The sequence below is a fragment of the Trichosurus vulpecula genome, chromosome 4, assembly GCF_011100635.1.
Source record: "Trichosurus vulpecula isolate mTriVul1 chromosome 4, mTriVul1.pri, whole genome shotgun sequence".
NCBI lineage: Eukaryota > Metazoa > Chordata > Mammalia > Diprotodontia > Phalangeridae > Trichosurus > Trichosurus vulpecula.
Genome location: NC_050576.1, coordinates 232,629,737 through 232,773,915, shown reverse-complemented (window position 1 = coordinate 232,773,915; position 144,179 = coordinate 232,629,737). Strand labels below are relative to the sequence as shown.

Here is a 144,179-nt window from a genome sequence, read left to right as displayed (position 1 = left end):
GGAGACTGAGGTCCATAGAAGTAATGGGTTGCTCCCAAGGTCACACAGTAGTAACTTGCAGAACATGGATCTTCTCACTCCAGATCCAGTGCCCTTCCCACTGCATTTGACTGGTAGAAAAGCCTCAATTCTTGTGGAAGAATAATTTTTCTTCTATTCTGTAGTATGGAAGGTCAAATATTACATATACGAATGCTGTATTTTCCTCTTGTTTCACAGGAATCCACATTCCCTCCTCCATTTCTCTGAGGGTGCATAAAACGTAAATATCAGTGCAAGCTATGAATGAATTCATTTCTCTTTGTGCTGAGTTTTCAGGAAGTCAGAAGATGGACTACTTCTGCTCTCAGAAACTATCAGTCAAGTGCCGTCTTGCTTTGTGGGAGACACTTCCACACTGTGGTGGTGTCGAGCTCACACTTGGGAAAATTTCTCAGCCTACACGTTGTTGGGTGTTTCAGTACAATTTGTCAGTGAGCCGATGTGAAATCTGAATGGAAACAAAAGGAGAGGGAGTGAAATGGGGCAGTACCAACCTGTCATTTCAGAAGGGATTTCTGTGACATCACAGAAATTTCTCCTCTCTAGAGGCATGGCCTTGAATGCCAAAATATGGGGAGATGAGTGTTAGCCCTCCCTGCCACCTTGAAGAGAGAAAGAGGAACAGGTAAAGGCTTATCTGGGTTCTCCAAAGAATTCTTGAGAAGTCTTAAGGATATTCCACAATTGACAATGGTATTGAGAAGGTGGTTTGCATAAACAAAATAAAAAAAATTATGACTGTCTTTTGTTTTCACATAACCTTCATTTCCAAATGTATCTTTTCTCCTTCCTCTAGACAATGAACCATTTCTTGTAACGAAGGCTTTTTTTTAAAAGAGAGAGAAAAAGCAATTTAACAAAACCAACCAATACAAAGCTATGTCAGATACCATATGTGATAGTCTACAACTATGCTACTTACTAGCCTTGTGCAAAGAAGGAAGGGATATGCATTTCATCAAGTCTTTTCCAGGGCCAAACTTGGTTAATAAAACTGTCTAGCATTCAGGTTTTGGAGGGCCATTCTGCCCATTTACGTTATAGTAGTCATTGTGTATATAGTTTTCTTGGTTCTGTTTACTTCAACTCTCTTCGTGAAAGTCTTCTCTTGTTTTTCTGAGTTCTTCATGTCTATCATTTTTAATGACTCAGAAATACTCCCTCATAGTTACATAACACAATTAGTTTTGCCATTCCTCAAATATTGGGCATCTACTTTGTTTTTATTTTTTTTTGCTAATGTTAAAAGTTTTGCTAGGGCATTTCAATACATATGAGACCTTTCTGTCTTTGATCTCCATAGACAAATATGTCTAGCAGTGGGAGCTTTGAGTCAAAGGCATTCTTGACATCTTTTAAAACATAATTTCCAATTGTTTTCCAAAATGGTAGAACTAATTCACAACTCCACCAACAATACATGCCTGTCTCTCACTAGCCCCTCTAGCATTGACTATTTCCATCTTTTGTTATCTTTAGCATCCCTGGGTGTGAGGTGAAATAGAGGTTAATTTCTACTTGGGTTAAAGCTCTGCACTTAGTCTGTGGATGGATAATTCTTTTTTCATCAGTAAGACTGAATCCCTAGAGGAGTTAGATGGTACTAATCCATTGTCTGATGTCATTCAGTGAGTAAATAACAAATATTATAGCAAAATTTCCAGACAACCCCAAAACAGTGCTCTGAGATTTAAGATAACTTGAAACCTATTCTGCTTGTTTAGGGGAGAAAAAAGCAGTTTTAAGTTAACAACCTGAAATGATTCAGAACTCAGTTCTAAGTTCTATTTAGAAATGGCTCTTTCCATTTCTGAGTGATCCTTAAAAATAGGCTGTACCCTTTGAAGAAATGTTATTTTAAACAAATAATACTCTCTAGGTTCCTTAGGATTATAGATTGGGAGCTGGAAGGGACTTTAGAGGTCTTCTAGTGCAGTCCTCATTTTACAGATAGAGAAACTGAGTCTCAGCAAGGGACAGTTAATTGTCACAAATCACACTGGTGGTAAGTGGCAGAGTCAGGATTCAAATATAGGTCCTTGTGATGCCAAATCTAGAGTTCTGATCTAAGGCTCCAGTCTCATCCTGGTGACTTACTATGTGACCCTAGGAGGCTAGTTATTTCATCCCTCTGAGTTTCAGTTTGCTCGTCTATAAAATGGGCATAATAGTGGAACCCACTTCACAAGGTTGCTGTGAGAATGAAATGAGATAGTGTGTGTTTGTTTGCAACCCTTAAGGCTCTAGATAAGGTGAGTTTGCTTTTCTTGTTACTGTTCTCTTTCTGTATTTGATAAAATTCAGATTGTAGCCATCCTGGGACAAGTCATCTCCCCACTATCATTCTTTTTGATCTAATGGTCAGCGGTCTATTTCACAGTGGCTAACATGTTGTTTTATAATTGAATAAAAGTACCAGGACATAAACTAATAATAAAACAAGAAATGATAAAAAACAATCTCTGACATACACTGATAACTTAAATTCTTGTGCCCCAGGTAACTCTTTAAGACTCAGAGTTGCAAATAGGAATTGGTAGAGCTATTTTCCTCCTCTGGGAGTTCCTGATACCAAGGAAATCACAGGTCAAGTCTTTTCTCTAAACCATGCTGCCTGTTCTTAGCTGGGAACCAGGTTCAGGGGCATGTAAACTGTTGGAGAGTAATGACTTCTGCCTGGGGGTTCCAGCTCCCTTCTAGACCTAGGAGATTTTTCGCCTGCAGTAGCTCCAGCCTGAAGAATGGATCTAATCCAAAACTTAGGGTCAGAGATGAGGCCCCTCTGAACAGTCAGGCGATTTTGAAATCAATTAAGAGCTTCGAAGATCTTGAGAACAGGAAAGATAATTAGAACTCAGATGTTGAGACCAGACAAGTTCTGGGGTTGGGAAGAAATGTTTACCTTTGGGTACCAGTAGCTGAATTGGTTATTATCGTTTGTTTTTAATGCTTGATAAAGCATGAATCATTGGCCTCAGCTGAATGCCCAGGAGATGAATCAGCATGAACACAACATGGTTCTCAGGGTTTCCCAGAGACATTCATTCATCCATTCATTCAACAAATATGTACCTACCATCCAAAGAACTTGGATACAAAGTCAAAAGGGAAAGTTCCTGTCCTCATGGAGCTGATATTCTATTGGAAGAGACAACACATACACAAGCAACCACCAAGTAGAGAAAATATCTAGGTGAGATAGTGCTGATACCCAGAGGGTATCAGGTAATCCTCTAGGTGGTGGCAGCTATCTGTGCCTCCAGGGAGCTATGGATTGATTCCTAGGGAAAGGCGAGAAGAGAGCACATTGTAGACAGGACTGAGAGCCTGAGAGACTCATGGGAGATGGAATTTAATGTAAGGGGAACAAGAAATAGGTCAGTTAGATGGGAATGGAGAATAAGGGGTGTGAAGGGGAATAAGAAGTGGAAAGGCAAAGACAGAAAAGACTGTAGCTTTGTTTTTCGCAACACAATTTCACAATCCACATAGGATCCCATATAAAGCTCACCTTGGGCATCCTTTTAAAAAACCACACCAAGATTTTAATTAGTATATTTTGTTTTGACATCACCTTAATTTCTCCCTCTTCCTCTCTCCTTTTCCCTCTCTCTCTCACCCTACTTTTGTCACATAAAACTCTTTTTCTGGTCTTTCTGGAGAAAATTGATCAGAGAAAACAAAGATGGTTCCAGGGAAGTCATCTCACGGTGTGAGTCTGACTGTAGATACTTGACATGGTGAGACCTTCCCATCTGCTTTTTGTCCTCTTCCTCCTTGGGTCTCTCACCATTCATTCATTGAATGAAGGACAAGAGTTTTACAATAACAAGGAAGAGAAACTCTCTGAAGGGGAAACATAAGCTAAAGTGCTTGAATGCAGACTTCCCAAAAGTGTCTTCATTCAAATTTTCTTGGGGGCTGCCCTCTGTAAGAGATTATTAATGACTAAATGGAGGTGGTTTTTGGCCTTTCTTTTTGGTCTGAGTCCTTAGAACTGTGCCTGGCACATAGTAAGCATTTAATAAGGATTAAGAGATGTTAATTATGCCCCAAGTTACTATTGTATCCAACAAAGATTGCATGAAACAACTCAGATTTGAAGATTCTATACAAATATCATTATGTGTTATTGGCACTGTGCTAGGTGAATGAATGAATTAAAATGGGTTTGCTATGTGCCAAGCACTGTGGTAAGGTGGGGATACAAACAAAAACAAAGATGTCCCTGCCCACAGGGAGCTTGCTATCAAATAGGAGAGATGCCACATAGAGAAGTGGTGGGCCAGAAGGGTCATTTTGGTTCAAAACTGTCCAGATATGGGGAATGGGGACCTGGGGCAGTAGCTTGATACAGCCCTTCCTTCCAGGAGCATGGATAAGTTTACTTGCTTACAGCTATAGAATTTGAAGAGGGGTAGGGATGAAGTGAAGAGTAGACCCAAAGTGGCAAGGCAGTTGGTGAGAATATGGGTTGGGGCCAGTGAGAATACAAAGATGGCTGGTCATTCTCCAGAACATGATAAGTTCCTTGTGGGCACAGAATGTTTTTGATTTGGTCTTTGTAACCCCAGGGTGTAGGAGATAGCCTCACTTTTTTTGGGGGGGTGCTGTGATGGGTCTCTAGACCTGTGTTTTCAGCAGTACAGGTAACTTCTGGTGTGAAAACTCCCTCCACTGACACAGATTAGCCACATCTCTCTAACTTTTGGATTTAGGGAGTTGCCTGGGGGGCAGTGAGGGGATAAAGTGACTGGTCTGTGGTTACACAGCTGGTATATGTCAGATGCAGGACCTGAACCTAGGTATCCCCCTATCCATTGTACTACACTGCCAATCTGGGGAGCATTTAATACACACACACACATACACACATATATATGTGTGTATGTGTGTGTGTATACATATATATATGTATGTATAGGATAGTATGTGTATATATATATATATATATATGTGTGTGTGTGTGTGTGTGTGTGTGTGTGTGTGTGTGTATGTGTATGTATAGGATCAGCTTGATTTACCTATAAGGGCAAGGTTGAGAATTGCGTGAAGTTATAGGATCAAACTTATAATCTAGTTGAGACAAAAAGTTAAATAATAATACATTAATAACTCAGTGTCTACATGAGCTCATCTGTGTGGGTATTTCCCTTCATTTATTCATATAGCAACCTGTCTATAGTTTCTCATCCTATTAAATAATCAACAAACATTTATTAAGAACTTACTATTATGACTATGACTACTACTGCTATTAAGAATAGTTAACATTTATATATCACTTTAAAGTTAGTAAGAATGCTTTACAAATGTTTTCTCATTTTATCTTCACAACAACCCTGGGAAACAAGGTTAATTTTATCCCCATTTTACAGATGAGAAAACTGAGTCAGTCAATGAGCATTTATTAAGTGCTTTCTATGTGCCAGGCAGGGGCATCTAGGTGACATCATAGTGCATAGAGCTCCAAGCCTGGAGTCAGAAAGACTCACCTTCCTGAGTTCAAATCTGGCCTCAGACACTTACTAGCTGTGACCCTGGATAGGTCACTTCACCCTGTTTGCCTCAGTTTTCTCACCTATAAAATGTGTCAGACATTGCGTTATTCCCAGGGGTATTGGGGAAAAAAAGCAAAAGCTAGTCCCTGCTCTTAAGAAACCCATTGCCTAATGTAGTACACAACATGAAAAGAACTATGTATAAACAATGTATAAGCACGATAAATTGGAGAAAATCATCAGATGGGAAAGAGCTATCATTAAGGGGGATGAGGAAAAAATTTTCTAACCCTAATTCTGAGGTAATGCCGCCCAGAGTCACATAGATATTTGGTACTAGATTTGAACTCAAGTCTTCCTGATTACAGGTCCAGTGCTCTAACTACTAAGCCATTGAGGTACCTTTGTGTCAGGTACTGTACTAACTGTTGGGGATACAAAGGAAATGGAATTCGTGTCCCTTTCACCTACAGAGCCCTGAAAGATTTACCTAATGTGGTTTCTGTCTCTAGATCTTTTTACATGCTATGGGTCCACTGGTAAAATGAGGCACGAGGTGGCCTCTGAAATCCTTCTCAGCTTTAGATCTAAAAGCCTCTGAACCTTGCTACTGATCTACGACTGACTCACCTTCTCTTTCTATCATTCATTTCCTAGATGATATCCTGTGTGTAGATCATTGTCGGAAAGATGCTGCCGCTGACTCACACTTACCTCCGTTGCCTTTTTAGCCACTTGCAAATTTGATTTTCTGTAGATTTTGATATTCTAGTTGAGCTCATCCCACCAAACATTTATTAAGTACCTACTTTGTATAAAGCAGGATGGCATAATAGAGAATTGGCCCCTGAGTGAGAAAGATCTGGATTTAAGTCTTCTCTCTGACACTTCTGAGATCATCTAGCCTTTCAGTGTCTTGGACAGTTCTCTAAGTCTATACATCACAAGCAGGTGCCAATGTGCAATGGTGGAGGGAATTTCCTCACTGGGAGCTCCCTGTACCAATTAAATCACAGGCATAATCCAAAAAGAAAAAACAATGATGCAAGGCTCTGTCCGAGGTGCTGAAGGTACAAGGGCAAAATGTAAAGTGGTAGCTGCCCTCAAGGAGCTTCCTGGGTGGTTTACAACACTAAATGGCTAAATATGGGCATCTCTTGGGTTGGGACAATCCATTCTCAGGTGTTGTCTCCGACCTGTGCTCAGAAGAGGAAGAGGGAAGGTAAAAAGTGCCTGGGATTCTAGGGTTCACAATCATACAGCACCTCCAGAAGAACAAAAATGATGCTAAAGAAGATGCATGAGGATGTGAATACGGGTGTACGGCGTGTGAGGGAGCAGTCTAGGATCATTAAAAGTCATACGCAATTGATTTTTTCATCTCTTTTGTTTTTACTTCGTGTATTGTTAGGTTGTTCTCTTGTGAATTGCTTTTCTTGGGAATACAATAATTGAATCCTCTCCCATCCAACCTTTTGCCAGTTACCAACAAATAGTATAGAGACTGGTTTGATTTATCTTGTCTGATGGGCATGCCATTGTGCAGTGAAGTGGCCAAAGGTGGTCATTAGGAAGGAGAGGAGAGGAAAAAAAGGGCATAATCACTTCATAAAATGGACAAACATCCAAATCTAGAGATACTGGTTTGTTCAAGTGGAATCCTAATAAACCCTAATAAAGTGGCCCCCAGTCCCAATATTCTAACTTCCTTATAGGCCCCACTGAACAGCAGGTCCACCGCACCTACCTAGCTACTCACCCCGCCCCACTCAATATCCTAACTTCTTCATATACACCTTACTGCTCACTAGAACAACAGGTGTGTCCATGAACTCATATTTCTCACAGAACAGCAGGCATGTCCATGTGATGGAATCCCAGCCACTGCCTCTAGCTAGCCACTGCCCCCAGACCCATTCCTCATATTTCCCCCACAGAAACAGCAGGTGTGTCCATGCACTCAATCACAACCACATCCATCTAGTCTCAGATAGGACAATACTCTGCCAATTAGAAAGCAGCACCATTAGGATGCCCACGCTGGATGTGGACCCCAAAACAATAGAAGGGACTTTCCCTAAATAAGCACCTGTGCAGTAATAGTAAAGAACTGAGCTAGAGTGAACTTATGATGTAGAGAGGCTTATTATAATATCATTATCGTATATACATACTCCCCCCAAATGGGTTTTTCTTTATGCATTGTGGGTAATCACATGTGCAGTTTCACTGTGGCTGGGACCCCTTTCCTATTACCTAATCCCTTAACAAACCCCTCCTGTCTACTTAAAAGTCATAATTTCTGTTATGTAATTGTATCTTTACCCTATAAAAATCCATCCTCCTTTCTCTGAAGTTGCTGGTTCCTCTTGGAACTTAGCCCACTTCATGAGAGGCGTCAATCTCAATGAATGCCTATATGTGGATTAGGGGTGGTCTGACTGATTTCTTTGAGACAGTTCTACCACAGCACATCATGAAATTGCTATAGTTTTTGGCATTCCTGGGTGGGCAGAATTGAAACCACAACATTACTACTGGGTAGAACCATGAAGTTGGATTTACTTTTTTCCATCTACTGACTTTCCTATTGATGATGAGAACCTTTGTTCAAAAGGCTTTGACCACTATGAAACATTCATTAGCCAAAGAAAAGCTGGCTCTGAGCTAAGCAGACTCAGCCTTCCTTACCACATGAGGCCATTCAATTGAAGTGGATTATTTCAGCTGGTCTTGGAGATGGATATCTGGAGTCCAGCTTTTGGACTGGCTAGGGGCTAATCTCTTATGAAAGGGATGTGTGTGTGTGTGTGTGTGTGTGTGTGTGTGTGTGTGTGTGTGTGTTTTAAGTGACTCATACTGTGGCCATTATTCAAGGGAACAAGCCAGGCCATCTGTGCTGGTTTCATCTTAGGAAGAGAAAAGAATGAGTGCACCTAGAATCACGAGTGTTCAATGTTTTTTACATGCCTTTTTCCTTATTATTATAATCTGTACCATCTAAGCAACTTTTGTTATGATCTATTTGTCATATAAATATAGATTGAAGGAACTAGGGGTATTTATCCTGGTGATGATCCTGGGATCCTGTCTTTAAGTCTTTGAATGACTATCACAACAGTGAAGAACTAGACTTGTTCTGAAGGCTGAACTTTTCTGAAGAAAAGAGTAGAACTTGAAAGATGCTATTAGGCTTGACACTAGGAAAAGTTTCCTCAGCCACCATCATGGCTGTTGGAACAAATTGTTCTCACCCACCCATTCCACCAGGAGAAGTCTTCATATGCTTGGGTAGACATCCCCCTAACTCACCAACCAGTTTGAGGCCTGTAAGTTACCCTTGGCCTGTTTTAACCCATCTACTGAGATGGTTTTCCTGCAGTGTGGCTGCTGTACATGTTATGGTTTCTTGGAGTTATAGGTAACAGTAAAGTGCCAGGTGGATGAGCACCCCTGAAAAGGGCTCAGCAAGGCTTCACACCAGAGGTGCTAGTCCTCCTTGGATATCCATATATATCCCTGGTCTTCCAGTAAAGGCCAGCTGAGCTGTTGTGGTGGAGATCCTTGTTTCTTTGTTCAAGTAAATGTTGGACTAGGTGGTCTACATGGCTTATTCCCAGCTCTAATAATCTGTGAATCCAATTCATCTCACTTTCCTTCACTCTTCAGGTGAGCAGTAGGAGAAAGGAGCTGCTGAGTAAAGACAGAGAAGGTCTGAGCGATAAAAGTCAAGCCAAGTCAACAAGCATTTAGTCAGTGCTTACTATGTGCCTGATTCATAAACCCCCTTGAAATCTAAGTTAAGAACCTCTGATAACAAGGCAGAAGAGAAGAGGACCTATAATGGGGCCTTGGGTGATGGTTAGTGGGTGGAACATAGAGGAAGAGACAGTTAAGGAGACTGAGAAGGAACATTTGGACAGATAAAAGAAGAACCAGGGGAGAGCAGTGTCGTAAAAACCTAGTGAGAGGAAAGAGCATCCAGAAGAAGATGACTAGTTGTGTCTGATGTTGCAGAGAGGTAAAGAAAGATGAGGACTGAGAAAAAGCCATTGGATTTGGTGAATGAGAAACATGGGTAACTTTGAAGAGAGCAGTTTCAGTTGGGTGACGATGTTGGAAACCAGATGGCAGAGGGTTTTGAAGAGAGCAAGTGAGAAATTGAGTCACGGAAGTTTCCTCTGCTGGAATCAGCAATCTCAGGAATTTGAAAGACATGGCATTTCAGGGGCTTTTTTAGAAGACACTTTTCCCCATGCCTCTCAACCACATTTATGCCAGAAGCCTTCCTGTCAACCTGACTCTGGTGTATATCTTTCCCTAGAAGGAGAAATTCTCCTGGGGTTTACATATGTGCTACCATCTATCCATAAAGAAAATAGATTTCATTGCCTTGAACAGCTCATTGCAAAGGAAAATTGCTCAGGATGGAGCTGGTTCAAGCAAAAATCTCTTCTCTCTATTTAATTTGATGAATGACACATTCAGTTCAGAAGGCCTGGAACCCACTCACTGTCCTTCCCTCCTATAGTAGGGTTCTACTATGAGTCAGTCTATACTAGTAAAAACAAAATGACAAAACAAAGAATGATTGATTCAACATCTGTGAGCTGCTTATTGTCTTCAGCAGGAAACTCCCAAGTAATGCCACTTTAGGTTTTGGTGGGGTATTTCCTTGGTATTGCACCTGGTCATAATATCAATTCTTTTGAGCTTCTGTGGTTTGGGATCCAGAAATACTGTTATCAGAGCTCCTAACTCATTTTCAGCTGAAGTATAGTGTGCCATCCAGGTCACCCAAGAAGGAAGCCTCTGTGTTTTCATTTCTCCTATTCTCTGGGCATCTTAGGAAACACCCGAGGTGCCATTGTTTGAAGCTCTTCTCTTCTCAGGAAAGTGTCATTTCAGGGTCTGGTTACTGTTTAGGTTATTATTTTAATTATTCTGATAACATCACAGCACAGTGTAGGCAGCTCCTGTTATAAGTGGAGAAATTAATCATATCAAATAATACACATGTAATCATAACATATTAGATTGGAAAGGGACCTTGAAAACTTAAGAACCACAGAAATTGAGAGTCGGAAGAAACCATCTGTTCCAACCTATCCCTGAAAGGAATCCTCGCTCTAAGATATCCTGCAAGTGGCTGATCAGCCTCTGCTTGAAGTCCAGGGCACTGAGGATAGCTCCCATCATTAGGAAGCTTTTGCCAACATCAAACTTAAATTTTCCTCTTTGGAACTTCCACGAATTTCTCCTGGTTCTGCACTTTGAAACCAAAGGCTGAAGATTTGGCACTTAGAACCCATCACAGTCTGGTTCGGGCTTACCTTTGCAGGCTTTTCCCATGACTATCCCTGACAGTCTCTATACTCCAGGCAAAGAAGTGGGGTAGGTGTTCATTTCCTATCTTGGTGCCTTTACACAAATGGTCTCCCATGTCAGAATGTACTTCCTATTAACTGCCAGCTCTTCAAATCTCAAACCTTCATTAAAAGTGCAGCTTAGGTGCCACCTCCTATGCGAGGCTTTCCCTCACCCCTCCAGTCCTTAGCAATCTCTTCCTCTTGAAATAATTCTGCATTACTTTGTACACAGATTGTACTCACTGATTTCTGGACTCATTGTATCCCCTCAGTAGAATGTAGGCTCCTTGAGGGCAGGCACCATTTTATTGTTGCCTTTGCACAGAGTCTTCTGTATATCATAGTCAAAGTTCATCGAGTTGAACCTGGTCCAAATCTCTTCAAATCAAAAGTCCACCTGTCAGATAAGCATTTATTAAATACCTCTTCTCTACCAAACTGTTCAGTTTGGGGGATTACGAAGGTAGGCAAAACCAGATGCATATCCCAAGGAGTTTACATTTGAGTGGGGGAGAAAAGATGAAAAATTGTTTCCACATGATAGATTCAGAGGAGATGGAAAGTAATCTCAGAGGGAAGAAACAGGTGGCAGCTGAGAAAGGAAAAGCTTCCTGCAAAGAGTAGGATTTTGGAGGAGTCTTTTTTTAAAAATTAAATTATTTTTTATTTTTAGTTTTCAACATTCGCTTCCATAAGTTTTAAATTTTCTCCCCCTCCCTCCCCTATAGCATGCAATCTGATATAGTCTCTACATATACATTCCTATTAAACACATTTTCATGTTGCATAGAAGAATTAGAATGAATGGGAGTAAACATGAGAAAGAAAAAGATAAAACAAAACACAAAATGTAAATAGTCTGCTTCGATCTGCATTCAGACTCCATATATCTTTTTCTGGATATGGATGGCATTTTCCATCATGAGTCTTTTGGAATTGTTTTAGGTCCTTGCATTGCTGAGAAGAGCCTATTCTTTCAAAGTCAGTCATTGCACACTCTGGCTGTTACTGGGTACAATGGTTCTCCTGGTTCTTCTCACTTCACTCAGCATCAGTTCATATAAGCCTTTCCAGGTTTTTCTGAAGCTTGCCTGTTCATCATTTCTTATAGCACAATAGTGTTCCATTACATTCATATACCACAACTTGTTCAGCCATTCCCCAATTGTTGGGAATCCCCTCAATTTCCAGTTCTTGGCCACCACAAAAGAGCTGCTATAAATATTTTTGTACATGTGGGTCTTTTCCCACCAATTTTTTCCAAATAGTCAATATAGTATAGGAATTATTTGTTCTTCAAATGTTTGATAGAATTCACTTGTAAATCCATCTAACCCTGGAAATATTTTCCTAGGGAGTTAATTGATGGCTTGTTCAATTTTTTTTCCGAGATGGGGTTATTTAAGTATTTTACTTCCTCTTTTGTTAATCTGGGCAATTTGTATTTTTGGAAATATTCATCCATTTCACTAAGATTGTCAAATTTATGGGCATACAGTTGGGCAAAATAATTCCTAATTATTGTTTTATTTTCCTCTTCATTGGTGGTAAATTAACCCTAACCCTAACCCTTTTCCTTTTGATACTGGTAATTTGGCTTTCTTCTTTCTTTTTTTTTTTAAATCAAATTAACCAAAGGTTTATCAATTTTATTGTTTTTTTCATAAAACCAGCTTTTAGTTTTATTTATTAGTTCATTAGTTTTCTCAATTTCAATTTTATTAATCTCTCCTTTGGTTTTCAGTATTTCTAATTTGGTATTTAAATGAGGATTTTTAATTTGTTCTTTTTCTAGCTTTTTCAGTTGCATAGATTTGGGCTGAGTCTTGTAGAAAGCCAGGAAAGCCAGGAGGCAGAAGTGAGGAGAGAGAGCATTCCAGGCTCGGGGCTGAGGGGGGTTATGGTGGCGGGGGGGAGACAGTTAATGCAAAGGCCTGGAGTCTGGAGATGTAGTGCATGTTCAAGGAGCAGCAAGTAGGTCAGAGTCACTGGATAGTAGGGTATTTGGAAGGAGAAAAGGTTAAAAATAGCAGAAAGGTAAGAAGGAGACAGACTGTAAAGGGCTTTAAAAGGAAACAGAGGGTTTTCTATCTGATCCTGTAGGGAATAGAATGCCACTGGAGTTTATAGAGTATGGCAGCAATGTGGACTTTAGGAAAATCACTGGTGACTGAGTGAAGGATGGACTGAAATGGGGAGAGAGGTGAGGCAGGGAGACCAGCCAGAAGCCTATTGCAATAGTCCAGGCAAGAGGTGATGAGAATCCATATCAGGGTGGTGGCTAAGTGAATAGAGAGAAGGGGACATATAGGAGAAGTGAGAAATGAAAAGATATGGTGAGAGATTGAATATGCAAGGTGGGTGAGAGTTAAGGAATATGAATCTGGATGATTGGGACAATGGCAGTACTCTCAACAGTAAAGAGAAGTTTAAAAAAGAAGAGAATTTTTTTTGGAGGGGGCAGGTAATGAATTCTGTTTTGGATTGATATGAATCCAGTTCAATAAGTCCAGAGGCAGTTGGAGAAACAGGATGATAGATAGTGTGCATGGATGGATGAAATGAGGGTTTTTCAAACATGTAAGAGACACATCGATTGTAAGCAGCAGAAAAGCTGCTGGTAGATAGGGCAATATTAAAGATTAGCAAGGGTGGGGATGATAGTGGGAGCAATCTGCTAGAGATGAAAAGGTGGAATGAAATCAAGGGTACGTGTAGGATGTACCCTGTCAAGGGTTGGGGCCACCTATTCTTGTAAGATGGTGATCAGGGAGAAGAAAGCTAGTGAAGACATCTGAGTGCTAGTTGATGAGGAGAAGGTGAGGTGGGTGGGGCTCTCATCGAATAGCTTTAATATTTTCAGTGAAGTATGAGGTAACGTCTTTGGGTGAGATGATGGAGGCAAGGGCTGTCATGGGAGATTTGAGGAGGGATGAAGAGGTTTGAAATAGCTGCTGTGGTGAGTTGGAGAGTGACAATCAAGGATTGCCTTCCCACAAGGTCCAACTGAGATTGTGTGACATATACATGCATATATATGTATACGTATTTGTGCATATGTATATATGTGTGTATATATGCATATATATATATACATATATAAAAGATCCAGGCACCATAGTTTTGTGATTTTTTTCTAGTTTTCAGTGGCACTTGAATAGGAATGAAGGCAGAAGATGGTGGGGATAGTTGGGATTTGGCAAAGCATGCTTGGAGACAGGACAAGTGATAAGGGAGTCAAGTGCAGGGGTTAGTGTAGAGCTGAACTGGTCACCAAGGGGTTGAAAGAGGAGAGGAAGAGAGTAGAGCCAGTGTAGTGTTGTTGGCCTGGGGATGAACTGAAGGGTGGAGGGATTGGGGATCATGAGGTGGAAGAAGAACAGTCTGAAGCAATCAACAGTCAGAGTCAGTGATGCAACAATAAAAAGTTACAAACAGATAAATGAAGTTCAGGTTGATGACCTTGGAAGTGGAATGCTTGTGGGTGATGGGTGGCAGGATCAATGTATGACCATCTCTGTGTGTAGTTGGGGTGGAGGACAAGGCAGTTGAGCAGGTGGAGGAACCCAGAAGTCAGGGGATTTGAGAATGTGTCAGTATGTATGTTGCAGTACTCCAGGATGATGGGAGGAGATGAGGTGGCATGGAAGACTATGAGTCACAAACTGAATTCACTGAGAAGGAAAGGAGAATATGGTGGGGAGGTCAGTCAATAACAATTGCCAGAATCTGGATTGAGTGATGAATTTGGACTGACTGAACCTCAAAGGAAGAGAGATTGCTGAGTGATAGGGGTTGAGGGAAAGCCCAGAAGTGGCAACGGGGAAACAAGGAGCATTCCAACTCACTCACCAAGACCAGACATTTGAGACGATGAGTGAAAGTACCACCAGTATCAGAAAGGGTAGCCCAGAAGGTTGTGTCATCAGGAGGTCTAACTGAGAGCCAGAAGACTGACGTAGTGACAAAGGAAAGGGTTTAAGATAAAAGCAAGTTTGTTACTGTAGGTGTAGACATTCCAGAGAAGGAGCACTTAGACCTAGGATGGAACCCTGAGGGGAATGGCAGGTAGATTTAAGGCAGTACAGGCTGAGAAACAGGCCTTATAGGATGGCAGCCAGGCGATTAAGAACCACTGAGATTGAAAATATGAGAGGATGGGAGGATGTTAACCATTGAGGAATGGGCTCAGGCACAGTATCAGTGACTGGAGAGAGATCTACTGAGGGAGACATAACAAATATCATTCAAGAACCTACTACGTACAAGTTATTGTGAAGATTTCTTTTACAGATGAAGAAACTGAGGGACAGAGAGATGAAGAGGTTTTTCCCGAAAGCCAGAGCTAGGACTCAAACCAATTTTTGTATTAAAAAAACCATGCCCCTTCCACTGTGAAATACTACGTTCTTAACTGCCTAAGATGCCCTTATTGTTGTGATTATCTTTATTACATTTCTGGAAAGCAGTCAGGGACAGGGTTTTTTTTAAAGATAAGGAAACACTGCCACAGAGAGATTGTCCAAGACACCCTAATGCTGCCACTTACTATGGGACCCTGGGTAAGCTATTTCCCCATTCTGTACCTCAATTTCCTCATCTGTAAAATCACAGGTTTGGACTATAACAAAATCTTGTTATAGCAGAGATCCTTTTCATTCATTAGTTGGACTGCATGGACTAGATGGCTAGATCCTTCCAACTCTCAATTTCTGTGATTCTCTGTTGAGATGACACCTAAGTTTCCTCCCAGCTCTAAATCAATGGTTCTCCAATATTTAGTGCTCTATTGTAAAGGTCAGGCTCCCTCTCAAGGTCATGTTCCTCTGTGTAACCCTCTCCCCACCAACAAAATGCTTTTCCATGGGCTATGGTAACCTGACCCTATTGGGGTCAAGTTTCATCCTCTATCTCTTTTTTTTGTTCTGATCTTTGTTCCAAAATATAAGAAAATACAACAAAAGGCTTCTTTAGTTGGGAGTGTGACAGCTTCTCTTACCCCAAACCTGAATGTCAGCAGGTTCTTTAGCTCACTTAGCTTTTATTGGTGAGTAGCTGATGGCAAACCTTTCACCTGCATTTCTGGGGTGAAGACTTACTCCGTGCTTGGTGAGACTGGTGCTTAGAAGGGAGACAGGCTGTGGCAGGGACACTTCGGACTCACCCGAGCTTGTGCCCCATTAGCTTCTGTCAAGGCCTTGATTTCCCCTATGGGTGAGTGGGACAGCAGAAAGGGTTTGGAGTGGGGAGAAAGGATTTACTTTAAAGTCCTTTGGCTAAAAAAAGACAAAAACCCTCAACAAACCACAGCTAGCTTGGCCATAGCCCAAGTCCATAGTTCTGTCTGATGGCCACTTCTATTTAGTCATAATAAATGAGATGATTAAATGAGAGTATTGGTAAAGCTATTATCACTGCCTGGCACATAGTAGGACCTATATAAATGCTTGATGAATGCTTGTTTTTGTTATAAAAAGGAGTTTTACTTTAGGGTCTAGATATTTAGGAGTGGAGGAAAATCAGATCTCCTGGTTTCCTCTGTTCTATAGTGTCCTTTTTTTCCAACCATCTTACCCAGCTCTTTGAGTTTGGTTCCTCTGGTGCTCATAATGGCAGAAAAAGGGGAAGAGGAAGAAAGAGAATGAGCATTTATATGGAGCCTACTATGTGCCTGGCCCTGCTATATACCATCTGTGGAACTTTATCTCTATGAGGCTTGGTTTCAGTATATTGAGGAAATATGGTGTCATGATGGGGAGGTAGGGATTAGACTGGACGATGGCTGTGAGGTCCTCTCCAACTCTCAAATGAGGCTCCTATGAATGCCACAGAATGCAAGATGACCCAATGACCCAAGAAGCCACGCTGAATTTAGAAATTTATCAGGTCACTGTGTCATATTGTGTATGAATACCTTATTTTTGATAGGAACATTTCTACTTCTGAAGCAAAGATCCGGACAAAGCTAGAGTATATTGGCACAAAATCCTTGTTAATGCTTCCCCATGTTTAGAGAATTCTCCTCTCCCTTCCACTCTCCTCCCCTCCCCTCCCTTCCCTTCCCTCCCCTCCCCTCACCCTTCTTTCCTTTCTCCTCTCCTCTTCCCCTCTCCCCTCCCCTCTTCTCCTCTCCCCTTGCCTCACCCTCCCCTTCCCTTCTCTCCTGTCCCCTCTTCTCCCTAGAAGTTTATGTAGTGAAGCAATTTCCCTATGCAGTAAGAGAGAAATAGCTTTAGAGTGAAAAGGAAACTTGTTTTCCATCTAGTGCAATCCATCCATTTTGCAGATGAGAAAACTGAGGGCCAGAGAGTTGGAAGTCTCAGAGGTTCCACAGGTTCAGCAAGTGGCAGAGATGGAATTCAAACTCACATCCTCGTTTCCAAATCCAGCCACCTTTCCCCTGCCCTGCACTGCCCTGTAACATTTTCCATAGTCAGCAGTGAAGCTACCTCCAGGCACTTCTGGGGTTTTTTTGGGTTCATTTTTATTCCTACAATTGTTATTACTCTGACAGGTGCTGTGAGAAGGTTTAGTCCACCTACTCTTCTTGATTATGAATTCCAGAATGAGTGTCCAATCTCTCTATTACTTAGAGATTCCAATGGAAGCCTCATTGACAAGGGGCTCTGGTTGGGGGCGGGGGTGGTCCCTTGCACTCTCCTTAAACACATTAGCTGAGGAATGACATCATAGGTCTTTCCCCTCTCTCAATTCTGTCACTCCTTACTGCTAAGTCTCTTTGGCATTTAAAAATACATAGATTTTTAATCTATTGGTTGTATTTGCTCTTGAGTTTCATTTCATGGAATCTTGGGCTAGAAAGGACCTAAGAATCCCCACATTTTCCAAAGAAGAAAATTGAGGCCAAGTGACTTAACCAAGGTCACACAGTGAAAATGCTTGTATTTGAGCTGTTTCCTTTGTTCCACATTCCATGGATCGCTTGTGGGAGTAATGCTGTTCCTCTGCAAAGTCCACAAGGGCAGGGACTGTCTCATCTAAATAATGCTCTGTGCGAGGTAAACACTTGATGAATGCTTGTTTTTGGCATAAAAGGAGCTTTATTTTAGAGTATAGATACTCACTAGCCCAGGAGTGGAAGAAAATCAGGTCTCCAGGTTTCCTCTTTTCAATAGGGTCTCTTTTCCTGATGGTCTTACTCACCTCTCTGAGTTTGGTTCCCTCTGGCATTCACAATGACAGAACAAGACCAGTTCCTGTAGCTCGAAGGTAATATCATTCAGCATGAAACAGCAGCCATTTACAAAGGCAGATTAATTCAGGGACAAAAATTATTCTTTTCATGGTCTCACAACATGTGTGCTAGGAATATAGAGGGCCTCCCACACACCTGATGACTTGTCCACAAAATTTAGGAGCTGCATGAGGTAAGAAAAGGCCAAAGGTAAGAGAATTTTAAAAGGGGAAAGGCCTGCATATGGAAAGCAAGACCAAGTGATTGGCACCTGGCTAGGTCGTGGGGTGGGAGATGGGTTTGGGGGAAGCCTGTGTGCCCCTCCTCTCTCATTGTGTGGTGCTTCATGACCTAGGCCATTTATTCTTCTCTGGGAAAAATCTATCTCATCTGTCTCCCTATTAGCCTTCTCTTCTCCACCCCCACACTTCACTTGCCAGTGTCAAAAGGGAAAGATGCCAATTCCCCGAGGGCACTTTGTTTAAAAAACCAACAACAGCAACATGAAATGGACATACATTTTGTTTTTACCGAATTTCTCCTCATATCCCTCCCTCTCCTTCATAACACAGAAATACATATCTCCAGCTCTAATGCCAACCTTTAAGAACACCTTTAACAGTATTGCAAATACTGTATGCATGGGTGATCTTGACAGTGATTCTGTGAGGTTGAATACTCATTACATTCCCATCATCCCCATGTTACTGATAAGGAAGCTGAGGCTCAGAAAGGTTAAGCAGCTTCCCCATGATCACACACACACAATAAGGGTCAGAGGCAGGATTCGAACCCTGACCTCTCTCCAGTCTCTGCCCTAGGCCCTATCTTACTTAATACTATTTCCTTTGGTGATCTCATTAGCCTCCATGGATTCAATTATCGTCTTTACTCAAATGATTTGCAGACCTTTTTATCCAGGCCTGGTCTTTTTCCTGAGTCCTTTATTACCAGCAGCCTATTGGATATCTTGAACTGGAAGTCCTTCACATCTTAAACTCAGCATGTCTGAATCTGAACTCATTATCTTTTCCCCAAACCCTCCCCTCTTCCTTGGTCTCTACTACTATTGAGGACACTGCCAGCTCCCCCAACACCCAGACATTCAGCCTAGGTGTCATTCTCTATGACTCAATGACTCACCCTGTCTCTCTTTCATCCCCTCACGTCCAATCTCTTGCCAGCATTTGTGAATTCTACCTTCTATACATTCCCATATATGCCCTCTTCTCTCTTCCTGACACTGCTACCACCCTTATCCCTGGATAAGGAAACTGAGGCAAACAGGGTTAAGTGTCTTACCCAGGGTCACACAGCTAGTAAGTGTCTGAGGCTGAATTTGAATTCCGGTCTTTCTGACTCCAGGCCCCACACCACGGCTGCCAAGGGTGCCTATATGTCCGTGGAAAAGCAGAGATCTGTGGGCAGGAGCTCTGGCGAGTTTGTTTTTGCTGCTTCTTAGAGATTCCTGCTGCCATGGAGAGCAGTGAGGGCAGCAAGGTCAGGAGCTCTCCAGGGGAAACCAGAGGAAGCTTGTGAGCAAGGCTTGGCCAGGCATGAAAACACAAGGAAAGAATTATCTAACCTCTTCATTTTACAGAGCAGAAAAGAGCCTGCCGAGAAAAAGTGACTTCCCCAACATCACGGAGTCATTAGTGGCAGACCACAAGGAACTTAACTAGCGAACTGCTAAAAATGACAAAAGATGGGGATGGCCAATGCTGGAAGGGGTTTTTGGAAAGATAGGTATGCTAATGGGGAAGCTGGGTGGTGCAATAGACCTGGAATCTAGAAGATCTGGATTCAAATCCAGCCTCAGATACAAGCTGTGTGACCCTAGGTAAGTCATTTAACCTGCCTCAGTTTCTCCATTTGTAAAATGGAGATCCTACTAGCACCTATCTCCCAGTGTTGTTGTTAGTATCAACTGAGATAATAATTATAAGGTGTTAGTGCAGTGGCTGACACATAGTAAGCATCACAGAAATGTTAGCTGTTGTTATTACTATGATGGTGACAATGATGCATTTTTTGGTGGATCTGTGAATTAATAGAACCATTCTGAAAAGGGATTTGGAATTATGTGAAAAGAGGAACTAAAGTCTCCTCGCCATTTTACCTGGAGATTCCCCTGCTAGACACATACCTTAAGGAGGCCAATGACAAAAAGGAAGGCTCTGTATCCATCAAAATATTTGTAGCGACACCCTTTGGATTGCAGAGAATTGGAAACAGAGTTGATGCCCATCAACTGGGAATGGCTAAGCAGATTGTGGTACATGAATGTGACGGAATATTACTATGGTGAAGGAAATTATGAATATGATGAGCATACAGAAGCATATCAACTGATATACAGTGAAGTAAGTCAAACCAGGAGAAAGAAACACACAATTCAAATGGGAAGAATGGCAACAACATAACCAGAGCTGAATGCTGAGAAATTAGAACAACCAAGGGTGGCTGTGAAGAAGAAATAGGAGAAGGAACCTACCCTCCAACCCTTACTTCTTTCCAGAAGTGGAGAGCTAATGCGCACCTGCTTGAGAAATTGGTTAATTTTAATGAACCTTTCTTTCTTTCCTTCCTTCCTCCTTTCTTTCTTTATTCCTCCCTTCTCTCCTTCCTTCCTTCTTTCTTTCTTTCCTTCCTTCCTTCCTTCTTTCTCTCTCTCTCTCTCTCTCTCTCTCTCTCTCTCACTCTCTCTCTCTCTCGCTCTCTCTTCCTTTGTCAAGGATAGCTCTCTGGCAGGGTAAGAGAAGAGGGATACATTGGAAAATGCAGATAATATAAAAATATGTCAACACAAATTGATTTTAAGAATAAATCTAATCCCTCTTTCACAGGACAGTCCATCAAATATTTGAAGACAGCTGTCACCGCCCCCCCCCCAGCCTTCTCTTCTCCAAACTAAATATTCTTAGTTCCTTTACCTGTTCCTCTAAAGTCATGAAAGGAAGGTCCTTCACCATCCTGGTTGCTCTCCTCTGGATGCTCTTCTGCCTATTGGTTTCCTTCCAAAACTGTGGCACTTGGAACTGAACATTTATAGTCTGAGAATGTGATCTACAAAATGTAGACTACAGTGGGACTCTCAAATTCTTATTGCAGGAATTTATGTCTCTCCTAATTCAACTTAAGATTGTATTCAGGTCATGCTTCAAGTCTTGGGGTGCCCGGGAACAAGGACAGACTAAGGATGGCACACCAAGTGTTCCCATGGAACCTGGGAGAAGTGAGAAGTTTCAATATTTCTTCACATCAGTTTCATCTTCTGATGCTCATAGAAGCCTAGATTCTCCTGGAAGACATCTGCTCCAGAGCTGGGTGCTCCTTCTCATGCCTTCCAACCCCCTGGGCCAAGAGGACATGCCAGCATACTCTCTACACTCCATTGCCACCATCTCTCAGCACCCTCTCTACCTCTGAAACACATTTCATCTTTATCTATCACCCTTTCCATATCTTTATTGCTGTCACCTCCCAGAAACCTAGTCATTCTCTTCCCTTTTTAAAGGAGTTCAGGATTTTGCCCATAATCTTTCTTTTTACCACTAGGAATCTAGAAAAGCCCCACAAAAGAAACCAATCTCTGCCTTCAAGGTCCTTACATTCCTGTACCCTGTACTACCTTCACCACCTCCACTCCTTTACGTCTCCTTCCTTTCTCTGCCCCTTGTAATCTGGCTCGCAACCCCACCATTGTATTGATGCTCTTCTCTAGGTTACCAACTAATCAGTCAGTGAGCATTTATTACATTCCTACTATATGCTGGGTACTGTCCAGGGTGCCGAGAATACCAAGACAAAAATACAAAGACAATGCCTACTCTCAAGGAGTTTATATTTTATCAAGGAGGTTTACATTGCTATGTGAGACACTTCATGCTTATGTAAACTGCTACTTCTTATTCAATCAACAACAATTGCTAACATTTATGTATCACCTACTATGTGCCAGGCACTGTGTTAAGCACTTTACATATTTAACTTGATCCTCACACGTAGGTGCTATTATTATCTGCATTTTATTGATCAGGAAACTGAAGCAAATAGAGGTTAAATGACATTAAATGCTAACTGTGAGCCAGGTACTATGCTAAGTCTTAGAGATACAAAGAAAAAAAATGGCACATTCTTTGTCTTTAATATCTTTATCTGATCAGTTTTTCTGATGCTTCATCATTCTTGACCTCTATGCCATTAATGATCCTAAAATTGATGCCCTTGACCTAAATATTCTCTCGTTTGGTGGCCTCTGTAATGATGTCCTTACCTGCTCCTCCTCCAACCCATATGACTTTTCTTTCTCAGGCTTTCCCTTCGCCCCATATCATTACATTTCTCCCTTTTCCTTAAGTATTCTTCAAACCCCATAACCTCCTTCTCTACTCTACTAAAACCACACTATCACCCTAAGCTGCCCTTCCTCCAAGATCTTGAACTTGTCATTTCCCTCCTCCCCCCTTCCCCTTTCTCCTGTTTCTGTTGAGATCATGATCCTTCTGGTCATCCAGTCTCACAGATTGGAAAATCCTCTTCCCTCTCATTCACCCCCTCATAGGTATGCAGGTGCCAAATCCTGGTGATTCTTTCTTTCTCAGCAACTGTCCAATCCATCTTCTCTCTACCCACTCTGACATTGCCCTACTTTAGGTCCTTATCACCTCTCACTTGGACTACTGCAATAGCTTTTTAATTGGTCTTCTTGTTGCCAATCATTCCCTCTCTAATCCACCCCTTATGCTACTCCAGAAACACTCTTCCAAAGGTGCAAGTCAATGTCCTGATTAAAAATAACAAACTCACCAAAACCTTTCAATGGCTCCATATTGATAAAATGCATATTGTTTAGTTTGGCACTCCACCAACCAGTTAGAATTTTTCTTTTCATCCTTGTTGCATATTATTATCCCCATCATACAAATAGGGAAACTGAAGCTGGTGGAGGCAAAGTGACTTGGCCAGGGCCCCTTTCTAATGTGTAGATCTGATGGTATATCCCTGATGAATAATCTCCAGTGGCTCCCAATTCCCTCCAGAATTGAATATGGCATCCTATGTAAGGCTCCTCACAACTTGGTCTTTTCCTTCCTTTCCAGACTTTTTGCCCTTTTCTCTCCGCACCCCCACCCTTCACCCTGGCTTTCTTGATTTTTCTTTCACTTGACACTCTGTCTTACAAATCTGTGCCTTTTAAAAATATAATATTTTATTTTTCCCCAATTATATGTTAAAACAATTTTAAAACTTTTTTTAAGTTTTGAGTTCCAAATTCTATCCCTTCCTCCCCTTGTCCCTCCTTGAGATAGTAAGAAATCTGATATAGGTTATACATGAGCAAACATGTAAACAGTTCCATATTAATCATTTTGCATAAGTAGACCTGAAAGAAAAAAGAAAGAAAAGAAGGAAGGGAGGAAGGAAGGAAGGAAGAAAGAAAGGAAGGAAGGGAGGAAGAAAGGAAGGAAGGAAAGAAGGAAGAAAGGAAGGAAGGAAGAAAGGAAGGGAGGAAGAAAGGAAGGAAGGAAGGAAGAAAAGAAGGAAGAAGGGAAGGAAGGAAGGAAGGAGAGAAGGAGAGAAGTAAGAAATAACATGTTTCAGTCTGTACTCAAACAGTATCAGTTCTTTCTCTGGAGGACATTAGCATGCCACATCATGAATCCTTTGGGATTGTCTTGGGTCATTGTATTGCTGAGAATAGTTAAGTCATTCACAATTCTTCATCATACAATATTGCTGTTACTGTGTACAACATTCTCCTGGCTCTACTTACTTCACTTTGCATTAGTTCATGTAAGTCTTTCCAGGTTTTTCTGAAATCATCCTGCTTGTCATTTCTTATAGCACAGTAATATTCCATCACAATCATATACCACAATTTGTTTAACTCTTCCCCAATTGATGGGCATCTGCTTGATTTCCAATTCTTAGCCACCACAAAAAGAGCTGCTATAAATATTTTTGTACAAATAGGTCCTTTCCCCTTTTTTGCTATCTTTGGGATATGGACCTAGCAGTGGTATTGCTGGATCAAAGGGTATGCAAAAGGGTTTTATAGCCCTTTGGACATAGTTCTAAATTGCTCTCCAGAATGGTTGGATCAGTCCACAACTCCACCAACGATGCATTGTTGTTCCAGTTTTCCTACATTCCCTCTAAAATTTAAATTTTTCCATTTTTTTTGTCATTTTAGACAATCTAGTAGGTGTGAGGTGGTACCTCAGAGTTGTTTTAATTTATATTTCTCTAATAAATTGTGATTTAGAGCATTTTCTATATGACTATAGATAGCTTTGCTTGTTTATATCCTTTGACCATTTAACAATTGGTTAACAATTGTTATGGTTATATTTGTATTTTTATAAATTTGACTGACTTCTCTATGTAGTTGAGAAATGAAGCCCTTATCAGAGATATTTGTTGCAAAAAATTTCCCCCCTAGTTTTCTGCTTTGCTTTTAATTTTGGTTGCATTGGTTTTGTTTGTGCAAAAACTTTGTAATTATATATAATCAAAATTATCTATTTTACATATTGTAATGCTCTATATATTTTCTTTGGTTTTAAATTATTCCTTTATCCATAAAATCTGTGCTTTTCACTGCTCCCCCCCAACCTAACCCTTCCTTACAGTCTCACCGCCACTCATGGATTTCCTGGGCTTCCTCCAAGACTCAAGATGGATCTCCTCATTTGCAGGAGGCTTTTCCTTCCCTCCCTTTCTCTCTGCCTTCTTACTCACTACTGCTAGTGTCTTCTCTCTTTGATTACTTTCCATTTACACAATTTTAAGTACAACCCCCTCCCCCTACATATTGTCTCCCCCATTAGAACGTAAGCTCCTTGAGGACAGCTTCTGCTTTTCTTTGTCCTCCTAGCTCTTGGCACAGCACCTGGCATATAGTAAAGGCAGCCAGGTAAGGTAGAGTGTTGAAACTGGGGTCAGGTAGACCTGAGTTAAAATCCAGTTTCAGGTACTTTTTCAGATTAGTAAGCTGTGTAGCCCTGGACAAGTCACTTGGCCACCACTTGCCCCAATTTCCTTATCTGTATAATGGGGCTCATGATGGCATCTACCTCTCAGGGTTGCTGTGAGATGTAATTATACAGCATTTGTAAAGCACTTTGCCAACGTTAAAGTGCTAAATACATGCTGGCATTGGTAGGAGTAGAGGCTCAATAAATGCTTGTTGGTTTATGCTGCACAGGCCACTCTCTGCTCCTTCTCCCACCTCCTGTTGCCTCTGTGTTTATTCATGAAGGCTGCTTGGTTCCCGTTCCTCGGTGCTGCTTGATGCTTCATCCCTTTTCCCTCTTCAGCGTCTTTTTTTTAAACTTCACCCTTTGGCCCAGGTGCTACCTCTCCTTGGTATCTGTCTTTGTTCCCCCAGACACAAAGTTCTCTCACCAAGTCTCTTCATTAATTTCTCTGTCACCTTTTAATTACATTCAATAGTATCATCTTATAACCTGTCCCCTTCGCCCACTTAGAATGCAAACTATTCGAGATAAGGAGCTATGCTATTCTAATATCACCAGCACCCAGCAAAGGGATTGGACTTTTGGGGGAGAAAGGGCTTCCATTCCTGTGATTTCACAGGGTAAGGAATTCCCAGTGCGGTAATTCCCACCCCTATGGATGTTGGCAACTTACTTAAGAAAGTTGTTTGGGAAAGTGACTTACCCAGCATCACACAGCCAGTATGTGTCAAAGGTTTAGGAGAGGAGAGATCACACGTAATATGCACTCAGTAATTACTTGAGGAATCCCCGTCAGTTTTGCCAGGTCAGGGAGCCCTCAGTGCTGCTCAGGTATGAGCGTCTAGGGATAGGCACTAAGTAATGGGATACCTGCCACCATGGTGGGAGGTTGTAATTGATGGGGAAATGATTCCCATGAAAGAAGGGCCTGGTGCACATGTGAGGATGGCATGAAGGCAGTGTTTAGCCATGAAGCTTTCACTCGGCTTCTTCCCAAGTTTTTTGGGGGAGATTGTGTTGCTCTAATAGTGTGAATAAGAAATTAACAAAGCCTGAGGGGTGTGTGTGTGTGTGTGTGTGTGTGTGTGTGTGTGTGTGTTGTATTGTTAAAAAAAGAACCAAGGTTAGCACTTAGTTATAACCCATCAGTGAATGGCTGGCCAGACTGGTGTGTGGTACTGAGATAAGAAAACAGCCAGGAAATTCTCCCAGGAGAGAGTAGATTTGGCAATGCATGTTTTGTAAGCATGGCATACTGATCAGGGGACTCAGATAATCAAAGGCAGACTCCTTCCTGGCCTCCTCCTGCCGCAGGAATTTGCTGGTTAGGTTTAGGGAAGGGGGCAGGAGTTCCCCTGCAACAAAAGCTCAGAGGTCATCTCCAGAGTGATAGCCATCCTATCCACTTCAGGGACCCCAGAGGCAACATTCACTTTGCTGGTAAACTTCCTCTTGGCCAGCTGGAGTGCATGCATGTGGGTGTTTGTCTGAAAGAGATACTGGAACAGACAGGGAGACAGAGACAAAGAGAAAGAGACAGAGAGAGACAGAGAAAAGAAGAAAGGCAAGGTGAGAGGGCTTGCATAAGTATGTGTGTGTTCTTGTGTGTGAAAGAGAGAGACACAGACAGAGATACAGAGAGAGACACAGAAACAGACAGAGACAGACATGCAGAGAGAGAAACAGATGGAGACAGACAAAGGCAGAGAGAGAGAGAGAGAGAGAGAGACAGAGACAGAGACAGAGACAGAGACAGAGAGAGAAAAGAAGAAAGGCAAGGTGAGAGGGCTTGCATAAGTATGTGTGTGTTCTTGTGGGTGAAAGAGAGAGACACAGACAGAGACACAGAGACAGAGACAGAGATAGACATGCAGAGAGAAAGAGAGAAACGGATGGAGACAAAGACAGAGAAAGGTGCAGAGAGAGAGAGACAGAGACAGAGAAGAGAGAGACAGAGAGAGAAGAGAAAAGAGAAAGCAAGGAGGGTTGCTAAGTATGTGTGTCGAGAGAGAAACACAGAGACAGAGACAGAGAATAGCTGCAGAGGAAGAAGACAGATGGTAGCAAAGCGAGAAGGTGCAGAAAGAGAGACAGAGAGACAGAGACAGATAGGAGACAAGAGAAAGAGACAAGAGAGAGAGAAAGAAGAGGAAGAGAGGCTGCATAGCAGGTGTGACTTGTGGGAGGAGAGACAGAGAGAGAGACAGAGAGAGAGAGACAGAGAGAGAGAGAGAAAGAGAGAGAGAGAGAGGCAGAGAGGCACAGTGACACCGCTTCTACGTGTTTGTGAGGAAGTGGCAGAGAGATAGAAAGACATACACATGCATACACACAGAAATAGACAGATGGAGACAGAGAGAGGAAGAGAGTGAGAGTGTGTGTGCAAGAAAGAGAGAAAGACAGAGAGAGACAGGGAGGCAGAGACAAGAAGGAGACAGAGACTCTGTGTGTGTGTGTGTGTGTGTGTGTGTGTGTGTGTGTGTGTGAGTGTGTGTGTGCGTGTGTGCGCATGTGTGTCTAAGAGGGAGAGCTGGTTGTTTATCATACTGTCTCATGGAGCCCCCTGGTTCCAATCACCAGAAATGTCCCTACCCATCTGCTTGCATTTCCTTCCTCAAATCTCAGCCCGAGCTGGAGATTGATGGTCTGTTCCCTCAAAGTCAGGAAAAGGGCAAACGAGGCCCTGGGCCTCTAGGGGGCTGGATGGAGAGTGGGAAGAACACAGCTGTCAGGAAGCACAGTTGTTTGTCGAGCTGCGCTGTGTCTTTGGGGACTTTTCAGAGTGACTTCAGAAATGCAAGGAAGCAAATGTCTCTAGCTGCTTATAAGGGTGGAGGGGCAGAGGGGGGAGCATAGAAAGCCAGAAATGCATCGACTCCTTTCTTGACCATCCTCCTGATCTCCCTTTGGGAGTATCTTGGCTTCCTAGACCAACTCGGATTTAGGTCTAGGGTCCAGGGTTCCGGTAAGTGATTCTTGTCATTTCAAACCCCATCCTGGGCTCAGGAAGAGATGCTCTGGCTCTAAGGACACACGGCTAAGCTTCGGGGCCCCAGCTGGGAGCTGTCATTTGTTTTTCCATTCATTCATTCATTCAGTCATTTTTGAGCTTCCTTCAAAGCAGGCATGTCTTCCCCCATGAGACTTTTCCTGGTTCTTCTAGGGCCCCCTCAAAATTGCCTTGTATCTACTTTGAATGTTTTTTGAATATAATAATAATGATAATAATTAATAACAATAATAGCTGGCATTTACATAGTGCAGCAAATTTTGCAAAGCACTTTATAATTATTGGGGCAGCTAGGTGGCTCAGTAGAAAGAATTCTGGGCCTGGAGACAGGAAGACGCCGCTTCCTGAGTTCAAATTGAGCCTCAGACACTTACTAGCTGGACAGGTCACTTAACCCGGTTTGCATCAGTTCCTCATCTGTCAAAAAAAATGCATTGGAAAAGGAAATGGCAAACCACTCCAGTATCTTTTCAAAGAAAACCCCAAAATGGAGAAAGTACAACAGACTAAGATGGATGTCAGTCCTTTTATTAACCCTCACCTCAAATTTCCTGCCAGGCTCTTCATTGGCCAGATACAACCCCTTGATTGTCTACGTCATACCCTCCTCAAATGGCTCATTTAACCATGTGTCCAGCCTTTCATCTGACGGACCAGAGGTCTGGTTTCTGCTAGGGGGAGGGGGAGGAAGAGGGATACTTTCAACTCTGTGGAAACAAAACTCTTCCCCCCACCCCTGTTTCTTACACAAGGCATTTTGTGGGGGTTGGGGTGGGTAGCATCAGTTATTACTGGAGGAGAACCATATAAATTGGGTTGTACATTAATTGCAACATGTTGGAGAGGTTATGGAAAGGCAGGCACACCAATGTACTCTTAATCGAGTTGAGAAAGTAATTTGGAATTATGCTAAGAAAGACACAAAAATGCCCTTACCTTTTTCCCCTCTTACCTTTTGATCCAGAGATCCCATTGCTAAGCGTATACCCTAAGGAGGTCAAAGATAAAAAAGGTAGACCCACATCTGCCAAAGTATTTATAGTAAGACTTTTTAATCTTAGCATAACGGGGGACTGGCCTCCTCTCACCCTGAGTCAGCATGAAGTAGAGAGCGTATGGTTGGTTGTTGTCCGTTCTCGAAGAGGACCAAAATGACATCACTATGCCAGAGTCAAGTTTCAATGTGTCCAACTGTGGCTGATCAGATCAATACGAGCTCGGAATGCTCTACCATAGATCAAGCACAAATAGTCCAAGTGGACATTTGGATGGAGAGTATATGATAAGCATGATGGAGGACTGGGCAATGAGTCTAACTCTTACGAGCCTGGGCAAAGCGCTTAGCTGAGACAGCTCCATGGACACTTCAGCATACATACACGTGCTATAACTGGTTCCAGTCTGCTAATCACATGGTGAACAGGAATGGCTTTGATTGGCTGAGGATGAGGATTGCAAACAGGATTATATTCGGAAAGTACTAGGCAACAAAAGGATTAGAATTTCTCTTGGTTTATTTTTTTTTTCTGATCTGCTGGAATTCTAGTGGGTGGTGTTAGAGGAGAGATAAATGTGTCTTTTTTAAATGTTTTAATGTTTAAATGTAACTGGCACGCTCTCCTCTTCTTCCTGCCCTCTAGGGCAGATTTCCTCTAGACCCCTAATGAGCAATTGGATCATCTGGGACAAGCAACATAAAAGATATCCTCAAATCAACATTTTAAAACAAATTCAACTGGGCTGGGGGCTGGAATGGGAATTAGAGTAGCATGGTGGTGAAGAGGACTCAAGACACAAGACTCTATGGTGGGGAAAGTCCCGAGACTCTTTTTATTTTTTTTTTTATTTTTTTTCTTACCTTTTTTTTTAATTTAAATTTATTTATTTAACATATTTGGTTTTCAGCATTGATTTTCACAACAGTTTGTATTACAAATTTTCTCTCCATTTCTACCCTCCCACCCACTCCAAGATGGCATATATTCTGGTTGCCCTGTTCCCCAGCCAGCCCTCCCCTCTATCACCCCCCTCCCCTCTCATCCCCTTTTCCCTTCCTTTCTTGTAGGGCAAGATAGATTTCTACGCCCCATTGCCTGTGTATCTTATTTTTTAGTTGCATGCCAAAAACTTTTTTTTTGAACATCTGATTTTAAAACTTTGAGTTCCAAATTCTCTCCCCTCTTTCCTTCCCACCCACCCTCCCTAAGAAGTCAAGCAATTCAACCTAGGCCACACATGTATCATTATGTATAACCCTTCCACAATACTCATGTTGTGAAAGGCTAACTACATTTTGCTCCTTCCCAACCCATCCCGCTTTATTGAATTTTCTCCTTTGACCCTGTCCCCTTTCCAAAGTGTTTGTTTTGATTACCTCCACCCCCATCTGCCTTCCCCTCCATCATCCCCCCCCTTTTTATTTTATTTTTTTTAATCTTCCTCCCTCTTCTTTCCTGTGGGGTAAGATATCCAACTGAGCATGTATGGTATTCCCCCTCAGGACAAATCTGATGAGAGCAAGGTTCACTCATTCCCCCCTCACCTGCCCTCTCCCCTCCTCCCACAGAACTGCTTCCTCTTGCCACCTTTATGCGAGATAATCCACCCCATTCTATCTCTCCCTATCTCCCTCTCTCAGTATGTTGCTCTCTCATCCCTTAATTTCATTTTATTTCTTTTAGATATCTTCCCTTCATCTTCAACTCACCCTGTGTCTGCTCTCTCTCTTTTACATATATATATATATACACACATATGCATATATATAAACACATATATATACATATACACATACATACACATACATACATATACACATAGATATATGCATACATATACATTCACCTATATATATACATATATATATATATGCATATTCCCTTCAACTACCCTAATACTGAGGTCTCATGAATCATACACATCATCTTTGCATGTAGGAATGTAAACAAAACAGTTCAACTTTAGTAAGTCCCTTGCAATTTCCGTTTCTTGATTACCTTTTCATGCTTCTCTTGATTCATGTGTTTGAAAGTCAAATTTTCTATTCAGTTCTGTTCTTTTCACTGAGAAAGCTTGAAAGTCCTCTATTTTATTGAAAATCCATATTTTGCCTTGGAACATGATACTCAGTTTTGCTGGGTAGGTGATTCTAGGTTTTAATCCTAGCTCCATTGACCTCCGGAATATCGCATTCCAAGCTCTTCGATCTCTTAACGTAGAAGCTGCCAGGTCTTGGATTATTCTGATTGGGTTTCCACAATACTCAAATTGTTTGTTTCTGGCTGCTTGCAGTATTTTCTCCTTGATCTGGGAGCTCTGGAATTTGGTGACAATATTCCTGGGAGATTTCTTTTTGGGATCTATTTGAGGAGGCGATCGATGGATTCTTTCAATTTCCATTTTCCCCTGTGGCTCTAGAATATCAGGGCAGTTCTCCTTGATAATTTCTTGAAAGATGGTATCTAGGCTCTTTTTTTGATCATGTCTTTCAGGTAGTCCAATAATTTTTAAATTATCTCTCCTGGATCTATTTTCCAGGTCAGTGGTTTTTCCAAGGAGATATTTCACATTGTCTTCCATTTTTTCATTCCTTTGGTTCTGTTTTATAATATCCTGATTTCTCATAAAGTCACTAGCTTCCACTTGCTCCAATCTCATTTTTAAAGTAGTATTTTCTTCAGTGGTCTTTTGGACCTCCTTTTCCATTTGGCTAATTCTGCCTTTCAAGGCATTCTTCTCCTCATTGGCTTTTTGGAGCTCTTTTGCCATTTGAGTTAGTCTGTTTTTTAAGGTGTGGTTTTCTTCAGTGTATTTTTCAGTATTTTTTTGGGTCTCCTTTAGCAAGTCATTGACTTGTTTTTCATGGTTTTCTCGCATCCTTCTCATTTCTCTTCCCAATTTTTCCTCTACTTCTCTAACTTGCTTTTCCAAATCCTTTTTGAGTTCTTCTATGGCCTGGGGCCAGTTCATGTTTTTCTTGGAGGCTTTTGTTGTAGGCTCTATGACTTTGTTGTCTTCTTTAGGCTGTATGTTTTGGTCTTCTTTGTCACCAAAGAAAGAATCCAAAGTCTGAGACTGAATCTGGGCGCGTTTTCGCTGCCTGGCCATATTCCCAACCAACTAACTTGACCCTTGAGTTTTTCAGTGGGGTATGACTGCTTGTAGACTAACGAGTTCTATGTTCCACGTTTGGGGGGGAGGTGCCAGCTCTGTCAGACCCACACTACTCCTTCCCCAAGAACCCCCAGCCTGGGCTGGGCTTAGATCTTCAGTAGGCTGTTGCACTCCTGCTCCAGATCTGCCACTTAATTCCTCCCACCAGGTGGGCCTGGGGCCAGAAGTAGCAGCAACTGTAGGTGCCCCACCTCCGCTGCCCCTGGGGCTGGAAGCCGAACAGCGAACTCCTTCCACTCCTGCAGCTTTTCCCACTAACCTTCTCCGCAGTCTTTGGTGTTTGTGGGTCGAGGGGTCTGGTAACTGCCGCAGCTCACATATTCAGGGTGCTAGGGGCCCCATCCGCCCGACTCCATGTTTGGTTGTTCCACGCCGCTCAGGCTGGGCTCTGCTCCACTCCATTCCCAGCTCCCAGCTCCCAGCTCCGTGTGGAATAGACCTCACCCAGAGACCATCCAGGCTGTCCTGGGCTGGAGCCCTGCTTCCCTCTGCTGTTCTGTGGGTTCTGCTGTTCTAGAATTGGTTCAGAGCCATTTTTTATAGGTTTTTGGAGGGACTCGGTAAGGAGCTCACTCTAGTCCCGGCTTACCAGCCGCCATCTTGGCTCCGCCCCCTCCCGAGACTCTTTTTGTATTCCCAGGATTTAGCAAAATTTATGACACATAGTAGGTGCTAGTTGACTGAATGGTTGACTTTATTCAGTCGTGTTTTGGTTGTGTCTGACTCTTCTTGACCCCATTTGGAGTTTTCTCATCAGAAATACTGGAGTGGTTTGCCATTTCCTTCTCCAGCTCATTTTACAGATGAGGGAACTGAGGCAAACAGGGTTAAGTGACTTGCCCAGGGTCACACAGCTAGTAAGTGTCTGAGACCAGATTTGAACTCAGAAAGATGAGTGATTTCCTGGCTTCAGACCAGGCACTCTGTGCACTGTGGTGCCACATAGCTGCCCAAGACTGGCTGTACCCTGGTAATAGGGCAGACCTGGGCCACAGGAAAACCTCACCTGGGGGTACTGGTCACCGAGGAAGAAGAGGGTCATCTGGTAGCTTTCTATTTTAACTAATTGTACTTGTAAACTAGCCTGGGTTTGAACCTAAATCATCAGAGTCTTAATTCTGGGCTCTTTCCCCTAAGACATCTCTCTCCACTCCATAATGATTAAGGGGCATTAAGGGAATTCTGAATGTTTTTGCAGGAAATATGAATACATTTTCAGATTCCTTGGGCAACAAAATAAAATGCCCTTCCTAAACAGAGCCAAGAAAACAATATCTGCCATGCCTATAATGTAAATAACCACAAAACAATCAAAAGAGAATGATGCAAAATTGCAAAGAACAATCCCCAAGGAAAAGACATGAGAAGACACCACAATCCCAGTCCTTGGTAGAGGTGAGACATCTACCCAGCTGGGGGTGGTGTGGGAGGGTGGTAGTTGCTTTTATTTTCACTTTTTTTTTCAGTAACATTGTCCCCAATAAATCGTGAAAGCTTTGAGACAACCTGTATTGATTGTTTTTTCTCGATTTTAAAGCAATCTCTCTCTCTCTCTCTCTCTCTCTCTCTCTCTCTCTCTCTCTCTCTCTCTCTTTCTCATTTGTTATAAGGGAGAGGGAAGGATATGAGGAGAAATTCTGTAAAAGCAAAATATATCAAGAATATTTATTTTTACAAAGAAAAACATATAATGTTTCCTTCTAAATGAAACTGATAAATTGTAGAGGAAAATCAAAGCATTCTTTTTCCTTGAGGTGTTTAGATGAAATAAAGGAAGTCCTGTGATTTCTCACAAAGATCTAAATGTTCCATCTTCTAGCCCAGACCCCTTGCCTTACAGATCCGGAAGTTGGGACTCTCAAAGAAGTGACTTATCCAAGGTCACACAAGGAACAAAGAGGCAGAAATGGGATTGGAATCCAGCTTCTCCACCTCCAAACCAAATTCCCTTTTCATTGCCTTTTGCTATTCAATTCGATGAATTCCAATATTCCTTCAAAGTTTAAGCTCATGTGATTCTTTAAAACGTTTGAAGCTTTCTTGCTAATTCCGAAACCAGTCTCTAAGGATCCCATTTCTTTTCTCAGAGTTCTGGGACTTTCTTTATGGGGTTCTCATTGTTTGGTCTGACATCCATGAGATAGTAAGAGCCCTAGGGAGCTCCTTTGACAAACATTGTGTCATTTTCTTTTAGTGTCACAAAACCTATTAGCTAGCAAATCTATCAGTCCCACAATCAATAAACAGGAATTTATTGAGCTTCTTTTATGTGCTGGACACTGTACCAGATGTTGATCATACAAAGACAAAAAAGAAATAATTCATGCCCCAAGGAATTTACGCAAGTTTATAGAAGCCAGGACGTGGAGATAATGAGTCAGGTTATCAGAGCTGTCCTTTGTATGGGCTGGGTTACTCCTCCCAGCCACTTTCCCTACCCCTCCTGGAAGGTAGGACTTTCCATAAGCTTTGTAGTGGAGAGGTTTTCCTTTCAAATTGGTCTCTAGGAAAACAATGGAAAGGAAGGTGGCACATGCCCCATCTCCAGAGGCAGCCCAACTGGTCCCCAGTCCTCTGCCAGACTGCTGACACCTTCGTTCAAGGTTTACCCAGAAGTCTCAGAATGGATGTTCCTTTTCTTTTGGGAATTAAAAAAAAAGATTAAATAATTATCTTTCTCACAGCTCTGAGCTCCCATCCAGAGAATGGATGGGAGCTAACAATGTCTGGAGGTTGTGTCTCCTCTCCTGGCTGCTTCTTTATGGCATCTATGCTGCATTTCAGACTTGGGTAGGCAATGAAATGCCTAAGTACGGTTTTTAGACTAAAAAGACAAAGTAAACCGAAAATTAAAATTAGAGACAGAGGTAAGGTTCTGGAAAGGGGTACATCTCCTCTGGAGAGAGTGTGAGTGAAAGGGAAGATGGGAAAAATGGAGGACTCACCCTTTGTGGGTCTGCATTTAGGGGGAGAAAGGACTGAGCAACACAGCATCTTTTCCAATAAGCCTTGTCCATGGTGTTTATTCCATGGGGTACACCTCCCTTAATCCTGAAGTCCTGAACTCCCCTTTCTGCATATTACTCTGGTGGTGTTCTCTCTCCATCTCTGTCTCTCTGTCTGTCTTTCTCCCCCCCCACCCATCTTCATCCCTCTCTGTCTCTGTCTCTCTGTCTCTGTTTCTTTGTCTCTGTCTGTTTCTGTCTCTTTCTCTCTCTGTCTTGTTTCCCTGTCTGTCTGTCTCTGTCTCTCTTTCATTTCTCTCTCTGTCTCTGTTCAGTTGCTCACAATCCCTTAGCTAGGAAGATAGGCCTTTGAATCTCATCAACTGTTTTCTGCCAGTTTCCAGGTTAGGGCAAATTTGGGGATGAGGAGAGGGAAGAAAAAATGGTGAAACATTGGGAGACCACTGGGAGCCGCACAACCAGCAGGCACCCCTTTCCATGCAGGGACCTGATTTCCTTGCCAGTACCACAATATACATACAAAATAGGGAGTAGGGGCTAGACTTAGGATTTTATTGGTATAGAGAACCCCTGTTGAAGGAAACTCCCAGCCTTTCCAGTTGGCTCCTTCTCTGTAGCTTATTGGCTGGGAGAGTTGCCTAGAACACTGAGAAGTTAAATGACTTACCCAGGATCACACAGACAGTGTGTGTTAGATGTGGGATTACACATACACATACAATAAATACATATATATGTAAATGCACACACATATGAAACAATCCCTACTTGCAAGGAATTTAATTCTAATGGGTGAGACAACAAAGATGTTAAAATATATTCAGCACAATATATATGTATGTGTACATGTGTGTGCATATATACATATATTTCTTAATTTTCTATTTTATGTTGTATATATTTTTATACATTCTGTTGTTTCCCCCTGCCCCCAGAATGTAAACTCGGCACCAGGCACTTTTTCATTCTTCATACTATCCCCACTGCCTAGCATCATGCCTGGCACACAGTGGGTACTTAATAAATACTTGCTGATTGATGTCAGCTTGAGATGCCAAGTGTGTCTCCAATGTTCAGAGCTCAGCTCTGATGCTTCATGCCAAGAACTAAAGTACTGGGTTCAAGTTCTGGCTTCATTTACTACCCATATAACCTTGGCTGAATCATTTTCTAGACCTCAATTTCTTTATCTATAAAATGAGGAGTTAGGACTAAATAACTAAAAGGTTCTTCTCAGTTCTAATTCTATGATCCTGTGATTTTACTGATGATGATAAAACTTCTTAAGGACTATGCCTTAAACTCTATGGTCAGAATTATAGCGTGTATACAGTACAGAACTGGGTCAGTCTCTTTCTTGACCTGTCAGCCTCTCTTAAGTCTTCTTCATCTTTTGTCTCAAGGCAGGAGGGGAAGTAGTCCTACTCACCTCTTTAGTGATATAGCTCAGCTCCCAGGAAAGTGTCCTTAGACACTCAGGGGACAGATAAGGGCCTGGGGCAATGGGCTTTCATGAAACCCAAGAGCTGTTGCTTATATTTCTTCTTATCAGAAAGAGGAAACCCTGTCACAGTGAGAGGGCAGAATTTTGTTTAGATGATCATTGATTTAGAATTCTCCAGCCAGAGACCTGAAAGATCATAGAGTTCAATGCCCTTCTTTCACAGATGAGTGGATGAATCAAAGTGGCTTCCCTGAGGTGAATCAGCAGGAGAACTCTAACTGATGTCAGTGGGAGAGCTATATCTGATCCCCCTCCTCCTTATACAAATGAAAACACACACACATGCATATGTATGCACAGGCCTTCATAACTCTATCCATGATTGAACTCTGGGCATGCATTAAAAGTGCCATGTTGGAACAGAGCCATGTTCCATCCTTCCTAGTATTTTATCAAATGGTGATACCAATGACTATGCTGTGGGAGAGTTGTCTGTCTCAGCAAAAACCTAGAATGTGTTATAGCCAGGAGTACACTGTGTACATACATAAAGGCTCAGGATGGTGGGACGGCATTTGGGAAGAGTTGGTAGTTCAGTTTCATTGGAATGTTGAGCATGTGTAGGGGAGTAAAGTGAGTTCTGACTGGAAAGGTAGGTTGGTGCTAGACAGAGGAAATCCTTAAATGCCAGGCCAAGGAATTTGTCTTTTATTCTAGAAGCCATATGGAGTCACTGAAGACTTTTGAGCAGAGGAGTGACATATTCATAGCTCATTTTGGCAACTGTGTGAAGGAAGTTTTGGAAAAGAGAAAGACTAGAGTGAAGGAAATCAGCTGGGAGGCTGTCTCCTTGAGAGGTGACAAGGGTCTGAATCAGAATGGTGGCAGGGACTGTGAGTGGAAAGAGGAACAGATGGGGAAGATATTGGAGAATTGGGATTGACAGGACTTGGCGGCTGATCAAGTGGTGAGGGAGGTGAGAGGGGGAAAGCTTCAAAAATGCCTCTGCTGTGCAGTCTTGTCAACATCACTGAATGATGCCAGTGGTGGGCACTGCTGGTGATGGGCTGGCAAAGAAGATAGCCAATGTTCAAATCCAGGGTCCAGATCATTGAGTGAGAAGGAATGCAGTTTTGAGGGACAGTCTTCTCTATTTTATGCCACAGCAAATATGCCGTAGGGCGAGGCATGAGGGTTGCTGGTAATGAAGACCGCTCTTCTACAGACTCCCTCCAGCCCTCTGTCTACAGGGGAGGGAGCAGATGATCTTTGAGGGCCATTCTAGCTCTGCAGTCCATGAACCTATGCACAAATATTCACTTGAAGACTATGCCTTAAAAAATGGACCCGTGTTTTGGGAGCACCACCAAGTGGTAATTACAAGGTACAAGAAATGGCCCTAGGTGCTATGGGATTTACATAATTTCAGTTAGGAAGCTTTCCCTTAAGGAGCACATTGAAGACATGGACTCAGAATTAGTAATGTGTTGGTCTAGATATGGATTGTCCCTGATGTAGGCCACAACCATAAAATGAGATAGCTTTGAAGGGAAAAAACATAGCCAAAGAGTCATAGCAATACTTTTGTGGTAGCAGAGAGCTGGAAAGAAAGTAGATGCCTATGATTTGGGAAAAGGTTGAAGAAACTCTGTTACACGAATGGCGCAGGATGGGATGTTCCCCCACTGTGAGATGCAACAAAGGAGAGGGATTCCAAGAAGCATGGTCGCACTTGTACGGATTGATGAGCATTGAAGTGAGTGGATACCAGGGAGCAATGTATAAAATGCCTATGATAACGTCAATGCAAGCAGCCCTCAAAGGCAGTCAAATTCTGATTAATTCCAGCACCCAGTTTTGGTGCAGGAGGACAGATGATTCAACACACCTTCCTCTTCTCAGTAGAGAGGTGGGAGAGTATGGGTACAGAATGTGGTAAACACTATTAGAAGCCATCAGTGTTTTGGTTGGTTTTAACTTCTTGTTTTTTGGTAACAAGGAAAAATTCAATGGGGTTGAGTGTATATTAGTAATAAATATGGCATAAAATAAAAGGAGTCCATTCAAAACTTTTTAAAAAGGCAATACTCTTTTTTAAACAAGATACACACTAAAAACTATTGGAATTTTAGGCTATGCTCACATTTATATATAAGTCAAATATGAGGGGAAAGTATCGCCTGCCCTGGGCCTGATTCTGTCTGACAGGTACATAAGGTTTTCCAGGTCACAAAGTGTCTTCTCAAACATTATTTTGTTTAGTCTTTAGAACAACCAAATATGATAGGTATACCCACTTTACAGACTTGGAGACAGGCTCAAAAGGATGAAATGACTTGCCCACAGTCACATAGTGGATGTATGGTGGAGCTGGGACTCACCCCAGTTCTTCTTGACTTGTTTTTGTTATGACATAAAAAAAAAAAAAACATGTAGGTAGGCAAGGCGAGGTAGTCGACGGAAGGCTGGACTTGGAATAAAAAAAAACTGAGTTCAAATCTTGCCTCTGAAACCTACTATCTGTGTGACCTTTGTCAAGCCACTTGACCACTCTCTGCCTCAGTTTCTTTATCTGTAAAAGCTTCTTAGGGTTGTTGTAAAGCTGAAATAAGATGTAAAATGCTTTTCTAATCCTTAAAGTGATATGTAAATGCTAGCTATGACATTGTATGGGTGTGCTGGTAAATGTTTAACAATTGGCTCTCCAAAAAAAGGTATTCACTACAAACTTTTAAGTTTAATTTACACTATTAACATTTTCTCCACAATTTTCTTAAGGTTCTGCTGTTAGATGGGCAACATTCCTCATTGCGTTTAAACCAGATTAAAATGTAATTGGGAAATATTTAACAAAATAAATAAAAATACAATAAAACATTGAAAATATTTTAAAACCAAGTCAATATACAGCGGACAGGGATCCTTATATATGCTTCAGTGGCCCTTGTGTTACTCAGTTGTTCAGTCATGTCTGACTCTTTGTGACCCCATTTGGAGTTTTCTTGGCAAAGATACTGGAGTGGCTTGCCATTTCCTTCTTCAGCTGATTTTACAGATGAGAAAACTGAGGTAAACAGGGTTAAGTGACTTGCTCAGGGCCACACAGCTAGTAAATGTCTGAGGCTGAATTTGAACTCAGAAGGATGAGCCTTTCTGACTCCAGGCCTTGTGCTCTGTGCACTATGGCGCCACCCAGCTGCCCATTAATAATAATAAATCCATGTTCATTGACTAGTTGCTGTGGTGGAAATACTTATCCCCCAGTGGTGGCCAGCCTGTGGCAACAAAGCCCTCCATGCTGACTACAGATCCCCTGCTTCTCTGATGCCAGGCACACAGGCTGCTGACAGGATGTGTGTGAAGGCTTTCCAGCCTTGGCAAAACCTGCCAGAATTTCTCTCTGCTGTTGTTATTTTCAGAAAGCCAAGGTCACCTCCACATAGGGAGTGTTGGTAAATGGTAAACAATCACTCTTCAGGAAAAACAGATTATCCCAGGACACATTTTTGAACTTAATTGGCATTATTCCCATTTTCTCCACCACATTCTTAAGTCTAGACAATCAACAATAAACCAAGCTGCCATTTGTAGCCTTTGCCGATGACACCGGAGGCATAAATGCTCAGGCTGAATATTTAACAATGGCTGTCTGGATCTGGCTCAAGCTGGCTCTAGCAAACCCCAGCCTCTACACATGAGGCATCAGGTAGAAGGTGGAGTATTTGTTTTAAAGAGGCTGAAGAAATCCCCCAAAACTCCAGCAGGTCTGTAGTCTCTTCCATCAGGTGGGCACTCCCTTCAAGGATGCAAATAGCAACCCATGACTGCCCATAGGATGGGCCTTGAGCACATACATTTAGCACAGAGGGTTAGGACCTTCCTTGAGTTCTGTTGACATTGTGGGGATCTCATGGGAGCATGAGGCTTGAACATCATCCTTTGCTTGAGCTGTATGACTGGCCATTGTCTGGGTCATACAGTGCTTTGGAAGCCAGCCTTTGTCCCACCCCCCCCCCCCGCATCTCTCTGCTACCTTTTGGGCCAGATCGTATGGTTCCATGATTCTCAACCATATGGCAGCATCAGAAGAGCATGGCCCTTCGTTTTCAGGGAGAAATGTGGAAACACAGAGTTATTGAGAAAACTGAAGTCATGTTCAATTAGAGGAACATGTTTTGAAGGTGGAGACTGTTTCATTTCAGGCTGAGCATCTTCAGCATCTAGCATCGTACCTAGCACGCAGTAGGTGTCTAATAAATTCATGTTGATTGATTTTGTGTTTGGATTCAAGAAGATCTGAGTTCAAATACTAGCTGTGTTACCCTGGGCAAGTCATTTGACTCTTATTATTCTGAATTTCCTCTTCAACAGGGATGATAATAGCATCTACTTCACAGGGTTGTTGTGAGGATCAAATAAAATAACAGGTTTGTAAAGTGTTTCACAGATCTGAAAGCACTCTATAAATTATTTGTTATTACTGTTGTTGTGACAACAGTTGGGTCCAGCTTTCTGGGAAGCCTTGGGTGGCAGTAGTGGTTGCTGCTGGTTTTTTGGTTTTTTTTTAATCTGCAGTTTCCCTGGTCTTTGTGATTGCCCCAGAGCTGTCTGAGACCCAGTCTCCAGCTCTCCATGGCCTCAGCAGACACTAGACTCTGCTTCCTTTGAGGCCTCTCCCCTGAATAAGCCTGCATCTCCCTCAGTCCTCCTTCTTCTGGCCCTCTCCATTACCCACCTTACTTCTCACCTACCTTTTCATCTCGGAGCCCCAGGGAGCTCTTAGCGCCCCATATCCACCTGCTCTCTTAGTTATACTAGGTCAAGGCAGGAGAACAGTGACTCCACTATGGCACCCGAAGGCCTCTGGTTCCTGCTGCAAGGGCTCCTTATCCCAAACAAATGGAAGGGCCCTAAACCCCAGTATGCCCCCTTCTCTCCTCTGGCATTGCCACCACCCCAGTGCAGGCCCTCATCACCTCACATCTACTAGAGGGTCTGCCTTCCTTGTCTTCCCTCTCCAGTCTGGCCTCTAGTCAGTTGTTAAAGTCATCTTCCCAAAGCTCAGGTGGGTCTGACCATGTCTTCCCTCCACTCATGAAACTCCGGTGGCTCCCGGTCCCCTCCAGGACCAAATGTGAAATCCTCACTATGGTATTCAAAGCCCTCCGTAGCTTCCCCCAGTCTTTCTATATCTCTCCCACTCACCATGTGCTTTTTGATTTAGTGACATTGGTCTCCTCACTGTTCTTTGAACAAGACACTCCCTTCTCTGACTCCAGGAATTTTCACATCCCCCATGTCCGGAATGCTCTCCTTCCCCATTGAAGCCTCCTGGCTTCCTTCAGATCACAGATTAAATCCCACATGAAGGAAGTCTTTCCCAATCCTTCTTAATTCTAATGCTGTTCTTGTCTGAATTATTTCCTATTTATTCTGTACTAGATTGTTTGTACATATTTGTTTGCTCGTTGTCTCCCTCATTAGATTGTGAGTTACTTGAGGACAGCATTTTACCTTCTTTTGCATCCCCAGTACTTAACTTAGTGTCTGGTACACAGGAGGTGCTTAATAAATGTTTATTGCCTGCCTGACCATCTCTAAAGTCCCCCCCATCCAATATTCATGAATGATGGCACCCGAACTTGGCTCCGGTGTTTAACTCTTGCTGTCTCTCTCTTCCTCTCCTCCCTCCTTGGAGTTCCAGTGTTCCCCAGGTTACTCAGATAGAAACGTCACAGGCCTAGCGAGTGATGAAGAAATCAAAAGTGAAAGGCCCTTGGATTGGCTCAAAAAACCAAGCCACAACACAAACACAGCTCCCCAGCCCTCCCCCTGACGTTCATTTTCAGTTCAGGCAGAAGCTACTGACCATCCCTGGGGTGTTGAATCTACCCATTTCCTCTTGGCTTCTAGGGATTGCCCAAAGGCCTGAGTCACGTGCTAAACCAGGATCAATTAGAGCAGAAGCTGCTGCCTTGACATTCATATTGTTCTTAGCATGTCCCAGGAATCTTTGTGACCAATCATTGATTCTGTTCCCCCCAAGCTTTTATGGGAAATCTAGCCTCCTGGTTCCACTTAGTGTCTTTAAATTCACTGTGAAACTGGGGAAGAATCCCATTCATTTAAGAAAAAAAAATCCCATTCTTAAGATTGAAGTCAAGGAGAAGAAACTCCGGCTTTGGTTTTTTCTTACAAATAAATTTTTATCGATAATTTTGTTTTTACATTGCTTAAATTTCCCCCTGTATCCCTCCTTCTCACTCCTCTCAAGAAGCCATCCCATATAACACAAATATTTTTTAAAGAAAAAAAGAATAAAGAAAAATCAGCAAAATTGATCAATACATTAAGAAAAAATTGAAAATATATGCAATGTTCCATACTTGTAGACCTCTTACCTCTCCGAAAGAGTGAGTTTGGCCTATATGGCTCTTCTCATACATTTTCCTTGGGTCTGTTTGTTTTGTAACACTCACTTTTGGTTGTTTTGTGATGATTTTTTTTCTCCATTTACATTGTTGTAGTCATTGTGTATATTGCTTTCCTGGTTCTGCTTACTTCACTCTGTATCAGTTCATGGAAGTCTTCTCATGCTTCTCTGTGTTCATTACATTCATTGTTTCTTATAGAATAGTACTATTTTGTTACAATTGCATTCTACAATTTGCTTCACCATTCCCCAACGAATGGAAACTTTGTTTCCAGTTCTTTGCTACCACAAAAAGTCCAGCTTTGATTTTTAAGGAGCCATGAGAGGAGCTCTATTCTAAAAAATAGACCAGACAGTTGTAGCTTCTGTGATGCTTCATCTCCTGCGAATTCTACTGGAGGCGATCATGAGAAAAGAAACTTTTCCTCATATAACTAAGTGAGTTTTGGCATAAGATTGAGGCTATGGCTGTGAGATCACACCTCTACATTGGTATGGCTATGAGGCAACCTTTTCAGTGACTTCTACTATATTAACATTGGGTATGAGAGCTGGGGCTAGGGTTAGGGACTGTACCTATGATGTCATTGGTATAGGGGACTCCCAGGTGAGGAAACACCCTCTTCCAATGCAGGCTGACACCTTTTCAAGTTATAGTCTCAGAACAGGGTTTTTTAAACCTGGGAGTCATCCCCTAGGGATCTGTGGGTAGATTTAATGGGGCCTATTAACTTGGCTGGAAAAAAATTACAATTTTATTTTCACTAATTTCTAAGGGAAATTTAGCATTTCCTTCAATAATTTAAAAATATTGTTCCCTCCTCCCCCACACCAGGATTGTTTTTGCTCCTCACACCTGCCTCATGGCTTATAGCTTCCTTGAAGTCTCGGCTAAAATCCCGCCTTCTGTAAGGAATCTTTTCCCAAACACTGTAATGTGCATGCCTTCTCTCTATTGCTTATCTCCCACTGATCCTGTTGAGAGCTTGTTTGTACATATCTTTCTGGAGGAACAGCAAGGGTGCTATCTGCACTGTCGGAGGGAATAGCCACATAGGTGAGATTATAAATCCATTTAGATAATAGCTGACATTTACATGACATTTTATACTTTGACAGGTTTCTAAAGCATTTTCTGTACATGGTACTGGTACTCACCCATACTGTAGATCAGGAAACTGAGGTTCAGAGGCCAAGTAACCCACCAAGGTCACATGGCTAGTAAGTGGTACAAGCAGGATTCAAGTCTGGTCTTTCTCCTGACTCCAAAGCCAGGGCTCTGATCACACCAAATGACACCATCCATTCCAAGTCAACTCTATTTTATTCCTACTTATATTTTGGTAACAAACAATTACCTTGAAATTATTCACTAACATCAAAAGTTCTTTGAGGGACGGGGCCCTATTTTATCTACCAATAAAATGATGAATCCAGGCAGTTTAGTTCGGTGGTTCAAGCATTGGCCGTGGAGCCAGGAAGATCTGAGTTCAAACCTCGCCTCACATGGTGACTAGTTGTAAGACACTAAGTGAGTCATTTAATTTCTTTGAGCCTCAGTTTCCTTTTTTTTTTTTTTGTAAAATGAGATGACAGTACCCACCCCATAGGGTTTTGGTGAGGATCGAATGAGATAATATATTCAAAGCATTTTGAAAACTTTAACCTAGCTGTTGGGCCCTGGGATTAGAGTTGGGAAAGTATGGGTTCAGATCCTGTCTCAAATGTTTATTAACTCTGCCTCAGTTTCCTTATCTGCAAATTAAGGCATCTGGACTGAGTGGCCTCTAAGGCCCTTTCCAGATTTAAGTCAATTCTATTATCCTATCATTATATCTCTCCTACCTTAGGTTCTTGAACATGGCTGTCTAATAAGTGTGTGAGATGGAATTTCAATCTGTGATAGAGGCTCTTCCCACCACACCACACTGCCTTCTCTAATGAGAAAAGAGAAAGCGGGAAAGAATCTGTTTAAAGAAATTTTGGCAGGGGTGGCATAAGCAGATGGAGTACAGCAATAAGAGGGAGGCCCGAGTTCTAGCTAACTGCAGCTCCAGGGGGATGGTGTGGCCAAGAGAACACCATTTCTGTGTCCATTTCTTTGTCTGCAAAATGGGAATCCTGCTTGTTTTTTCTCCTCATGCTCACCAACTAGCCAGGAGGCCAAAAGCAATGCTGAAATTGTTCTCTCTGGGCCCAAGGGGTTCTTTGGCAATCAGCTAGACAACTTTGGAAATTTCATTAATTTTTTCAATTCTTAGCTAGCTTAGCTCATACATATCAGAAGACATTTTATAGACCATTTATTCTAAGCCCTTCATCTTACATGAGGTAGTCGAGGCTGGGAGAGGTTGGACACTTGCCCCAGAGGGAGCAAATCAAATTGCTTTGAGATTGCTAGGCTTTTGGCTTCAATCCTCCTACCCATGATAGGAAAGCTGGCTGAAGTTTCCCCATTAAGAATTAAGTTCAGAAAGGCTTTACCACTGGAAGTCATAGCACAGAGAGGAAGAGAGTCCCTGAAAGGTGGGAGGGGAGTGCCTCAGATGATGTCAGGGGTTTGGAGTTGGGAATGACCACAGCCTCTGATTCTTTGGAGTTCCAGGGATTACAGCTACCATCAAGGTATGACTTTCATTTTCTGATGCTCTGTGAAAACGAATGCCCTTTGTCCAATTCATCACATTGGAGGAAAATCCTCCACTCTGTCACCTGAAATCAGAGTCACTCAACAAACATCCTGCCTTCCCCCAAATCCACAATCCCATGGGAGGCCAGGGCTGGCTTGAGGCTCCCAGCTGTTGGGTCTTGGTGACCAGGACCCCTCTATGTGCCTGGATACCTTCTTGGTGCTGAGGAAATGAGATTGGAACTGGGGTTTTAATTGGACACAGATGAGAGCTTTGAGGTTTTCTCAGCCAAACTCACTTTATAGTAGTGTTTCTTTTAGGAAGTGATACCCATCTGTGTACTTTAAAAGGGGAAGTGAGCATCCTGACTCTTGATTCAATGGGACCGGGCAGAGGCCTGTTGTTCTCAGGCTGGAGCAACTGCTATGCAAATCAGCCCTAGGCCCGAGCTCTGGGGAAGGTTCCTGGGAAGGAAACAGTCAGAGAGTGGGGTAGGAGAGAAATGAAAACCGGCTCCCACTGCAGATGGTTTTGAGGAAGGCTCTTTCAAAAAAAAATGGCTTGGACTTTTTGTCTGAAAGTTGAGGGCTGACACTTTTAAAGTTTATTTAATGCTTAGTTATTTATGCTAACTTGTATCCCTAGGACCTAGCCTAGTGTTGGCATACATTAGTTACTTAATGAATGTATGCTTGCTCATCGATTGATTAATTATTGGAGGAGAAGTTCTAGCTAGTCTCAAACTCTTTGGTTTTTAATTTTGGAGCCAAATTTAAAGCTCAATAGTAGGGAAAAAATTCCTAAGGAGTTTGCTGTTGTTTTTCAGTCACGTCTAATTCTTTGTGACCCCATTTGGGGTTTTCTTGGCAAAGACACTGGAGTGGTTCGCCATTTCCTTCTCCGGCTCATTTTACAGATAAGGAAACTGAGGCAAAAAGAGTTAAGTGACTTGCCCAGTTAGGAAGTGTCTGAGGCCAGATTTGAACTCAGGAAGATGAGTCTTTTTGACTCCAGGCCTGGTTTTCTATCCACTGTGCCACTGAGCTACTCAAAGCTGGAATGGACTGCCTTGGGAGGGAGTGGTTTTCCCTTCACTGGAGGTTCTTCAAATAGCACCTAAAGATTGTTTGTTGGGTTGGTTGTAGTGGGAGGCGGAGGGATGACATGACCTCAGAGGGTCTTCAAATTCCAAGATTCTGTGATTTAGCTACATGGCCTCAGTCTTCACGTATTTGAAAGTATCTTGGTAGACAGATGAAGTATTCTAATTGGCCCCAAAGGGTAGAGCTGGTAGTAATAAGTAGAACATGGCAAGGGGTAGAGGCTACCATAGAAGGCAAAATATCCTTAATCAGAGCCATCTCAAAGCGGAAAGTGTCCATGGGAGGTGGTGAGCTCCCCCTCACTGAATGTCTGTAAGCAGAGACTGCACGGCTATACATCAGGTGGAGTGGGGATTATTTGGGGGGAATGGGGTCTAAATAACCCCTGAGGGCTTCTCCAACTCTGACATCCAGTGATTCTGTGAATGTGCCAATTTTTAACCTCCCACTCCCCAAACACTTTCTATTTCCTCCAATTTGACAAATAGTTATTAAGTGCCTAATGTATTCAAGTCCTGAATTGCTGTTAGGACAAATTTAGATAAAGAAAAGAACAAGACAAAACACTTCTTGCCCACAAGGAGCTTACATTCTACTAGAATTCTAATGAGGCTGGCTTCAGGTAACATTAATTTACATTACATCAGTACGCAGTTGGGCAGCAGGGAGGGTAGAAAAGCTCTTTGGGCACCAAGAAAAAGCCATCCAGGGATGAAGAAGTGTCCATTGACAAGCCCCAAAGTGCACAAACCAGAACAGAATAATTCCAAGTTGATTATATATGGAGGAAAAAGAGTGAGTTAATCCTCCTCATCAAATCCAGCCCATACATACCCAATGGACAGCTTCTACATGTTTTAGCTCCATCTTAATCAGCCTAAAGGAGGATCCCAAGAACCTGCCGACTCACAGACTAGAAGATTTTTGATGTTCTTCCCCTTCCTCATGAATGGCAAATCTGTGGTTCTCATTGGTTCTCATCCTGTCCGCCAGCTCCCCCTTCTTCTCAAGAGCACACAATCCTTCCTGAAGATCTCCATCAATTAGGCATAGAAATAGACCAAGCTGATGAGAAAATGCCTCATTTGCCTTATCCATTCTTAAAATGGTGGCTTCTCATTGGAACTTAAGTTGGGCTTGGTCCAGGGGAGAAAGAAGGATGTGGAGGTGGAGGGGTCAGCAGCTAGGGGCAGGGTAGGCAGGGGGCAAGGTCGTGGCTTGGAGTCAGAAGACTTGGATTCAAACCTCCCGTTTGACATTTCCTACCTGTGTGGACTTGGACAAATCACTTAACTTCATTGGGCCTCAGTTTCATCATTTGAAAAATGAGGGAGTTGGAATAGATGACCTCTGAGTTCACTTCCAGATCAAGGTAAGTGATCATAGGATAGCCTTTGTAACAATAGCTTGCACTGTATGGCACTATAAGGTTTCTAAAGTGCTTTATGTAGGTTAGCAGGCCTGATCCCTATAACAACCTTACACTATTATTATCCCCATTTTACAGATTGGGAAACTCAAGTTGAGAGTGGCTAAATAGGTTTGCTCAGATTTATGGAGCTAAAGCATCTGAGGCAGGGTCTGAACTCAGCTTATCTGGATTCCAAGTCCAGTGTTCTATCCAGTGTAGCTCTTAGCACAGTTAGACCTGGAAGAGGTTTTAGACTCATCTAGTCCAGGGGGTTCTTTGCCTTTTTTGTTTCATTGCCCCCTCTTTGGCAGGTTAGTGGGACCCAGGGACACCTTCTTAGAATCTCATCTTTAAATGCATCACAAAAGACATCAATTATATTGACCTAGTTATCAAAATATGGCAAGCTGCTGTTCAGTTGTTTCAGTCAGGTCTGAGTCTCCATGACCTGCCTTGGGGTTTTCTTGGCAAAGACACCGGAGTGGTTTGCCATTTCCTTCTCTAGCTCATTTTACAGATGAGGAAACTGAGGCAAACAGGGTTAAGTGTCCAGGGTCACAAAGCTACTAAGTGTCTGAGGTCAGATTTGAACTCAAGTCTTCCTGACTCCAAGCCTGGTACTCTATCCACTATGCCACCTAGCTGCCACCCAAAATATGGCTAAGAACTCCAGTATTTTTGCCAACACAATCCCAAATGGGATCACGGTTAGACATGACTGAGCGACTGAACAATACATTCACAGACCCTAGGTTAAGAAGCCCTGAATTGGAGCCAGCCACCCATCTTACAGATGAGGTAGGAGGTAGGTAGCCCAAAGAGGAGCAGTTATTGGCCCAGGGTCAGAGCTGCAGCTACAAATGAAAGCCTTCTAACGTTAGGTCCCCATAAAGCATCGGAAGGCTGGCATGAAGGTTTCCTCTGCTTCTCCTCCTGGCTTACCTACCATTTCAAAGGCGAATTTACTAGCATCTACAAAACACGTACACCCCCAATCTTTCTCCTTGCAGCCTTCGTTACTTCCCTTAAAAAATTGCTTACTGTGGACAAGCTTTCCCACAAAGGAACAAACATTCCTCGACTTGATTTGTATCTCAGATGACAACGGACATTACCAAATGCCTGATGCCTCTCAGCAGAGATGAGAGTCCTTGACTTCACTGAAAAGGAGATGAATGCTCTTGGTTTAAAGTCAGACTTTCCACCCATTTAAGCCTCAATACTTCCTCCTGGCTTCCCAAATCAATTGCCCTTGAGGCAATTGCTAATTGCTAATCAAAGTCAAGTGTGAGTTGGGGCATTAGCCTCAAAGCTGTAACTATCAAAGGGTGAGCGTGGGGCACGTTTTGTCCCTGGGGAGAGATGGTTTCTCCCTGGGGACTAGGTGTCCTCCTTTGGGGTCCTGCCAGAATCCTGTCCCCAGGATGCTCTTCTCCTGGGATTTGTTTTCCCTCTTCCCCTCTCCAGGGGTGGGGGCCACATTATCCTCTCTCTTTGCATGACTGCCCCATCACCTTTTCTTTCTGCTGCTCCAGCACCTTTGGTCAATCAGCTGTTTTTGAACCAACTAGGAAGATGTCTAGTTAAGGCTCCAAGTCTCTAAGGACCCGCACCTATCTCTGAGTGAGGGAGCAAAAAATACAAGATCCTTCTCATCTGCCCCACACCGAGTCACCCACCACTGTTTCCTACATTGCCCAAGGACAAAGTGTTTATTTCTTATTAAAGAAGGAAAAATCTGAAGATAAATTAAAAAAATGTCCTAACCACAGTAAAGGGGAAAACGGCAGTTTGATTAATCAGTGCCTTGCTCAACGCTTTCTCTGTATGTGGGTCAGGGAAGTGGATTCATAGGACTTTAGAGGTAGAAGTGACCTCTGTTGTTTATTTTTCAGTTGTGTCTGACTCATGACCCCATCTGGGGTTTTCTTGGCACAGATACTGGAGTGGTTTGCCATTTCCTTCTCTAGATTATTTCGGAGATGAGGAAATGGAGGCAAACAGGGTTAAGTGACTTGCCCAGGGTCACAGTAAGTGTGTGAGCCCAAATTTGAACTCTGGTCTTCCTGACTCCAGGCCCTCTCCACTGCCTACCTGCCCTGGAAGTGCCCTTAGGTAGCAACGATTTCAATCTCCTGATTTTGTGGATGAAGAAGCTGAGACCCGGGAGGCACTGAACTATAGTGGAACTCATAGCTTTTCCAGGTTCCATCCTTCAGATCTGTAGAAGAATGAGGACTGGACAATATGGCCACTACTGCCCTTTCAGGCTCTAAAGCTTATGGTTTTGGAAGTAGAGGGCCTGGGTTCAAATCCACACTCTGTAATTTCCTACCTGTCTGATGACTGCTGGGTAGCAGGTAGGTCAATTAACCTCTCCTGAGGCTGTTTCCTCATCTGTGTACTGAGAAGGAGAGGAGGCTGGCCTCTGAGGACCTCCCCCAGCTCCAGACACCGTGAGCCTCTCTGAGTTTGAATGACGTGGCCAAGGACTCACAAGCAGTAACTGGCTGAGCTAGGATTCCCACTCAGTTTCATGACTTACATCCCCTACACCACACACGTGAGTATCTACGTAGCAGGGGCTACTTTTCCTCTCCTTCCAAGACAGATGGGAAGAGAACAAACATTTATTAGGCACCAACTATGTAGTGCTAAGCACTTGACAAATATTCTCTCATTTGATCCTATGAGATAGGGGCTGTTATGATACCCATTTTATAGTTAGGAAGCCGAGGCATCTAGTGGTTAAGTGACTCGTCCAGGGTCACACAGGTATTAAGCGTACAAGATCTGAACTTGGTCTTTCTGTTCTTTCTATCCACTTTGCCACCTAGTGGTCTGTTTCTTACAACCAATTAGCCTCGGTGAATGATTCCTTATCAGCACTTGGAAGCAAGATCCTTTCGGGTTCTCTCTGGGTAATTAAAAGGTCATTTTAAATGGTGCTGAGCCAGAACATTAACTCACATCATTCAATACATTAATTCACACTGACAACTGAATATATGCCTCTATCAAAGTATCCTGAAAGATCCATTATCTATCAACCTACCTTGGGATGAATGTTACATCTCGTTTGTGGAGAAATGAATGTAAACAGCGAAGGAAGTCTGTTCCTTGCAGGAGTTAAGATTTGGCAGGAGTGTGGCTCTCTAAGTATGATGGTCCCGTGACCGTGGACTAGCGAGCTAATAATGATAGCTAACGTTAATATAATTCTTTAAAGTGTGTTAAGTACTTCTCACATATTGCCTTCATTGATTCTCACAACAGCTCTTGTGAGGTAAATGTTATTATCCCCATTTTACAGAAGAGGAAACTGAGGCAGACAGAGTTTAGGTGACTTGCCCAGGGTCACTGAGCCAGTAAGGGTCTGAGGCCAGATTGGAACTCAGGTCTTCCTGACTCCAAGTCCAGTGCTCTATTCACTCTGTCTAAAGGATGACAGAGGGAGGTAGACAGGGATTTAGAGATTCTAAGTCTCCTGCTTTAAGGCCTACAAAGTTGAAGTGGTTTGTCCAAATTCATACGACAACTTTATGGCTGGGCCAGGACTAAATCTCAGGTCTTCAAATTCCCAGAGCTTTTGTTCCACTCCAACCATGGATATTTCTTCCAGGGTACTTAGACAATGATTTCTTTTCCTACTGTGTGCCAGGCACATAATAGGTGCTTAATACATGTTTATTGTTTGATTGGTTTCCCTATCCCCACCCTTCTCCACTACTGATGTATGGGAGAGGCTAGGATGGGTACTGAGGGAAAGGAAAACACTTGAGTCACTAAGCTATAGAGAAAGGCAGGGAGACTGAGTGCTGGAAATCACTCTTCCCCGTGATCAACAAAGGCCATTGTTGTTCAGTTGTGTCTTGACTCTTTGTGGCCCCGTTTGGGGTTTTCTTGGCAAAGACACTGGTGTGGTTTGCCATTTCCTTTTCTAGCTCATTTTACAGATGAGGAAACTGAGGTAAACAGTGTTAAGTGACTTGCGCAGGGTCACATAGCTAGTAAGTGTCTGAGGCCAGAAGAGGAGTCTTCCTGACTCTAAGCCCAGTACTCTGTTCACTTTACCACCGAGCTACCCAGATTAACAAAGGTATCCCAGTTTAACTCAACATTTGTTAAGTGCCCAGTCTCTGTGTTAGTGTATGGTTAGACTTTGGGTTCAGGTCAATGCCCAAATATTTTTTCCAACAGAACTTCAGAGTCAGAAGGCACCTCAGTCCACCTCAGTCCAAGGTTCCTTCTAGTCCAACCCTTCCCTACCTTCCTCCAACATTTGTGACCAGTGGTTATTCCACTGATACATGAAGACCTTTAATGAGGGGACCCCCACCCCCACCCCTGGGTAGCCCATTCTGCCTATGGACTGCTCTTTGAGTTAGGAAGTTGTTGTTGATAGCAGGCCACCATTTGTCTCTTTGCAATTTCCACCCTGTTCTCTGAGTGGGCCTGAGGAAAACATTATGTTTCCCACTGGATTTATGTACATTTAGTCATTCATATGCATGTAGTACATGAGTTTTATACTAAAAATATTCCTAATAAAACTACACTGTTTGACTTTCATATGGCAAATGAGGGTCAGTGATAGGGGAAGAAGCTCAGTTGTCACTTTCAAATTAAAACGTATTGGTCAAGGTAAAACGCCTGGCAAACTAATGTTTAGCTTTTGAAACTGATTTCTCAACAAAGGTGAGAGGTGTTATTCCCTCCCCTGTGGCTCCAAATAACTGTTGCATGCACAGCGACCACACTCTGGTAAACTATCTTGGCAGGCAAGCTAAACCAGGTTGAGGGTAACCAACAGGCTTCAAACCCATCAGTGAGTTAGGGGGACGTCTGCCCCAAGCACATGAAGACTTCTCCAGCAGAATGGATGAATGAGAACAATTTATTCCAACAGCCGTGAAGGCGGTTGAAGCTGATGCTATGGAGTGCTTAGAGCCTGGTCACATTCTGAGGATTCCAAGGTCATCCACTGCATCCCAGGCCATCACCAGTTGTCCTGACTTTTGTCCTGCCATTGGACTTTGATGACGCAGGAAGAAGGAGTGAGGCTGACACCTTTGTACAACGCTGCCTCACTTAAATATAATTCCCGTGCAAGTCAAAACATTACCTTGTGATGTCGTTGGTCCTCTTTGAAAACAAAGGATGACTGACAACAACAGTCAACAGGAGGGTATGTGTTTAACATCCAGGGAATGTCAGTAACTTAGCAGATCATGCTTCTTTTGACAATGCTGTTTCTCAATTAACTGAATTGTTTATTTCTGTAACTGACTGCTGTTTGTCCTCGTTATGGATTATTTAGGCTTTTTGTTTTTGGATGAAGTTTTTGGATGAAGTCATCTGTATAGGAAGTTCTTCACTCATTCAGTGACTTAGTCTTCGAGTTACCAGGGGGCACTGATTTGTCCAGGGTCACATAGCCAGAATGGATCGATTACAACTTTTCAAAAGTGGAATAGGTCCAGGAATAGTGGGTCCCTCCTTCTTCAAGGTCTTCAAGCAGAGACTGGATGACTACTTTTAGGATAAGTTTTAATGTTATGTGGCCCAGTGGAGAGAGCAGTGGACTTGGGGTCAGGAAGACCTGAGTTTAAGTTTAGCCTAAGATACTTACTAGCTATGAGAGCAATTCACTTCATCTGTCTGCCTCAATTTCCTCATCTGTAAAATTGGGTAATTACTGCACTTACCTTCCAGGGTTGTTGTTAAGGAAATTAAATAATGTTTGTAAAGTACTTTGTAATCCTTAAAGTCCCATGTGAATTCCAGCTATATTATGATTATTATGGATATTCTTTGGGGGTATTGGTAGGGATCAATGGCCAGTGAGGTTGCTTCCAACTCTGAAATTCTATCATTCTGGGCAAAGAAATAGTTCTTCTGTGAGCTCAGATTGAGTCATGCAAGCTCACTGTCTCCCTGCAGTTGTTTGGGGAGGCAGCTGCAATGAACTTCTCTGCAGTAAAAACCACAGGATGGAGAATTTCTCCCTCGGAAAGTAAAGGGGAAGGAACATTACCGTGTCTACTGTTGAACAAAAAGACATATCCTATGAAACAAATTTTCAATTTTTATTTTACATATTTATACATAAAACGTTCCAGGGAAACTCTCTGAATCCAGCTGAATGTTAATAGCACATCTAAAAATGAAGGTCAGGTAGTCAACATTCACAAAATGTTGAAAACTGATTAAAATATCCAGATGACAGAAAGCTACGACTTCACGACGAGGCAGGCAGGTATGGTTTGGACTTGGATAGCACCGGCTTTGACAGCTTCTTCTTTAGACTGAACTACAGTGAGGAGTAAAAGTAGGCAATGGAAAAGGACGGGTCCAACTGAAAGTCTCTAAACAAATAAAAAATAAAGTTAAGCTACCCTCTGTTTCCAACCATGGTGTGTAACAGCATGGCTACTGTATATTTTCTTCTCATAACTGTATTTTATTAAAATGCCGGCTATTTAGTGGCACGAGTTAAAATTAAAATAAATTAAGAAGCAAAGGCCAATCACTGGACATGAAGCTTCGGACATCATCAATGACTAACACTGATTTTTTTGTTTCTCGGTGCACCCCTCCAAGGGTGTATCCACATTTTATGACCACAGAAACACGATAGTTTTCGAGTGTGGTCTCCTGGTGGGGGCTCCGGGTTCATTTTGCTGGCATTTTCTCAGCCAAGTGCTTCTGCTGGCTTTCAGCATGTCTGTAAAATTAATCACAAGAGTCATTATTTTATCTCCAAGAGGAAGAGTTTCTGCTGTTCTGATTTTCCAAGGATGGTACCAGTTGGATAAAGGGTTGGATTAGCTCAAGAAGAAATACATTCCCAAGAACAGCTAACCTGCAGTCTACTCAGATCCATTCAATTTTTGGAATGTTTCTATTCCATGCAATTAGCTGTACTTCTTGAATAAGCAGCTAGATAAATTGTGGGGTTCTATTCACTAATTAGGGTGTCTGTAACATGTTCTTTACCTTTTTTGTGCCTCTGGCAGTCAGTCTGATGAAACCTAAGCACTCCTTCTCAGAATCATGTATTTATGCATAAATTACACAGAATTACTAAGAAAATCAATTATATTGAAATATAGTTGTTAAAATATTTTAAAAACCCAAGTTCATACAGCCCAGGTTTAGAACTCCTGGTCTATAACCTAACGGTGAGAAGGAAAGTAGTAGGAGGTGTCTAAGAATGAAGGGACGTAGGTAAAGTTCTAGGGAATAGGGGAGGTTGGTCATTGGGAAGTGCCAATAATGTTTAAAAAAACCAAGAAAATATTTGCTTTGATGGGGGATGGGGGGAAGAATAGGGAGAAACAATGTTAAAATCCAATTGCAAAGAAATTAAATAAGCCAAAAGAATCAAGTAACCTAAGGTACATGATAGGAATCTGAGGAATCTTTACTTTTACCAAGATTAATCATGATAATAATAATTAACATTTATGTCTTACTTCAAAGTTTGATATAACATTTTATTTGAACTTCTCATCTGAGTGGCTTTGGTGGATAGAGACTGGGCTTGCAGCCATGGAGACCTGAGTTCAAGACCTGCCTTGGACACATCCTGGCTGTGGGACTTTGGGCACATCATGGACTTTCTCAGGGCCTTACAAATTATGGTGCAGATTCCAAGGTCAAGTGACTGCATCTAGATCTTCTCCAATCAATTGTCAAAGTCATTACTGAATACTCTTTCCAATCATTTTCATTTTTATACAAAATCACTACCCCCCGTACCTCCAATCTCCTAATTTCAGGTCTCTATATAGCTCAAGGAGCCAAGAATGATCTTGTCATGCACACAGGCAATATGACCAGGAAGCCCTGCTCTGGAGTGTCTCCTGCCCAGGAAGCCTCTCACGTGACCAGGGAGCCTGAGGCTGCCCAGTCTGACAGCAGGTTGAACAGCGGGCACAGGAAGGCAGAATGGCCAAGTCCAAGACCTGCCTCATGCTAATGAGCACTAATTAAACATAGTGTTTGGAAAAAAAATGTGCCCAAGGAGAGCAAAACACAATGGATTCATCTAGATGGTTTTTGGAAATGGCCAGGCTGGCCTGAGAAGGGAAATGCAAGCTCTCCTCTGTCCTGGGGAGGGGACATGCATTCTATTTCCCAGCTTTTGAATGGCTGGGGAGGGAGTTCACAAATGGTGTTGAATTGGTGTGAACCTCAAATGGAACAACTTTAGGAAGATTATCATTCACATCTCTGGGAAAAATACTCTTTAAGGAAGATTGTGATGTACAAAGTCTCTCTCCCCTGTCCAGAGGTCATGGCTCTGGGGGCAATAACATATTAGGACAACAGGAGCCAGAAGCCAGGCAAAGAATGGGCAAAGACAGCGATCATCATACAGCAAAGAAAGATATTTGGAAGGAACGCTCCCTCCATCCCATCCATTCCAATGTCCCCATTGTGCTGGGTCTAACTCCTGAAAATTTGGCACCAGAAACAGAAAGATGCCCAATGAGCTACCATTTCTGAGACTCTGGTGCCAGGAAGTCAAGATAATAACCATGTAGCAAGTGTCTACAGCACGCCAGGCACTGTGCCAAGCCAACAGTGACTTAGCCAATTCAATTGAATTCAACAAACACATAGGACCTTAGATTTAGACCTGCAGGGGATATGAGAGATGGAGTCCAACCTCCTCATTTTTATAGATTAGGAAAACGGGGCCTAGAGATGGTTAATGACTTGCCCAAGGTCTTACAGCTAGCAAGTGTCAGAGCCAGGAATCAAAGGAAGAACCTTGCTGTGGTTCTGGAGACATAGTGTTCTTAGCCTGCAACACCAAAGATGTAAGGTACCCTTGTTAGAGTGTGTATGTATGTGTGTGTGTGTGTGTGTGTGTGTGTGTGTGTGTGTGTTTAATTTTTGAGGGTGAAGGAAAAGGCAAATGGGATAGGATGTGAAGGCTATAGAAATCTCCCAAATTGCATATTTTCTTGAAGGCAGAGTCAGCTGGGGAAATGTACTGAAAACATTGTAAATACCATATTTATTTCCCCAAACTTACCCCCTCGCATCCCTGTAAGAGAAAAATATACAGCCCCTTCCCCTGCCTGGGCCAGTCACCCCATGTAGCAGTGGAGATACTGCATTCACCTCAATGCACTGGAAATGGGTTCAATTTTAATGTCAACATTTTAACATATGGCCTTCTCTCATGAAAAGCTCAACCACTGAATCCTTGATTATTTTCTCAGGCCTCGTCCTCTTTGACAGCAGCTGTGATACCACTGACTGGTCCTAGACACTCTCTCCTTCCTTGGTTTCTGTGAGGCTATTGCCTCCCCCAGTGTGTTCCTGTTTCTGCTTTTCCTTGAAGTCTCATCTCAGGAGCCACCTCCTCTGTGAAGACTTTCCTGATCCCCTCTCCCTCCTCAAATATTCACACAGTATCTTGACTAGATTTCTCTTTGCCAACCCCTCTCCCACATTTTATTTTACTTAGCTGTATATGTCACATCCCTCCCAATGGAATATAACTCCTTGAGAGACAGAATTGTTTCTTTATCTATCCCCAGTGCTTGGCAAATTTGTAATTATATGTTCATCACATCATATATTAAAGTTGTAAATTATTGACTTATAATATGATATTAAAATATGACACAGAATTATAATATATTATTAAAATATAATTATACATAATTATAATATATGCTATTAGAATACAGTAAAATAATTAATGATATGCAATTATAACAAATGATATTAAAATATAGTAGAATAATTAATGACATATGATTGTAAAATATGATGTTAAGATATAGTAGAATAATTAATGATACATAATCATAACATATAATATTAAAATGTAGTATATTTCATACTATATTATAAAAATATATTAATGCTTAATTTAGTATAGTGATTAATAAATAATTAATATTATACATACATAATAATATAATTAATAGGTTTGCTGGATGGAATTGATGCCTTATTATTCCTATTTGTTATCAGAGGTTTGTATTTAGTTTAACAGGGCACCTCTGTCCCAATGCCCTTAAAACAAATATTTTTAGCCTGTGGTTTCTCCAGTACTTTCTGCTGTGAAGTGAGCATGAAATATATTGCAATTATAAATGACTGAGGACTTATATTCTGGTTGCCCTGTTCCCCAGTCAGCTCTCCCCTCTATCACCCCCCTCCCCTCTCATCCCCTTTTCCCTTCCTTTCTTGTAGGGCAAGATAAATTTCTATGCCCCATTGCCTGTGTATCTTATTTTTTAGTTGCATACAAAATTTTTTTTTGTTTTTGAACATCTAATTTTAAAACTTTGAGTTCCAAATTCTCTCCCCTCTTCCCTTCCCACCCACCCTCCCTAAGAAGTCAAGCAATTCAACATAGGCCACATGTGTATCATTATGTATAACCCTTCCACAATTTATCTTGCCCTATAAGAAAGGAAGGGAAAAGGGGATGGGAGGGGAATGGGGTGACAGAGGGGAGCGCTGACTGGGGAACAGGGCAACCAGAATATATGCCATCTTGGAGTGGGGGGGGAGGGTAGAAATGGGGAGAAAATTTGTAATCCAAACTCTTGTGAAAATCAATGCTGAAAACGAAATATGCTAAATAAATTTAAAAAAAATTAAAAATGCTATTGCTGTTTCAAGTGCATAGAGAAGTGGTCTTTATTCTCATTGTCAGAATTCTTTAGCGGTTGAGAGTTCACAGATATCTGTGCACAGACATCTTTTAGAAGGCACAACAACCCCGTGTGTCGGTTAAATTGGTGTTACTGTCTTTGTTCAGGGGAAATTCACCCATTGCAGGATAGTAAGAGTGGCGTGGGTTTTATATCCATATAAACCCACTGTATTGTAAAAAGGTATTATTATTAATAATAGCAGTAATAATAAGGTTTGCAAAGAACTTTACAAACATTATCTCACTGGATCCTCCCAACAACTCTCAGAGATCTGATCAGGCCATTCCTTGTACTTGTGTCTCTAGCGCCAAACACGGTGCCTGGCAGTTTGCTGACACTTCATGAAGACCTGACTGATTGAAAGGAGGGATTCTACTTCATCGTGAGGCAGCGAGGTGGTACAGTGGAGAGAACACTGGGCTTGGAGTCTGGGAGATTTGAGTGAAAATCCAGCTGCAGTCACTTACTACCTGTGTGACCTTGGGGAAGTCATTGAACTTCTCCCTGACTCAGTTTCCTCATCTGTAAAGTGGGGAGCAATAATAACACTTACCTCCCAGGGCTGTTGCGAAAATCAAATGTGAACATATTTTAAGTACTTTGCAAATCTCAAAATGTTGAAATTAGGTGTGATAATTATAATTATATCCTGGGATTTAGCACTCAGGCAAAGTCACATAAAGGGAACTAAGACAAATTTTTCTACATTCTGCTATTAGATATGAGGCTGTGGGAAATGTGAAGCATGCAAAAGGAAGCATTTTTTGATTTATCCTAGTGAAAACCTGGAAGAAGCTATACTACACATCTTCATTCTTTTTTTTTTTGTTTGTTTGGTTTTTTTTTTTTTGGGCAGGGCAATTGGGGTTAAGTGACTTGCCCAAGGTCACACAGCTAGTACATGTGTCAAGTATTTGAGGCCACATTTGAACTCAGGTCCTCTTGATGCCAGGGCTGGTGCTCTACTCACTGTACCACCAGGCTGCCCCTATACCACACATCGTTGGTTACCCACATTATTTTTATATCATCTTCTTCAGTCCTGTAGTATATCAAGGAGCTGGGCACCTGTAGGTATGAGGACTGACTCTCTAACTTGTCCTGGGGACTTGCTGGGGCCCAAACCTTCATCACCCTGCAGATGACCAAATAACAAGCCTTTCGCATCTTCCCTAAGCTGGTCTTCGAATGCCGAACCTACAATCCCCTGCCAGGCTAGATTGGTCCTTGAATGCCAAGACTACAGTTCCTTATCAGGCTAGGCAGTCCTCGAATGCCGAGCCTACAGTCCCATGCCAGGCTGATCCCTGAAGCCTTCTTAGCGTGGCAGAACCGTCCTCCATGAGTATAGCATTTAAGAATCTAGGGTCCTCTCCATACCACCACGAAGCCCTGGAGTAGGCTGTTATTGGAGGTGTCATTATTAGAAAAATTAATTTAACAAGCTTGACATAGTCAGACAAGAGATTCCATGGTAAGTGCCCCAAGCATTACTTTTGTAGCTTTTTTTTCATTCTCTTCCCTGAGAGAATTCTAGACGATGTAAATTAATTACACGCATGCTCTTGACAAATGTTATATTTATCTTCTCACCGTCTATGCAAACATCTCCTAATTAGACCCCTGGCTTTCGATCTCTCTCCTTCCCAATGCAATCACTACATGTATAAGCCTCACAACGCCTTTTAGTCTGATTGTATCCCTCCCTGATCAAGCACTGCCCACTGTCTCTAGGACAAAGCACAGCCGCCGTGGGACGGCATTTAAAATCCTTCACAGTCTGGCTCCTGCCTCTCTTTCCAAACTCACTGTCCAGTACTCCTCTTCACACGTTTTCCCTGACAAACTGACCCACCTATTTCCTGCCTCAGCATTTTTGCCCAAGCTGTGCCCAATGCCAGGGATGCTCTCCCTTTCCTTCAAGGATCAGCTCAGCTCCCATAGTAACCCCTCTGTGATCCCCCTTGCTGTTGGTGCTCTCATTCTCCCTGGATTACCAGGTCGAGACATAGGTATTTATGTGTCGTTTTCTTTGACCTCAATGCTTTGTTTGTGTCCCTGGTTCTTACAACAGTGCTGGGCACAATGGTAGGCTCTTAATATGTGCTTGTTGGAATTCACTGGATCTGCAGATCAAAGTTCAAAGGGACTTCAGAAGCCATATGGTCTACAGGTGAGGAAACTGAGGCAAACAGAAGTATATGTGAGGTTAATTAGCCCAGGGTCACATATTAGTAAGGTTCTGAAGCAGGATTTGAACTCAACTCTTCTGACTTCAAACTTAAGGCTCTAACAACTGCACAGTTCCTCATTTTATAGAGACCTATAGAATAGTGACTTTCCCAAGGTCACATGACTAGTAGGTTCATAGTCAGAAATGGAAGCCAGGTTTTCTGTCCCTGAGCTCGGGGCTCTTTCCACTATCCCTTGCTGCCTACTAGTCCAGCTTGCCCAGACCCTTGTTAGCAGAGCTAGCCCTTGGCAAGGAAATAGGAGGCCTGGGCTTTTAGTCTCTATTCTATCACCCTGTGGGCATTTGGACAAGTTTCTTCTTTCCTCATCTGTAATGTGAAGGGCTTGAGTTAGGTGGGTGCTAAGTTTCTTTGTGGTGGCAGTGACATCTGTAGTGGGGCCATCTCAGAAATTCTGCCTCCTCCTCTAGACCAATCAAGCTAGGCCCCTGGGGAAGGATGCATACTACACACTGTCCATGTGGCCTTTTGGAGCGTTTCACTCTCATGTGCTCCCTGCGATGGCCATCCATCTTGTGTGTGAACTTCAGAACCATGCCATCTGACCAGCTTTGACCTATTGTGTTTATGATTGAGGGAGGCAGGGAGGCCAGAGGAGACGCTCTAGTTTGTAATCTGCCACACAGGAAGAGAAATCTGTCAGCAGGTGCTGGGCCTGAGAGAAGCCAGGGCCAGGCAAGGCTCTTCCCAAGGCTGCCTCCTATGCAGGGGGCAGGAGGAGGTGGAGAATGGCTTCCATGGCCTTCCTGCACGGGCTCAAGGCCCCTTCCCCACTGGGGACAGCTCCGTGGGATGGAATCAGTGGAGGCCCCACTGGGGAGGGGCTGCCTAAAAGACTGTGATTCACTGAAAATGGAAAGAGCCTCTGTGGTGGCTAAGAAAGCAATGCATTTAGTCAGGACTGGGAGCTGAAAATGGCGGTCATGGAGAGGAATGCTTTTTATGGGGCCTTCAAAAAAAAGATCTGCCACTTCTGCAGAGGAATAGCCAACTCCCTCCTTCTCTCTGTCTCCCTCTCTCTGTCTCTACACACACACACACACACACACACACACACACACCTGTGTCCCAAGCAGGGTGGTACAGTGGCCAGAGCATTGGACTAGGAGTCAGGAAGACCTGAGTTCAAATCTGACCTCAGACACTTACTTATGTGACCCTGGGTAAGTCACTTAACCCGGTTTGTCCCAGTTTCCTCATCTACGAAATGGGAATGATGATAGCTCCTACCTTTCAGGGCTGTTTTGAGGATCAACGTGATGATATCTGTAAAGCGCTTGCACAGCACCTGGGAAATCCTCAGTACTTTACCAGCGTTGGCTGCTGTTATTATAATTATTATAGAAGGGAGTCCAACATTCCTGAATCCAATCCAGTCTAAAGAAACACTGATCAATCAAGTGCCTACTATGTGCCAGATACCATGTTAGGTACTAGAGGTACACAGACAAACCATGAAACAGTCCCTTCTACTGGGGGTGGGGGTGGGGGTGGGGTGGTGATACAGCAAGTCCAACACTACCGTCCTCAGCACTCACCTAGTCAAATCTTCTATGTCCACCAGCATGGCGTCTTGCTCTGTGTGCAATTCATCTCGGATGAGAAGTAGCTGCACCAACTCTTCGTTCAAACCTGGGGCCAAAGCAAAGACAGACCGGCATCAAAACTTGAAAAGGTGCAGAAGCCTGGAGCCCCTGATGCCTCCTTTCATTTCAGAACCGCATGGGGGAGAAGAGAAGGGCCACCATTTATCAAAGCCAGAGCTTTCTGAAAGCTCTGCTGCCCTCTACCCCCAAGTCACTGACTTTTGCTTTCAGCATGAAGATTTCAAGGTAGCTGTAGTGATGTGGCTGGCCAGGATTCCAAGGCATTTGCAGGACATTGCATTTTAAGACAGTTCTATTGATGTATTTTGTTTTGACACAATAATCCCTTTCCAAATATCACACTCCCTTAAAACAGATAAACCAATGAACAACATATATGACATAAAAATTGGAAATGGCAGAGCATATAATATCCCAAACTTATAGCTGACCACGTCTTAAAACAAGAGTCAGCAAACATTTTAAAATAAAATTTTGTTAAATTTTAAAATGTAAAACCTTTCTTAGCTTGTGGGATGTAGAAAAATGGGCAGCTGGAGGTACAAAAACAGGTGGGAGACTAGATTTGGCCCCCAAGTCAGTTTGCAAAAGAAGCGAGCGAGAATGCTTTTACACCAGTCATATGGAACCCACATCGATTATTGCAATGGACTTGACGTCAGTTAGTTTTTAGTTTGTTTCTTCATTTATTTTAGTCAATTTGACTGTGTAAACAAGGCTGTGCTCCTGCCAGAGATGTTGCTCCTCCTCATCTCTACCCCATGGAAGCCCAGCTTCCAAGGTTCAGCTCAGAGGCTTTCTCCTCCAAGAAGCCTGTCCAGATCCCCCCAGTCGCTAAGTGATTCTCTTATCCACTTTTAACTTCTTTTGTATTTATTTATTTATTTGTCTTGGTCCTCTTCAAGAATGATAGACAATTTATCCGTGTTTACTCAGTAGAATAGGCGTTCCTGGAGGTCTTTCCTGTCCCCAGTCAGGCTCACTGCATGGTACCCACTAAACACTTAGTAAATGCTTCTGGGATTGAATTGGATTATTCCTGATATAGTCAACTATCAGATTTGAAATGTATCAGAGCAGGGGCAATTATGCCAAGAACGTCAACAACTTGCCTGTTCTGTGTGCTCTGTGCACAGTAGGTGCTTACTAAATACTGTCTTGGGTTGTGTTGTCTGGTCTGGTAGAGAATGGTCTGATGGTCTAGTCTGGTCTGATCTGATCTGGTCTTGTCTGGTATGATCTGGTCTGGTCTGATGTGCCAAGATCTGGTTTGGTCTGATCTGGTCTAGTCTGGTCTGATCTGGTCTGATCTGATCTGGTCTAGTCTGGTCTGATGTGCTCTGGATTGGTCTGGTCTGATCTGGTAAGATCTGGTCTTGTCTGGTCTAATCTGGTCTGGTCTGATATGCTAAGATCTGGTTTGGTCTGATCTGATCTGGTCTAGTCTGGTCTGGTCTGATCTGGTAAGATCTGGTCTTGTCTGGTCTAATCTGGTCTGGTCTGATATGCTAAGATCTGGTTTGGTCTGATCTGATCTGGTCTAGTCTGGTCTGATCTGGTCTGATCTGATCTGGTCTAGTCTGGTCTGATGTGCTCTGGATTGGTCTGGTCTGATCTGGTAAGATCTGGTTTGGTCTGATCTGATCTGGTCTGATATGCCAAGATCTGGTTTGGTCTGATCTGATCTGATCTAGTCTGGTCTGGTCTGATCTGGTAAGATCTGGTCTTGTCTGGTCTAATCTGGTCTGGTCTGATATGCTAAGATCTGGTTTGGTCTGATCTGATCTGGTCTAGTCTGGTCTGATCTGGTCTGATCTGATCTGATCTAGTCTGGTCTGGTCTGATCTGGTAAGATCTGGTCTTGTCTGGTCTAATCTGTCTGGTCTGATATGCTAAGATCTGGTTTGGTCTGATCTGATCTGGTCTAGTCTGGTCTGATCTGATCTGATCTAGTCTGGTCTGATGTGCTCTGGATTGGTCTGGTCTGATCTGGTAAGATCTGGTCTTGTCTGGTCTAATCTGGTCTGGTCTGATATGCTAAGATCTGGTTTGGTCTGATCTGATCTGGTCTAGTCTGGTCTGATCTGGTCTGATCTGATCTGGTCTAGTCTGGTCTGATGTGCTCTGGATTGGTCTGGTCTGATCTGGTAAGATCTGGTCTTGTCTGGTCTAATCTGGTCTGGTCTGATATGCTAAGATCTGGTTTGGTCTGATCTGATCTGGTCTAGTCTGGTCTGGTCTGATCTGGTAAGATCTGGTCTTGTCTGGTCTAATCTGGTCTGGTCTGATATGCTAAGATCTGGTTTGGTCTGATCTGATCTGGTCTAGTCTGGTCTGATCTGGTCTGATCTGATCTGGTCTAGTCTGATCTGATGTGCTCTGGATTGGTCTGGTCTGATCTGGTAAGATCTGGTTTGGTCTGATCTGATCTGGTCTAGTCTAGTCTGGTATTTGTATTTTTATGATACATGTGGCCAGTTCCCCCATCCAGGAAACTGCATTCCAAATAACAATGTTGAAAGAAAAAGAGTCAGGAGATTAAAAAAAATTACAATTCTACTCAAGTGGGAAAAGAAATTTCTATTAAAGAAATAGCTTGTTAAGAGCGAAGAAAAAAAGATTAGAATTTTGTTTCAAAAATTGCTGAGACAACATTAAAGTTTTCAAACCACCTGGTGCTCAGAACATCCTTGGTGAACTTTTTCTTATTCACTTTTGGGGGGATCTTGTTGACTCTTGTTCACAGCATCTGGTGAGAGACCAGGCTGTAAGAGGAAAGGTGTTGGGCCTTCTCCCTGTGAAGCCATATGGCCAAAGGGCCTTGGTCCTTGGCATCTGTGCTTATTCCTTTTGGTTCTAGGTGAAAGGAGTGAAGACACTTGTGAGTTCAAAGGCTCCAAGATGGTACCTCAGCATCCCAGAATTCCAGGGTCTAGGTTCCAGACCCAGTGAAGCAATGATGCTCTGAGAAGCAAAGGGGGACCTTCAGGGCTCTAGTCCAGTGGAAGCTTAGAAAAAGAATTCATCCAGCAGAGGTGCTGGCTTTGGTGGGACCAGTGCTATGAAGAAACTGAGCTAAATTATGAACCTACTTCCCATGAGACCAAAGTGGTATAGGGGAGAGCATGGCTCTGATACGTTGAGGGGACATATTTATATGTTTGTTCTTGCTGTGTCTTTGAAGTAAATATGGCTCTTGTAATAGCTATCTGATGTTAAGCGGTTAAATGGAACTACGAGGTAGTCAGTGGCCCCCTAACAATGAAGGGAACGCAGCTGGTGGAAGCTTAAGGTAATTACAGTAGAAAAAGAGACCCCTTCCCCACAAAGCCCTCAGGGCACCTGAGAATCCTGAGGGGCAGTTGGGGCATCCTGGCTCTGAGAGAGGAACATAGCGATTTGCTACATGAAGAGGCCTGGGCTGGGTAAAATCGGGCCTTTCTCATTTACAGGGACTCGTCTGGAGATTATTTACCTAGGACTTTCATTTTTGGATACTCTAGTTCGTGAGATCTTAGAACAATGGCCATCTATATCTATATCTATATTGACAAATAGCTATAATTGGACAGTTGGTTTTCCAGTGCGTGTACCTTCTCTAGACACTTTGGTTTGAGATGATTCTGTAAAGTTTCACGTTTGTTGATTTGTTGAATGTTTAAGTCTTGTCACTTGCCATGCTCCTGAATCCTGGCCAAGTATTGACATTGAGTCTTATATGGGAAATATGGAGGGTGCAGCACTAGAAGGCTCCTATGTAGTTGGGAGAGAGAAAAGAAGAATGCAACTTTCCCAGTCTGAGGCTGCTATATCATGCCCGATGGTCTTCTATTAAGACCCACTGCTCATAATCTTTAAAATCACCCTGGGGAAAGATGCCTGTAGTCAGCCTCCCAGCAAGAATGATGTTACAAAGAAACAAGAAATATCAGGTTAGTGCTACCATCTGAAGCTGGAGCTACAGCAGGAAGAACGTAATTAGCCTCTTGGGAGAAGGTTTGCCAGAAAGATAAACAACAGCAAAGACCTGGAATAAAAGCCATCTCTGGGAATAATTCCACCCCTTATGAAGTAAGAGTCACATGTGCTCATTTGGCCAATGCTACCGGAAAGGACGGGGTAAGTGGCATGTTTTTCTCTTTCCATAATGAGAATTCTCCCAGGGAACCTTAGGGTTTTGCCTCAATAGCATTAGCCTTGTAGGTCTAATTTCCACCTGAGGACCTCAGTGTAGCAAGGGGCCCAAACAACATACAGACCCCCAGAGTCCCAACTTTAAATATGCACCACCATCTAAAAAGTAGTATGTACTTCTGCCTCTTAGACTCCTAGGCTTTCTTAATTTTAAGACTCATATCAAATACCACCTTCTTCAGCAGGCCTTTCCAGGTTTCCCCGGCTGCCTTCTCCTCTAAGGTTACTGCCCATCTACTCTATACACATTGTGTTTATTTACTTCTACTGGGAGGTAAGGTCCTTGAGGGTAGGGACTGTTTTTGGTTTTGTTTGTGTCCTTACAGTTTGGCACAGACAGACTGGCTAAGGCATCAAAGTCCCTCGAAGGAAAGAATAAGGACATCACATGCCAAAGGAACAAAATGATGTCCCCTGGACCATCTGTATTTGTTATGTCCCCATATTAGAGAGCTTCCTGAGGGCAGTGACTGTCTTGCTTTTCTACACATATCTCCTATATTTAGAAAAGTGCTTTGCACATAACTTATTCATTCATTCATGCACTGTGTCTAGCACAAAGCAAGAAAGTAATAAATACTTGTAGACTGGCTACCTGCTCCTAAAATTATAGATAGCATCAATGTTAATTCAAGATCCAATGTGACTTGAACATCCCAATAATAGGAGCGACCCCAGAGAAGGGGCTGCCACTGGAGGTAGTGGATTCCCTTTCTTTGGAGGTCTGCAAGAAAAGACTGGATGGCCACCTGTTGGGTATGCTGTAGCTGGGATTCTTGGCCACGTATGGGTTGGACTAGACTGGCCTCAGAGACCCCTTCCAACGTGGAGAGTCTATGAACTGGAACCTCATGTGGATCCTTCAAAAACTACCAGATACCATCTTTGTGATCTCAAGAACAGCAAAGAAATGAACAGTAAAATGTTGAAATGTACTTTAAAGCTCTTCAGTGACTAGCATTTGTAGTAATTCATTCCCTATGAAAAGAAACTGTAGACCATTTTTTTTAATTTAAGGAAAGAAAATCATTCCCAGACAGAGAATTGGCAGCTTTATTTACATAAATTTTAAAGAATCAAATTCTTTTTTCTCTGAGCTCCAAATAGTTTATTGATGTAAAGAGATTTTATCATCATTCCCCTGAAGTGGGCTTGCCAAGAGCATTCTTCTCATATTGCCTTGATGACCATTCTCAAGTGTTTGAACATTTTTCTTTATGATATTGTAGACTTTGTAGGAACTCTTCTCCTGGTTTTCTCACTTAATCCTCTATGAGTTCATACAAGTCTTCCCAGGGTTCTCTGAATCTGTGCCTTTTGTCATGGCAGTAAAACATTCCATTCCATTCATATGCTAGAACTTGGTTGGCCATTACCCAATTGATAGACCCTTACTTTCCTATTCTTTACTACACCAAAAAGGGCTGCTATGAATATTCTTATACTGATGGGTATTTTTTTTCTTTCTTTGAACTCTTTGGGATATAAGCCTCGTAGGAGTATTGCTGGGTCAAAGAATATGTACAAGTCAGTGACTTTTTGGACCTAATACCAAATTGCTTTTCAGAATAGTTATACTAATGCATAGCTTTCTCTCTTGATCCCTTGTTTGGTCAAGAACCCTTATCCATAATTTTATCTCCTAACTTATTTGTATCTAGGTCAGATATCTTTTGAGGCTGATTGGGGATACGGTAGGAAATGTTGATGTGAGCCTGATTTCTGCCACATTGTTTTTCAATTTTCCCCATAGTTTTTAATGAACAATGAGTTCTTCTACTAGTATTTAGGAACTTTGTTTTGTCTTCCCTCTATGCTATCATGTTCATGCGCTTCTACAGCATGTGTTTCTGATCTGTCTTTGCTATTTTTAACCAGTACTAAATAGTTCGGATGATAATTGCCTTTTGGGACTGCTAAGTCTTCTTCTTCCCCATTTTTTCCATTTTCCCCATGAGATTTTTGATCATTTGTTCCTCTAGATGAATTTTATCATTATTTTTTCTAGTTCCATAAAGTAACCCTTTGGTATTTTGGTTGGCATAGCACTGAAAAAATAAATTTAGGTAATACTGTCATTTTATTGTATTGGCATGGCCCAACCATGAATGATAAATATTTCTCCAATCATTTAAATTATTTATTTTCATTACATTGTTCAATTATTTTCATTTGTGTCTGACTCTTTGTGACCCTCTTTGGGGTTTTCTTGGCAAAGATACTGGAGTAGTTTGCCATTTCCTTCTCCAGCTCATTTGATGGATGAGGAAACTGAGGCACATAGGGCTAAGTGACATAAGGTCACATAGCTAGTAAGTCTCTGAGGTCCGATTTGATCTCAGGAAAGATGAATCTTCCTGACACCAGACTTGACACTCTATCCACTGTGCCATCTATTTCCCTGGCCCAGATTCCAATCATTCACTAGTTCTTATACCCTTGCCCCCCTTTTAGTCCCTCGGTTATTATCTGTCTACCAAAACTGAAGTTTGTTTTACTTGTGGCTATGTTCTCTCTAACTTTATCTTTCCTCTTAAATGTCTTCTTACCTGTCCTTAACTTGTTTCCTTCTTTAATTTCCTGTTGTAATACACTATACACACACACACACACACTCTCTCTCTCTCTGTCTCTCTCTTGGTCTCTCTGTCTCTCTCAGTCTCTCTCTGTAACTCTCTTTTGTTTGGTCTAGATAAGAACGAAGTGAATGTTATTTCTGCACCTTACTCCTTCTTACATTGTGTATATATTCTTCTTACACACCCCAATTATAAGAAATAGTAAGTACCACATCTCTCTTCCTCATTTCTTCCCTATATTCATATATACTTCCCTTTTATTTCCTCTGTTAAGGTCATCAGAACAGAAAAAACCCCAACTATCCGTCCATCTCTTTTTTCCTATTTAATCTCCACTGTGACCTTCAAAGTCATTAAGATTCTAATGGAATATTTATTTCTTTACTTCCCATTATATCATCAATGTCATGGAATTATCCTCTTCTGGGTTTATATCTTGATCGTATCTTGAGCCACGACATTTCTCAATAGTGTTCAGCGAGGTTTTTTGGGTTTATTCATATCTCTAGGCCCAGCTCCTGATTTAGGAATTTTTGCCAGGGCCTCCATCTTTTCCTACACTCTTAAATGAGGTGGTCAGGTCCTGTTTGGCTCTGACCCTACTTTCCTGGGCTCCTGCCTCTGGCTTCCACTTTTGTTGTATTTGCTGTCTGAGTACTGTCCAGGTACCAGATACCTGGTCAGAGATTTGTGGTTGGTTATTCCTGGTCAGGGATCTGCTATAGTCTATGCCTGCCCCACCACCCCATCCCTGAGCTTCCCTAGGTGAGATACTGCCATGATCTTCCAACCCCCCAGGGACTTCCCTAGTCAGAATTCTGCCATAGGTCCATGATCTGCTCATCTGATTTTGTGCTAGCTTCTCTGATAGGTCCTGTCTTTCAGCAACCAAAGCTTCTCACTTTGTTTTTGTCTGGGGTTGGATGAAAGAGCTTTCTGATATTTCTTTTTGGATTTTTTGGTCATTGGTCAGTCTTGTGCCCTTTGTGGATCCCTTAAGTTGAAGTGGTCTAGAGATGGGTACCATTGAAATTTTCATACCATTATCTTAGCCAGAAGTCCCTTTTCCCTCCATAGGAACAGATGAACACCTACATGGGTACTCATATACTTGTGGATTTACTATGAATAACGATATCTAGGTTATCCTCATGTTCCATTTTAAAGCATTCAATATTTTGTCATGTGATTAATTCAAGGCATAATTACTTATTTATGCATCAAGTCCTTCTAGTAGATTGTAAGTTCTAAGAAGATCAGGATTGTGGTTTATCTAAACAGCTCTCTGCCAGCACCTAGCACACTGTACTGCATTGCATACAGTAGATGCTTAATAAATATTTGTTGAATTCAGCTGGACAAAATGATGTATCTTATACTTACTCTCTATTTGGGAGTGGAGATCATTGACTATCACTTGTAGCTGCCCAATGGTCATGTCTCTCAGGTCAGTAGGTTTTAAACTTCTTTTCATCAAACATTCACTTATATGAGGCATGTGTGGCAGCTAAAGATTGGGGAGAAAAGGGGAAAAAAGACTTAAATAAGACTGCTTGATCAATCAGCTGCCCCAAGTGATCCACCCATCATCATCATCATCATCATCATCATCATCATCACCATCACCACCATCATCATCATCATCATCACCATCATCATCATCATCATTACCATCATCACCACGACCACCACCACCACCACCACCATCATCATCATCATCATCATACTGATTCACATTTGTATGACATTCTAAGGTTTATAAAGCACTTTCCTCTCAACAATCCTATGAAATGGTTGATCAAGACTATAATCCCTGTGTTGTAGATGAGGGAACCTGAGACTTTGTCATACAAGTAGGAACTTGGTGACAAGGGATTCAGAACTAGACTTCCTACTTCCAAGGTCAGGGTGCTATCCATTCTTCCATAAAAAAGGAAGAACATTTATTGCTATTCAGTTACTCTTAATTTAGGAAGTATACTTTTAAAGCATCTCAATTTATGTCTTTCTAGGAAGAGTGCCCTGGGTCAGTGGGTGTACAGGTGACTTTTCTCCAAACCACTTTAAAACAGTTCTTATGTCAAAAACTTCCTGATTGGCTTTTAGTAAAATAATATTAAACTGGGAGTCTTCTGAAGGGATAGATCTAGGAATATAGGGTACCTCAGAGCCTAACTATAGAACCAAATGAGTATCTAGAGCCCTCTGATGCATTATAGAACTAGGATTGGAAATATGAAATATACAAATAAGGAAGTTTGTATAGCCATAAATTTTTATGAATTTATTTTGTATCTTGCTACTTCCCTGAATTTATTGATTGTCTTAATTAGCTTCTTTGCTGAGTTTCTGGGGTTTCCCTGAGTAAAACATTACAGCATCAGCAAAAAAGATGTTTTTGTCTTTTATTACCTATGTTTATGCCTTTAATTTTTTTTATCTTATTGCTATTACTAGAATTTCTAGACCTATGTGAATAACAGTGGGAAAAAGGAGCATCCTTGCTTTACTCCTGCATTTATAGGGAAAGTTTCTAGTATTTTCCCCCACTGCAAATAATGCTAACTTTTGGCTTTTGATCTATGACTAAGCCATTTTTAAGAGACTGAATTTTAAAAATTCTTTTGGGTTCAAAAGTTTCTGAATATATGGCTAATACGACCTAGGAAAGCCAATTAAGACATACGTATTAAGAAAAATGGATCAAGAAATGCAAATTTCAAAAACTCAGCGCTTCATACAAGAAAAATTGGAAGTCTGGTAGAGTAGAAAGGACACTGGCTTGGGAGAAGAAGAATGGTTGAAAATAACATTTTATTACTAACTCACTATGGGGCCTTAAACTAATGTTTTAATCTCTCATGGCCTCAAGTTTCTGTCTGTAAAATGGGGTACAGAAGAGATTGGATGCTATTATTTCCAAGGTCCCTTCTAGTTCTAAAGGTCCTCTTTCTAATGTCAGTTTCCCTTTTGAGAAATCTTTTGTTTATATATCTATTGTATAGAAAGAGACAGAATCTTGGGAACAAAAAGAATATAGTGACCTGTTTCTCAATGACATTGGGTACTTTTTAAAAAATGCCATTGAGAAATCCAGGATTGTGTAACTCTGAGTAGGGAAGGACTGAGATGACAACAGCTGTTCAGCAGCTTTCTAAACGTCTGTGTGGACACTTACAAGATCAGCCACTGGAGATTTTTTCCTGTTTTGTTTCTCCACTTCTACTTGCATCTTGGCCATTGGTTTGGCCATGGCCAGTGCCATCTTGGCCTCTGCCTGCAGCTTCCTTTGTCTGGTGAGAAAATCCATGTCATCCAGGGACTCTGACTCCTCTTCAGTTGTGTCTCTGTCAGAGTAGGAAGAGCTCTGCTTGCTCTGTGGGGGGACAAGAACAACAACAGTTAAGAACTTCTTCCATTTTTCCATGCTCCAGAAAATGGACACCCATTAGGAAGTAGCAGAATCACTCTTCTATTCCACGACAACTTTGTGTATCAGAATGCTTTAGGTTTGAATCAGTGTTCACTTTTCCACTCATGTATCTCACTACATGGTTTTGGTGTCCTTGGTGCTGAAGCCAACCCCCCAAATGCCTTTTCAGTCAATGCCAGGAACAGAAGGAAATGAAGCTTTCTGATTTCAGTATGAGCAGGATGTGAGAAAAATGGTGCAATGAATTATAAGAAAGATTTGAATTTGTAAAATTAAAGCTTCCCTTGATCTGGCCTTTTTTTTTTGGCCAGACAAAACAAAAAGCATCAAAAGGTCATTCTGAAATTTAATCCAAAGTTTATGCAATCTGGGGCACAGCCGGGAGGACCACATTTTGTGAAGTAAATGAAACCATTAATGTAAATGTAAATGACACTCAACAGGCAGAAATGAACTAACGATCTCAGGATCTGATCACCAATGGAGGAAAAGCACCTTTGAATAGTGTCTTCCCAGGCCTCCAGTGCTCTGCCTTCTCACTTCCCCTTTCTGAATTCTTCATTTCCCTTCAAGACTCAGCTTAGAGACTACCTTTTATATGAAGCCTCTCCCAGCCTTGCCAGTTGTTATTCTTGTCCCATAAAATTACTTTAATTGACCTCCTACACATTTTGTATTTGTGTACCTTTGTACTGAGCATCAGATCATAAATTTAGAGCTGGAACAGACTTTACAGACCATGGAGTTGAACCTCTTCCTTTTATTAAGGAGGAAACCAAGTGACTGGCTCAGGGTCACACAGTAGAGGCCAGAGACAGGATTTGAACTCAGGTCTTCCTGATTCCAACTACAACACTCTATCTACTAACCTGATGAACTTTTGGTTTTGCAACCAATGATGGCTGGAATTTGTACTTACCAGCTTACCTGGGGAGAGAACACTGCCTCATATAAATTTCCTCCATTCAGTTTGCATTTATTTTAAAGTAACTGAATAGCTTTAAAGCCTCTTTTGTACTTTTAATGCACCATAATTTCCTCTTTCACTAATTATAATTTTCCAAGTGCTTAAAAAATGAAAGATATTTCAGCTGATTTTACTGCCCCAAGTCTTGTCTCTCAGTGGAGTGGGTAGCTTGATGAGCTTGGTGAGAGGACACATGGGGGGTCAAATATCTCCATGGGAATACCATGGTTGTCTTACCATAGGTGACAAAGGGGTGTCCAGGCTTGTTTCTGTCTTACTGTCATCTGCGTCACTGTCTTTGTCACTGCCGCTGTCATTCACAAAACAAATTTGCAAGTTCATCCCACTTTGTAGCCTAGACCAAAAAAAAAAAAGGGCACAGTGAGTTATAACTTTGTGGTTTTCTTCTTCAGCTGCAATGAGATTATTTCCTTGAGAAAAAAGTTTTCAGAAAAGTATTTTCAACAGAGGCAGTGAGTTGAGAGCCTCTGTAGTGAAAGAGAGACAGAGAGAAAGACAGAGGGAGAGAGACAGAGACAGAGAGACAGAGAGGGAGAGAGCACACACACCTTGGAATCAGGAAGATCTAGGCTAGGTTTAACTGCAGACACACAGTAGATGTTTGGCCCTGGACAAGTCTCTTAGCTAAATGGGCCAGGCAGCTCTCTGAGGTGGTTACAGATGACTTGTTAATGGGTATCCAAAAGAAATCATAGGCCTGGAAAGATCTTTTGCCCCCCGCCTCCATCTTTCCCAAAGCAGTAACATTATTATTGTTTAGAGTGTCAGGAGGCATCTGGGGTTGAATTCCATGTAACTGCTGACTTAGCTGTGTGATCCAGGGTAAGCCACAACCCTTACTTTTGCCTTCTATGTTAAGAAAGTAAGAAAGAGGGCTAGGTTTGTAATTAGGAAGCTTTAATAGCTTCAAACTGCACTACAGGATTTTGGGACACTCTACATATGTAGCATATGCTTCACAAACCTCAAGGTGCTGGCAAAAATCAGCCATTGTTATTGTTTTATTTTCTAAATTCATCTGACTGCCAAAGGACTTCCATACACAAGGTCAAGAATTCTTGCTCTATGTATGAGGATTCAGTACTGAGATATTTGGTGGTGAACACTTGGTCCACAGAGCCTGGAAGATCAGGAGAGCCCTGGAAGCCAGATGGATTCCAGGCAGCTGGTTCTCCACAAATCTCTAAGCTACTCAGTCTTTACAGAATGTTGTGCCTTTGGAAGTTTATTATCCAAAGATAACATAAACGACATCTGCAGCATGGTACTGTCCATATGCACATGTAAGCCCTTACCCGGATCTTATTCTGGGACTTAAAGTATGTATGGTATTCTTTAAGAGTGCTGAGTTTGGAAGCAAAAGGCCTGGGTTCAAATCCTATGTAATGTTAATGGAATAGGAAGATCCTCCCCCTCCATTAATAGGCCTATGTGACCTGCTTTGAGCTCTGGCCCACCTCACAGCTGTGATGTATCCTGAGTCACAGAGCCCACTGGGGGAGAGAAGCTTGCTTAGGGGAGGCTTACTTGTAGGAAGATTTTCACACCTTTTGTTACTAAGTTGATTAAGTGCTGAGTCACGAGGGTTGTGATGCTTTTTGGCTCTGAGAAGTGTATATATACTCTGAGTTGGCATTTTGCTTTGGGGGCTCTCTTATGAGAAGGACCTTGTGATTACCTGGTCCTATGTTCAGACCCCCCAACTGTGCAGATGTAAAGGCTCTCTGGATCCAGTGGTGTATGCAAAGTGTATAGCAATATTGCTTTGGTTCAGGCAGTCAAGAGCCCTGTCTGTTTGTTGGTCTTTGTGCTAATTTCTCTGCTTGTATTTTCTCTGAAATCAGGGTTCCAGCTGTTCCCCTGAACTAGTGAATGTAATTAAAAGTAGGATTGTTAACCCCTTTTTGAGCAGTATTTCCTAGAAAAGCAGATCTAAGAACCTGTGCTAGCAGGCCATCCTGGGTATGCTAGGGTTCTTGCTGTTACAGTCACTACCTGTGTGACCTTGGGCAAGTCACAAATTCTTGGGTCCTCAGTTTCCCCATCAAGGGCTTGGACTTGATGTACTTGAAGGTCACTTCCAGCTTTAAGCCTCCAATCAATGCTATTTGGTAATTAGTTGAAAAGAGCGCTTCCCTCAGTACTACCACGAGCCCCAGTCCATATATGATCTTCCAGAGGGGAGAGGAATTAGATCCGTGATTTTATTGTCATCAGGAATTTCTGGGTCAGAGGATTCCTACCAATTCAGGGAGTCAACTTTCTGCAACTTCAGTCTTAGAAAGTTGCCCAGAATCCTGAAAGGTTAAGTGATTTTTCCCAATGTCACAACATGTGAGTCCAAGGTGGAACTTGAACTCAGGTCTTCTTGGCTTCAAGGCCAGTTCTTAAACCACTACATTGCCACTGTTTCATGAACTTTTCCCCAACTTTCCAAGAAGTGCTCATTGAACTAATCTGAGCCAGGCCAGCAGCAACCTCTCCCATGTATATGAAACTTTATTCTCAAATAGCATAAATGCTAAAGTGCCAGTTCTCACGGAGCCCACTTGAGAGACTTCCTTTGATTCAAAGCAATAAGGAACAAATAAACAGAAAGCGATCTAAGCTGCCAGACCACACAACAGCAATGGCAGTCTGGTGCCACCTATTGCTGAAATCTGTGATTAATGAAAGTTTGGAGTGCTTTGTACTCTGTTACACATCTGGGCTCCTTTGAACACACCGTGCTCTCCTCTGCCCTTGGACGGAGGCTAGTGCGAGGAATAATGGCTGGTCCATCGATCAACAAGCAGGTATTCAGGGCTTACTACACTCCAGGCACTGTCAAGCCTATGGTTTCTAGGAGACGGGGAGAGCTTCCCTGGCACCTTTAAGAACATTGTTCTGCACATGCCATGTCTTCTGCTGGGATCATACTTCCCTTGTATAAGACTAGCTTGTGGTTTGATGCATCTGTCTATCTATCATCTATCTATCTGTGTGTGTACATACATATATATACATATACATATATATATATATATATATATAGAGAGAGAGAGAGAGAGAGAGAGAGAGAGAGAGAGAGAGAGAAAGAGAGAGAGAGAGAGAGACAGAGAGAGACAGAGAGGCAGAGAGAGAGAGACGGAGACAGACAGGGACACAGAGAGACAGAGACAGAGTGGGACACACAGAGAAAGACAGTGAGACAGAGAGGGACAGGGAGACAAAGACAGAGAAAGGAGAGACAAAGTTAGACAGAGACAAGACAGAGTTAGAAAGAGAGAGAGACAGAGAAAGGAGAGAGACAGAGAAAGGAGAGAGAGAGAGAACACATAGAGAAGGACTGTTCTATACATAATAGAAGTAAGATCTGAGATCTAGATCTGGAAGAGACTTCAAAAAGAGTCTGTTCCAACTCTCTTTCACTTATAAAATGAGGGAACAGGATCCGGGAAGGTTAAGGGCCTTGCTGAGGTTACAAGGGCAGTACATATCAGAGGTGTGATTTGAACCCAGACCCTCTGACACTAGACACAGTGCTCTTCCCACAACACCATAGCTAAATTTATTTAAGGTCTGTAGGTTTTCATCTTGAACCATTGTTAATTTTAATAATAAGTTCTACAATCCTGTCCCAAGAGATTCCTCTGAGGGGATGATGATTTTGCATTGAAGACCAATGCGGAAGCAATTATCCAATCTAATGCTTCTAAGGAAGGAGAGTCCAAAGGGAAGTGGGCAGGATTTAGCAGTCAGAGGGAGTGAAATAAGAAAGCCCCCTTGGGTAAAAATGCAGGAAATCGCCTTAGTCTGGCTTTATCACCATGGGAAGCTTTTTGTAGGGCGAGCCCCATAATTCCTTACAGAACTAATCACCAAGAACGTGACTCTCTGGAAAAGGAAATTATGTGACACGACAGTGAATGTTCTGAAGGGATTGTAGTCAAAATACCTTACTACGGGCTCAGGTTTCAAGAGGGATTCGTTTGCTTTTTGCCGAGCTCTGAGCACGGATTAAGACGAAGGAGCCTGCACACAAATTCGCAGCCAGGCTCTCCAAGCAGCTACATGAAGTCTGCGGACAGCCTGGTCTTCTTGCCGGAGCTGTCCGCAGCAGGGTGATGGACTAGCTAACCTCTGGGGATCCCAAAATGTTTTCTGAGAGGCGGAGGGCTACGGCGGTGAGATGCTGCATACTCTGCTGGATCCTTTGGTGTTCCGTGTTATTTAAGTGTTTTTCTTTGTTATATGGAAGGATTTGAAGGCAGGGATCAGGAAGTGACTGGTTAAAATACCTCAAAGGCATAAATAAAACATTTAAAAAATGAATGTAGTAATATGGTCCAAGGTGTTTGGACTTGAAAGTCGTTCTAGGCAAAATAGATACCTTCAGCCTCATTCATTCAACAGGGATTTATTAAATGTCCACCGTGTGCCAAGAGCTAATGCTGCTTGCCATCAATTCAAAGACAAAAAACATAGACTTTGGATCTCACAGAATTGACATTTCACTGAGGAAGGGGAATGGCATGCACATAGGAAAGAAAATACAAATATATATGGGAAATAAACACAAAATAATCTGGTGGGAGGAGAGCAGTAATCATCAGGGGGAAGCTAGCGCTTTGAGAATTTAGGATTTGGGTGTGGGCACAGAGACTCTCCCCTAATGCTGACCCCACCTGCTCTAGACTTTTTCAGATGGTTTCATGAGCTGCTGCAGTTGAAAAAATGCATCTTCTAGTGATGAATCTCTCAGAACTTCCCTATGCTGTTCCTCAGGTGATGGGCACCCAGCCCATTGCGGGGTTCACATTCAGAGCCATAAGCTCGAGAGCTTATGTTCCACTGGCACAGCCTTCAAGAGCCCAAGGTCACCTCTCTGCTACAATGAGGCATCAGAAACAGGTTTTAAACAAAGAATCCACTTAATCAGGGGAGAATTCCAAGGAATCTAAACCAGTAGTAAATATTTAACAACCAGCTCTCCAAAGGAACACTACCCTTTTCAATTTAATCTGCATTATTAACATTTTGTCCATCATTTTATTAAGTCTAGACAAACAACACAATAATAAATCAAGCCCTGCTTTGTAGTGTTTGCTAATTTTCAAGGCATAAATGCTCGTATGGACAATTTAACAATCAGCTCTGGCTCTGGCACCCCTTTGAATCTAACTTAGGTTACTCAATCACCATTTGCTCTATGGAGCATCTAAATGTGGTGTGTGCTGTTTAAAGCAGGACTTGCTGGCTAGGGACCCTTCCCATAGGTCGGCTTTCTGGTTACCTAAGAAACCATTTGTCACCTATGCACCACCCAGCAGTTAACAAGAAAACATGATTTCACTGCCAGTGAAGTCCAGGGGTCTGAAAACAGGACATATTCTCCATGGAGAAGGCTCATAAGCACGAAATGGGAAATGATCATTGTGCCTTTTGGAGAAATCCAAGGATCTAGAAGGAGCTTTCTGGATTCTAATGATAGTGTCCTAGTCATCAAAGAGGGGTAAGAGAATGGAAAGAGATTTAGAGCGAGAAGAAGACAGGGAGGAAAAGAAAGGGAGAGAAGAGGGGTTGGGAGAGGGCAAGGAAAGAGAGAGAGGAGGTGGGAGGAGGGGAGAGGGAGACAGAGACAGACAAGAGACATGAGGCAGAGAGACAGAGACAGAGAAAACAAGAGAGAGACAGGGACAAGGATAGAGACAAAGACAAGAGACAGAGAACAAGAGAGACAGAGACAGACAAGAGACAGAGAGACAAGAGGCAGAGAGACAGAGATAGACAAGGACAGAGACAGAGAAAGAAAAAACAGAGAGAACAAGAGAGAAAGAGACAGACAAGAGACAGGCAGAGACAGAGAGATGGACAGAAAGAGACAGAGAGAACATAAGAGAGGCACGGAGAGAGACAAGGATAGAAAGAGACAGAGAACAAAAGAGAGACAGGGAGAGACAAGAACAGAGATAGAGACAAAGACAAGAGACAGAGAGAGGCAGAGAGAGGGGGAGAGAGAGAGAGAGAGAGAGAGAGAGAGAGAGAGAGAGAGAGAGAGAGAGACAGACAGACAGACAGACAGAGAGAATAGATTTCTGAGTTAACCTTCACTGCTGATAGATTTTCAATCCAGCACTTGGATCAGGGTGCTCAGTCAGTTTGCAGCCCTCTGGGAATCATTGGCTTGTCCTCCCTCTACAGGGGCCATTATTCCCAGGGATGTCATGAGTAAGTTTCAGGGACTGGTTGGGGGGGGGGGATGGCTAAAGTTTAAAAAAGGAAGGGCATTCTTATCAACTAAGAAATTAATAATGAGGTAAACTGAAGAATGGGAAATCCCCTTTCATGCAAAAAGACCATCTCTCTTAGCCTGCTTCCTCCATCCTCCAAGAAAAGCAAGTATAAAATCCTAGATGAAGAGCTGGAAGTTCTTAGGGGTCATTTTGTCCAACCCCCTCATTTAAAAGATGAGGTCACAGATTCATAGATTCAGAAGCTGAAAGCTTGACTAGTCCAACCGACTCATTTTATAGATGAGGAAACTGAGGCTCAAAGAAGTTAGTGGAAGTGATGGGTTACCCAGGTCTTAATTGTGAGTGAGGATTTGAACCCAGGTGCTCTGATTTCAAATCCACTACTCATTCATTTTTCCCAGGAAACACCATCCTATGTTTTCTTAGTAGAGACAGCCTTGGAACACATTTCCACCTAACCACGAGCAAGTGCAACCCGGGCACCTACACACAGCCTTGCATTTTGGTGACTTCCTCTCTAAGGATGTCCCTGAACAGCAGGGCCTTCCTCAAGCTGCTGCCTACAGGCATGGACTTTTGGAAGCAAGATCAATTATCAAGCAAACAGACATGGCACTTTTTGGTGTTTGCTTTCTTTCAGAGCATTCTTTTTTAAAATTAAAACAATTTTTTTTCAGAGCATTCTTCATGGAGACTGACGCTACCTTAGGAGATTGTTTCAAGAATCACAATGGCCAAAATAGAATTCACCCACCAATGGCCAGCCTTCTAAGCATGAGGCTTGTTTGCTTTGGCTGGCCTGGTCCTCAGATAGCAGGTATAAATACAGCACCTGACTGGCCTTCCTGTACTAAAAGCCTTCCCAGCTTGGTAAGACCTTGGGTCCTGCTGTCATTGCTTTTGAGAATCCAGGCTTACCTCTATGCCAAAAAGAGGCATCAGAGTCATACTTTAATGGAGGCCCAAGAATAACAAATCATTTCGAAGGCAGGTTGCAATTACTTGCTCCTTCTTGGAAGGCAGTTGTGCAGTGTTCATTGTAAAACCATCGCAGGTGCTAGTTTCCATGTGTTTGGCTTTCCTAAGTACATTTTGCATTATCTGCCTGTGAGACCATGACTCCAAAGCCATACGCCCAACTGTGTTATTCTTGACTCAATATTCCCAACTCTTTCCGGGACAGGCCATTAAAATACATTATTTTCCATTTATTTTAATGGATCTTTGATACATTATTCATAAGCAGCATATACAATGAATAATCGCCCATATTTTTATGCCACATCTTTTTTCCTATTTCATGAGAATTTCAGAGGGGATGGAGCATAAAATATGAATTACCACTATCTAAGGGCAGCTGTAAACACACACAATTTTTTCTTAAAACTTGTTGCTTAGACATAATATGGGAAACATTCAGTTTTGTGCAAGATGGGCTGGTCATTATGTCTATACTAAAGTACCCGTATGCGAATTACATACACACAAGCTGAGCCACAGGCTCGGATAGAGAAATGCAGCTTTGGGTTGAGAAATGAGACACAGTCAGAAAAATGAATTTGAGGAAAAAAAGGTACAAGAAAATGTGATGGAAGATTAACAATAGCCGATATGTATATGTATTAGATAAAAGGGAATGAGTATTAAATGCCTATCATAACAGAAGGGGAAAAAGCCTTTATTGAGCACCTACTTTGTGCCAAGCACTGTGCCTAGTGCTTTATAAATATCATCTCATTTGGTCTGCGTAACAACTCCAGAAGGTAGGTGCTGTTATTATCCCCAATTTACAGATGGGGAACCTGAGGCAGACAAAGCTTAGGTGACCTACTCAGGGTCATACATCTAGTGTCTGAACTCAGGTCTTCCTGACTTCAGTCCTGACTCTAGCCCTTAGCTGCCTCTAACCTCACTGGGTACCGGACACCGTGACAATGCTTTACAAATACCGTCTCATTTGACTAGATAGAATTCAGAGGTTCCCAAACTTACCAGCCCCTTTTCAAAAAAAGAAATTACTTCACGGGCCCCTGGAAATCTTTCTTTAACTCTTCAACGGTTTTTTTTTAAATTTGCATTCCCTAGACTATTCTTGTCCCTGGGATCCTTCCAGTGCCCCTAGGGGGCAATATTGAGCATCTACATTGGATGGATGACAGGCTAGGATAGAGAGATTTAGATATGTGGGAAAGACACTTGACTGATATCGGAATCTTCCAGAAAATGAATCTCCCCCTAGCGATGCAGGTCAGCACCTTCTCCACAACTCTTGGTCTTAGGGAGTCTCCGGGAAGCACTGAAAGTCAAGAGAAGGAAATTACTTGCCCAGGGTCACCCATTGAGAACGTGGCAAAGACCTGAACTCAGGTCTTCTGAATCGGAAGCTAGCTCTCCACGGTGCTACAACGCCTCTCTAGAAAACCTCAATTATCCTGAAACAAGAGAAGCCTGATGTCAGAATCTTGGTGCTGACTTGTATTGCTAGATGGTCATAATAGGCACATGTGAAAATTGTTGGCTCTGGTTAGTCTTTCCAGACTGGATGACCAACAGTATTCCTCCTCTGAAGCACCACCCGCCAACCTACTGTAATTTCCCACCTCAGGATCTTTGCACAGGCTATCTCCCCCTCCTTCAGGCCTTGAATGCTCTCCTTCCTCACTGCCACCTCTTAGAAAGCTCAGCTCCAGTGCCCCTGACCCTCATAAGCCTTCCTTCCCCTCCCCCCCATTTGTTAGTGCTTCTGCGATTATCTCCTTCAAATTACTTGATGTTTACTGAGCATCTATTTTCTATTTACTTATCTGTGTCTATAGTATTTCCCCCAGGAGAACAGAAGCTCTGTGAGAGCCAGGAGTGTTTAAATCTTGGTCTGTGCATCCCCAGCATCTTACCGACTGCTTGACCCCAAGTAGGTGCTTATGAAAATGTTCATTGCTTTGAAATGTGCTTTTTCCTTTATGACTGGGGCTGAATAAGCGGATGCCTTGCTTAGGGAAATCGAACGGCTCTCATCATTGGGGATGGGAGGAAGTCCGAAGTGGTGGGGAACCTGAGTTGTACTCCAGTCTCTGCTCCAGCCTCTCTCCTTAAATCTCTCCCCTCCTTTCACCATTTGCTGGTCTCTGTTGGCCCCCAGGTCTAGGGGACTCCTGTCTGCCAGCTTGTTGTTCAGTTTTTTCTCAGTTGTGTCTGACTCTCTGTGACTCCATTTGGGGTTTTCTTGGCAAAGATACTCTAACTCATTTTACAGATAAGGAAACTGAGGCAAACAGGGTTAAGTGACTTGCCCAGGCTCACACAGCTAGTAAGTATCTGAGGCCGGATTTGAACTCAGGAAGATGAATCTTCCTGACTTCAGGCCCAGCACTCTATCCACTGCACTACCTAGCCACCCTGTCTGCTAGCTCCTCTGTTTAATTTTACATCATCTCCCCCTTTAGAATATAAACTCCTGGGGACAGCTAGGTGAGTAGAGCACTAGCCCTGGAGTCAGGAGGACCTGAGTTCAAATCCGGCCTCAGACGCTTGACACATTTACTAGCTGTGTGACCTTGGGCAAGTCATTTAACCCCAATCGCCCTGCCCCCCCAAATAAGCTCCTCCAAAGAAAAAAAAGAATATAAGCTCCTTGAGGGCAAGGGCTATTTTTTGCCTGGCACATAGTAGGTGCTTGTAGATGATGTCAGTGATGGAATGATCCTGGAGAAAATCATGAAGAAAGAGCTAAATTTGCAACCACGGTCTATGATCTGAGGCCAATTGTATCCTAACAGCAGCACGCCAAACTTTTTTACTTATCTTATTTTGAACCTTGTGAGTGGGTCATTTGCTGCAGATAAATGGTGACCTCTTTGCAGAAGTAAAGAGCCTATAAGATGAGAATGATCCACACACAACCTGAGCAGGAAATGTTTATGTTCCCTTGTTTCTTTAGGAAGTTCCTCCAGCCTGTGAGGAGTTGTAGCTCATTAGAGGCTGCCCCAAGAATCAGCCACAACTCCTGGTGGCCTTTAAAAAGCAAACCCCACCCCCATGATGTCCATCAAGACAGGTGCTAGCAGAGTTTGACAAAGCAGGGAGGGGGAAGAGATTTCTTCCTCTTTTGTGTCAGCATCCACAGGAGCAGAGACCTTTGTGGAGTGATTCCTGAGTTGCTGGGACAGCTATGACAATCCAGAATGAAGCTGTAGAGGGAGTAGGTTCTGGAAGTCTAGCAGGCTAGCTCTTGGGTCCTGAGTGAGGGTAGGTGAGGGGGGAGCAAGGACACCAAGGGAAAACAAAGAACAGCAAGGGAGCCCTGCCTCATTGCACTTGTGTTTCTTTGGCTACAGGTATTCCCTAAGTGGGCATCTCTCTACTAGCATCCAAGTGGGCCTATTCTGTCTTGGGTCCCTCTTCCTTCTTTGGCTTTCCTCCTTTAGGGATTTCATGAATTGGCTCCCAAATCATATCTCGGCAGAAGACTCTCACGTCTCTGTCTCCTCTCTGGATCATTAGTTTCTCATTTTTAGTTGCCTTGCAGCTAGCTGTGACTGGGTATTCCATCAGCACCTCAAGCTCAAACCCTGCAAAGCTACATTCATCATATGTTCCCACAGGCCTCTTTCCCTGACTTCTCTTGAGGGTGCCACCATTTTCTCAGTCAACTAGTCTTGAAATGTCTTTGGTTTTCCTTTCTCTCACCCCCACGTACAATTCAGTCCCATCCCAAGTCCTGGGCATTGAATTTCTAATTCTCTTCACCTCCAGGTTCTCCTTCCCATTCTCACAGTACCTGGCACACAGCAGTCACTTAATAAATGCATGCTGATTAACTGTTTGGGCATTTATCATATTCTACAGAGACTGCTAGATTCGCCTTTTAATTGGGATTTTCCACTCCTACATTCATCCCTCAATGACTGAAGCATGTTTCTGTTTCCCAGTCTCCTCTCTCCTTCTATCTCTACCTATGACACATGTCCTTTTCTTCACAGTCCAATCCTCCAGGAGGTGTCCCCCAGGTAGCTTGGTGGTACACTGGACCTGGAGTCAGGAAGCCCCGAGTTGAAATGTGACTTCGGGCATTTACTCTGAGTGACCCTTGGCCAGTCGCTGGACCTCTGTCTGCCTTAGTTTCCTCATCTGTAAAATGGGGATAATAATAGTCCCTACCTCGCAGATAAAACAAGGTAATATTTGTAAAGCGCTTTGCAAACCTTAAAGTGCTGTGAACATGAGCTGTTTTTATTAGTATGCTAACAATTACTCTAGAGTTCAGCCAAAGCGCCTTCTTGCTGTTCCTTACACACTGTACTCCATCCTGCATCTATGTGCCTTTGCGTGAGCTGGCCTTAATTTCAAACAAGAGTCAGACTAAATCCACTTTTCTTTCCACCATACTGTTTAGAGTTGGCCTTCACATCCTGATCACAGGAAGGACACTTTGGGGCCCGGAATGAGGAGATGATGTCCCTCCCCAGCCCTTTGTCCTGTGGTTCAAATTTGAAACCTGACCCCCTCCTTAACCTCCTTAAATGCTCAGAAGCAAAGAAACGAAGGGCATGGAGGCAGTAGAATGAAACATCCCTTTCCCTAGAGGGGGTTCTTAGGAGACAGTGGCACTGGCTCTGGAGTCAGAGTTCAAATCCTGCTTCTGATGCCCCCTCACTGTGTGACCTTGGGCAAGTCACTTAATCTCCTGGGGCCCTTCTAGCTCCAGGTCTTGACTCCCATGATGCCATATCCTCTTCTCTTGTTCTTCTGTGGAGTAAGGATAAAGCCCAGATTCTGGACGCATGCACAAGCTGAGTGATGCTGGGGATCCAGCTAGCACTGTTAAGTGGCCATAAAACTCTCTCACCGCTCGAAAAACAAGCTGGTTGTGGTTCTCAGTGCCTGCCAGCTTTGGCTCAAACACCACCACAGAAGCCACTTTTTAGGATAATTATGAAAGTTTGGAAAGGACAAAGCTTTTCATCTATGGAGCCTCAGCCCGCACGCCCTCCCTATGGTTCTCTGGAGGGCCATGACTGCTCGGCTGTTTTATGCTTGGGTCCATTTCCATCACTAACAAGCACTCACACATGATTACACTTGGAACCACAGGATGCTAATGTGGGGGGGGGTTGGAGAGCATGCTGGGTAATTCTCTGCCTTGAATGATGCTTCTTTTCTGGTACCAGGGATGAAGCATCATCCTCTTTTGTATATAGGCTCCTCTTTAGACAATTTCTGTTTCTCTTAACTTAGGAGATGAGACAAGTAAGAAGTGAAGTGGCACACATTTTGTAAAACTATAAGGATGTCATTAGAAGTTAAAAAAAGGGAGGGGGAAGCAGAAAGGGAATGAGGAGGGGAGACGGGAAAGGAAAACGGGCAAGTGGTCAGGAGAAACAGCAGGAGGAGGCAGCATGGTCTATACAGTGGACAGGACACTGGTCTGGGGAGCCCTGCCTCTGATATTCCCCATGGGGCAGAGGAGAAATCATGGGTCCTCTCTGGACCTCAGTTCTCTTCTCTGTAACCTAAAGGGGTTGGACTTGGCCTCTGAGGTTGCTTCTAGTTCTAGCTCTCAATGCAATTATCTCAAGTCCAAGCCTTAATGACCAGTGTAGGAGACCTAGTGACTGAAATTATTCTTTCATATACCTAACTCTGCAAAGTTCCCAATGATCTCTCATTGGTCAGAGCTAACTGTCTTTTCTTGATATTCGTATTTCTTGACTTTTGCAGTAAGGGACACTTCTGACCACCATATTCTCTGGGATTCTCTCTGCTCTCTCTCTTGATTCTCCTCCTAGCTGTCTGACCCACCTCTGTCCATTTATCATCCACATCACATTCCATATCAGTGGATGAACCAAGGGTCTGTCCTGGCTCCTCTTTCTTCTTTCTACACTCTCTCACTTGGTGATTCCATTAACTCCCATGGGTTTAAGGATCATTTCTATGCAGATGACCCCTAGATCTATATACCCTAGTCTTTCTCCTGAGCATCCCATCACAAACTGCCTACTGAACATCTCACACTGGAATTCTCTAAGGCATCTCTGATTCCAACACGCCCAGAACAGAACTCATTATCATCGTTCCTCTAAATGGTGGAGGGCAGCACTATCCTTTGGGCACCTCCAGTTGCCCAATCTTCAACTCAGCCCACGCATCCCATCAGTTGCCAAATCTTGCTGTTCCCACTGTTGCAATGTCTCTTGTGTACCTCCCCTTCTCTCCACTTGTGCAGCCTCATTCCCTCTCCCCAGACTTATTCCAATAGCTTCCCAATTGGTTTCTGTGCCTCAAGTCACTCCCTACTCCAGTCCATCCTTCACATGGCTGCCAAACGACAGGTATGACCTCTACTCAATGAACTCCAGCAGCTCCCTACTTCCTCAAAGATCACAAATAAATTCTTGTGGATGGGGCATTTCAAGCCCTTCTCAACCTGGCCCCAACCTGACACACAGCTTTTTCTAGCTGGACTGACTTTCTTACCATACCTCCTTCTCTGCACTCAATCTCTCATCTCCATACTTTTTCACTGGCCATTGCCCATGGCGATATACTCTCCCTTCTTGCCTTTTGTAATCACTGGTTTCTTTCATGACTCAAATCAAATGCCACCTTTTACATGAGACCTTTCCTTGTCCATCCAGCTGCTAGACTTCCTCACCCCCCACCATGTTACTTTGATTTGCTTTGTGTTTCTTATGACTATATATGTGCATGTTGTTTCTCCTTTTAGACTATAAGTTTCTTGAGGGCAGGGGCTATTTTGCTTTTCTACTTGTGTCCCCAGTGACCAGGACAGTGCTTAATAAATGAGTGTTCTTTGCTTGGCTTGGTTGATCTAGGGGGCAGCCATTTGGAGACTTCCCCCCTCCCCACCCCTCCCCTCCCCACCCAAAGTACATTTTTATGTCATTAAACTAATTTGCGAGCATTTGTCCTTTTGGGGCTCTGTGGGCTTTTACTGGGTTGTTTCATGAGGCAATTGTGGTGGATCCCTTCCTCCATCTGAATATGTTCTGGAATTTTTAACATCTGTGGAGTTGCCTACCTTTCAACTAAACAGAAAAGTGAGACTGAGATACTGGATCATCATTTGTTTAGAGCTGGGGCTGTTAACCTGAGGGCCAGGAACTTTTGAGTATTGTGATTACTTAATATAATTGGTTTCCTCTGTTAATTGATGTATTTGATTTAAAAACATTCTTCTGAGAAGGGGTCCATAAGCTTTGCCAGATTGCCAAAGGGGTCCGGGACACACAAAAGGGTAAGAACTCCTGGGTTTTAGAGGAAGTGTAGAACAAGGGTGAGAGTCTTCAGTCTGGATCATGCCTCTCATACTTACAAGTTCTGGGTCTCTCCTGTCCCACTGGAAAATGGAGATGACAAAATCCCCTACATTATAGGGTTGTTGTGAGGATCACAGGGTGATCCTCAGATTCAGAGCTGGAAAGGACCTTTGAGGTCACTGAACCCAACTCCGAGGCATGCGTTCCCCTCCCCTTTTTGGTTACATCAAATGAGATCAAGTGTGTAAATATTCTAATCTTGTGACAAGCCATTTTTCATTTTCTGGCTCAGACCTAGAGAGTGCTCCCAGTGGGGAAACTCCCTCCACCAATGCAGACTAGTGACTGCACAGCAATTTATAGTCTTAGAGAGGTGCCTGGGGGGCACTGAGAAGTTGGCAGTTAGTTATATGGCAGTGGTGGGATTTGATCATGGCTGGATCCAACCCTAACTTGGCTTCCTTCAATTCCCAGATAAAATCCCACCTTCTGCAAGAAATCTTTCCCGATCCCCTCAATTCCAGGGCCGTCCTTCTGTCATGGTTCCCAATTTATGTTGTCTTTATTTTGTATGCATGCTGCCTCTGTTAGACTGTGAGGTCCCTGAGGGCAAGGATCATCTTTCACCTTTGCGTCCTCAGCTCTTAGCCCAGTGCTGGGCACATGGTAAGTGCTTAATAAATGCTTATTAACTTGACTAGTTCTCTTCCATTACCTTGACTTTCTCTCTCTTTTGCAAACATTAAAGGCTAAATAAATGTTGGCTACCATTGTTGGTTTTCCCCCTGATACTGGTGGATGGATGGAAGGCAGATGTGAAAGATGTTGGTTTTCTTTCCATCGGTTGGGTACACACCTAACCTTATAAGCCACTAGCATGCAGTGGGAATTAGGATCTTGGGAAGAAAATCCCCAGGGCCACCCACTGATGATGCATCTTCATCTTTAAGGATGAATACTTCTTAGAAGATACTTTAATTAACATTCTCCTGTCCAGTGTAGCCATTAAAAATATAAAAAGCAGCCCTTTGGCCCTTCCCTCTCTACTTCCCACTCCCTTATAATGAATGCAGGCAATTTAGTCCTCCTGGGTGACCGAAAAGAAAAAAATCACAAGTGAGGGTCCAGCTGGTGATGCTGCTAACTGCATGTCAAAATGAGCTCGTGCAAAATTAATTGTACGTAATTAAACTGGGGCCTGTGACATTGCTTTAAAGGCAGCTATTTATTAGACAAAGGAATGCTCCCTAATAGCAATTTGCTTCTCTTTCAGCTCTGGAAAAGGAATAAAATTGCTTTTCATAATTCAATTGGTTTTGATCAGATTTAATATCTTATATCTTCTCCCCCACCAAAAAAAAGTTATCCTTCAGAAGGGCAATATTTGAGAGCATCAGGGGGTATGCCTTGGACATCTGGGCATGGAACAGCTTAATAATCATTTTGAATTTCCAGTAAAGTCATTTATTCACATCTCGCTAATTCGGAACATGTGATCATTTGGATATAACTCAAGTTTATACCTTAATCTAGGAAACTAATTGTATAAATAAAGCAATGATAAGCACCTAAGATTCTATGCAGGCTTCCTATAGTAGATGTGTTTGTTCTAAGAGCATTCTTTTCTTTCTATGGTCTGCCAGACTAAGCTATACCATGGCTTTGAAACAAAGCTAATTTTTCTACACTCCACTTGGAGTTGATCAAAACCATTCTGGCCCCTTTCCTTATAGGAGAGCACATATACGTTACTGCTGATATCAAAAAGCAAATAATTTTCTTTCTCCAAAATCACTTTGGTCTGATTTGCCATGTAAACCACAGATAAACACAGCCATGAGGTTTGGGTTTGTTTTTATCTATATGCCACACCGATAGACACTCACCCACCCATGAACTTGCTGTTAATAATACTGTATCCAAAGAATCTGAAAGGACGTTTGAGGAAAAGTATCTTTTTTCATTTGACTTTAAATATTCAGTATTCTGCTTGTATACTCCAGCTCTGGGAAAGGACAAGAAAGACACAGAAATCTGGATTTGAGGGATGTTCAAATCGGAGTGATATGTAAGCTGTGATCCCCACCAAAGCAGCTGCTAACACACCCCGGGCCCCTGGGGGAATCTCTGTTCCTGACAATAACCCCCAGTGCCTGGAGAATCGCAACATTTCCTCTTCTCGGAGCACAACCCCATTAATTACATTTATACTTTATGAGAAAGGAGGCCCAAGGCACACAAGTGAACAAGAGGGGTGGGGTGAGATATGAGAAGACAGGAGAGAATCTTACTCATTAAAGTGGCTTCTTGACAACATTAATTTCCCCCCAGATGTCACAGCCCTAGAATATAAAGCAAAACTTCCGTGTTTATGTTATAAAGACTCATCCTGCCCTGTGTTATTTTGGTACTGAAAGAAAGTTTCCATCCCTTAGATTAAGAAAAGGATAAACAGAGGTATAAAAAGTCCTGTTAAATTATCCATAAACAAAATTCTTAAAAAGAAAATATAACTAAACATAATAATTCTTTTTTTGGAGTGGATTGTGATTTCTTTGTTATACAAGGCTCCCAGGAAAGAAACTGCTTCTATCAATGATCATTAGTGAAAACACTAGGCTGAGGGGCTTGATGACGGAGGGAGGGTTACACAGGACTTGCCCCCTGGGGTGGGGCCCACCTCTCCAATCACCATGCCTGCCTTCCTGATCTGGAGAGACCCACCTCACTTAGGGGGTTTCTCCTCTGCTGATTTTGGGCCCCTCCACTCCTTTTTAAATTTTGCTGTCGATTTTTTTAGGTGGTGAAAGCGTCAGCAAAGCCAGAGTCATTTTTTTAAAGGCCTGGCTGAAAGCATTCATTGAGCAGCTTTTTGAATTTTAAAAAGCATTGTTTGTATTTGTTCCCTTTTCAGGTTGAGCCTCACTCAGAAGAATAAGCAAGGAGGGCATGGAGTCAAGGAATGTAGAAAGTTGGCATCCCTCAAGCGTTGGTAGGCCATTCAAGGCCCTTCTGGAGGTTATTGTAAGTTTCTTTTCCACATATATTATACAACTTGTTTTAGACTCGACAGGAAGATAACTTCCTGAGCTCACAACATCTGGAGAACCTAGTGGTCAGGGAAACCAACTGAGATGGCATCACAGACCCCGAGATGAGAGAAGCAACAGAAACAACCGCTCTCTAAGCCCCTGATGCTGAATGGATAGGATTCTTACAGAGTACGTCCAAATTTAATGACAACAGTCAATGCAATTTATAGAAATACTAGAGTGAAGTAATCAACACGAGGGGAAAATATACAGCAGGATGCCAACGACAGAAATGGGAAGAATAGCAACAGAAATCAAAATGGAATATTGTATAATTATCATGCCCAAACTCGGATCTACAGAAGAGATAAGGGAATGTATGCCTCTTTCTTTTTGTAGAGGTGGGGGCCATGGATGGGGAGTATTCTGGTGGATTGGATGACTGGATTGCTTACTTTCACTGAGATCCTTTTTTCTTTGTTATAAGATAAAGCTCTCTGGAGGGGAAGAGGGACATGTTGGGAAATGAAGGGGACATCAAAACAAACGCCATTAATAATAATGTTTTAGCAAAAAAGTTAAAATGAACCTTGGTCTTGGAAAGTTAAATGAGACACCTTCCTGTGGTGTCAGCCATCTCGTTCAAGCTATGATCCAGGAGAATGTACCTATTCTTGATTGTAACGGGCACATTTCATCAGAAGAATGATCAAATCTTGGCATTAGAAGGGACCTTTGAGATTCCTTTAATCCAAGCTTCTCAAAGTATGGTCTGGGCCCCCCCAGGCCCTTTTGGGGGCTACTAGAACAAAATAACTTTCATAATAATAGCAAGACTTTTTAATATGGTACATATAACACACATATACAAAAGTTCTTTTGGGGGCTGGGGCTCGATAATTTTTAAGGGAGTAAAAGGGTCCTTAGGCCAAAAAGCTAATCCAAGCCACTCATTTTACAAATGAAGAAAGCGTGTCCCAGGGAGGCCCATGTAAGTCATAAATTTATTGACCTTTAATTTCTCTGCCTCATTGTTATCTCTCTCTCTCTCTCTCTCTATCTCTCTCTCTCTCTCCCTCTCCCTCTCTCCCTCTCCCCCTCTCTCCTCTCTTCCGTCTCTCTGTCTCTGTCTCTTTCCCTCTTTCTCTATGTCTTTGTCTGTCTGTCTCTCTCTATATATCTCTCTCTCTCTCTCCCTCTCCCTCTCTCCCTCTCCCCCTCTCCCCCCTCTCCCATCTCTCTCTCTTTCTCTGTCTCTCTCTCTCTCTCTCTCTCTCTCTCTCTATCTCTCTCTCCCCACCTTTCTCTGTCTCTCTCTCTTTGTCTGTCTCCTTGTCTCTTGTCTCTTGTCTCTGTCTCTGTCTCTCTCTGTCTTTATAAGTGGTTTTGACTCATACAAAGCTTCAGGATTCTACTGGGCTTTTTCAGGCCTTGGGGAGATATTCAGTCATGTATGACATTAACGTATTTCCCAGGTTTTGCTTGAAAGTGAACTACAAATGTTGATATTCCTTAAAATGCTTAACTTACACCCATAAGGTAGAAGAATTACCCATAAGTACGGAATAGAAGTCCAGGGATTTGCATTGGGGGTTATTAACCGTAATTTCTATTCTTTGAATGCGATTCTGCCTAGTTCCTAATGCCCCTGGAACACAAGAGCTTTTTCCATTCTTTACAGATGTATCATAGCTTCAACACAAAGAACCAATGCCGAGCTAATGATATATAGCTTTAAAGGTTGTTGGATTGTCTAAGAGGGCCATGACATGTTTGGTTTGGAGTGTAACTAAACCCTGCTTCTAGAGGGTAGAAATAATTTGAAGGGAGATAAATAACCCAGAATATGGGACATTTTATCTAGAATGAGATCCAGAGAGGCTGGTTTCTCTCAAAACATGTTGTGAAAGCAGGTGTGAAGGAAAGAACATTGGGTTTGGAGTCAGATGACCTGGGTTCAAGACTCACATTGCCATTGTATGGCTTTGGACAAGTACCTGGCCCTCTTTAGCTTTCAACTGGAAAATGAAGGGGGAGACTTCTGGGGGGCGGAGCCAAGATGGCAGCTGGAAAGCAGGGACTTGCCGTAAGTTCCCCGCTAGGTCCCTCCAAAAACCTATAAAAAATGGCTCTGAACAAATTCTAGAACTGCAGAACCCATAAAATAGCAGAGGGAAGCAGGAATCCAGCCCAGGACAGCCTGGATGGTCACCGGATGAGGTCTATCGTGCATGGAGCTGGGGGTGGAGGAGAGCGGAGCCCAGCGTGGGTGACGGCAGGACCAACCAGATCAGGAGCCAGGAGGAACAGGCCCTAGCACCCTGAATCAGTGACCTGTGGCAGTTACCAGACTTCTCAACCCACAAACACCAAAGACAACAGAGAAGGTTAGTGGGAAAAGCTGCGGGGGACAGAGTGGAAGGAGTTCAAAGTTTGGCACTGCCCCAGGGGCAGTGGGGGGGGGTGCAGCTACAGAATTACAGCTGCAGTTGCTTCCAGCCCCAGGCCCACCTGGCGGGAGGAATTAAGTGGCAGATCAGAGCAGGAGTGCAGAGCCTGCTTAAGATCCCAGTCAGGTCCTGGCTGGCGGTTCTTGGGGCAGGAAGAGCGCTGCTGTGGCAGAGCTGGCTGTATAGAAACAGCTCTGAAAACAACAACACATCCCCTCAAGTTTGGAACAAAGTACTCTTTACTCTACAAGTGGTCATACCCTGACAAAAGACTCAAGGGTCAAATAAGTTGGCTGGGAACATGGCCAGGCAGCGAAAATGCTCTCAGATTCAGACTCAGACTTTGGAATCTTTCTTTGGTGACAAAGAAGACCAAAATATATAGCCTAAAGAAGTCAACAAAGTCAAAGAGGCTATCTCAAAAGCCTCCAAGAAAAACACGAACTGGTCTCAGGCCATAGAAGAGCTCAAAAAAGATTTGGAAAAGCAAGTTAGAGAAGTAGAGGAAAAATTGGGATGAGAAACGAGAATGATACGAGAAAACCATGAAAAACAAGTCAATGACTTGCTAAAGGAGACCCAAAAATACCGAAAAAAAAAAAAAGAAAAATGAAGGGGTTGGATTAAATGACCCTGAAGGTTTCCCTCGGCTCAAAATCTATGACTATACGATGAGAGATTCTGAAACAACACTGATTTGTCAGAATCTTATAATGATCTAGCCTCATCATCCATGATGGTCATAAAGCAATTGTGTTTGAACTCTAACACTTCTGCTTTCAGCATGGTCCATGGAGCCAATGTCTGGAAGAGCAGCTGGATTGACTGAATACACACAAGGAATTTGTTTTAGAGTTGACCATTTTTAAGGCCTCCAGAGGTTGATTTTTAACATATTACAAAGAGGTAAAGATTCCAAAAGAATGGAACAGATCATGAATGGTATTATTGGGAAAAAGAGATGAATTAGAAGACATCAGCAACTGCTAGTCCATATACCTGCTTTCTCATCTCCATACAATCTTTACAAGAGTGGTCTGTGGGGGATATAGAAGGACAGAGAGAAGAAGGGGAGGGGGAGATAAGATCCACTCTGGTGGAAGGAGTGCCCACACTGATCAGTGTTCCATCGTGGCTCTCACAGAGCTGTGAAACCAAAGAATTAGGAAAGACCCATCTCCTCATTGTACAAATGAGGAAACTGAGGCCCAGAAAGATAAGGAGATAAAGCCTAAGGTTACAACAGTTATAAGAGGATGATGCAGGTCTGTGGACTCCAGAGAGTTTTTCATTATAGTATCCTGCTACAATCTGGCCCCCAAATGACAGGATGAGCTCCTAATGGCTTCTGTTCATGAAGAACATGTTATTCTTCTTTATGAAGACCTTGAAGGAAAAAGGGAGAGTTTCTAACTTGGAGAGGGATCTAGAAATGCAAGGTGAAAGTAGCATCTCCTCAGCATTGCCATCACCTTAAAGCACTGCAATAGGAGTCAGAGGCCTCAGGTTTGGCTCTCACCTTTGACCCTTCCTATTTGTGTGTCTTTGGACAGTCACGTTTGCTCCTCATCTGTAAAAGGAGGATATTGGACCAGTCCACCTTGGAGTTCCTTTCCAGCTCTTGATTTGTGCTCCTAGGATCTTTGTTTAAAATAGGGACCATCATTTGGAAGAAATGCCACCCTTCAGAGTACATTTAAAGAGCTGTCTTAAAGTAATGGTCTTTAAAAAAAACCCAGAGGTAAGAACAAAAGATTGGGTAGCCACGCAAAACACAGCCAGCCAAAGCCCTAACAGCTGGTACCAAGGGCAAGCTTCACAAAATAATAATATTAACAATAATGACTAGCATTTATAGAGTCATTTACATATGTTATATCATTCAATCCTCATCTCACCCCTGTGAGGGGGTGGCTATTATCATTCCTATTTTACAGCTGAAGAAACTGAGCCTGAGAGGTTAGATGACTTTCCTAGAGTCACACAATTAGAAAGAATTTGAGGCAGGATCTGAACTCAGGTCTTCCTGATTCCAAGTACATCTAACTATGTGGCGGAGAAGAAAAGAAAAAGACAGGGCATCTAGGTGGCACAGTTGATAGAGCACTGGCCCTGGAGTCAGGAGGACCTGAGTTCAAATTGACCTCAGATACTTACTAGTTGTGTGACCCTGGGCAGATCACTTAACCCTGATTTCCACTTAAAAAAAAGGTATTCAGGGGGCCTCATCCAATCAATACTTGAACCACGGGTGACTCAATTCTACCTTGACAAATACAGACTCCTAACTGAAATGGCTTTACAAATTCAGCTGAGGAGTGTAGGTGGGGAGAGAGACCCCAGGGCACAAGGACCCTGTGGGATGCCAGGGATACCAGGAAACAGCTGGAAAGGGGGGTGGGGAGCCACACCATAAGGGAGCTGCTCACTTTCATTATTTACTCTGGTGAATTAGTTGCTGAGCTCATCTGTTTTCACTTCACTGAAGGAGTACAGGTGATATGAGTGCCCGCACCCCAGCTGCTTCTGCCCTCTGTGCACTGACTGCTCCCCAAGGCCCTTAGAACCTAACAAATTCAAATGTGATCCTTCAAGAAAATGAGCCCAGGGAGAAATGAGAATGAGAGTCTCAATGTAACTGTGAGCACGGACACTGGAGTTCTTAGAGTCACCTCCATTCCCTGACATCCACAGCATCGCATGGACGATGCTGGCAGCTTCGGGAGGGCTTAATGGAAATGTTGGTGGGTTGCCACCTTGCTTTGGCTGCTTTTGTGGCTGCCTCAGGGTGGCTCAATTCCATCCTGGCAAATGCTAAGTCATAACTGAAATGGGTCTAGAAAAGTGAAAGAGAGAAAGCTGACCTCAGACAACTCGGCCACTGGAAAATAAAAATAAAAAAATAAAAAAACCCAACCCAATAACAAAGCACCTTGAATTTAGATGGCCACTTTAAGGATACCATCACTCAAAGCTTTTTCAGGGTCCGCTTTCATTTAAGACACATTCTGTCCGACTTTAGGCAGATGTAAAAAATGATTAGGCAGGTGAACGTGTGCAAGCGAGTATCAGAGACAATGATTCCAAGGAGGAGTTGACTCACCGGGAAGAAAGGCTTGGTTTCCCACTTTTGCTGCAGCTGGTATAAATTCCTGGGCCATCATCAAAGAAACTCCCAAGCGCCAACTTCTGCCTGATGGATTCTCTCTCATTTTTCTGTGCCTAAAATTTTGGGAACAGAACCAAAGGTACTGATAAGTGCACCATGCCTGACTTGACTGCTAAGTTTCTTAGATCTGTAACACTAGAAGGGAATTATGCCCACATGGCTGACTCATAACAAAGGCGGCAGAAATGTTTGTGGGAGGTAAAGTGAAACAGGAGGTACTTTGGCTTGGTGCCCTGGGCTGGCCCCCCTCTGCAATCAGTTTTAATTTTTCATTTCATTTCATCATTTCTCTGGAATCACTGTCATCATCTTGACCCAGTCTTTGGCAGGAGAGGGGACGAGGCAATTCTGCAGAAGGCCTTTCCCAGTCCACCAATGTGCTAGCACCTTCCCCTCTCAGATTGCATTCCATCTACACCAAACATATTTTGTACGTACCTGGTAATTTACATGTACGCTTCCCCATTGGAATGCAAACTCCTTGAAGGCAGGGACTATTTTTTTTTGCCTTTCTCTGTATCCCCAGCACTTGCAACAGTACCTGGCACATAGTAGGTGCTTGATACATGGCTTGTTAATTGATTGATGAGACTATGAGGATTTCTCTCTACATGTCTAGTCTAAACAAAGTTAAATAAGGAAACGATTCCCTTCAATCCAATCAGAAAGGGATCAGAGGTCATCTAGTCCAATGCCCCCATTTTGGAGCAGAGGAAATTGACACTTGGATTAGTTAAGGTCACACAGACACAAAAGGTGAAGCCAGAATTTAACCTGGTCTTCTGACTCCAAAGCCAGTTCCATTCCCATGCCACCATCTTTCTTGACCCCTTTCCCCTGCCCCAACATTCTCCCCTCTAATCGCTCAATCAACAGGCATTCATTAAGTGCCCACAGCATGCCAGGCACTCCTGCCACCCTGCTGAAAATCTGACATGCTTTCCCACCCCGCCCCCTTCAGAACCCATCCTGATTTTGCAAGGTTTGGAATGTAGGAAAAGATTAATAATTAGCATTTCATAGCACTTTATGTAACACAACTGATTTGCAATTTGAAGCAGCTAGGTGGCAGAGTGAGTAGAACTGAACCAGGAGCCAGGAAAACCTGAGTTCAAATCCTGACTCAGTCACTTACTAGCTGGGTGATCCTAGGCAAGTCACCTAGCTGCTCAGCCTGTGTCTTCATCTATAAAATGGCAATACTACTACTAGTACTGCTACTACTACTACTGCTGCTGCTGCTACTACTCCTACTACTACTGGTACTACTACCACCACCTACATCTCAGGGCTTTTGAGAGGCTCAAATGAGGTAATGTATTTAAAGTGCTTTGCCAATCTCAAAGCACTCTATAACTGCTAGCTATCATGATGATTATAATCAAGGCTACTGGATTTGCTTTGTACACATGCTCATCCTTTTTAAGGGAAAAAAAGACTGGGCAGGAAAAGGATTGTACAATTGGACTGGAGATGATTTACAGGTATTTACAACATCCTTCCTTTCCCCTGAGGAATCCCACCAAGACACAAAAAACCTTCAAAATAGAGGCAGAGGCAAATGGTCATCAAGAAACAGAAGGAATCCTGGCTGGGGAACAGGTATTTCCATGCCACGTCATCGGGCATTGCAACAATTTTGAATTCAGGGGAGGGTCACCACATCACGTTACAGAGTCAGGGTCACAGATCACAGAACGATCATGTTAGAAGGAACCTTCAGCGTCATCCAGTCCTTATTTTACCGAGGAAGAACCTGAGTACCAGAAAGGTCAAGTCGTCTGACCAAGGTACACAGACAGCCAGGGCTAAGGAGGGACCCGGAGCATTCTGGTTTCCACACAGCGAATTCAGCACTTCTGCATCGACCAGCTCCCAGCTCTGCTTTCTTACAATCTCACAGATCTGAGATTTAGAACTACACGTGGACCTTGGAGATCATATGACCTAAAACTATTCCTTTTTACAGGTGAGGTGGCTGAATCCCAAAGAAGTGAAACCACTTGTGCAAGTTCAGACAGGCCACAAGGGGAAGGACTGGGATTCAGAACCAGGCCTGCTGAATCTAAGTGAGAAACGGAGAGGGGGTCCAAACCTAGGATTTCATCAATGTGGGCCACTCCAGATATCTAATGTCCTTCCAGCAGTACCAATCAGCGACTCCTCCATCATCTATATCATTACGGAGCTGCTGGGGCACCCACAGTCCCTGAGCCAGTAGGTGGCATTGGCAGGATTTGAGTCCAGGCCTTCCTGACTCTAAGTCTGGAGTCTGCCCACTAGAGCAGGGTGCTTCTCTCCGGATTTCATAGAATTCCTCTTTTTCCTTTTGGCACATATCCGGAGTGCAAGGGGAATTGTAATACTGCTCTTTCTGTGTATTAGACATTTAGCTAAATAATTATTGTTGCACATACAATTATAATGCTGACTTCACAGATTTATTATTAGTGCTTTCTAGGGTAGCCCCAAGGCCTTAAAAAGCAACTAAAAGCTTGGAGAGGTAAATAAGAACAATTTTAATTTTATTAATAACTTTTTCAACTTTGTATGTATGCATTTCAAGAATATAGGCCTGAGCACCCAGGGTCATCTTGACAAAACAGAATTAGCTATCTCTTGAAATTAAAAAAAATCTCCAAAATTCTGCAATCTATTATAAATGCCAAATTTATCCAACTTCATCAATGTCCCTCCTGGTGAGGCTATTTCCCATTCCATGTAAAAGTAGTGGAACAAGTCACCAGATTTCCTGTGAAAACCAAGCCTAAGGTCCTTAAGGTCTGAAGAGTGGGTCACTGAAGTGGACTTTCAAAGAAATACAACGTAGAATTCTGATCAATACAGAGACTAGTCATGTCTGATAGTGAAGTGTGTCTCCTGCCTCTTTTCAGAAAGGTAGTGGCATATGTGGGTATAACGAGGCATACATTGCCAGATGTGGACAGCGTATCAATTTGTTGTACTTATTTGTTACAAGGGAGAGTTCCTTATAGAGGGAAAGTCACTGGAATTCTCTCTCTCTCTCTCTCTCTTTCTCTCTCTCTCTCTCTCTCAAAAAGCATCAATGTAGTCTTTTTAATCAATCACAAAGTATCAGTCCAACATGTGTTCCACTACCCTATGCTATTCAGTGTAAAAGTCCAAATAAATATTAGTTAAATATTGTTAGAGATACTTGTTCGATATTAAATGAATATTTGTCAAAGAAAAAATAAATGCAATGTATAACAACAATTTGGCACTGATGGTATGGCTAAGGTCAACATCCTTATCGAAAAAGTTGGCTAAAATTCTCTAGAAGCTAAAGCACCAAGGGAAAAAAAAAGATGCAGGAACACAGCCTTGATTTCATGGCTTGGAAGACTTTGCTTGATAGTGGGAGTGGCGTGAGGGGGCAGCTTTCTATATTTTAATTTACACTGAACACAAGCCAATCCCTCAAAGTGAACACTCAGCTTCATTCTCTATCTTCACCTCCTGGGAGGCAAAGCTGTAGAGTGGAAAGTGTATCAGTCTTACAGTTATGAGGACCTGGGTTCAAACTGCACCTTTGAAATTTAGCTGTGTGGTGTTGGGCATGCGGTGTGTGGGCAAGCCACTTCCGTTTTATGAGCATCTGTTTTCCTCTCCACAGAATGGCCCACCTCATTGCCTTGTCAGGAGCAGTTGGGGGAATGTATGGAAAGTGTTTTGTCAAATATTGTATAAATGCTACAACGCCACACAAGCGGCAGCTGTTTGTTGTTTTTATTGTGTTTGTTCTTGTTGTCACTACTACTCCAAGGTCATTTTCTGAGTATAGCGGGACGCTTACCACTAAAACCGTTTCCACACATCAAAGATCTGGGATTTTGTGAAGATGCGAACTCTCTTGACAGGCACATTTTGTTAACAGATAACTTAGAAATGACAGAAGCTTTAAAAACCAAAGCCAAAATCCCAAACCTAGCCCAGTATCTATTCCTCAAGGCCAGACAAGATTCATTCATCTTCATTGCACCAGGCTCAGTGCCTCCAGCCTTGGAGACCCCGTCCTTAGATTCTCATGTGCTTCAATTCTTTTTCGGGCGCTTTCATTTATGGAAAACACTAGCCAACTCTCTCAATAAGGATGTTGACCTCATCTATAAGACCGATGCCAAATATATCATTATACATTGTATTTTCTTTCTTTTTTTTCTTAGACAATTCCACTGGGGGCAAATACAATTCCAAGCATTTCAAATAATGGGCTATTGCCAAACTTAGCATCAGTTATTCCGCATTCAGTCAATGTGCTGCAGTCGGGACCAGATGATTTTTTTTTCTCCCGAGTGAGCCCATGGGCATCTATATGCATTTGTAAATTTCAAAGCCCTACTGTTTCCCCAGGAATAATGTCCTCTGGGTTTTTCCCTCCTCTGACCCTGCGAGCCCAGATCAATGAGGCAGGGAGAGGAACAGCTGTACATCGCCTGTGCATCTCCCCAGCACATGGGGAGGTTTGGCAAATCCATCTCTTTGGCCGTGGGTGGAAGAAGCTATGCCCACTTCAGCTCTGAAAAATCAGCTTTTGGAAATACTCAAAACACACACGGCAGCATCTTCAGGCTGGCTGTGATTATGAAAAGCAAAGAATCATCGATTCCCGGATTGAGAGCTAGAAGGAGCCTCAGAGGCTGGCTCATCCAGTCCCTCATTTAGAGCTCAGCAAACTGAGGCCAGGGCAGGTAATAAGTCCCTTGTCCAAGGTCAGGCAGGGAATAGGCATCAGAGGTGGCATGGATTCTCTACCCTCTGGTTCCAAATCCCTTCTTTCCACTGGAACTGAGGTACAGAGTCTCATCTTTATGAGGCAGGAAAGTAGTTCAGAGCCCAACAAAACAAAAATCATCTTTGGATTCAGTGTATTGAGCCCTGGGCTATCACTGCCCATAGCCTCTTGTTGAACTCCCCTGTGTCATCTTCTGAGCAAGACCGCCAAGGCTCACAATGACTCTAACAGAAGCAAAACTGGAACTTGCCCCTGGCTAGCAGGGCTTTGCCACAGGGTACCAAGACAGGGCAGGGGTAGGGAGTAGGGGGAGGGGAGAGAATGCTTCCTCCTAGTTATCTCCATCCCCACACCTTACACACTTTACAATCCTGTAGAGTCATAGGGCATGACAGCCCTCATCCCTACCCCTGCAGCCACTGAATACCCGCTTTCAAATGCAATTGCCCAGGTGGAGTTTTGGCCCGTATAATGCTTAATGGTAGGGCTGTAGGAGCCTAAGAACCTTTCAGAAACAACCCAATTCACCTTCTGCTACTGCTCCCCCTGCCAATGCTTGTACTTATAGTCAGCTAGGTGGGGCAGTGGATAGCACACAAGATTTGAGTTAGGGAAATCTGAGTTCAAATACTGCTTCAGACACTTATTAAGTGTCTTTTCCCAGCCTGTTTTCTTAACTGTAAAATGGGTGATAATGATAGCATTTATTTCACAGGGTTATTGTCTGGATCGAATGAGATAACGCATATAGTGCTTGGCAGATCTTTAAAGCACTGTGCAACATGAATGCTGGCTATCACCACCACCATAGCCATCATCATTGTCATCATAGTCATCATCACCATTATCATCACCATTATGATCATCATGAGAGGACTTATACTAGTCAAGACGCAAAGTAAATAAGTACAAAAAAAGGCTATTTCATAAAAGAGAAATAAAGACAAAACTGTTTTGGGACCATCAGCTGGAAGGGACCACAGAAGGATCCAATCCAACTGTCTTGATTTCTAGATAAGGAAGCTGAGACACAGGTGTCTATTTCTCTATCCACATACACACATATATATGTATGTGTATATATATATATGCATACACGTGTATGTGTGTGTGTGTGTGTGTGTGTATGTGCACCCCAAAAGTCACATAGGTAGCAAGCATCAGAGGCGGCATTTGGACTCAGGCTCTGATTCCAGAGGCAGAGCTCATTCTACATGCCACTTTCCAATTTTATATGAAGAAAAAGAGATCCATTAATCATAGATGACTGACCAAAAGTCACATAAGTAGTCAGTGGCAAGGATGGAATCTGAACCCAGGTCCTTGGACTCTGACTCAGTGGTGTTCCCATTGTGCCAATCTAAGTAAACAGGGACACAGGTGGCTCCCCCCTCCAATGGCTGATTCCCCTTTCCAGTTTGCCGGTCGTCCTCTCCTGTCTCTGGGCTCACAGTCCCCGTTATTCAGGTCTCTTTTTTCCCCATAACAGATGCCCCTTTCACTGGTTTCTTCCTCTCGGTTTTCACAAGCACCAACAACCTCTTTCAGGCTTTATCAACTCATGCTTAGATTATAACATCAGCTTTTCCCTCATTCCTGCAACTCAATGTCATCCAACTCTTTTCTCAGCCTGTCCCTCTCCTCCTCAAGAACCCACAATGACTTCTGTAGGACTATTTTCATAATTGATTATAAACATAAATACATACACCTATGTGAACATTAATAATAATAACTCTAGTCTGATTTCTTTAGTAAAACTCAAGGCACTTTCATGTATGTTAGGTAATTTGATTGATTTCTTTGAGGCAGCTCAGTAGTGCAACAGACATAGTTCTAGCCTTGGAGTCAGGGGAACCTGAATTCAAATCTTGCCCCTGATACTTACTAACCTTGGGGAAGTCACTTAACTAATTGAGCCTCAGTTTCTTCATCTGGAAAAAGAGATGGTTGGAGTAAATGGACTCTAAGGTCCTTTCTATGTTCCTCTGAATCTTGCAGTTACTCTACAAGGTAAGTAAGGCAGGTGATAATTTATTTTATATATAATATAATTATAATATAATATATTATATAGGTAAGGAAACTGAGACCCAGGGGGGTAAGCGGTAATAGCATTTTGAACTTTCAGGTCTCAATTGATAAAGCCAGTCAAAAGAAGTTTTTCTTTTTCTCCCTTTACCCTTAACTCTCTTAATTCCACATCAAGTCGTTTTTTCACTGGCAGGAGACCCTCAGTTGCTCCTCCCCTCCAATGCAATGCAATCAGTCGACAAGCATTGATTAAGCACCTACTATGTGCCAGGTACTGTGCTGGGACCTAGGGATACATATCCAAAGAACAGAATAAGAAGCAAGAGGCTTCCATTTGAATGGGGGAGAAAAAGAGGAGGCATTAAAATGCACCTACTAAGTGTCAGGCACCGTGCTAAGAGCTTTACATGGACACGTGTAAATATACACAAAATAAATAGGAAGAAACTCAGTAGAAATAAACAGGGTCATTTTTTGTGTGTGGGGGGGGGGATCAGCAGTTGAAGATCAGGACAGATTTCTTTACTTTTGGCTTCTCAGATCAAATCCTAATTCCTCAAACTAGCCCAGTCTCACTTTAGAAATCCAAGGTTTTCTCCATTCATGAAGTCCACCAGGGCTTTCCTGACCTAATCAGAGAAGTGTCTTTAGGTCCCTTGGGCACAAGCCCCACTCATTTCTGCTTCTGTATCTTGGATACAGGGGCTGGGAAGGACATCACGGGACATCTAATCCAAACCTCTTATTGGGCGAAGAAACTACATACCAGAATGGTGAAGTAAGCAGGAATAAGTGATTACTAGAGACATAGCTAAGGTGGGTCAACTGGGCCTTTGTCCCAGAGTGTCAGCATTCAGAGTGTGGTGTACTCCTGATCAGGTAGAAAAACAACTGAACCCAGCACTAGTTAGCAAGAATAATTAGTTAAATTAGGAAGCTACCAGATGGTGCCCTTCTTCCCCCCAGTGAGTAATTCAGCCCAGGTGAGTCCTCCCGCCTCTACTGGCCCCCACACCGCTCATTCCCCAGCAATGGCCTCCTGGTAGCCCAGGGCATCTCGAGGGTCAGTCCAAGGCCCAAAGTTTCTTTGCCTCACCCCCAGCTGAATCCATGTTACAAAGCTGTTTTAAGAGCGTATTCCATGCTGCTTTGGCTTAGGCTTGGAATTGCTGTTCGGGGGTCTGATACTGTCCTTTCCCCCACAAATTTCTTGATACAAATGTAAGGTTTAAATAGCCATAATATATGGAGTAATATGCTATACACATATACATATATTTACACCCTCACCCCACATTTCTTGATGCAAATGTAAAGATTAAATAGCTGTATGTGGACTAATATGCTATATACATATACATATATTCACACACACACACACACACACACACACACCTTCCATCTGAATTGACTAAGAATTGGCTTCATGTGGCACATTCCCAAAAGGCCCCAGAACGAGGCTAATTTCGTTTGTAAGTTGTTTGTGTTCTTCCCAGGTTTTGCCATATGGTCTGTTTTGAAGCAATTAGCATGAGCCCCTGGCCTCCATAGGATCTCCAGCCTCGTGATTTCTGGCATCCTCACCCTTAGCAGAAGCTGCAGGGAATAAGGCTGAGAATCTGGAGCCCCTAATGCACAATGCTATTCTCTCTAATAAAAGAGGCTTTTTCTTGCTCCCTGCCCAGCCATGCACAGGTATACTGTAGGGGCACAGCAGTAGAGTTAAATCACAGGTCACCCATCTGAAAAACCATCTGGAATCATGGGGAAAATGTCACCAAACTGCTTACACCCTTAGACCAAGCAGCCCCACGCTATTGGGACCATCCCCTAAGGAGGGCAATGGCAGAATAGAAGGTTCCCTATGGAACTGCATATCCACAGCAACTGTCTTTGTGGTAGCACAACTTTGGAAACAAAGTGGATGCCTGTCATCTAGAGAATGGCTAGACAAAGAACGCTATATGAATGTGCAATGATGGTGCATGGTTGGGCCATAAGAAAGGAAGAATGTGAGGGACCCGAATCCTGCCTCTTGACTCTGCCATGCAACTTTGGGCAGCTTCTCTAGCTTCCTCATCTGTAAGACTGGCGGTGGGGCGGGGGGGGGGGGGTCCCTTCCATCTCTAATGTGCCAGCAAACTTTGAGATTTCTTCTTTTTCTTTTCTGTCATTGATTAGACACGTGTCCAATCTTTACTATTTACAGTTCTTTCTGATCTTTGAATTATAAGCTCCCATACTAGACACTTGTGAATGGGGAATTTGGGAAGGCCTCTTGTAGAAAGTGGGAGCTGAGCTGAGTCTCGAAGCAGAGGAAACCAGGAGGCAGAGGTGAGGTGAAGGGCATTCCAGGCATCGGGGATGGCTAGGGCAAAGGCGTGGTTGGGAGATGGGGTGTCATTTGTACTTGGATCTGAGAGTTCATGGAGGGGAGCAAGGTGTCTAACATAGGCACCTGTAATCCAAGAACAGGCTTCCTGAAAGATTCACGATTATGGCTTCCTTGGTTCAAGATGTACAAATGTGATCCTTTGAAATAGGATTGTTTAAGGGGGAGAAGGGAGCTCAGAACTCAGTCCAACTTCCTTATTTTACAGATGTGGAAACTGAGGTCCAGAGAAGCTCATTCCCTTGCCCAAGTTCCCTTAGCTGCTCAGTGCCAGAGCCAGGAGTACAGTCTGATTCCCCTAGCTCCCAGTTCAGCATTTTTTCCAAACTACCAACGGGCCTCATATATCTCATAATGGCTAGGGAGCCAGAAGTCCCCTGTGCCAACCCACAGAAGACCTGCTGTCACGGGAGGGATGAGAAAATCCAAAAGTTGAGAAACCCAAAGAGCCCCAGAGAGAATATTCGAGGGCCCTGTGATACCTTGTTCCTTTTTTAGTTTGGAGAGTTTTCCAGAGTGCTGGCATGTTCCCAAGCCTGGTAGAGGAATGGGGACCTTTGGCTACAGCCCAGCTGATTCTTAATAAGCATAAGGGTGAGAATTGTGTTTTTCACTATGCATCTTTAAATATAAAATATCTTTGCATGGGGTAGACACTGCCAAGTGGGGCCTATGGTACTACTCTATGATGACTATTCATAGGCTCATTTAAATAAATTATTTTATTTTGGCTGCATAAAACAAAGCCATTTAGTAAGGACCCACTCTTCAAGGCATTCTGATAGGCGATGGCTCCATCCCTAATATTGAGGCACTTCCAGCCTATAGAGGAGTAGATGACCTGTATGAGAATGAACGAAAATGGGTGTGAGGTGGTTACAAAGGAGAGATGAGGGCAAAGAATTCTCTCAAAATTCAAGAAGGGTTAGAACACCATTTTTAGTGAGTGTTGGGGAACCAGGGAAGGTTTGGCACCTTGTCTGAGCTTTGAAGGAAGAAGAAGGTTGTTTGCAAGGCTGAGATGAGTAGAAAATGCCTTTGAGCTGGGGCAGGGGGCAGCTTTCATGAATCCATGCCAAGAACAAGAAATAACTAGTAATCTGGGATGCCCAGGGACCGTGCCCTCTCCCCTCACCCTGGGGGACTGAATTCATTCAACTTTGGAACGCTGCCTGGCACTGAGCCGTCGTGATTGGTGGGTGAATGAAAATGCCCCCAATCCACCATCGACAGCAGGCCCAGACGATGCTTCCTAGCCAATCCTGCCATCCCCCAGGAAAACAGGACCTACATCGCATGAGAATCTAGCCACCTGTTCCATCCCTCCCTTGAATTTCTCTTCTTGCTCTGCTCCACTTACCATTCCTGAGACTTAAACTTTCCCTGAACATGCCTCTCCTCTAGGTGTGGTCATTCTCTATTAGAATATATGCTCTGGGAGGGCAGGCGCTGGCTCACTTTTATGTTTTTATGCTCTACACCTGTTCAGTGCACAAAGTAAATGCTTAATAAATGTTTGATCATTCTTAGTTGACAGTTTGGCTGGGGATGCAGGACAGGCAATAATAGGAAACATGGTGGTCAAGGTTGGAACCAGATGGTGGCCAAATACCTAAAGCTGTCAGCAAAGTCACAGGCATTCATGCAGTCTGGGCTCAGTATGCCAGCACATCCTGGAGGAGCTATGACTGACTGAAAGGGAGGGTCAGCCTCCTTCTTAGATGTATGTGGTTGTTGCCAGTGGGAACTTAGGGGTTAAATGAAGGAATCCAGGAAAGCAGGAGATCACAAAGTTCAGTATCCCATCCTAGAATGGGGCTAAGAAAAGCAAAGAGATGCCAAGTTTTCCTCCTAAGATCGAATGTCAGGCTGGATGCTAGGAACCTCTGAGATCATCTTGTTTACCTCCATGACTTCCTGCATAAACAATGCTTCAAGGCCAGTCTCAACTTTCTAATTCACCCCATCCTCCCAACCCTAGTACATAATTTCACGTTGCCAGACTGTCCCTGCTAGTGAGGTCATCCCTATCTTATCCACGGGGAAGTCTTTGAAGGATAAAGCGAAGTCTGCCCATCTTCCTCCACCCTCCCACCGTCTACACCACAGCCAACACTGATGCTGCAAAACACGTCCTAACTGTTCATTAAGGTTTTGGCTGCTCAGCACCCAGGCAAATCCAACATCAAAGTCAACGCCAATAGTGAAGAATGTCAAATTAAAGGGAGCAGGGCTGTAAATAGCTTGTAAGGATCTAGGAAGATACAGTTAATAATGATATTAATACAATGATGATGACCATGATAACAACAATATATGATAATAGCTAGCATTGATATGACCCGATAAGGCTCCCAAAGAGCTTTACGTACGTCATCTCCTCTGATCTTCACAATAACCCAGGGATATAGATACTGTCATTACCTTCATTTAACAGATAAAACTGAATCTAATTCGTCTAGCATTACACACTTATCTTATCAGAGACTTGTCTGAGGTGGGATTTGAACTCAGATCTTCCGGACTCCAAGTATAACACCCTATTCACTATGGCACCAATTTGTCTGAAAGAGAGAACAGAAAGATTGAGAAAATCAGGAAAAGGGAGAAGTAGGCAAAGGAAAGAGAAAGGTAAGATGGGAAGATGGGGGAAAAGAAAGAGGGCCTCTATGTGAGAAACTGAGACCAACTCTTGAATTATAATTCATTGAAAAATGTAATAATTACCTCAAATGTGCAATACAAAGACAACAAGAGATCGTCCTTGTACTTGGGCAGCCTGGTGATGGCGATCGAAGGGTGCGTGATAACAATAGCGAAGAATAGACAAAGTCATTTCAAGAAGAAGAAGTGGGGGAGGGGAGTTTAAATGGCAAGCCCAGTTAGAAACGGAGGTGGGAGGTCGACTCTTGAGGGCTTCAAATGCCAGACGGAGGATTTCATGTTTTATCCTAGAGTCAGGAAGGAGCCCTTGAAGATTTTTGAGTAGGCAAGTGATACGATTAGGTCTGTGCTGTAGGAATATCAATTAGACAGCCATGTGGCAGGTAGATTTTGACATCAATATTATAAAAATGAACTATTTTGTGGCTTCTATAAGCTGATGAAGAATGAAACCAGTAGAAACAGGACAACAATGTATGCGATGACAACAGTACTGTAAAAAGGGACATTTTTGAAAGCTGTAAGAACTATGATCAGCACAATGACCATCCATGGTTCTGGAGGACTGATGGTGAAACATCCTCTCCATTGCAGAGTGCTGATGGGTGAATTTAGGGTATGGGATGAGACACACATACAAACATACATACCCCCCACATGTATACATACATGCAAACATACACACATACACACACACACACACACAACCATATTTTTGTATACAGCCATTGGGAGCATTTATTTTATCTGATGATGCATATTTGTTATAAGAAATTTATTTTTCTTTCTTTTTTCCCCAATGGGTAGGATGTGGGAGTAAGAGAAAACAGCTATCTGTAAATTTTTTTTAAAGAGGTGGTGTGTGTGTGGGTTGTGTGGGTTTCTTACTGTGAAAAGTTGCACGCACTTTCAGATGAGGTCACCATAATATTAATTTTATTGAACTGTCTTTTTTTTGTTACAAGAGAACTCTCATAAAGTAGGAACAATCTGTAAGTGTTTGTAATGTGAAAGAACACCCCTCCCTTTAAAAAAAAGGATTGAGTGATGGTGAAAATAGAGGGGGTGGAGAGAGCCTGAAAGCAAGGAGCTCAGTTCAGAGATAACAGCAAAGTCTATGAGAAAGGCAACAGTGGTGGTGGTGGTGGTGGTGACGACGGTGACAGCTCTCATTTCTATAAGACTTTAAAGTTTGCAAAGCACTTATCATTTGGTACTTTTCAATAACCCTGTGAGGTAGGTGTTATTATTATTTCCATTTTACAGATGAGGAAACTGAGGCAGGTAGTGATGAAATGATTCGCCCGTAGTCCCATAGCCAACAAGTATCTAAGGTAGGATTTGAACACAGGTCTTTCTGACTCCAAGTCAAGCACTCAATCCCCTGAACCACCCAGCTGCCATTGAGAGCCTGGACTAGGATAGAAGCTTTGCATGTGGACAGCAGGAGACATCGTGGAGGTGAGGCTGATATAATTTGCCAGCTGTTTGGGTTCAGGCATTTTTGTACGGGAGAGATAAATCAGTGATGACTCCAAGTCTGCAAACCCAGGTGACCAGAAGGATAGCACTGCTATCGACAGAACTTCAGAACTTTGGAGGACAGGTGGGTTTGGGGGCACATGTAAGTTCTGATTTAGAAATGGTCAGTTTGAAATCATAGGATCAGAGTTGATCTTACAGGTTATGTAGTCTGACTGCTCCCCTCCCCGCCCCCCCATTTCATAGATGAGGAAAGAGAAGGACAGAGATGTTGATTGACTTGCCTGAAGTAACACAGTGGCAGGGTTGGGGATTGAACCCAAGCCCTCTGACTCCACAGACAACTGGCAATATATGAATGGAGTGAAGGAGAAAGAATAGAGTTGGATATAGAGATTGGAGATTAATCTTCATAGAGATGATAAATGAACTCCTGGGAGATGGTGAAGTCACCAAGGGAGAGAAAAGAGGGGCCAAGAAAGAGTCTGGGGGCTGGAAGGATCCGATGTTCCTCCAAGGAGCCTGAGGAGCAGTCATTGAGAATGAGTGGGGTCACAAAAGGCAAGTGAAGAGAGCCTGTTCTGCCAGTCAACAGAGGGAAAATTTGCCAAGAGCTCAATCAACTGAACTTTGAAGAACCCATTGGCTTGAGCAATTTTGAGATGATTGGTGATCTTGGAGGGAGCCATTTCAGCCTGGTGGTGGTCTCTAAAGACAGATCTCAAGGACCCAGAGAAGTGATTAGAAGGGGAAGAAATAGAAGCAAGGAGTCTAGACAACCTTTTCTATGCATTTGGCTTTAAAAGGAGGAATTCAATTCCACAGGTATTTCTTAAGCATTTATTATGTGCCAAGGCCTTTGCTGGAAGTTAGACACAAAAAGAAATAGTCTCTGGAAAGGTATAGGACAGTAGCTTGATGGAATGGCAAAGTTAACCAGCAACCCCATTCCCTTTAAATGAAAAAATTTAAGTGAAGCCAACCAACACTGGACAAGGTAAATTGCTGAAATATGTAACTGGAAGCCTCAGTTATCTGGAATACTCCTAGTAGGGTACAGTGGAAAGACCTCGGGATTTGGGGTCAGAAGATCTGGGTTCAAATCCTGATTCTGTTACTTAACCACCTGTGTGACCTCAGGTAAATCACCTCAACTTCTCGGATCCTCAGGTGTAAAACAAAGGGAAAAGGTGAAAGGTCAGACAAGATGACCTCTGTGGTTCTTTCCCTCTGTAAGTCTATGATCTCTAAGTCTACACTGGGAATCAGACTTACACAACTTCCAGATCAAATCCCACGATCCTATCTGTACTTTGTGAAGCACTGTATAAATGAGCATGACTATTGCACTACTTAATCATTGTTTGACTCTGGAATGTTTCAAGTAACTCAAAGTCCCTTCAGCACTTAAAAGACCTGATCCTGTAAGGGCTAAGAGAGCACAGAATCCTACTTTTCCTTTTTAATTGTTGATAAGAGGAATCCTTAGCTAGGATGGTGGCTATTTATTATGGTTTCTAAGGAACATTTATTTTCATTCATCTTAAAGAGAATGTAAGCTCAGCTGTGAGTATATTTTAAATAGCGTCCTTTCCAGCTTTTTAATTTTTTATGTGGTTCCCCCAGATCTTTTAACATGAGACCCAGAGAGCAGTTCCCAGGCCAACTGTCATTTTAAAAAATTATACATATAATATACATATATATATACACACATATATGTATATACATATGTATATGTATATATGTGTATACGTATACACACGTTTTTAGAAATAGTAAACTTTCTTTTTCCCTGGCCAATAGAACCCATCAGCACCCCTCTAATGTAACACAGAATGGCCTTTTTGGGGTTTTGTTTTCTATCTTATACCTATTTTCTCTGCTGAGAGAAATCAGAGGCTGCATGGTATATAATTTCCATCACTTTCTTCCCTCTTCCTCAATCAGTATAATTTGATTTACTGTCCAACGACGGCTACACATCCATCCAATTTTGCAAGTCTACTGGGTACGTACAGCGATATTTGATTTGATGAGCCTGTGAGATTGGCTTTCTAGTGTCTGCTGGCTATGGCCTGAAACCCATCTATTTCATGGGGAGTTGCTAAAAACAAATTAAGAGATGTTAAGCAGTAAAGAAAGGAGAAAGATGGCCTGGATATTGTAGATGGAGGATTCTGGAAAGCCAGCTGTCTCTTTCCATCCCATCTGGCGGGAAATGAGTTTTGAGAAGCTACATTTTTTTTTATTACCATATCCCCATTATTACCAGACAACAGTGCTGCACCATCTTGCTGGCCATTAGGCCCTTCCTTCAGGAAAGGCAGCACTTACATCACCTTTTCCTTCCTCTGCCACCAGAGAATCTAATTTTAATTACAGGAAAGTGACCTTGATCAGAGGACTGTTTTGTTTGCTTTCCGAATGCTCCTGGTAAAATCAACCAAAGGCATTCCACAATGTCTTGTCCATCAATGTTCATTCACACATCTGAGGAGTACCTTGCTTTTGCCGTAGGCAATAAGATAGCAAGATGTCAGAGGAGAAACTGTCGGCAGATCAGTAGTACCCTGGTGATGGTAAATTCTTTGTTTGTTGTTAGAGTCTCTTTCTCATCTGATAAATTCTTGCTGTTTTTGCCATGTCTATTTCCCTGTCAACTCATCAGGGACCCCCAGCCTATCAGTGGCTTTCAGAAGAGTGGACCAACACCCAGCTAGGGTGCTATCAGAATAATAATCCCACCTGTGGATCTGAGCTGCCTTCACCTACACATTTGTAGTTAAGGGAGAAAAGTCTACTGGGCGTACAAATACAACAAACATGACGTTTCTCATTCTCAGTAACAGAGCAAGACGTGCAAATGCATTCTGGAAATCTCTGGCCAGGGTCGTATCTTGGGAGCCTCATCTACTGGTCCTTTGTACTAAACCATCAGCCTCCGCTTCCTTTGAAACCAGCCTGAGAATTCCTTCGGTAGAATGAGATAATGGTTCAACAAGGCAACTCTGCTTTGTTTGTTTTTTTGTTAAGGCTATTTCAGACTGTTTCCTGCTTTTGTTTGCGATGTTTCAGATTACTGGCATACTGTTCACTTGTTCCAGAGACCTGGAGCTGACTTTTCCAAGTCCCAGAAACTCAACACAGATCAATGCTTGATCTCCTCAGCATTGATAAGAACGCTGCCTACACTTTCACAAGCCCATTTCAATGCCTACTTTTTGTGTGTGGGGCCAACTGAGGAATGAAGCTCAAGAACCAAAGTATCACCTGTCAGTCTTGTGAGTATCATGGAAATTAATCCCAGAGGTGTTTTTTGAAGGGGTCCACAGGATACAGATCCTACTGATTGTCTACTCTCCCAGACTTCTTCCACAGAGGAAGGCAGCAGCCAAGAGGTGTTCAGGTTTTGTGACTTGGGAACTTGTCACCCTTTCTTGGTCTCACGTTTCTCTTCCGTATAATGTACAATTGCCGTAGGCTCCATTCTGCTCTTAACAATCCATGCTTCTATCACACTCACTCCCTACTTGGAGCCCAGGAAAGAAGTGAGAATGAAGACTGCGATATTTTTCTTCTGGGCATTACTCTGTCCCAAACATTTTTTATATTTTCAAATAAAGGTTACTTAATATACATAAAAGAGACCTAAAAAAACCCACTCGCCTACAATTAGATTTACAACCTAGAAAAAAATCAGATTCTACAGACTCAGTTTAAAGGACCATGAAGTGTGGGCAGACAAAACCAGAAGACAAACACTTTCCTCTTTTCAGTATTCTAACCTTGAAGAGTAGCGCAACCCGCAAAATAAGAACATTTGGTTTCATTGCAGATCTTTGCAATATGTTCAACTGATGGAGGGGTAGTGAATAGAATCAGACAGACATGAGTTCAAGCCCTGCTTCTGACACATAGAAAACATGTGACTACAGGGTAAATCACTTAATATCTCAGTGGTGCAGACAAATCTCTGAGATTTTAGGTTAACAGGCTAGCAGTCTATTAGTACTTGTGAAGGGAGTCCCCATAAAATCAAATTTCAAATGCAAATGAGGAATTTATTCCATGAAAAGTCATTTCTGAACCTACTGGGGCAGGACTCCAATCCAACTGTATCCCTCACCCCACCCTGTGAACTATACTTGACTTCTGAAAAATTAGAAGGGGGAAAAGGGACGTGGCGAGTGCCTGTGGACAGACAAACCTATACTCGAAGCTGAATGTCATGACCTCAGCCATATAACTACAGCTATTTTTACTTAGGTCTGTTATTACCCAACAATTACCATATTTAAAGTTCCCTAAATATACAAGCTAACATTAGAAAGACTTAACTTGTCAATTATGCTCCCCATCCCCAAAAGGCCCCCGGCAACCCCCTTTCTGCAATAGTGACTGTCATATTCTTCACAATAAATATCACTTATCTCAAATACAGAAAAGGAAATTAAACTTTCCAGGATGAATTCACTGAAGGTAAAATTTGTCATAACATCTTATGAGAAACCATTGCTGATAAGGGCTTGGGTAACGTCTTCCAGACTTCCACTAAATGCCTGATGAGCCACTGAGACGGTGCCCCAACACGTATGATCTACTTTATTTTGTTGTAAAATGTAATGAAAAAAGTCTAGAAGCCGGAGAAAAAAGGCAGGTTTTCCCCCACCCCCATGCTCACCTGAGATCTAGGCATTTAATTCAATCATGAACTTCATTTAGCCTTTCTGGGTGTCACAGGTCAAGCTACTTACCAGGGAGCTCTTGGGGCACCATAAATTTTAGCTCTCTCTCAGCTAGGGGAAAACGTGCCACGGCAAAGAGTTCAATGAGCTCTTTTTCTGTCTCTTACCTTTTTATAATTCCCCTCTATGTCCATTGTGGACACTTTGCCAATGATGTCAGCCATTCCATCGCTGTCCAAATTCATTCTTTAATTCTTAAAAACGTCTCAGGAGAGAGAAAACCCCCAGTATCCCAAGAGTCTTATGGTTGTGCCCAGGGTCCAAGCATCTTTACGACTTTTCATCCTTTAAACATGAAGAATCAGGGGAAGGCTAAACCGTGGCCGGTGTCCTTGTGGTCGGGTCTACCAGGGACGCCACCCTGCACTGACTTCCCTGCCTGCGTCCCTCATGCTGGCATGGGGACAGCTGCCGGTCACCCGACACAGTTACAAGCTGACCTCTTCCTGACACCTGGGCCTGTTGAATGCCTGCTCTCGCCACCATCGGCTCTCACCTCCCTCTGAAGAAGTCAGCCCCTCCGAAGCACCTTCCCTGCCCCTGACGTAGGAAATGAGAGCTTTCTGGCTCGGGCCGGCTGACTCAACTCCTGAGTTCAACGCTATCTGTGGGTTGGAGCGAGAGAGCAAGTGTGCTCTGAACTGATGGCAGGGCAGGATAAAAATAGCCAGAAACTTGCCTGGCCGACTTCCCCTGTGTGGGGCGAGCCGGCAGGGTATCTTATGACAAACCAATGGGCATGAAGTCTGCAGGGTCGGGAGAGACAGGGACTACAACTTTTTCTACATCAAGCATCACGTTTCCAAATCAGACAGATGTCAACATCCCTCTCCCTCTGGCAGCCCAGAACAATTCCAACATGGATTTCTAGCAAAGAGAAGTCCTTCTCTGCTCCCAGAGCCAGAGCCTTATTTCACTAATAGAGTCAAGAGCTGGGGCAGGAGGGCAGGGGGCTGGGGAGGAGAGGGCGAAGAGTGGGCGGCTTTTCTTTCACATTCAGGCTGGCCCCGCCTTTTCACAATAGAGGCTTCATCTTGCTATGGCTCACTTGAACCTTTTCCCATGGCTTCCCACTGTTTACTGACTATATCCAGAGGAAAAGATCCCACAGCTGGAGGATGTTTTAGTGCAATAAGCAAACGAGACACACACACACACACACACACACCAAATAGCTACTAACATTCTTGAAAAATTCTTTCCTGTGTTTTAGGCTTGCCAGGATGCATAATATTGGGGGTGGGGGAAGGGGGAGGGGTTGGGCTGGCTGGTCTCTGAGGTCCCTGCCAGCTCTGTATCTCTGATCCGATTTCACTGGCCTGGCCTGTCACAAAGACCAGCTGCATGTAGGGATTTATGTCATCCAAATTACCTTGCATTTATTTTTATATAGCATGTATTTGCCTATATTTAATAAATGATTCTTGTTTGAGTTTTGATGGATTGATTTTAAGTGTCCACATTTTTCATGTGATAAAATGGAAACTCCTTGAGATCAGGGATGCTTTTACTCTTGCCTTTAAATCTCCGCTGCCTAACCAAGTGCCTGGCACACAGTGATGCTTAATAAATGCTTATTGGTTGATCTAAACAATGAGGCAAATTGGATGGGCATTGGGCAGGGTAGTTAATGGTAGGAAGGGCAGTGTCTCGGAGTTGGAGAGGTGCACAGTGGCCAGGTCAATAAGCACTAATCAGCTCCTTCTACTTGCCAGGCCACTGTGCTAACTGTTGGGGATATAAAGAAAGGCAAAAACCCCGTGCCCACCTTCAAGGGGCTCACCTAATAGGGGAGACAACATGTAAATGTCTATGCAAGAACAAGATATATAAAGAATAAGTTGGTTGCTAATCAACAGAGGGAAAGCACTAACATTTAGGAAGCTTGAGAAAAATTGTGGGCCATTGCAATAGACTGGGAATGAGGAGATGAAATCTCATTGCTGTATTTTGTTATGACCACTCTCTGCTTTTTCTTTTTCATTTGGCTATCTCTGCTCATTAACCAACAGAAACAGAGAACAGAGGTCTCTCAATAAAAAAAGAGAATCAATGGAGACATCCTCATTCAAATTCTTCGTCCAGGCCACTGTATGTTCCAATCAACAAAACAGAAGAAAAAATGGAAAAAAAAATCATACTGCCTCACTTTGACTCCCCTTTCTTTCCCCTCCCCAAATATCAAGAAAACAACAACCCTAAACATTTTATAAGATAAAACTAGTGGACATATATGGCATTTTAAGATTTCTAATGCACTTTGCATACAGTATCTCACTTGATCACAGATCTCAGTTCAACATGGAGGGAAATACACTTTGAATCCAAACCAAATAAAAGCTCAATCAATCCCCAGGGAGCCTCAGTCAGCCTCAGGAGGAAGAGGAAACAGAGATGGGTCACAGCGTAGGCTTAGAGCCAGAAGGGACCTCGGAGAGCAGTAGTCAGCTTTTTTTTATAGCTGAGGAAAATGAGTCCCTCAAGGTAAAGTGACTGACAAAGGTCAGAAAGACAGTGGGTGGACTGGGGGAGTCACCCTTCCTCTACCTTAGTCCATGCCAAGTCAACGTGCTTGGCATCTTGGTGGCTTCTGTACCAATATGGCAAAGGTAAAATTCTATCTCCTTTTCTCTTCTTCCTTCTTCCTTTCCTCCCCTCCCCTCGCCTCTCTTTTCTCTCCCCTTCCCTCTGTGTCTGTCTCTTACTCTCTTTCTTGGCATTGTCTTTTCTATGTCCATACTGTTTCCCCCCAATAGAATATAAGTTCCTTGAGGGCAGGCATTGCTTTCTTTTTTATCTTTCTATCCTTAGTGTCTGGCAAAGTAAGTGATTATTATATGTGTTTTCATGCACATCAACACATACCTACGTTAGCCAATGATTCTTTACCAGAGTTGATCGTAAGCAGGAAAACTGCTGGAATCAGATTTTCTTCCTATTCCCCTGGCCCAAGCATTAGTGCTTATCCTCAGGTTTTTTTTTAAATGAGGAATTCTGTTTTCATAGTAAAAGTACCACCAAGTGGAGAAGCACGATGCTTTCTTGGTTAAGTGCAGCTATGGGGAGCTGAGCTGTTCTGATCATTCCCAAGCATTACAAAGAACAAGATCATATTTGATATTTCTATACATAAAAGATGGCTTCCTCCTCACTCCCTTAATGTGAAAGGTCTGAAGGAGGAGGGAATCCTGTCTTGGTCTGAATAAAGGATAGGAGGTAGTTTTTTTTAAATCAAATTAGAATTAAATCCTAAAATGTCATACACACTTCTTGGAATCGATGGTTCTCAAATGTATTTAAACTTTAGAAGGACCAAATAGCTTTGGCAAGTCTTAAACTTGCAGGCCAAAATCAGAACTAGGTGGTAAAGAAGATAGAGAACCGGGAGTCAGGAAGGCTTGATTTCAAATCCAGCCTGAGACATAAATTAGCTGTGTTATCCTGGGCAAGGATACCCTCTGTTTGATTATATATTCATCCTTATTTAAAAAATGGGGATTAATAAGGGCACCTATCTCACAGGGCTGTTGTAAGAATCAAACGAAATAATATTGGTAAAGCTTGTTGCAAACCTTAAAGAGAAATAGAAATAGGAATAAATGCTAACTATTATCATAGGCACCTAGGAGGAGCAATGGATAGAATGTGGGGCAGGGAGTCAGGAAGACCTGAGTTTGAAACCTGCCTCAATTACTAGCTGTGTGACCTTGGACAAGTCACTTAACTGCTATCTGCCTCAATTTCCTAATCTGTAAAGGAGTATAGGAGAATCTACCTCAGGTTTGTTGTGAGGATCAGATGAGTGAACATGTGAATCACTTTGAAAATTTTAAAGCACTATATAATTGGTAGCTGTAATAATAATTGGGGCAACCAGGTAGTGCAGTGGGTAGAGTTCTGGGCCTGAAGTCTAGAAGATTTTTTCCCCACTCCACCATCTGACCTCCCTTTGAAGACTTCTAAAATTCACAACTTCCAAGGTAGCAAATTTGATATTTGACCAGCTCCAAGGCACAGTGGATAGAGTGCCAGCCTTGTAATCTGGAGGAGGTGAGTCCAAATCCAGCCTCAGACCCTGGGCGAGTAATTTGACTTCATTTGCCTCAGTTTCCTCATCTGTAAAATGAGCTGGAGAAGGAAATGGCTGACTGCTTCAGCATCTTTGCCAAGAAAACTCCAAATGGGGCCACAAAGAGTCAGACATGAGTGAAACAACTGAACACGACATAACATAAATCATTACCAGTTCCATGAGTGCTTTTCACACCAGCCATGAGCCAAGCTCTGGGTATACAAGCCCCAGAGCTTAACAACCTCTTCTCTCAAGGAACTTGCATATCACTAAGAAGCTTTTCTGATTGCTGTTCTCATCTCATCTTTCTTTTCCAGACTTAAAACAACAACAACCAGAAACCCCTTCATTTTCTTCAAAGATGCAGACACTTATATTGGAAGATTGCTAACCACCTCACTCCCCAGTCACATTCCTTTGAACATGGGCTAATTCATAGGTGTTGCTCAGAACCCAACCCAGCTGTCCTGCCTGATCTAACTGAGGGTGTGCTCTGTGGGGCTATGCCCTCCCTTGATCTAGGTGTTGCTCAACGGAGCTCACAATCACAATAGCTTTATTGGGGTTGTTGGCACACAATTGACTCATACCAAGCCTGTAGTCTCCCCCAAATAAAAATGAACAAAATTCCCAGTTCACTAAATGAACTTTAGATACAGTAGAAAAATATATTGCAAAAATAAAATTTTATTTGAAAAATACAACTTTTTACCAATGGTTGCTGACAAGTGATTATTCCACAGTATCCCTAAAATTTGCTTTCTTGGTCAAAGGGGACCCTAAAATGCTTACTTGCTTAGATTTGGGGGAATCCCTTTTCACAATGCACACACTCACTCATGAATTCAACATTCATTTCCGACTGAATGATTATTGTGTCCAGGAGATTGTGTCCAGTGGGCTCACTTCTTGGGAGGACTCTGGGGGGTAAGTTCTGGGAGAAAGTTTATATGCTGAAATGACTGATTATCTATTTATATATCCATCTATGTTTGTACATATATATGTACACACATGTATATATAAAACCTTAAATGTATGTTCATGTGTATGTATACACATACACACACATACATACACATTGAAAACCTGGACAAATACTTCTAAACTATGGTCATTAGTATTAGGAATGAACATCTTGACCTTACCACTTAATTTATTTATATATCACAAAATATTTTTGTTAAGTGTGGATAGTGGGGGAGATCGTGGTGTAGTTAAAAAGACCACTGAATTGGTTTGAATGCCAGCTCTGCCACCTACTTACCTGTTGACTTTGGGCAAATAACTTTATGTCTCTGTGCCTCAGTTTCCCCACTTTAAATTGATAGCATTGGAATAGATGACCTCTAAGATCCCTTCCAACTATAACACGATGGTCCCATAAACTACATTTCTGCCTTCCCATCCTGTTGGCCCAACCTTCTTCCCTTCACTGTTAATACCCCAATTCCATATGTTGTACAAGCTGACATTGGATCTGTATCTCTCCTTTTCAATAAACCACATCTCTAAAACGTCCATTTGAGCCCTGACTGCTGAAAAACAGATCAGTCATTTTCAGTTAAAATCCTTGGTTAGCTCAAAATGGAACGTATTACGGACACAGAAGTCAAGAAAAGTTGGAGATAATTTCTCTTCCACTGCAAAGTTTCAGTTAAGCAAAAATGTGGAAGACTGTAGTCTTGAGGGGTTGCTCTGGTATGAAGAGCTCAGAGGCAAGTGGGCCCTATCATACCATCTGTAGGGCCCTAAGAACCAACACCACAAACAGTTCTGCTAAACCTACATTTTCATTCAACTCATTTATTAATTAAGCCCCTATGCCGGGCACTCCCAAAAGAAGATAAAAATGAAAAATGAACTAGTCCCTGCCCTCAAAGAGTTTACATTCTACTGGGAGAATCTAATATATATACAGATAAGTCAAAAAGAGCAGATAAACAGAATAATACAATGACATTTCAAGAGGGAGAGACCATTAACCCCTAGAAGGAATCAAGAAAGGACTGAGGGAAGAGGTAGGAGGTGAGCTGTTTGTTTCCCCAATGGAGTATGGCCAAGCACACAGGCTGGCACACAGTAGGTGCTTAATTGATGCTTATTGATGGACTGATTGGTATGAGGGAAGCTAGGATCTCTGAGAGGCAGAGGTGAGGAGAGAGAACATTCTTGACAAGGAGGTCCATGTGTGCAAAGACACAAAGGTAGAGATGCCATGTTATATGTGCAGAACAACTCAAGTGACCAGAGAGATGGGAATGGAGGGTGCTTTAACATAATCCATGGTTGGAGAGCATTCTCCCAAGCCATGCCCTGGGCACTATCTCCTCCAGTGGTGCTAGTCCACCTTTCACCTCCATGGGGGACATATGTTCTAGAGCTTCCATAGATGTTCTTTTCCTAAAGTTATATGTTTTGTCAAAAGTTACAGTCTCCTTGGAAAGATCTTAGTTGCAGCTGCCATTTTTCCCTTCCGTGTATTTCCAGTTTTCTCCTTGGCCATAAAGGAGAAACATAAACAAGCAAACATTCAAATAAATAGATAGATGACAGATGTGGTGATACATATAGATGACATAAACCGATAGATGAAAGACGTGATGGTAGAGATAGATGAGAGAGAAAAAAGGAAGGAAGGAAGAAAAAAAGAAAACCAACAACTCAGCCAGGCTGGTCTCCTGTGAGGTTGAATCTTTGTCTGTGAAGCTGTGATCTCTTACCCTGTGGCTGAGCAAAAGGGGATTGTTTTACATGAGATTGTGAAGCTCCTCTTGCCCCCCAAAGCATCTGTGCAGGGATTTATTCCAATCCAGCTGTTGCATTTCTTTCTCTTCCCCCATCACCATCCTCTTGCAGGAGGAAGCAGGCAGATTCTTTAAAGTTTGGCTTCTGTTAGCATGGATGTTGTTGTTTTAATCACTGGGGTCTGAGTCCCGATCATGAGAGCCTAAGGACCTCTCTGAGTATGGCAAGGGAGTGGGCCGGCTGAATCCCTATCTCACATCTGGCTGGGAAACTAAGTCCGTTAGAAATTCTGTTTTGTTGATTTCAGCATATGTCTAGTTCATGATGTGTTGCTTGGTGCTAGACTATATACTTACTGTTATTTTTAAACCTGATCTTTGGGTTATAGCATGTGAATACATTTTTCAGCGTCTTATCACATGATTTTAAGTTTGGAAGTGGGAGAGACTTCAGGGCTATCTAGTCCAACCCTTCACTGGATAGATGGGAACCTGAAGCCTCAAGATGTTTAAATGTCTTGCCTAAGGTAACCCAGGTGACATATGGCTGATCCTGCATTCTATGCCAGATCCTGCAAGTGTGTCTTTTCCCAAAAGCAAGATGCTCACCTTCACGATTCCAAACAAGAAAAGAAGAATAAAGACTAATAGGTAGTTTCTACCTTATAAACTGTAAAAACCTGGAATATTTTTCCTTTTGTAAAATCAAAATTGAAATACAAATGTTACCTCTACAAAATAAAATGCAGAATGTTTTATTAGAACTTGTATTAAGAGTGTGTTATCACATGCACCATATGGGCCAATAACATGAAATATCATACAAGCAGGGCTCAAATAATATCATTAACTGGATCTGTGAAAACATGATGTTGGGTGACATGATGTAGTTAATTCCATGGAAACAATGCTATAAAATGGGTGAGAGGCCAGACAGAAGTTACCATTGGGCTTGGTTCTAACGTAATGAAGTCACTGAAAAACTTGGCAATCAATCTACCAAACAACTCATTTCCTAAGTGCCTGCCATGTGCCAGGCTCTAGAGATGCTAAGAAAAGAATAAAAGTGTCCATGGAGCTTACAGCCAATGGTGGAAGACAACTGACCAAGGAATGCACAAGTATATACCAGGGATAAGGACCTGACTGTGGTATCCAGAATTCCCAGGAGGGGAAACTCCCTCCACCAACTCAAGCCTTCTCTGCAACTTCTAGTCTCAGAGTTGTACACAACATTGAGAGAGTAAGCCATTTCCCCAAGTGATTTCACACAGTCACTATGTATCAGGAGTAGGACAACAGGGTGCCTTAAAGTCTGGACACATAGGAAAAATGCGTATTTTGAAATATTTGAAATATTAACAGACCTTTGCCCCCTTGACTTCTTTTTCTGGGGTATGCTAAAGGAGAAGGGGCACTCAATGAAAATCACAGATGCAACACACTTGATTGAACACATAAAGAGTGAAGATGCTAAAATTGACAGCAATGTGGAGTTATTGCATCGAGTTCACATGAATCTAGCAAAGCGAATCAACCTTTGCATCACAAATGATGGAAATCATATTGAAGATGTTGTTCATTAATATTCCAATTAAACAAAATGTCGAAAATTTCATTCATTCATTTCTTGAAAATATGCATTTTTGCCTATGTGTCCAGACTTTAGGAACACCCTGCAGAACTCAGATTTTGGGGGTTTGTCACTACCTCTTTCTATATGAAACAGTTACAGAATAAATACAAGGGAATTTGGGGTCAAAGCCCTAGTGTTTGGGCATATCAGGGAAAATCTCACTCAGAAGCCACTAAGCTTGAATGAAAACAACGGATTCTAAGAGGCAGAGGAAGGAGTGGCAGACACTGGGAGCATTCAGAGCAAAGCCTCAGAGGTGGGAGATGGTGTCTTTTGTGGGGGATGACAAAAATATCAGTTTGGATCAAAATATGTGTGTGTGTGTGTGTGTGTGTGTGTGTGTAAATAGGTTCTAAGTCTGGGATGGGAGGTTATAAAGGTCAAGATGTGAAGGACTTTAAATGCAGGATGTATTTAATGCATTTGATGCTAGAGTTCACAGGGAGCCATTGGCTTTTAGTGGGTAAACATTTTGTGAGGGAAGCCTACAATATGCCTTCACTATCAAGGAGGACTGTGGGAATAAAATGGGCAGGATCTGAAATCACTTGAATGCGATGCCTTCTGTGAACATCAGGATAACACAGATACATAGAAGATGGGCCTGAGAAATGAGCCATTTCGGGCTTGGCATCCCAAATATTCTCTCCCTCCCCTCCCCCACCTTTATTTTTAACCATTGCAGTTTGGGTATTCTTTTCATCGAGCAGCCAAAGGGACCTAGGGTGTCCTGCTCTAAATTAAACCGGTGTCATCACACTCGACCCAGTTTTCCCATCTGTGACCTAGTTTACAGACCTCCAATTCATTTGCTAAGTCTGAGCACAACATTTCAATCAGCAATTTAGAAAATGTTCAGTTCCTCCCCCTCCTCCCTGGGGGTTTGGTATTTCAGAGGGGGGTTAGTTGTTCATAGAATGTTAAAGTTGAAAGGGACCCTCGAGCCAGCCAGCCTGTTCCATTCCTCCTAAAGGAATTCATCCTACAACACCAGCACACAGTTATCCAAGGCCCTGCCTGAAACCTCCAGTGAGGGGAGTCCACTATCTCCTGGGGCAACTTTCACCTTTGGCCCCTAGGGCAGGTGGCTTTCAAGTACCTGAAGACGGTTAACGATTCTCCCTAAAGTCTCCTCTTTTCTGATCCCTTTGACAGATCCCCACATGAAATGGACTCAAGGCAGGCTTATCTGTCTTCACCTGGAAACTCCAGGCATCACAATATCCTTCCCAAACTGTGGTGCCCAGAATCCTCCGGGGGTATGGGGTCCGATCAGGGCAGAGACCTTCCTTGGACACTCTTGGAACATTCTGATGCTCTTGGGAAATTAAGTGAACCAAGTAAAGAAGCTTTGACAATAGCCAGAAATAGCTTTAGGAAAAAATATAATTAAGAAGGCCAGCACCCTGCTGGATGAATGACTGACTGACTAACGACATTAGCAAGGTCATCTAATCCGACCCCCTCATTTTATAAATGATGGACCTGAGGCCCAAAGTCCTGAGGATAGGAAGCAGTACAGTAAGGATTTGAACCTGGATTCTCCACCTGTAAATTCTGTGTCTTTTCCACCATGCCACACTGCCCAATTTGTACGTTGGCAAAAAGCCCTCCTTGGTGGATATCTACAAGCTTTTCAGGCAATTCATCGGTAAACCAGCTGATTGCCAACGTCCCAGTTTTGCTACAAAGCCTTACTGTCCTGCCTAGCTCCCTGGGACTGGGCCACGGACCAGAGCAGCTGAGGCCAGGAGAGTGCCCGGGGGCTGTTTCAGGAGCATCTCTCTGGGTGGGGTTTGGAATTCCAAGCAGCCCCTTCCCAGCAGAGCAGAGCTGGCCTCCTGGAGCCGGGTAAACACCCAGAAGAGAGAAAAGGCAGGGTCGCAGCCCATTCCCAACACTCACTCTGCCATTAGCCAAGGGCTAGTTCTGTGCCAGAATGATGTGGGTGTTTAAAACAACAATAAACAACAACAATCATGGCTGGGGGTATGGGGGAAGGGATAGCGTTAGAGAATGATTTCAAAACACATGTATCCAGACCCAACTTTGGGAAAATGAAAGATTTCTTAAAAATGCAAAATATACCCTTCCCCCCATGCTTCCGGGTTGATGTTATTTTTCTAAGGTTGCGGAGATCCTTTGGAAGAGATAGCCTCTTTAAAGGTGCCAAGATGGATTCTGAGGACAATGCTCTTCCCTGAAGAGATTGGCTCCATTCCAAGAGTGGAGGATGGAGGTCGATGGCTCCATCTCTTAACACAGCTCCAACCGTAAACGACATGGCCCTCAATAACCTCCTCATCTCTAATACATTCCTAAGGGGTGGGGGAGGGGAAATAAGGAGTGAGTCTGTTTGAGCCAGCCCCCAAACCCAATGAGTCAGGCAGGGGCTCTCAAATCCTCTGAATCACCCAGATCACAGTGTGCTCCCCTCAACAATACAAGTTACAGAACTGTGCTGGAAGCCAAGAGAGGACTGTCTCCTCTATTCTCAGCGCCAACACCTGAGCACAGGTTTGAACAATCTCTCTTTAGGCTTTTGTGACAATAATAACATTTATATTTTGATTTAGGTTTTGCAAAGCCCTTTTCCTCTGTTCTCTCATTTAATCCACACAACAGCCCTGTAAGATCTATGCTTTACAGATGAGGAAACTGAGGCGGAAAAGGATTGAGTGACTTGCCTGGGGTCACACAGCAGGTATGTGTGGGAGACAGGTCCTGTGCTCCATGCACTGAGCCACCCACCTTGCTGTCAAGGCAGTCTCTTTACAGGTCTTCTGACCACACCGCTCTTCTCTTTCTAATCTATTCTTCATGCAGCTGCCATTAAAGTAATCTTTGCAGTTAGCTAGGTAGTTTCTTGTCATGGCATCCTTTTGACAAAAAACCAAACAAACCAATGAAGAACCAGCAGTGGCTCCCTATTGCCCCAAAGCAAAGTTCAAATCCCACCCCCACCCCCCCAGCCTTGGAAGCCCTCCATAATCTGGTCCTGCCTCACCCTTCCAGCTGTAATTCCTATTTCTCCCTTGATCGAATGCTTCTGTCCCTTCCCTCACCCATGCTTAGTTAGGATCCCTTTTCTTCTATTTCTGCACCTTAGAATTATAAAGCTGGGGCTGTAAGAGGTCTTAGAAAGCTTCTCATTCAACTCCTTCACTTTATAAATGAGGAAATACAGTGACTTGTCCAAGGTCCCACAGATACCCCTAGCAAACATCAGAGCCAGAGCCTCTGATTCCAAAGCTATTGCTCTTCTGAAATCCCCGGTCATCCCGCAAAGTTCATTTAAAATGCTGCCTTCTCCAGGAAGTCTCCTTGGATGCCCTGGCTCAGGAATCACTTCCCCCAGTCCCAGCCAGCCTGAAGCTTATGATCTTATGCCCTCACATAGTGCTTTGTTTTGAACTCTCTACTAGATTAATCATGAAGTAATGTATATTACTATTATTATATACTTGCCTTGCTCCTTCTGTCTTCCTCTCTTCCTTTTCAGCTCCCTATTATGGGTTGTCTTATCCCATTAGAATATAAGATTTTTGAGGGGGTGGACTGTCTTGCTTAAATTTGTATACATAGCACTTAGCAAAGTACCTGGTACATAGTAAATATGCAGTATTTCTCTCTCTTCTTCTCTCTCTCATCCATCTAAACTAGACAATAAACCTCATATGGAGAAGGAGATGGTTCCTCATCTACACTTACTATTTCCCCCAGTGCCTAGCATAGTCTCTTGCTTGCATTAAGTTCACCCTGGGTACTGAGGCTTAGTGGCTAACATGGCCAACCTCAGCCTTGAACTGCAATCAGTTAACCAACAAGCATTTATTAAGCACCTGCTGTATGCTGGAGCTACACTCAGTGCTTGAGATAAACAGTCCCTGGCCTCAAGGAACAGATTCCTCCGGAGGAGATACTATACAGACTAGACAGGAGATTAGTCTGGATGGGAATCCACTGGATTCCTTCCCCACCAAACCTCTATAACCATTAGACTTTCCACCCTACCAAGGCCTCCCTGGCAACGAATACCTCCCTGGCATCTCCCTTCTTTATTTCTGCAGCTGCCACCTTCTTTTTTCCTGCCTACACTGTGGTTAGACCCTTATTACTCTGTGGCTCTCCTCCAACTTTGCCTCCCACTCCCTTCCAACAGGGAGGGGTAATGTTCTACCCTGCATTGAAGTGATTCCCTAGTGGGCCTTGGCCTCCCCCACCTGTATATATTGGCATATGCCATTCTCTTCACCTAGAACACTTGGATCCCCCAGCCTGAAGACATGTGTCCTTCCTCTGAACAACTATATCATTTGGTCTGTGTTCTTCTCGTGGCATTTATCAGATCCTTCTTTCTGTTAAAGGCGTTTAGCCCCTTGCCTCATCTTTGTTGCTAGATAGTAAGTAAGCTCCAAGGACCAGGCTTTCTACAGCTTTGAATCTTCATGGTGTCCTACAAATACTTAAGAAATATTTACTGAATGAATGAATTGATCGACCAATAATTTTGTGCTCCACATGGACAGGCCCTGTAAGGGATGTGAAAATGCAGAAAGCAAGCAGTCCTGAAGAGATGACAAATCTGATATCAGATGACTTAAACCCCTCCAACCACTCTGCATTCATTTATAAAGAAATGCTGTCAGCTCATCCAATCTAAGACTTCCAGTGGTCCAAGAAATGGCCTGTGAGTCTGGTGAAAAGTCACAAGGCCTCTGAGTCCCAGGCCCACATTTCCCAGACACTTCTGTAATGAGCTAGAGGTGATGCCAAGCAGGGGCTGTCTTTCCCTTCCCTATCCCAGGCTGCCCAGATCCCACCCCCAACCCTCCTAACAATAAACCCTTTCCTCTTCCTTCCTGGCTGAATGGTATTGTCCCCCACATCACTCCCATTTCCAGGAGGAACCCAGAATCCCCATCCTGCTCCAACCCTTCCCTACTTTCCAATGGCAGGTCAGTCCCCTGTATGCTCCCAGTCCTGCTGGGAGTGGTTGCCTAGGCACGCTCTAGGAACCCTTGGGCCTTCTCACTTGCCCCTCCAACACACCAAAAGAACCTCTGGGCCTTTCTTACCTCTCTTTAGTTGAACCCCCACCTCCCTCCAAATGAGTTGTCTTCCTCATTAGAGTGTAAATTCCTTGAGAACAGAGACTGTCTCACTTTTCCATTTGTATTCCTAGTTCTTAAAAATGCTTTAAATGTTTACTCTGTTGAAAATTCTCCCCAGATCTAAAAACATTAATGTTTTTATGTTGACTATTTTTAAAATATTTAAAATTTTTTTTGTTTTTAAATTAATAAGTAACTTGCCTGGCATCTGCTTAGTATGTCAGATCCAAAGTTCCTCTTCCTTTTACAATTTATTTTATATCCATCAATTAAAAATATTTAAGGTGTTTTTTTTTCAAATATGTAGATATTTGCCTTTAGAGAAACAGATACTCCATTTTGAGGTACCTGGTCTTTTTTGCTGTTGTTGAACATTTGAATACCACTGGCACTGTTAACTGCTTTCTGGACACATAGAAAGCATTTAATAAATTCTTTTTTGTTAATTTATCCACTCATTCATTCATCACAGAAGGGGTGCACAGGTAACATTTGCTTTGAGCCCATTTTAAATTGGGCTGCTTCCTGGGCTAGGTCTCACAGCCAATGTTTAATCTTTCAGGAACAGGGAGGCGGAGAAAGGGTAAGAAAGATCCTCTTCTGGATCTCTTAAGTTTTACTAATTAAATATTTCAGAACATAAAGATGTGCTAAAACAAATAATCATATATATATAATACATATATAATACATATATTATATATATGTATACACACACACACACACACACACACATATATATATAAAATGGATTTAGTACAATAGGAAAAAATTCTGGATTTGTAACCAGGGCACCTGGGCTTGACATGTGACCTACTACAGATCTGCTATCTGTGTGACCTTGGACAAGTTACACGATGAACTTCAGTTTCATTTAAAAAAGGGGGTGATGGTGGAGGTCTAGATGATCTTTGAGGCCCCAAGTTGCTCTAAGTCTGATCTCAGTAAAACGGACACATAAAAACCAACCTCCACAACAGGCCATTTGCCATTTCTCACATTCTAGGGTGGAGCTCCTACATCAATGAGCATGTTCATATCTCCCGACAGGATCAAAACAAGACTAACACAAGGAAAATAACCTATTGAATATGTTTATAGTGAGTGTTAACAGCTGCTGGCTTCCTGAGGGACTTGAGAAGAGAAAGTTTTGCATTAAGGATAGATGTTCTCCCTTTATTTCTGTCATTTGAGTGTGGCCACAAATACCTTGAGAAGACAGCTCTGAAAATGATCTTGCCCATAGTCGAGCATGCTGGGCTTGAAGCTAGGAGACTCAAGTTGGAGCCTCCATTCTGTTACTTAAAAGATGTGTGCCTTTCATCTTTGTAGTCCTCAGTTTACCCATCTGTCAAATGAGAGTAATATTACTGAGACTACAACTTGATTGAGACAGAAGAACTGGAAATGCGCTGGAAAGAAATGTGAATTATTGATACTAATACTAGTGAAAGGGTTTTTATTTTTAAACCAAGGGATCTGACAGTCTTTTATTTTTAGAAAGATTAAAGCCCACATGAAAACCATCTGATCCAACATACATCAATGAAGCGCCTACTGAATTTAACATGGTAGAATCAAAGACCAAACAGAACTTGTTACTGTCCTCAAGAAGCTTATAGTCTACTGGTTGAGAATCAGCATGGAAATAGATAAATATACGCATAAAAACTTGAGGAGGGATAACTAGAGTGCTGTTAATTTGGGGGAGGATGAGGAATGTATTCTAGCATTCCTATAGGAGATGGCACATGAGCTAAGTCTTGAAAGAAGCTAAGGATTCTGAGAAGGCAATGAAGGCTTGGGAGGGAGGGATTGTCTCTGCAAAGAAACAGAGTTAAGAGTCAGAAAGCAGAGGTCAGGCCATGGGCAGTTTCACTGGAATGCCGAGTTCAGGAAGGGGAGTAATGTAAAACCAGCAGAGTTTCTGAAAGGCACCAAACTGCTGATCTCCCAGCTGACTAAGGCAACCTCACCTGGCCTCACCCTCTCCCCTTGGAGCCAAAGGCTTAGGAAAACAACCCTTCCTCAAACCCGGTCATCCACGGCCTCTGGTTTGATGGTAAGGCCTGGAGTTTTGACATGAGTTTGTATTTTCCTTCAAGGCTAATAAGCTTCCCCCCCTACCCCGCCCCACACCCTGCTCCATGTACCCAAACAGCAGAGTGGTTTTTAAAAGAAACTCCCCTTGCATGACTGTTCAAACTGAAGAACATCATTAAGATGCAGAATCTAATGTCCGTCCTCTTCGTAATGACCCACTTATGCATTTATTTTTCTTGGGAAGGGCTGAGCGGCACTATTAAAGGGACCGTGTTAATGGCCAAGCTGGAGTTCTTTAAGACTAAAGCCATTAGGATGGTCTAATCACTTCCCGTCACTCAGCCCTGCTGCCCAAGAAGAACAATGGGCATGCGCTCCCACTAACCCCACAACTCCCAGTGGTGGGTCTGGAGGAACCACCATTGCCATTAGGACGTTACAAATCAATAAATCAACTCAACCAGCATTTATTTACTAAGAACTGTGCCAAGCACTGTGATGGGCAGAGGGGATTGAAAGGCGAAACAGACCTTGTCTTCAAGGGGCATGTGGTATAGCAGTGAGTCCAATCCCGTTACAGAGGCTTGTGACCTTGGGCAATTCACTTAAATCTCCCTGGGCTTCAGTTTCCTCATCTGTAAAATGGGTGGCCTCTGACGACTATTCTAGCTCTTGAGTTATGTTCCTATCATCTTCCAAATTGGAAACGATGCTAAATTAGCATCACTATTTTTAGAAACTAGCAGCCACACATTTCTCCAATGCCTCAAGGTTTACAAAGGGTTTATTTCTAACAGCTTTGTGAGGTGGGCTGTATTATGACTCCTGTTTTATTGATAAGGAAACTGAGTTCAGAGACTTGTCCTTAGTCACAGGATGACTAGGGGGTAGTGGCAGAATTTGAACCCGGGTTCTCCCTGATTTCAAGCTCAGTGCTCTTCTCCATTATGTGATCCCTACACAGTGAAAATGGAGAAAATGTATTTCCTATGGCAAGGATATGATTGTAAACCCAGGCGTTTCAGCCTCACCCTCTTTGGGGATCCCTCTCTCCCTCCCACTCCCATCCTAGTCAACGAATGCATGAAAAATGTAACTTAACCTCACAAAATCCCAAATGCTAGAACCATCACTCCGAAGATAGAATAGCTTTCTTCATCTCCGCGATCTCCACAGAGGGGAGGACCCCCTGCCACACAGCTTGTCAAACGCCCCTTCTGCACCTGAAACCCCATCTCCTGAGAGAAACACCTGCTCGTCTCAAGTAACAGGTCCCACGGAAGACAGCACAGCCCAAGTTATGGAATTACACACTTCAGTGTCTGGGTAACACTCTGTCAACTGAAATCATACCCCCACCAATCAACTGCCAGCGCCTGCCTGGCAGTTTGGCCAGCTGTTTAATGCCACCATTAGAAAAATAAAAATAAAACCCCAGCTTAGCCTGTTATTTGTAATCACTGCACTGTTCAGGCTACCGTAAGAATCCAGGAAACCCAGAAGGAATGGCTAAGAACTGAGCTTTACAAAATAGACTGACTCCAACTAGTTTCATAACTCCAGACATGAAGCTAACATGGGCACCAGCCGCGGATCTACTGAAAAAAAAAAAAAAAAGGGCTAGTTTGCGGAGGGTTCTGAAGCCTGAGATTTTCCTGCTACGTTTATTCCTGTTTCAAGGCGACATCCTTGTTTAAAAAATAAAAGGAGCCCAGAAAAACACCCAGATGCAACTTGAGACAAGTACAAGAACGTAGAATGCAAAGCAGGGATCATTTTGTAAATGCCTAGTTTCAATGATTGGCCCCTCTCCCCGTAAGCAGCAAAGATTTGACTAAAAACGTGGGGTGGGGGGTGGGAGGGTGGACCCATTCCCACGCTGAGCCCAGGAGGGGAAGGCCACACATTTTGGCGTTATATAATGCCGATCAGAATATTTTTCCTTCTGTATCCCCTTCCCTGAAATTCAATTACATTTAAAGCTCCCCCCCTCCCCCAGGCACATAGAATGTGCAGAAACCGATTACCTCTATGGATTTCACAAACACTTTAAAGGCCAAAGAAGCAGTATTTTCTGCTACATTACTCCCAGAAAACCTAATTACAATTCAGAGGTTGTTATGCTAGAAGGGAGGAAGCAGGGGACTGCAAAATCCCTGGGAAAACGGTGAAAACTGGGCAACCTGCTGCTTTGGAAAAAGGCAGGCAGGCCTGTCTTCCCAGAGGATGCTTGCCCTCTTACCTGATACGAGCAGTTTTCCTGGTGTACCATCTCAGCGCATCATAGAGGGCAGACGCCAAAGCGGAGGAAGGGCTTCGGAAGCTGGGGAGTGAGTGAGAGCGCTGAGCATCCACTGCAGGGGAGGACGGAGGAGAGGGAGCGAGCCTTCCAGCAGGTTAAAATGGATGCTGTTTCTGCCGCTCAGACTGCCGCAATGGTCTTGCTGCCTGCCTGCCTATCTGCCTGCCTTCCCCAAGAGCTGAGCTCGAGCCGAGCCGAGCGGAGCCGAGCCGAGGCGAGGCACTCTCCCCGGGAAACCAGCAACGAGGCTTTAATAACATGAGCCAGGGCTGTGCTGGGGGAGGGGGCTCACTCATCACTGGCACAATCAGCCAATTATATTATAGGCACAAAGAAAAGGATCAGGCCCGGGCTGCTGTGACCTTCGGGAGCTTTATGAAGGCAGCCAACTAATGTGGAAATGTGCTAGTCCTCATTAAAAGGAAGAAAAAAAGGCCAAATCCAAAAGACATCCATAGGAACCTCCCTGTTGTCACTGACCACTCTGACCTGCGATATCATCCTACAGGAAAGAAACAGTTGTCCATAATATGTCATTCATAAAAAGATGCATCAAAAAAGATTTTTTTTAAAGTTTTAGCATATGGGGGAAAAAATCCATTCTGGATTTGGTCCCGCAGAGATAAGTATTATGGGGAGCCGCGTTTTAAAAACTGCTGTAAGCTCTTTCAAAGCCAAGAGCTATGATGTCTGTACTCATAAAATACTATTTTGCAATTTATTAAATTCCTGCTTGCATTTGGGCTTTTGTTTTTATAACAGTAAATAGCTACTGGGCTTTCCTTACCCAAATTACAGTGGTAATTATTCCATTGGATGAAAATAACTGTAGTTCGTTCATTTTTCAATATGCAAATTCTTCTAACTCAAGCTTTGGGGGGACTACAGCTTTTTCAATCTCTGTTTGCTCATTTGGAAACTGGAAAATGCCATATGAGGAACCATGTTTCTCTGGACCTTGACACCGATTACAATTATACCTAAAAGAAAGCTTCAATATTGGGAGCCAATGACTAAGGCCGAGTGATCTGGGCCTTTCCCCAGGGCACTGAATTTAGAGGGAACTCACACCATTTGCCATCTTTCCATAGCTAGAAACAATAGGGCTTGGCATCTAGTTAATAAGAGTAATTAGTGAAGATGGGAAGTCCCTCCCCTGTCCTGCCCAGCCCTCCTTATTGGCCTCTTATTGCCCCTGCAAAACATATGCTCTCATGATCCAGACAGCCATAAAAGGCAATACAAGTTTTTCACATTTCCACAATATAAATGTGGAAATATACACTATGTCTGACACCCCACCCCCTCCACAAAGAGAGTCAATTTCTAAAACATTTTAATCCCATTTCTTTGATATAGGAAACAACTAGACCTAAAATCTTCTGAGGCTGAGAAAAGAACAGTTAGGTGATATTTTTTTCTTGAAAAATGAAGGTAAATTAAAAGAGAAAATTCTTCAATTTTCTCATAGTTCCAAAGACATTTCCTTGGTTGAACTTTATTTACAGTGTTGACCCATAGTAGGTGCTCAGTTTTTTTTGGACTGATTGATTAAAAGACTCCCCGTCCCCCCATTCTTCAAAAGGGATATTCTCCAAAAATGTCCATTCCCAATGACCTATCTTACTGTCAAGAGAAACCAAAGGACTGAGAAAAGCTATACCTTCCTCAGTTGGCTGCTGGTGGAGACAAAGCTCTCCTTTGTCTCTACAATAAAATCAGCATGTTTGACAAGTTTCCATATTGACCAATCTGACAGATTGGTATGAATTCATGCTAGGAATTTCTGTTAATGTTTTTAATTTTAAAACAATTTTCTAAGCTTCCCTGAAAGGAAACATAAATTTGCAGTGAAACTCAGATAGAGATGGAGGCATAGATACACCAAATCACCAGTGCTCAAACAAATTAGTAAACCTTTTTTTGGTGCATCTGGGTCTCCATTCTGATTTTGAACATTCCACCTGCATTTGGCCACAGTTCACCACTGACTGCTGGCCAGCGAAGAGGTCTTAAAATGAGCCTGGGAAAGGAAAAAATCTTCTTCTTACAAGATGTCCCAAATGTCCCCCGCCCAGAAAATCTCCTCCCCCTCCAAAAAAAAATGATCCTCCAGACATTCTTGGTCCATCTCCCTCCATGCCTACATCTGTCCAGTTGCAACAGGGCACAGAGAAAAAAAAGAGAATATCAGATGAGTAGCCCATGGAAAACAAGGACCATTGAGATTTTGATTCAATTCCACAAACATTTATTATGTTAGGTTCCCACTGTGGTCAGGGCATGCTCTAAAGGCAGTCATGGCTCAGTGGACCTCAGAGGCCCCAGGAAGGCCTGGGTTCAAGATTTTCCACTGATACATACTGGCTGTGTGATGTTGGACAAGTCATATAACCTCTGGGTGCCCCAGACAACTCTCCAAGACTCTACATTGGCAAGCAAGTGCAACTTCCATTCCTGGAGGGAGTGAATTCACAGGGAGTTCTCTGGATGGATGAAATCACAGATATAGTCCAAAAATAAGTTAGGACATGGGGCCATCTGTAAGGGATCCATAGATGAAATCAGGTATAGAAGATATGTATGGAAAATGGACTTGCCATACTTGCTTCTATCAATACCAACTGTTGACCAATTGCCCTTGATAGGCACCTAAGTCCCAGAGATCCCCTCCCCCATCCCTTCAGTTTTGCTTCTGACCCAGCCCCTACAGTCCCTAGTCCTGAACCCTTGTAGAGGTGACCTGGATTCCCTGCCTTCAGTCAAGTGACCAACTAGCATTTATTAAGCACCTACTATGTGCCAGGCACTGTAGTAAGAGCTGGGGATACAAAGAGAGACAAAAGGCAGTCCCTGCCCTCTGGGAGCCCTCCACATCAGCCACTGCTATTGAAGGCCAGGAAAAAAAAAGTCCTCATTAACAAAGTCCTTGGCACTGTCAGATGACTCAGCTGATAGGGTCTTATCAGCAGAAGTGACAATAATGAAGATGTATTAGCAACTGCTTTGTCACTGAACCCTGAGGACCACTGTGGCCTTCCCATCTGATTTACTGGGGAAGCCCTCTTTCTCTCCCTCCCCACCTTGGTATGTATATTTAAATACACACAACATATATATGTATAAATATATATATATACACATACATACACATACATATACATATACACATACTGAATACACACATAACATGGGTATATAATATATTATAGACACACATACTTGTATGTATACATGTGCATATACAAAATGCATTTATACAACACACATATATACACAAATACAAGTGTATATATGTGTGTGTACACACATGATCACATTCGTGTTTGTGTCATCTCCGCCATTAGAATGTGAAGTCCTTGAGAGCATGGATTTTTAAAAATAGGTCCCCAGTGTTTAAAACATGCTTTTTCATTCATTCATTCATTCATTTGTTCGTTCATTCATTCACTCATAGTACCTGCCTACAATGAACTTGAAGGGAATACAATTGTTAGAGAAAAGAGAGACACTTGACCAATCCCATCTTTCTCATATTAACTGCCATAAGAGACTAGATGATAAATGGTGGCCTGTTGTCCCTTTCTACTTTGATGGGGACTAGACCCGCCATTTTTCATTAATACAGAGAATTTCTGAATAAGAAAACTCCTTTTCCCAATGATGAATGGCACCTTCTCAGTAATTTTTGGTCTTAGGGAACTGCCTAGACCGAGCACTGAGAGAGGTTATGTGACTTGCCCAGGGTCATATAGCCATCAGGGGTCAGAGGTGGGACTGACATGGGACTTCCTGACTCCACAGCCTACTCACTCTCTACATAATGATGATATGTTGTCTCTATTCCACTTAAACACCTTAATATGGGTTCTAGACTAGGAAATTCTAAGTGTGCCTAAGAACAGCTGTTCAAAGAAGGGAAACAGCCCATTCTTAGAGTCAATAAGAAGTTACTCAGGATCCTCAGAGTTGGAAGGGACCTCAAAAGACATATAGCCTTGACCTCTCATGCTCCAGGTGAGGAAGCTGAGGCCCAGAGGTGACGGACTTCACCCAGGCAGTAACAGAAGGAGGATTTGAATGGGGGTCCTTGGTCTCCAGACCTAGCACTCAATACTTAATGAAGGTACTGCTGTTGTTCATGCAGGCTCTGATCCCTCCAAATGCCAGCAGATGGTCTTCATGAGTTGCTATAGCTGAAAAAGGCCGTCACTTGGTGACCACGCTTGTGGTGATAAACTTCTCTGGTCCTAATGAGGCTTGTCCTTAGACAACAAGGCACACCCACAGTCTGGCTCTAAGCCCATGTGTCTTCAGTGACTTCAGGTTGGCAGGACCTACCAGAGCTGCTGTTTAGCTGGCATTACCTTGGTGAAATCTCACAGCACCCTTATACTATATTGAGACACTGGAATAGGTCTTTAATTAATCAAATGCAGCAAAAATTGCTTGATTGATACATATGATACCATTCCCAAACTCCTTATATCTTCACCATCAAAATCTATCCAGTGGTCACTCAGGTCACCACAGATTAAACCCCATGGCTTTAGCCCCACCAGCAGAGAGCACTTTACTTGCATTCAGGAGGTCCTGGATTCAAATCCTGCCCTTGAGCAAGTCACCATCTCTACAGGCCTTAGGTTTCTCATCAGTAATATGAGGGGGTTGGACTTAGGGCCTCTGAGGTGCCGTTTTAAAATTTGTGACCCTGTGATCTGTGAGCATGGCCTGTATTATGTAAATGGTTTCAAATTTAAAAAAAAAATCATTATTTTTATTGTTGTCTTTTTAAAAAAAAACATTATTACTACAGTCCCATAAGCTGTCCCCACTACCAAACCCTTCTTTTTAAGAAAATGTGAAGGGAAGTGGACAGTATCACTTCCCATAATGGTAGACATGCTCTCTGGCTCCCTCCTTTGGGGACATGTGTGGCCTCTTACTAAGGGACATGCAGCGATCAGCCACTCCTAAATGGTTCCTTGCCCCTTGTATCTAAGGTTGGGCATGTCTTTTAACAAGGGGCCAGGGCTATATGCTTGCCTAGCTCTATGGGAAATGTCCTAGTCAGCTTCCACTTCAAAAGAAATGTCCTGCCTGACCATGTATATAGCATTCCCACATCCATAGACCCCACCCCTCAGAGAAGAAGAAAGAGGGCAAGAAGCTTCTCCAAGAGGCTCCCTACTCTCCATCCCCACCCCACTGAAGGAGGAGGGCACTTGTATACATTACATAAGTTCTTGAAGACATTTATCATGAGTCACGGCCATAAGCCTCAAGGTTCCCCCACTGTTCACACTTGCTAGTCTATGAATAGTGGAGGTGACTCAGAAACTGCTTGGGAGAGAACAGATTTCTGAAGATTGTAGCCCAAATCTTGTCAAAAAACACTTCAAGGTGTAAACAAGATTAAAAAAAGAAGTTCTCAAACTTCCTTCCTTTTATAGTCATTCATCGAAAAGGACTTTGTGCAATAACTTACCCTGTGGTTTGCTAATGCAGAAAACTTTGGAAGGGAAACCAGATGTTGGAAGAATATTTAAGCCAGAAGTACTTGCCAAAGTAACACTAGACGGTATTTTTAACTAAGTGAAATATATCAACGAAAATTTACTTTGGTTGTTAAGGAGCAAACTCTCACAAGCATTTGGATGAGTTTTTTTGTTTTGGGTTTTTTTTTAATAGTTACCTTCCCTTTGAGGCAACAGGGGAAGGATAGAATTTTAGAGCTGGGAGAGATCAAGGAGCTTGTTTGGGTCAAATCTCTTATTTCACAGATGGAGAAGATAATGAAATGACTTGCTTAATTCTTTCCAAAAAAATTTTTTTATTGATATCTTCCCTTTTCATAACCCTTCACTTTCAAATATATCCCTCCATCTTATCTACCCAATGAGCCAAGCTTTGTAACAAAGAAAAAAAGTGAAAAAATAAACAGTTCTGGCAAACAAGTCATTGCCAAAACTGAAGCTGACAATACGATCTCCCACCCTGGCAAAGAAGGGAGGGGGCTACATTTTCTCCACTCTTCTTCAGGATCAGGCTTGGTCATTAAAACCACTGAAACATTCAGGGTTTTGTTTTTGCTCTTTTCACTAACATTCTTGCAGTCATTGTGTACGTTCTTTTCCTGGTTCTGCTTATTGATTTTGCATCAGATCATATAAGTCTTCCTATGCTTTTCTGAATTCCTCAAGATTATCACTTCTTACAGAAGAGTAACATATTGCATTATATTCATGCAACACGACTTGTTTAGCCACTTCCCAAATTTCCCAAGCAATGGGCATCTACTCTGTTTCCAGGTCTTTGACCTCCTTGGGGTATATACTAAAGAGTGGGATATCTCTCACATCGAATCTCTACATAGTGGGATATCCACATTTAGTGTTTACTTATCTGTGTTCGGGTTGTTCCATTAGAACAGAAGCTCTTTAATTAAGAGAAAGGACTGTTTATTTTTGTCTTTCCGCCCCCCGTTCCTGGCCCATACTGAACGCTTGATAAATACTTGTTGAAGATCACGTGACCAGCAAGACGGTACATTAATCATTTTCTGTAAGCCTCTTTAATTCCTCCAACCTCAAAGTAAAGAATTATGAACCAAATACAGAGTAATTATAAGTAAATCCACAGGAGAAGGTAGAACTCTTGGGGAAGATAAAATAGATAACAATGGTAATAGCTAGCATTTATACAGCACTTTGAGGTTTGCAATATGTTTAAGATTTAATATATGTTATCTCATTTGATCCTGACAACAACCTCGGAGGTAAGTGGTTACTCCCATTTTACAGATGAGGACGTCATGCATGCAGCTAGATACTCCACTAAATGGAGGGAGGGGCCTCTCTCAGTACTGCTTCCTCACCAACCTCCCCATGGCCTACCCTGGGTGGTGTGCACAAGAAATCCCTCAAGCTTGTGCTTGGTGGCCCAGACATTTGGAGAACATGAAACAATAATGAGAAACTCCAAAAGGGTCAAAAGAGAAATAGAATTCATCAGAAATGCTTATTGACTTAAATTAAATTCAGGTGGAGGCATCCAATAGGCAGTTGGAAAGCTAAGACTGAAGCTCTGGGGAGAGATTGGGGCGTAGGTAGAGATCTGTGTCATTTGCATGGCATTGATCATTAAAACAGGACCAGAAAAGATCCCCAATGGTCAGTGTACAGAGAGAGTGGACAGAAATTTGGAGGGTACCTAGAGCCTTGGTGAGGGAGGTGGATGACAGACCAGTAAGAGAGGTGGGGGTGGTCAGAGAACCATAGGAGCACAGTTATGGAAATTAAGGGGGCAGACAGCTTCAGGTGTACGGTGGTGGTGAACAACAGTAGTATTGCTTCACTGCTATATCAGTCAGGCTAAGGAAGATGGCCTACTAGGCAAATAGATCCGCCATGTCCTGGATGTGGATGTTTTTCTGACAATGCAGACCACTGTGGGTCCATGCCTGCCCCCTCTGCTCAACTCTGGACTGAGGCATGGGATTGTGAGAACAGGAACATTGAGGTCATTAGATTTGGTGACAAGGCATTAGTCAGGGACCTCAGAGGGAGGTGATGGTGATGGATGCTAGACTTTGAGGGAGTGAGGAATGAGTGGGTGTGAGGAGCTGGATGGCAGTGAGTGGAGCCAAATGTCAGAGGCAGACAGGGCATTGGCTTTAGGGGGCTAAAGGGTCAAACAAAGGATATTTCTTTTAAAGGATGTGGGGACCTGAACATATCTGTTGGCTGAAGGAAAAGACTGATAATGACTGATATAGCAAAGACAAGTAATAGAGGGAAAGGAGGGGACACCAAAAATATCAATGGATGGGTTCCTAGGGTGAGGAAGCCAAGGATCCCATCTCAGAATAATGGCTCCAGGCATTAAATCAAATACACAAGCTTGCAAAAGTACTACATATATCAAAATGTGGTTTCCAAAATATATTTTAGAAACAGGTTCATCAATTCAAGTAAAGAATCTTGGACCTAGAGAGAGTCTCTGACTGATGGCAGATCAATCTTTGGTTCCTAGGAGAGACTTCTCCACGATTTTTGTCTATCCCCAGCAGATCCTGGGATTGTCCAGCAGTCTCCACAGTAGCCACACCAGCCAGCCAGAGCATATCTTCTATCTCCTGCCAGGGCATTCACTCTAGAAAGGACCAACCAGTCTCACCTCCAGGGCTGGCCTCCCAAGTGAGCACAATGAGGTGCACACATCCCCAAATCCCTCAGGGAAACACCGGTTGTTGGAGCGGAAAGGGACCTTGGGGATAATCTAGTCACTTTAGAGAGGAGGAAATTAAAGCTGGGGGAGGGAGCCTAAGCTCATCTTTCCATTTGTTTACTAATGATAGACATTTCTTTAATGGGGACAAAGTCCTGAGTTCCACAATTCAGACTTTGGGGCAAACTAAGAGGTCTCAGGAGACTCTGGCACCCCTAGTTCATCCACCCCCCGCCCCCAAGGAAGCAGGGGCTGAGAACAAATTTCTTCACCTAGAATGAAGCTCGTTCACCTTAAAGCGTAATCAGTCAACCACCCAACGGTCTACGTGACACCTCTCCAATCCCTTCCCATTTGGAAAGGAGCAAGAGACAACAACCAGCATTTATATAGCCCTTTAGGGTGTTACCTCATCTGATAGTCACAACAGCCGAGTAAAGCCGATTCCCTCATCTTTCCCATTTTACAGACGAGGAAACTGAATCTCCCAAAGGTCAAGCAATTTGCCCATGGTCAGCAACCAGTAAGAGTCTGAGCCCACCTTGCTGTCGACATAAGCAAAAGGCAGTAGATGGTAAAGAGAAGGAAATTGAACATGTTGGGATGCTAGGTGGCACATTGTGTAATGATTTCTTATGAAGCCGCTAGGTGACACAGCGGATAAAGCGATGCACCTGGAGTTGGGAAGGCCTGAGTTCAAATCTAGCTGTCAGGTCGCTTCATCTCTGACAACCTAAGGTATCTCATCTGTTAAATGGCAGTAATAAAAACATATGAGAAACAAATGCGGTTATATTTGTAAAGTACTTTCAAATCTTAAAATGCTATCTACATGCTAGCATAATAATATCTATATTATAGTCTATGATATCATAATATTGGGGCAGCTGGGGGTGCAGTGGATAAAACACCAGGCCTAGATCAGGAAGTACTGAGTTCAAATCTAGCCTTAGACACTGACTAGCTGTGTGACCCTGAGCAAGTCACTTAACTTTTTTTGCCTCAGTTTCCTCATCTGTAAAATGAGCTGGAGAAGGAAATGGCCAACCCCCCAGTATCTTTGCCAAGAAAACCCCATATGGGGTTGTGAGGATTCCAACGCAAAGGAAATAAATGAATGACAACAAAATGATAATGTTATTATGATATGTCAATATATAACCTGTTAAGACATTTTTAATAATAATATTGCTACTATTACTATCATCCTGGACCACTGCAGATTGTGATGATGAAAAAGATGGAGAGATGTAGTTTCTGGGTAATTTAATCATTTTATTAATAAGGCCGACAGGTTATTAATAAAAGGATGGTCCCTTGGCCATCTCTCTCAGACCAAAGACCCCCAGTGATGGTGCGGGGGCGGGGGGGGGGTCGCAGTTTATAACCCCTTGGAAGAGCAGGTGTTCCTGAGGGGTGGCAATCCGCTCGGATGGGTTAACATGAAGACAAGGTGTGGGCTATATTAAAATGAAGGTCTTGGAGGAGGTGACTTAGGTCATTCAAATCTTGGTCAAAGAGACATCAATTTCCATATCACCTGTCTTGATAATAGGGAGAATCAACCTTTCCCCTGGCCTGTCTGAGCAAACACAATGAGCAGGAATATACCCATGAGCCTAAACTGAGAATTTCTCCTAATGTCTGATTAGAGCTTGGCCTATGTACACCTCTAAGAGAGATTTCCCATACTAGTAGGTTTCTGGATGAGTAAGTAGAAAAGGGGAAAAACTTTGGTCCCAATACAATAATTAGTTATTAAATAGAAGAGAGAAATATTCATTCATTTCTCACAAGATCAGCCACTAGTCTTCCATTTTCCCTGGGCTACTGAGAGGTCAAGTGACCTTCCCAAAGTCACGCAGCCAGTATACATCACAGCTGAGACTTGAACCCAAGGTCTCTCCTGCCTCTCAGACCCAGTCCTCTTTCCACTGGGTTCTTCCCCTTACAGATACATATCGCCATAGAAGAGAAGCTAATTGCATTGAGTGTAGTATGACATGGGTCCAGACTGCAGAGAGGAGAGTGGGCTTCTCTGGGGACCCACATGCTGCAAAGTAATACCACTTGACATGATTTTGGAAGGGTCAGTTTTACTAGAAAAGGGTCTCGTTGTCAGAGAATGGAGAGCTGGATTTGGGGCCAGGCCCTGGGTTCAGGTCCTGCTTATAGCAATATGACTACGTAACTCTGAGCAAATCCTTAACCTAGGACCCGAGTTGTGATTAGTTGCTAATGCACATGGGTAGAGACTTTAATCACTAGTTTCCTACACTAATGAAAGTACAGGTATGGAACAACATAAACGAACACTTCCCTCCCTCCTGCCCCCCTCCCCCCCCATTGGAGGCTAGGACTGAGATTCAGCAGGAGGGTGGGGCTCACCCAAGAACTGGTGTAACAACAACGTCGCTAGCAGCTGCTGTGGAGGTGAAGGACCCAACAAGACCAGCAACAAGAGCACACAGAAGGGCTGCCAACACAGGTTCTTTGATCTGCTTTTTTAAGGAAAGCAACTTTAAGGGGTTAACAATCTTACTTTAATGAAACATACATATATCATTCACTTAGTTCAAGGGGAAAAGTCAGCACCCTGAATTTCAGAGCAAACACAAACAGAAATTACAAGCATACATTATATAAACAGAGCAAATAACACACAGAGATCAACAGACAGGCCTCTATCTGTCTGACCAAAGCATTACATAGTTACCAGAGAGAGAGCCACCAACATCTGGGTTTTTAAAGCCGAGGGGCTTCAGCAGCTACCCAGAGTCTCGTCTG

At 42.9% G+C, this 144,179-nt stretch overlaps 1 protein-coding gene across 2 annotated transcripts; it reads right to left on the bottom strand.

Annotated features, from left to right (window-relative positions):
* Nucleotides 1–54,328: 54,328 nt before the first annotated feature.
* On the bottom strand, nucleotides 54,329–133,388 carry SCHIP1 (schwannomin interacting protein 1). 2 transcript variants are annotated; one of them, XM_036755336.1, is made up of 7 exons: nucleotides 133,104–133,388; nucleotides 97,108–97,226; nucleotides 74,224–74,341; nucleotides 72,765–72,962; nucleotides 70,970–71,093; nucleotides 62,745–62,838; nucleotides 54,329–54,987 (listed from the first exon to the last, which is right to left on the bottom strand). In XM_036755336.1, exons 1-7 carry the CDS (start codon nucleotides 133,131–133,133, stop codon nucleotides 54,936–54,938), a joined length of 735 nt encoding a protein of 244 aa, XP_036611231.1. In that variant the 5' UTR covers nucleotides 133,134–133,388; the 3' UTR covers nucleotides 54,329–54,935. The 2 variants fall into 2 exon arrangements, with proteins under 2 accessions (XP_036611231.1, XP_036611230.1); XM_036755335.1 differs by lacking the exon at nucleotides 133,104–133,388 and adding an exon at nucleotides 115,357–115,748.
* Between the last annotated feature and the right edge of the window lie 10,791 nt (nucleotides 133,389–144,179).

What these genes read in the sequence shown, in the direction of transcription:
- SCHIP1 (XM_036755335.1), bottom strand. Translation starts at nt 115,434, where the DNA reads ATGAATTTGGACAGCGATGGAATGGCTGACATCATTGGCAAAGTGTCC. An exon ending in AATCTCCAGTGGCTGATCTT is followed by an intron (nt 71,094 to 72,764) that starts GTAAGTGTCCAC and finishes CCCAATCTTTAG; the next exon opens with CTGCCACACATGCCTCATAT. An exon ending in TCTCCACTCCCAAATAGAGA is followed by an intron (nt 62,839 to 70,969) that starts GTAAGTATAAGA and finishes CTTTGGCCCCAG; the next exon opens with GTTTGAACGAAGAGTTGGTG.